Below are 109023 nucleotides of genomic sequence, written 5' to 3'. Positions count from 1 at the left end.
TTAGTACCCTAATTTGTGGCTGCTGCAGGAAATGGAGCAACCCAATTAATTCATACTAAGATGCTAATGGCTGAATATAAGCTCCAGGGGGACAGAAGTCTTGTCTGTTTTATCCAGTACTTATCCCTAGTACCTAAGAGGTGCCTGAACATAGGAAGTACTCTATAAACATCTGGTGCATGACTATTTGGACCTGTGGGAAGATAAACCTTCGTTGAAAGTAATGCATCTTGAATGGTGGGATTTCAGACATCTCGACAACTGAAGAGGAAAATGTTGAAGGCAGGGACTCCGACCTGTGTCCCTGAAACCACAGTGGCTGGAAGACCTTCTACTTCACTTACAAATACAGCTATATCTTTTTTTGTTTTATTTTTTTATTCTGAAATGAGTTTTGACTTACAGAGAAGCTGCAAAAAGAGTACCCATCTCTCAGCTTCCCTGAATGTCAGTGTTAACATCTTACATAGTGCAGTGACCAAAACCATGAAATTAACATCAGTACTATTAATGTTACTATTTGTGCTATTAATCATCATTAATTAAACTATAGGCCTAATTTGAATTTCGCCAGTTCTTCCCTCTCATATGGCTCTCACACTGCATTCGTTGTTATGTCTCCTTAGTCTCCTCCAATCTGTGACAGTTCCTCAGTCTTTCCTTGTCTTTGGAGACCTTGCCACTTTAAAAAAATACCAGTCAGTTATATTGTAGGATATCTGTCAGCTGGGGTTTGTTGGATGTTTTTCACTATTAGATTGAGGTTATGGATTTTCGGCAGGAACACCACAGAGTGATGTGACCTTCTCGGCATATATATCAGGGGGTACACGATGTCAATATGTCTTATTACTGGTGATAATTAACCTTGATCACTTGGTTGAGGTGGTGTCTGCTGAGTTTCTCCACTGTAAAATTGCTATTTCTCCCTTTAAAATTAATAAATGTCTTGAAGAAGATACTCTGAGACTATGCAACTATTCTGTGTGTCCTCAAACTTTCCCATAGTAATTTGAGCACCTATCGGTAGATTATGCCTGTAACAATTATCCCTGTAGTGTTTGCCTACTGGTGATTTTTTTATTTCTCTCTCTCTCTCTCTCTTTCTTTTTTGCACTTATTTATTGGAATCCTTCTGTAAGGAAAAGCTGTCCCTTCTTCCCTGTTTGTTTATTTATTTATGCAATTTAAAATGTATATCAGGGGGCGCCTGGGTGGCTCAGTTGGTTAAGCGTCCGACTTCAGCTCAGGTCATGATCTCGCGGTCCGTGAGTTCGAGCCCTGCCTCGGGCTCTGGGCTGATGGTTCAGAGCCTGGAGCCTGCTTCCGGTTCTGTGTCTCCCTCTCTCTCTGTCCCTCCCCTGTTCATGCTCTGTCTCTCTCTGTCTCAAAAATAAATAAACATTAAAAAAAGAATTAAAAAAAATGTATATCAGTATGGAATCATGGATATTTATTTTATTTTTTGTATAATAATCCAATATTTGTTCATTTATCAGTTTGTTGTCTTAACAATGGCTTCGGCCAGTGTGGCACTCGTTTTGGCCTTGTGTCTTGTCATGTGCCCCATCCTTGTTTGAGCCCTTCTGTGAAGTCACATTTGGTAATGATAGACAGCACCTGGGCATATCCCCCATTATACACTGGGGGATCAGGTCCAAGGAGGCACACTGCTGTTAAGGGTGGTGGGACTTAGAAGCCAGGTCTCCTAGATGTCTGTCCTGCTCTGCCAACACTCTCCATACTTCATAGTCTTTGTTTACCATGAAATCCACATAACCGCTCACATCCCCCACTCCCCGACCCCCAGTAACTGGGGTTCAGCCGGTCACTGAGAGGCTGGAAGAGCAGGAGGCCAGGCTCTCTCTCCACTTCTGTCATGTGTCATGGAGGGCTGGCCCTCTTTGTCACCTCTTTGTCTCCAACACCCTCAGAGACAGTCAGGATTATTTTGGGAAGGTAAATCGTTAGGTTATCATTACTGTTGTTGTTATACTACTGTAAACGTAGAGCATCTCACTTTTCAGCTAGTGTGGTCACCCAGAACTTTAAAAAAAAAAGCGTAGGTACAACTTATTTCTCATTCCTGCAGTAGTGACTGAATGCAAATGAAGCTTGTTAAAGGAGCCAGGACAGTTAAGTAGAAAACTGTTTCCTCTACAGAGAGAGAGGAATAAATGAAAGGATATCACTAGGAAACATCAAAACATATCTAGAATGTGGAGTGCTCTACAAGAAAATTGGCCTGGACTCTTTACAAAGTCAGTGTCATAACACAAAAGTGGTAGGGGTTTTGTAAATTGAAAGAAGTTAACGAGACATAACAATCATATACAATGTGTCAATCTGGGATGGGAGCCTGATTTTTAAAAGGTTGTGAAAGTCATTTGGAGACATTTGAAATTTGAATTTGGACTGGATATTACACACTAGGAAATTATTAACTTTCTCTGATGTGATAATGGTATTATCATTCTGTAGGAGAACATTCTTATTCTTGGGATATATATGTTGAAGTATTAGGGGTGAAGTCTTTTGATGTCTATAACCTACCTTCAGATATTTCTGACAAAAAAAAAAGTCCATAGAGTGAAGCAAATGTGGCGAAAAGTTAACAGTTGTTAAACGTAGGTGTATAATAGAACAGTGTTCCTCTCAGTATTCTGTATGCTTGAAATTTTTCAAAATAAAGTCTGAAGAAAAATTACTCTTACAATCTTGTTTTATATCTTCTACTTATTAAGAAAACACCCCCTTACTTTTATTCTCATTAAAATGACAAAAAAATCAGTTCCATCCTACTGAAGCAATCACATGACCGGGGGCTCGGGAACTCACAGTGACAGCATTAAGAATCAAGCCCAGATCTGTGGAGAAGAGAAATGGTTGGGATGAGGAGAACTCTGGTCTCTGCATATCTAGTGTTAAATCCCAGCGACTCTGCTGTTTGATCAGTGACCTTGGCTATGCAACATGGCACTTCTGTGCCTCAGTTTCCACAACTGTAAAATGAGGATGGTAACATGTTATTTGTTTCGAACATCAAGGGTTCTATCTGGACATGCCGTCTAGTTTGGATATGAGAATCATCACCAATAGTAGACAGTGATAGACCCACCAAAACCAGTAGCTGTTATGTTAGGTATAAAGGCCATCCAGTCCTTCTGGGGTGTGCAGGGAATGTGAAGATGAAATCCCAGGCCCCAGGAGCTAGAAGTTGGCTGACAGAAGCAGGAGTGAGGCGGGATGGGGATGGGGTCTGTCCTCAGGGACCTCGAGATCATTTGCACAAATGAGATTTCACTGTGCCTTCAAAGCTTTTGGGTCAGGATCATTAGCTTATTAAATGTGAACATTTGAAATACCCGGCAGTATTTTAAAGTTCTGGTTTGGCATGGCTGCATCTTCTTCATATTTATGTATTTAATTTTTAATGTTTATTTATTTTTGAAAGAGAGAGTGTGAGCAGGGGAGGGGCACAGAGAGAGGGAGACACAGAATCCCAAGCAGGCTCCAGGTTGCGAGCTGTTAGCATAGAGCCGGATGCGGGGCTCAAACCCACAAATCGAGATCATGACCTGAGCCAAAGTCAGACGCTTAACTGACTAAGCCACCCAGGCGCCCTTACTTCTTTTTTTGTTTGTTTTAAATACAGAAGCCTCAATAATAGGAGGGTCGACAATTGGATATCTTTATGCAAAAAACATGATCCTTGGCTGTTTTGTGACACTTCGTGAAAAAAATTAACATGGAGTACATCAGAGATTTAAATGTAATCACCAACTCAAAAACTTCCAGAAGAAATGCAGAATAAAACCTTAGTGATCTTGGGTTAGGCAAAGATTTCTTAAAAAGGACACAAAAAGCATGAGTCATAAAAGAAAAAGGATTAAATTGGACTTCATCAAAAGACAGTGTCATCAAAAGCCACCAGTAAGGAAGTGAAATAGCAAGCCCTTCACTGGTAGAAAATGTTCACAAAACATGTATCTAACAAAAGACTTGTGTCTGGAATACATGACAGATTTCTTACAACTCAATGAGAAGATAAACAACTCAATTAAAAAGTGGGCAGAAGACTTGAATGGAGACTTCACTAAAGAACGTATGCAGATGGGGGCGCCAGGGTGGCTCAGTCATTTAAGCGTCTGACTTCAGCTCAGGTCGTGATCTCACCATTCACGAGTTCGAGCCCTGCCTCAGTCTCTGTGCTGACAGCTCAGAGCCTGGAGCCTGCTTCGGATTCTGTGTCTACCTCTCTCTACCCCTCCCCCACCTGCGCACGCGCGCACGTGTGTGCGTGTGCTCTCTCTCTCTCTCTCTCTCTGTGACAAAAATAAACATTAAAACAAAGAAAAGAACATATGAAGGCAGTAAGTAAGCACATGAAAAGATGCTCAATGTCATTAGTCAAAAACACAGTGAGATGCCGCTAGATGACCAAAATGAAAAAGATAGGTGCCAAGGGCTGGTTTGTGAGGATAAGGCGCAATGAAAGCATTCATACACTGCTGGTGTAAATGCAAAACAGTAAGGTCACTTTGGAAAACGATTGGGCGGTTTCCTATAAAGTTAAATGCACACTTAATAGAATTCCTGGAAATTCTACTCCTTAGTATTTACCCGAGAGAAATGAAAGCATATGTTTACACAGAGGCTTGTATGTGACTGTACACAGAGCCTTATTCATAATAACCCCAAACTGGTAGCTATCCAGATGCCCATCAGCTGGTAATGGATGAAAAACTGTGGTATGACCACATAATGCAATGCTCTGCAGCAATAGAAAAAGGAATGAATGTGTACAACATGAATGAATCTCAAAAGCATATTAGGTGAAAGAAGGTGGGACACATAATTGTATAATTTTGCTTATATGGCATTCGAGCAACCTTAAACAGAGGTGTTCTGGGAAGAATAACCTAGTGGTGATGTGGAGGTGATTTGACTTGCAGAGGTTCCCAGGGGGCTGTACATTGCTAGAAGGTGGGTGCTATAACCTTGACCTGAACTTGTGGGAGCCTGGGCTGGGGAGATTAGAAAGTATGAACATCAGAGGCATAATATAGAGACTTAGCTTCTCATCTAGGCTCTGCTAGGGATGAACTGTGTGCCCCTGGGCAAGTCATTTAACTGCTCTGGGGCCTCAGTTTTCTCATCAGTAAAACAGGGATTGAAAATCTACCCCCAAGGAAAGTTAGAGGTTAGTTAGAGTTATAGGTAAAGTGTCTCACACCCCGACAGAAGTATATCTCTCTGAAGATTATTTTCCTTCCCTGTTGGTTTCTTCCACTTTGCCCCTCATTGATATGTATCTTGCCCATTCTCTCTGCTTCTTTTATGTAAGAAACATAAGCCACAAATGTGTCTAAGCTAGGTCAAAATGTGTTTCCTGGCCAGTTTCACCCCAGTATCACCCTTAGTTGGGTCTTTCTTCAGCATAACTTGGCCAGTGACATCCTATGTGACCTGGGCCCACAAGTCACCTTCCTTCGCTGGACATATTCTCCAGAATGAAGGGCTTGGGCCAGATGATCGCTCTGGGCTCCAATTCCAGATCTTTTGCTCTAGGATTCCAGTCCAGGAATGAAGAAATGGCCAAGCTCAAGGAGCAGTTGCTTATGAAAGTCTAAGGAGAGCTACAGCCTCTGGGCGCTGGGCCCGGGCCTGTGGTCTAGCCGTGAGTCGAAAGGGGACCTTTGGGAAGAGTCAGTCTAGAGTCTAGAGGAGAAGGATAGTAAGTTCAGAGAGGTTCCTATTTTAACTCCTGCACGGTGCCCGGCCCAGCAAAGTGTTGTGAGGTGGGTGGAGGCACCTGTTCTTTTGTGGAAGGAAACCATTTCTCAGGACGGGGTCCCTGCATGTCCTACATCAGAGATGCTGGCCTGATCGCTTTCCCAGCACAGCAGACTCATCAGGAGCTTCCAGCGAACAGGGGTACTTGGCAGCATCCCATCTTCTCGAATTTCTAGTTTTCCATCAGGCTTAGCTATCAAAACAGTGGGGGAAAAATCTAACTTCTCAGCTGTCTACTTTTGGAGAAGGGGACTGCACATTTTGGTAGGTTTTTGCTGAGCAGGGAATCCAGAGTGGACCTGGTTCCTTCTTCATCTTTTTTCCTCATACAGAAATAAACTGTCATTCACGGTGTGCTCAGATCCTGGGACTCACCGGACACAGACAGGGTCTGCCTTCCGTGGTGTCCTCCGGCCCCCTCTGCTGGGCCCCAGGACATGGTGCCTGGTCACTGCCCTTACTCCCATGGCAATGAGGGGCGAGGCAAGCTTAGAATACTTGGGGGTGCCACTGTTGTGCCCAGCCCCCGCCCCCCGCCCCTACTGATGTTCAGCAGCATCCACTGCATGGAGAGGAAATGGCAGAACACCATCATCGAACTTGTGGCCTTGGCCTCCGAGAGGATCTTCCAAGTAGGATGCTGAGCAGCCTCAGATAAAAGGGCCAGACAAGACCCATTAACCTCCCTGGGGTGAGGGTGATGGATCCCACCCAGACAAGTTCCTTGTCTTCAAGCCATGCTGCACAGTAACTTCCCAACTGGCCTGCTGCACCAGCCCTGAGCTCTAGGTAGGCCAGTATTTTGTCTCTGACAGGCACATACTTTGTTAAAAAAACAAGAACCATGTAGTCACACAGGCCTGGGTTCAGACAAGTGACTTAGCTTCTGTGTGCCTTACTTTCTTATCTACATAATGAGATTGGCAAACCTACCTTGAACAGTCATGGGGAGAAGGAATAAAAATGAATGCAAAACGTCCAGTGCCGTGCTCCGTATGTGGTGGAGACTCCATAAGTGAGGCTTATTTTTACAGTTGGTTTTAGGACCTCCTGCACAGGAAAGGGGCACATACCCCAGACTGTTTTGGATGCAACAAGGTTTATTTCACTAGACCACTAACTCTCAGACCAGCAAGATCCAAGATCCTGGTTAGAAATGCAAATTCCCAGTCTTTACCTCAGCTCGTCTGAATCAGGAACTCTGTTTAAGTTCCTGAATAAGGCTCAGCTGTTGTAATAAGCCCTCTAGGTGATTCTGAGGCATGTTCAAGTTTGAGAACAATTGTACTTTTTTTTTTCTTTTGCAAATTCGAGAGGAGAGAATTTAAAATGGTGTCATGTAATATATTAATTGGTCTCACTTCATGCACTGAATTGGAAATAATACAAATCTCCCCCCAAAATATAACATCACGATTTGCATCATTTCAAAGCTGGAAAGTGAACGAGTTATGAACAGCATTTACACTATATAGACTTGGTGGTGCCTTTTTAGTTGGTATCAGTTGAGTTGCCCTCAGCAGCAGATAACAGAAAATTCAGACTAAAATGGATTTAAGAGATAGGAAAATGTCTTAGCTCACGTGACAAGAATTCCACAGGTGGGTACACCTGGGAACAGTTCATCAGGGGCACTTGGCTCCTCTGTGATTCTGTTCTGCATGCTTTTGTGTGTTGGCTTACCTCCAAGATTGGGATGTAATGGAGGCAGGAATCCTAGATGTCACATCCAGACTTGTCAACACTGCAAGGAAGAAGCCTATTTTTGTGACCTTTCTTAAGGAACCATGAAGCCTTTCCTACAAGATCCTGGAAAGCTTCCCCTCATCCCATTGGCTGTTCATAAACTGTATATCCACCTCTAAACCTATGCCCACAAGATGGGAAGAACAAGTTAGTTTATACCAGTCTTTGAGTGTTGTTATGGGTTGAGTTGTGTCCCTATTCCCCTCCCACTAAGTTTACTTGTTGAAGTCCTAATCTCCAGTACCTCAGAATGTGACTTTACTTGGAAATAGGGTCACCACAGATGTTATCAGTTAAGATGAGGTCATAATGGAGTAGGGTGGGCCCCTAGTCCAACGTGACTGGTGTCCTTACAAAAAGGGGAAGCTTGGACATAGACCTGTGCACAGGGTGAATGCCATGTGAAGCTGAAAGCAGAGATTGGGGTGATGCAGTAGAAGCCAAAGGATGCCAAAAAACCACCAGCAAACAACCAGAATTTAGGGGGATGGCAGGGAACAGATTCTTCCTTAGAAGGGCTAACCCGGCAAACACCTTGATTTGGGACTCTTACCCTCCAGAACTGTGAGAGGATAAATTTCTTTTGTTTAAGCCACCCACTTTGTGGTGCTTTGTCATGGTAGCCCTAGCAAACATATAGGTGGACCAGATGTTGGGGAGTCAATTGCCATGACCACTACACCTGTTATCGTTATACTAATATATCTCCTACACCATACACTTAAAGTGTGAGATGAGCAGTATCATGAGATAGAAAGTGCCCAGGCTTTGGGATACAAAAATCTGGGTTTAAACTGTATCTCTGACTAGCTATGTGACCTTGGCAAACCACCTGAGCTCTCCGAACCACTAAACTCTAAAGCCCACCACTGATCGGTGAGATGGGATAACCACTGTTGGCACGGATATTCTCGAAGACATTCCCCTTTCCCAGTCCACCAAAGAGGAGACCCCACCTCTTAATTTTCTACCTGGTTCCATTCTGTCCTTACCTCAATCCTCCTCCACCCCACCTCCACTCCAGGAGAGTTTGAGGTTGTTTCTGCAGAACTAACTGGGTGGAAAAGGACAAGACAAGACAGTAGAGGGGAGAGAAGGTAGAGAGGGAGAACTTGGCCCTCTGCAGAATAAAGCAGTGAAAGAAAGAAGAGAGAAGATGAGAAAAAGAAAATTTGAGAAGGCTAGAGGCAGAGAGACATAATTTTGAGGGTCGTTTGGCTAGTGAGGGGCTTCAGAGCAAGTACAGTGCAAGGGAATCAGGAAAGAGATTTCCAAGGAGATTTGCTAGGGGTATAGATTGGATCCACCTTTATATTTTTCTTTTCATTTTTTCTTTTTTTAATGTTTGTTTGTTTGTTTATTTTGAGAGAGAGAGAGAGCAGGGGAGGGGCAGAGAGAGAGGAAGAGAGAGAATCCACAGCAGGCTCCATGCTGCCAGTGTAGAGCCTACGCAGGGCTTGAACCCATGAACCATGAGATCGTGACCTGAGCTGAAATCAAGAGTCAGGCACCTAACAGACTAAGCCACCCAAGAGCCTCACCACCTTTGTGTTTTTCGAAAACTTCTAGTGAAGAATGTAATTCCTGGGCTGTAGACAGAAAATAAAGTCGGATCGCAAATTTACCTTCCTGCAATACTTAGTGAAAGAATCATAAGATTAAAACCAGCTTCCCCCTCCAAAACAAAAGCAAAAAACAAGCAATCAGACATCCACAGTGGCAGCCAGTCAAGGAAAGGGGTACAACTTCATCCCACACTGTCCACGACGTACTGTCAAGGAAGGAGAGCAGTCTGGCTTGACTTGCCATGACTTGTAAACTTTCCCTGTAAGCCACTCAGATGGAAAAAGGTGAGCGAAAAAAATTCTGAGAATTCACACAACTATGCCCTATATTGGAGCAAGAGGGACTAAAGCAGGGCTCTCAGATTAACTACAGGATACCTAGTTAAGTGTGAATTTCAGATAACAGTGAATAATTCTTTAGTGTATGCCCCATGCAGTATGGAGGACATACCTATACTAAAAATTATTTGTTGTTTATCTGGAATTCAAATTTAACTGGGAGTCTTTGTATTATTATTATTATTATTGTTGTTATTGTTATTATTTCAATCTGGCAACACTAGACTGAGGTAACGAGCAGATATTCTGTAGAAAACTTCCAAAACCAAAAAATGAAATTAAAAAAACCCCTCAAGTAAATGACCCTAAGTATTCTAGAAAGGTCTCACTGGCAATCGGACTAACCATCTCATGGGCTCCTTTCCGAATGGGGGTACTGTTATAATGCCTCAGGGAGCTGCATTGGCTTCACTAAAATCCCAGCAGAGAGAGAGCCAAAGTCCTCTGGGCTCCCCATGACCTCTGTATGAGTTCTCCTCCCTACTGCACCCTCAGGGTATAAGAAGTGGGGATTTGCGTCTCCCTTTGGAGAAGACAACCAGGCTTTGGGTATAGCAGGATGGAGTCCGTAAAGAAAGTCTTTTTAGAGTTATCTACATTACAATGAGCAAAATGGAAAAGGATGCATCATAAATATGAAAGCAAACAATACGTAGAAGACAAAGGAGAGATGAAGAATCCTGCCTGGAAGAAAACCCAAGAAATAAAAGAAAATTCCCTCTGGCCATTTTGAGGCAGCTGTTTTTGTCCAGCTGGCTGTTCACCACATTTTTATAGCAAAGGAAGAAAAAGAAAAGAAAGAAAAGGCTTAGATATTTGATTAACTCTTTACTTTGGGGAATTAACGCTTAAGGAGAAAAATCAAAGAACTGCCCCAAACAAGCAAAACAACATATATAATAGGGATATCTGTTCTATTGCTGTTTATAACAGTAAACAAAAACGGCTTATGTAGTCAGATATCGGTTAAGTAAATGGTAAGAATTCATATCGTGGAATTTACATGGAGTATTAAGAATTAAGATTGAGATCTGTGTTTTCTATTTCTGAGTAAAAATAATTAGGTTTCAGAGCAACATGTAAAGGAAAATCTCTTTGATGATCTGCAAACCTATGATCATGTGCTGATGTTGGTAAAAGTGCCCACGAGGGTGTTTTCCCAAGATGCTATCACAGGCTTCCATGTCTTACAGTAGGATTTCTGATTTTTTCCCCCTTCCCTGCACTTTTCTGGATTGAGTTCACTTTTCCCTCTCACAGCATATATGTATTGATTTTCTTTTTCTTTTGTTAAATTTTTTAATGTTTATTTATTTTTGAGAGAGAGACAGAGACAGAGACACAGCACGAGGGGAGGGGACAGAGAGAAAGGGAGACACAGAAGCTGAAGCAGGCTCCAGGCTCCGTGCTGTCAACACAGAGCCCGATGCGGGGCTTGAACTCACAAACCGTGAGATCATGACCTGACCCGAAGTCGGACACTTAACCGACTGAGCCACTCAGGCGCCCCTTGATTTTATTTTTCTTTAAAAGCTGGTACCCCTCTTTGCTTTTCTTGAGCTCAGGGGACTTTCAACATACCTGAAGTACTCTGAGATGCAGTAGACCAGGTAGAATGTGACCAGGTCACATTTGCTTTGTAATGCATGGCCTACACCTTGCTGGGCCTCAGGACAGTTCTGAAGCCCCAAGCCCTTGAGGAGTCCTAGCAACTGCTTCTTGGCCTGAAGCCACTGATGACCAGCTGGGTAGGCACCTGTTGGAAATTGGACTTGAGGCAGATGAATCGTTTTGGAAGGCAGAATGGGGCCGTGGAAGAGGGAGAACACAGCAACTTATTGGCCAGGCAATCTTGGGCAATTATTTCTCCTCTCGAGCCTCAGTTTCCCTGCCCATAAAATGGGGTTAATGGATCCTATCTTACAGGGTCATTGTAGGCATCAGATAAAATAATGTATGTGAAAGATACTCCATAAATTTCAATTTTCCTTTTCAAAGTCTTCCCATTGTTCTGTTAAAATTAGATGTTCCATTTTACTGATGATGGACCTTGAGTTGAGGGCAAATTTACTTGGAAATGTTTATGTAAGGATAAATGCCCTCCCTGCCCTCTAGTCTATACCCACAATCTAGCCTTCAATATACTTTAGGATTTCATTACTGATGGGAGTCTTACAACTCAATTATTTGTTTCCAGAATCTGACTTTCCTGTGCATTCTCTTATTTGATACGTGGGAAACAAGAGAATTCTGCAATTTCTATGAATAGAACATGATTAAACAGTTGTCAGGAAATCAGAACAAAAGGGAATGCTTTGCACTCAAAAGGCTTGCAATCAGTAACGAAAGGTCAGAATGGCATGTGAGATGGAAATAGGGTTTCCATTTCCCCCTGCAGGGTGAGAGACCCTTGGTTCTCAGCTTTTCATCTCTGGCTCAATTAAACAGCAGAGTCAGCCTGCTGCCTGGGCTGACACACAAGCTGAGTACATTTGGTTACTTCTAGTTTATTCAGAGCAGCAATTTGGATTTTAAAAATTATTAAGATGAGTTAATCAGCCTTACGTGTTGTCTTTAGAGGGACAGTCTGTCCTAGGGTAGGGTGAAAACATTCTCTCTGAAGTCAGTTTAACACAGGAACCCAGCAAAATGGGATTGCTCACTGGATGGGCGTTTTGGAAACCATGTTTAAAACAGAAAATATTGTATGGCAACTAGCATGTCAAAGAGGTGAGGCTCAGGGCGCCTGGGTGGCTCAGTCGGCTAAGCATCTGACTTGGGCCCAGGTCATGATCTTGCGGTCCGTGGGTTCAAACCCCATGTTGGTCTCTGTGCTGACAGCTCAGAGTCTGGAGCCTGCTTCTGATTCTGTGTCTCCCTCTGTCTCTGTCCCTCCCCAGCTTGTGCTCTCTCTTTCTCTCTCTCTCAAAAAACAAAACAAACAAACAAAAAAAGGCAGTGAAACTCAAAGAGCTGAGTTCCAGTGCAGACATCAAGCATGTGGCCATGGAATTCAGCATTAATCAGAGCAAATAACACATCTGCACACATTCCAGGCAATTTCTCCCTCAGAGGACAACATCTGTATTTTTCACTGAAGTTAAAGTTTAGGAAAGATGGATATACAAGTGAACCTAGATATGTGCTTAGGCCAGGGGCTTCTGAATTCAAAAATGCCTGAGGATCCATCATAACCTTCCCAAGTCGGACACGCCCTTACAAACACACCTTCTCAGGGAGGAGGGGACTGAGGGGGCTTGTAGGGGCTGCATCTTGGGTTGAACATAGGACGTGATGCTAATGAATCAACAGCTACTAAACATTCAAACATTGAGACAACTCTTCATAACTTTGGTCACTGGTAGCCATGGGATTAGTAAGTTGCCCCATACTGTGAATGAGTGTATGCACATGTGCGTGCATGCTCACACATTAAGTGGAGTAAGAGAACAGAAATAAAAGATTCCAAACAATTAATTGCCCAATTAGCTGTCCTCACAATTATGGGAATGTGACATTTAGTGAAAAACGCAATGATCATTTGAAATTAAATTGCCCATTTTGCAAGCGTCCTCCTGGCTCAGTCGCCATGCCAACTGTTTCTCACAGTGGTGCCATTGCTTTTGAGGGGCAGGCACAATAGTCTCCCTCACACCAAGCCCAGCCTGCTTTCTTAATTAACAATATCGAAACCAGGGAGGGGAAAGGCTGTGGCTGGGAACCAGCGGCTCAGAGGGACTCTCTTTCCAGGGATCTCTCAGAGTTGAGGGTGGCCTGCCTGAACATTCCATCTGAGGAAATATTGTTGAGGGGGGTGATGCAGGGCAGGGCTGGGAAGACTGGCTGATCAGGGGCTTTGTGCAATCAGCTAAAGGTCTTTTTTCTTTCTTTCTTTTCTTTCTTTCTTTCTTTCTTTCTTTCTTTCTTTCTTTCTTTTTTTAATGTAATTTATTCTTGAGTTAGCCAACATACAGTGTATACAGTGTACTCTTGGTTTTGGAGGTAGATTCCCATGATTCACCGCTTACATACAACACCCAGTGCTCATCCCAACAGGTGCCCTCCTTGATGCCCATCACCCACTTTCCCCTCTCCCCCATCTCCCCATAAACACTCAGTTTGTTCTCTGTAATTAAGATCTCTTTGGTTTTCCTCCCTCTCTGTTTGAAACTTTTTTCTCCTTCCCTTCCCCCATGGTTTTCTGTTAAGTTTCTCAAATTCCACATATGAGTGAAAACATATGATATCTGTCTTTCTCTGACTGACTTATTTCACTTAGCATAATACCCTCCAGTTCCATCCATATTGTTGCAAATGGCCAGATTTCATCCACTCTCATTGCCAAGTAGTATTCCATTGTATATATAAACCACATCTTCTTTATCCACTCATCAATCAATGGACATTTGGGCTTTTTCCATAATTTGGCTATTGTTGATAATACTGCTGTAAACACTGGGGTACCAGTGCTCCTATGCATCAGCAGTCCTGTATCCTTGGGTAAATTCCTAGCAGTGCTATTGCTGGGTCATAGGGCAGATCTATTTTTAATTTTTTGAGGAACCTCCACACTGTTTTCCAGAGCAGCTGCACCAGTTTGCATTCCCACTAACAGTGCAAGAGGGTCCTTTGAGTGCTGTGGGAAGAAGGTATATAGCTGCTCCAAGGACAGAAGACCCTGCAGGCACCCGCCAACCAGAGGCTCTTTGTCGGCTGGGTGGAGCGGCACTACCCCCAACCGGGGCACGCACAGAGCGGGATCCTTTGACATTGGGGTTTGAATCCCAGCCAAGTGCCTGGGAGGTGCGGGAGACTGTGTAGCGGGACAGACCCGCCTGCTCGCGCTCAAGCAGCGCTGTGAAGACGACTCAACTGAGTGGCTGGGACACTTGGTCCGGGGAGGAGACACTGGGGTATGGTCATTTTTTCCCCCATCACCAACAAGGTGGGGCTTCAGGGAACAGGACCGCGGCCCACAGTGGAGCCCGGACGCCTACACCAAACCACACCCCTCCATGCCTGGTAACAGTGTATCTACCTGAGCGGGATTGACACTGACTGAACCAGATCATGCCTCCAGACCAGTGCAGCCACCAGTTCCAAGGCACCATCATATATCTTTCTAGTGGTTTTGCATTTTCTGATTTGATTCTTGGTCAATTCCATATATATATATATATATATATATATATATATATATATATTTCTTTTCTTCCTCTTATTTCTTCCCTTCTCCTTTCTGGTTGTTGGTTTAAGCAGACATTTTTTAATCTATTCTTTTTACACTTCTTCTGTATCTCTTTCTTCTTTATTTTCCTCTCTCTCTCTGGATTAAGCTGTATAGTTTCTCTGATTCTCTGCCTGGCCAATTTTTTTTTTCTTTTTATCCCACCCCTGTCATTTCTCTCTTTGAATGGGATAAGATTTCTTCTACCACCAACCCCCCTTTTAAAATTTTTTCCAGGGTTACTTCAATGAACAAATCAAAGTATACCTGATGGAGGGTCCAAACCACCACTATGAGTAGGGAGATAAAGCAAAACCAGAGTCACTACAACAGAGAGCATGCAACACAGTCCAAAAACACCTCCTGAAGAACCAGGCCCTGGACAGTGTATGACCCCTCTTTAATATAGTAGTGCTCGCAGGGGCAGGACTCATACAGGTCTTTTTTCTTTTTTTTTATAAAAAAAAAATTTTTTTAATGTTTATTTATTTTTGAGACAGAGGGAGACAGAGCATGAGTGGGGGAGGGGCAGAGAGAGAGGGAGACACAGAATCCGAAACAGGCTCCAGGCTCTGAGCTGTCAGCACAAAGCCTGACGCGGGGCTCGAACCCACGAACCATGAGATCATGACTTGATCTCAAGCATCTGAAGTCGGACGCTTAACTGACTGAGCCACCCAGGCGCCCCCATATAGGTCTTTTTTCAAAGCAGGGTGGTGTATGGGCAAAAATGAAAGACGAGTGAATATGAGCAAAATCTCAGGTTTCAGGGATTCAACATTATTGATCAAGGTGTATCTGGATTCTTTATGACATTTCCTATTGGCATCCAGAAATTCGAGAAGGGGACAGAACCAGGAGACTCTTCTTCCTCCTCTTTGTTTTCATGGTATCTTGTCTCGGACCTGCATGCCGACCCAGGGACCATCCCTAGGGCACACAAAGGCCTTGGTTTTCTTTGGCATCATTCCATCCTGGCATCATGATCCCTCCCCCTGCCCCCCACACACACTGCCCACCCATAAAGAAAGCACAAACCTGAATACAGTGGGGCCCATGGTTCCCACATGTATCATTTTCATACCCCTGAGCCCAGAAGGAAGGGCCCAAGGGAAACCAGGATTTGAAGGGCACTAAGACCTCTTGTGCCTTGGGTGACAGGTCAGATCCCAAAGCCCAGGGAGGACTTTGCAGTCAGTGAACATTGAACAGTTGCAAGCTTGTCCGACATGGAGTTCTCAAGAAAGCCCTATTGGCCAATACTTCAATACTATGAAGACTAAATAAGCCAATGCATGGGAGGGGTCTAGCACAGGTAAATACTCAAAAGTGGTAGTCTTTGTTACTATATATTCATTATTTCTTTCCAAATGGTAGCTCAGTGTCAAAGCTGGGACTCCAGAGAGGATCCATCACCCCTCAGCCTTGTGTAGGCTCTGGGATTTGGAGGCCAAGGCACAGGCTGACTGGACCTACTTTCCACATGGCCTCCAATAGAGTTTTTCTAAAAATGGAGCTCTAAAGCGTATCTCTCATCCTACTTGAAGCCCTTCGGTGGCTGCCACTGACCCTGGAATATAGGCAGACAGAGGGGCCCTCTGAATCACTGGGGCCTGGGCAGGGGCCTGAGCAGAGGCAAAGTGAACAGAGCAACTGAGGACTCTGTCCATCAGGGAAGAGTCTGAGGCCCCACATGGGTCAGGATTCAGGGTTCAATCCAGGTCTAGAGAAGAATGAAAACAGATTTGGGGAGGCATTTCAGAACCAAAAATGAGGTTCTTCTGTGCCCTAGAGATGGTTCCTGGGTGGGCACACAAGTCAGTCCACGAAACCAGATTCTAGGAGGAGTAAGACTGTTCTGGTTCTGTCCTCTTCTTGAATCCAAATGCCAGTAGGAAATGTAAAAAATCCAACATAATGACAGCTGGATCGGAGAGTGACCATTGATCCTGGGATGGTGAGGGGGCATTGACCTCTCTCTGTCCCACCACTGTGTGTCTATCTTGCCTCCTAGTGTATGAGGAGAAATGTGGCAGCTCCCACGATGGCTTCAGTGGCTGTTATGAGAAAGAAATTCACTACGGGCAGTTAAGACACTTTGTGTTGCATGCGACAGTTCTGTTTGTTTCTCGCCATACTAGAAGTCCAGAGGTAAGGCAGGCTCTGGATGAGGATGAGAGACTATTGGTGTTACAATGATGTCATCAAGGCTGTTTTTGTGTCTCAGCTCTGCCACCCTTGCATGGATGTCCTCCTAAGATGGTTTCCTTCAGAGTGTCAAGATGGCTTCCAGGGAAAATGGCAAATACCTGCCTCCTTGTGAGGATGGGGGAAGTGCTGAAGAGACCTCTCCCTGACCATGAAATGTAAACCTTTCCTTTTAACCTGACTGGGCAATTTAGGGTACCCCAGACCGATAACAGTTTCCCTCTGGAGCTGGGGGATCCCAGATCAAATTTAAGATTCATTTCAAAAAGGCAGGAGAGAGCTATGGGTTGGGTAGGCAGGCGACTTCTCACCATGTTATAACTAATATATACCTCACACTGGCACGTGAGAAGCATTCCCAGGTTTTCAAGACTGTGACATCCTCTGGCTTCTTAAACACCCATGGTAAACTTGAGAGCTCAGCCAGGGTTAGTCTATCTACTTGCCAGAAAAGGGCTCAGAGAGGTTCAGAAACTAACTCAAGGTCACACAGGTGGTAGAGCAGCAGCCGGACTTTCTTTACCGTCCCTGCTCACTCAGAACCTGTTTATGGTCTAGAATCCTGTGGAGGCCCTGGGAGCAAGAGGGAGTCCCATGGGTGACTGAGTTGTTTGTTCTGTATACAGTTGGTATCTAAATACTCTCTCAGAGAGGATCCCACAACATGTGCATCCTAGATCTTAGCTGCCAACCAATCAATCTCTGGCACCCAGCTTTTCCCTGCCCCCATCCCTGCTTCCTACCCACAGGCCCTGCTTTTTCATGTTTTGCCTTCTCACCTCTAGTGCCCTTTGTCCCAAGATTACCCACTATTAGTTAATGGCAAAAATCTTCCCAGTGTGGGTATGAGAAGGCAGGGGACAGGGAAAAGAGAGAGAGAAAGGACATTCCTAGGCAGAGAGTCTAGGGCATCTCCACCCAAGGCAAAATGGCAGTGAAGCCCAGCTAAGCAGATCTGGGCAGATAGGCCCAGCTGTTGCCTGCCAGAATGTTGACTCCTAACGCAAAGGCATTGATTTGTCCATTGGGATATGTGGTTCCTTCGGAGTTTCCCTGGTGATATTTGGTTCAAAGAGATTGGAAACAGGACTTCAGATAATCTGGCTTTCAAAGGAGCCAAGGGTCAGAGTCCATCTGTTGGCTAGTGGGGCTTAACTTTTTCTCCTGAACGGTTGCAGAGGGAAGTGGCCTTTTCTCCTTCTTGTTCTGTTTTAATGGGATAACCAGAGACACGGAATATCCATTCCACCCTTCTGCCTTTGACAAAGCTTCCCTTCCTAGGTGCCAGCAAGAGGCCATGAGCTCCTCCGGCCATTGAAATGCCCACCTCCAGGCCACCTGTTGGAGGTGGCATCAGAGTCTGCCTGAGTGTCTCACTAACAGTGGAGTCTCCCAAACTTGGAGGAGCTCCATCGGGGATGTCTGAGGACCCTGGGGTTTCTCCTGATTTGGGGAATTTCTGTGTCTGTAATAAATGTGAGCCCCAGAGGAGTGGGGAATGCTCTGGAACATAGGGTGGGAGCACTGTGGCTAAGTGATAGCTCAGATAACCACTAAGGTCTTGATTCTTGTAGGTCTTCTATAGCCTTATGTTTTAGAGAAAATGCAGCTGCTTCCTAGCTGATGCCTCTGCAATCCCCTGAACCTGACCCTGAGTAGAGAAAGCAATACTATTTTTTCTAATTATCCTGACATTTCTGACAAGGCTGTTGTTCCTTAAGTCTAAAGGGACTTGAAGTAGCTCTAATCTGGTTGGGCTCATGTCACCTGGTGCTGAGCTTCCAGAGTTCCCATTACCTGAATTGCACTAACACTCCCTAAAGTTCATAAGAAGGAGACTCCAGGTCTGTGGTGGAGGGAGAAGGAACTTTGAGAGGATGGTCTTTTAAAAATATTAACTCAATCTTTGCAATCTTGACTTTTTCTGCAAAGAAGCAGGTTTTGTTCAACCCTTCCATGCTTCCTGAGAGAACCAATGTGACTGGGGTAAGGGGAGTGGGTAGAATGAGTCAAACAGGGGCAACACCCCAAAACTGGTCTGCTAAGGAAATCTCACAGACAAATGAAAGTCCTCTGAAGTCTTGGCAAGCAGGGTAAAGCAGATCAGTCCTATACTTGGGTCACAAGACAAATAGAGTCTTCCAATTTATTCTAGATTGTCAGTCATGTGGTCAGTTGCTCTGTATCCTCCGAAAATGTTATAGAAGAATATTAGTGATGCAAGAAAATTTCCCACTAGACGAGCGTCTCATCTTCTGCACCACTGACATTTGGAGCTGGGTAACCTTTGCTGTGGGGCTGTCCTATGTGTTGTAGGACATTTAGCAGCAGCCCTGGTTTCCAGCCATCACTAGTACCTCACCCCTAGTTACCAAACCAAAAATGCCTCTAGACATTGCCAAATGTCCCCTGGGGGTCAAAATGGTCCCATTTTGGTTTGAAAAAGTAATAATAGACTATCATTTTGGCCACTAATTACTGTGTGACTGTTACATGCCAGGCAATGTGTTAAGGGCCTTACAGACAGGATCTTGTTTATCTGTGTCTCCTGGGTTACAAGTGCCTTTTATTTTTTTCTTTCAGTATGAGAAACACATAAAGCAACAGGGTCCTGATTTCTCTAGTTAATTTGTGGGTTCTCCCTCTGCCCCAGCCCCACCCAGAGAAAAGTGACCATGTCAGGCTGGAGACAAAGATTAGGGTCCTGGCTGTGTCGTTTCTTAGGGGTGTGGTTTTGGACATCCTTGTCACTCTTTTGGAACCTTATTTATAAAATGAAGATAATAATGTCGTCCTTGAAAGGCTGTGAGGCTTAGAAACAAATTTGTGAGGAGAGGGAACATGCCTGCTTTGCTTATCCCTATCTCCTCATTCCAGGCCACTGGACCTGGTTCACAGTAGATGATCAATGCATGCTCCCTGAATGAATAGGTCAATGAAGAAGAATGCCTGGCATCTGTCACAGGCCCTGGCACTTATATGTGCCCCATCAATACTTCCTGTCCGATTGTACGTGTCAGAGGCACTAGCAGGCATCGGATGCTATGAGCAGGACAAAAAATAGAACCGCCTCTGCCCTGCGGAGTTTGTGATCCAGGAGGATGGGAAGTTAGTCATTAAATAATTGCAAGTATGAAAATACCACGAAGCAGAGGTTCAGAGTCACCCACATGCTCCCAATCACTTGGACACACACTTACACACAAGCATGCCCGACAGCGGGCAGGTGAGAGCAAATACCTGGTGGCCCAGGCTGTGGGAATCTCCAGAGCCAAGGATCTAGGCTCTCGAGAAGCTTTAGAGAAGTGTTCATTGCTTTTTAAGCTTAAAACAGTAAACTTTAATAAAAGAAAACATTTCCATTGAACTTTTAAATACTAGGAGTTAAAACTAATTAAGACTAATAAAACAGTCTGTTTTGTTCCAATTCAGTAAGCACTTTCTTTTATTAACCTCACTGTCCATTAAGATTGGGATTCAGGTTTGTCTACATCTGGAAAAGGTCATATTTGCCCAAAGACTGATGGAGGGCTGGAGTAAGGCAGCCACTTGCACTGGGAATGACAACAAAAGACAGGACTCTGTGAGGCTGCACCAAACCCATGGCCCTGTCCATGGCTGTCACCGTGGACATGTTTCCCCTCCCTATTCTGCCAAGCCTCAGTTTCCTCATGTGCGAAGAAAGGCTGGTACTACCATGTGAGGTTGTGTTGAGGATTAAGAGAACTAAGGTACATGTGGAAAGGTACACCTGATACATCATGTGGCACAAGGAGGGGTCATTTGATGGTGACCCTCTCCCTCTCGGCTTCTGTGTAAGCACTTCCCTGTACTGCATTCCCTCCATATGAAATGCCTAGCATGGTTGTTTCCTGACAGGAGCACAATGTCACATTCTGTGTCCCCAGCCTCGACAGGATCTCTGATCGGCTGAGTGCATTTTCTGTTGTCGCATTTCAAAGAAGATGGGGTTTTGTCCACCTTTCCAGGCCTTGCACTGGGTTCCCCATCATGATCCATGACCTAAGTGATCCAGAAGCATGAGGGGCAACTAAAGTGAGGACCAACCCCAGAAAAATCTATGACCAAATCTTTAAAGTTCTTGAAAATTCTGTTAGTGGATTTCTATTTCATTTTCTCAAGCCCCAGCTTCTAATTGGGTCCACTTACATAACAAGTGTAATCAGTGAGCCAAAATTAAATACCCCCAACCTTTGCCCTTCTAACCAATCACAAGTCATGAGTGAAAAGAGCTGGTTCAAGTGGAAGAATTGGCTCCGGGAGGGCTGCTCTATCAGTTCTGTCCAGCTCTGCACAGAGGTGGGACCAAACCCCCCAGCCTAGGAGAATGTGAACCAGTCATCTCCAGTGACATCCTGTCTGCAGTGGAATTAATCTTGAAGGAAATTTAGAGTGAATGCTGATTTAAGAAAAATGCAGCCTAGTTTCAGATGATTGGGAAGACATGGCTTTAGAGGTTGCCTGAATATGATAGGTGTCTCCCCTGCCATGAAGCTTCTCCAGAGAGCATGAAACCACTTCTCTTAAGGGGCTCAGGACATGCAGGCCGAGGTCCTGATACAGCCTCCAGAGAGATGTGTAGGTGGTCTGCACTTGCTTTGGTCACCTGTGGAGATGGACTGGGCTTTGTTGAGAGTGTGCAGGTACAGGTACATAGGTGAATATGCATTCGGAATAAATCATGCTTTGGGGAGCCTGGGTGGCTCAGTCAGTTAAGGGTCCGACTTCAGCTCAGCTCATGATCTCGCAGTCTGTGAGTTCAAGCCCCACATTGGGCTCTGTGCTGATAGCTCAGAGCCTGGAGCCTGCTTGGGATTCTGTGTCTCTGTCCCTCTTTGCCTCTCCCCCACTCAGGCTCTATCTCTGTCTCTCTCTCTCAAAAAAAAAAAAAAAGCATTAAAATGAATCATGTTTTAACTGAAAGAAGTAGGGTTTGTCATTGTGCCTGCCAAGCACCTGCAGGTGACTCACCTGGGGGCCTTTTAATAACACAGATTCCTAGGCCCTGCCCATGACCTCAGAGCCACAATCTTGAAGGGGGAGGGAGGCAGGAATCTGTGTTTTTAATCAATTCTCCTGTGATCTTCACATTTGGGGACTGTGTAAGGGATATCAGTGTTTTTGTTTTTAAGTGTTTATTTATTTACCTGGAGAGAGAGAGAGCAAGAAAAGGGGGGGGGGGGACAGAGAGAGAGAGGGAGACACAGAATCCCAAGCAGACTCCATGCTGTCAGTGCAGAGCCCAATACAGGGCTCGAACTCACAAACCATGAGGTCATAACCTTAGCTGGAAACAAGAGTCAGACGCTTAATAGACTGAGCCACCCATGTGCCCCGGGGAAGTCAGTATCAAAATACTTAGAAAGCAAGAGTTTTAATGAAGGGATCACTACCTCAGCACACATGTATGTATAAGTCAATGGGACTGGGGAAGAGAATGAGTACTGACTACAGTTTTAGGTTCTGTGCTAAGCTCTTGCCCAATCTCGCTACTCTTTGTGACGCAGGCTCCATAGTCTTTTTTTTTTATTTATTTATTTTTTTTTATTTTTTTTTTTTTAATTTTTTTTTTTTCAACGTTTTTTATTTATTTTTGGGACAGAGAGAGACAGAGCATGAACGGGGGAGGGGCAGAGAGAGAGGGAGACACAGAATCAGAAACAGGCTCCAGGCTCCGAGCCATCAGCCCAGAGCCTGACGCGGGGCTCGAACTCACAGACCGCGAGATCGTGACCTGGCTGAAGTCGGACGCTTAACCGACTGCGCCACCCAGGCGCCCCAAGCTCCATAGTCTTTATTCCTGACTCCACAGAAGGAGAAACAGAGGCTGCACCCCTGTCCAGCCGAGCAGGGTCTGAACTAAGGACTGAGGCCAAAGCCCACATTTCAGCAACTCAGTGCTCCCCATTTGTGAACTGGGGTTTTCAGTGGGCAGGCTTTTTTAACTTTCAAGCTCAGGCCCCATGGTTCATAGATCAGCACATCCTCCCTCAGGACATCTCTAGAGGCTGGGGTTTGAGGTTCTGAGAGTCTTTCCCAACAGCCCGTATGGGGCTATATGCCTCAGTGCAAGATGGGTTTTCAAAGGTGACTCCTTCCACTCTGTCCCTAAACAGACTTGTCCGTGTGCTGGGGGAAAGCATTGTTGTCATGATTTAGTCTTGAAATCGGCTGAGGGAACAGAAATACGAGAGGCAGGACTTGCCCCATCTCGCCCACAGTGAGTGAGGGACATGGGGACAGGCCCTGGCCCACAACATCTGCCCAGCTTTGAAATGAATACCTCAAATTCGACCACTTCTGCGTGCCACTTTCTTTGTTGAAAAAAGAAGGAGCAGTAGAATGAATGGAGCCACTGTTGGTCTTTTGTGCCACAGGGAAACTAATCAGTTAACTCTTTACTTGTGGAAAAGGTACTCTGAGAAAATCCCACTTGGAAATGGGAGTTTTAAATTATATTGTTTGTTATCTGTCATTGAAAAAGTGGTCTGCACATGTAAGGAACAAGTTGGTGTTTCCAAAACACTGTCCAGGAGTGAAACACTGTAGGTAAAGGGGTCCCAGGGCTTAAGGCCCAGCTTCTTTGCCTCAGGACTTGTCAGAGCTTTAAAAACAGGAATTCTCACGAGTTTCTAAGAAGGAGATATGGTTTTCATCATTTCCAAAGTTCATTTGACCATCAACTTCTTCACAGAATCTCAGGGGGCTAACATCCCCTGGAATACACTTTGCAGAAGCTAGGACTGAAAGTTACTAGTAATTAGAATCCCTGCCATGGACAGAATACCTGATAGCTCGTCTCAATGGGCTTTCAGATGGATCTTGTTCTCTAGGGCTTTCTTGAAGGACAAAGGAGAGCGTGATTTGAGGCTGTTTTGGACAAGGGCGAAACTAGGAGGGGGCATCAAAAGGGGGACCTGGGGCTCCTGGAGAAGCTCCAGGGGGACTGGGGACAAAGAGCTTGCTTCATCAGTCCCTGCACTTGGAGACGGGCCTGCAGCTCCTCAGGAAGCTCCCCTCTTCCCTAGAGCCTGTGGGAAGACCCCACCCCCACCCAGGCAGCATGACGCTCCATCCAGGCACTTCTCTGTCTTTCCTGGGGCAGGAACATGGCATGGCTGTTGGGGAGGACAGACTGCCAGGAGGCCTGTGGCATGGATGCCTGGTCAAGGGCTTAGGCCAAGGCTGGCCCTGGGCCACGTGGCCAGATTACAATTTTTCTCTCCCGCCTTGATTCCATTTAGGCTGCTCAGGATCGATGAATGTTCTGTTCATTCAAGTCACACCCGAGTGTGCCAACACCACGTGCTACTGCTCTGGGGATAAACCTGCTTTTCGAAGATAATGCTTACCTAATGGTGGGATTCTAGGCCCTGCTACAAAATGGGGAGGAAAATGGCTTTGAGCTATGGGGCCTTCTCAGGATCCCATGAATGATCCACCATAAATCTCTTCCTATTGACTACCATGCTGTTCCAGGTGCACTATTCCATTGGTACATCCAGCAGGAAAATACAATTCAGCTCAGAGTAACAAACCTAATGTTCTGGAAGTACCAGGAGGCCTTGGGGGTACCAAGCCATCCCTACTTAGTATCCACTCATCTGGGCCCCTGGGATGTGGAGGGAATAGCTCTAAATAATGATCAGAGATAGCAGGAACTTCATTCTTACCATGTATCAGGTTCCATTCCAAGCACTCTGTATGTAATAGCTTGCTTAATGCTCACATTAACCCCATGGAGGAGATGCTATTTTGTCTTCTCCATTTTATAGAAGAGAAAAACATGGATAGAAAGGCCAATGAGGGGCTCCTTGGTGGCTTAGTCAGTTAAGCATCTGACTCTTGGTTTCAGCTCGGGTCACAATCTCATGGTTCATGAGTTTGGGCCCCATACTGGGCTCCGTGCTGACAATGTGGAACCTACTTGGGATTCTCTCTCTCTCCCTCTCTCTCTACCCCTCCCATCTCTCTCTCTCTCTCTCTCTCTCTCTCTCTCTCTCAAAATAAAGATATAAACTTCAAAAAAAAAAAAAAAGAAAAGTCAATGAAGTTCCCATGGTTACCTAGCTAAGAAGTGGAGAAGCAAAACTTGAACTCAGGCTTCCTGGAAGTGCTTAGCAAGTCCTCTGCAGGGGTGCCATTTTGCCCATAGATGAAGGGCAGAGGGCTGTCCTGGGCCAAGAGCAGCTGGTACTGAAGATCTGCAGAGGCCCTTAGAAGTAGCTGGGCCCATGTTGCTGAAGGCAAAGTACAAACTGGAAGCCATCTGCATTCTTAAAATAGAGAATCTTGGAGAAATGAATGTACTATCCAAAGGAATGAATCACAAAGGGCAATGTTCAAGAATTAGTAGGGGATGCTGATGTTAGCCAGAGAATGTTTCTGAGTAAAGTAATTCCCCCAAACAAATTAACAAAAAACAAATAAAATGAAACCAAAAAATAAACAACAACTACCACAACAAAAGCTACACAGAAAACCACCATGTGGGCAATCACACTTTTGCCTGTGGATAAAACTGAGAGTTCTAGAAATAAAGGGAGATAGATATAAAGGGTTTCAAAGTATGGGAGTGATTTTTGTTTTTTCATTTAATGCCAGGTTTCAACGAAGGAAGTATATGTTTGTCAACTGTTAACACACTCATTCTGTTTTAAAACCCATCCAGATGCCTTACTGGGCTCTGTTAGGAGGGGAGGGTCCCCATGGCTGCTTCCCTAAGCCCACAGAGAACTCATGTAGGAAGTGTGGAGCACGTGTTCAGCAGGCCCCCTCGTGGGCCATTACTTCTTCTTGAACACTTGATGGCACACCTGGTCACCGCAGGTCAGCTCCTGCAAGGTTAGAAAGTGGGTGAAGTGACTAGCAAGCCAGGCCTTCCTATGCCCGCACCTCCCCCTGCCCCCGCCTCTTGGTGTCTGGGAGTTGGGGTGGTGGGGGAAGCTGGAATAAAGAGGACACTTAGTCATTCTGGGCAAAGTGCATCTCATAGACCCAATCAGCTGGCATGCCCTGCAGGTAGCAGTAATTTGATTTTGACACTTGAATTGAGCTTGAACAACTATAAAAATGAAAAATGCAAAGAAATTACCCTCTTGGGCGGGATTTTTCCTACTCCCGTGATTAAAGCAACATCTCCTAATTTATAAAAGGCAGTGAAGCCACAAAGAAGGAAGGGATCTAGTGGGGAAAAGCATTTGGAAGGCAAGGGCCTGGGAATATGCTGGCTGGTGGGGTGTCACTCCATCCTGGGGGCTTTCTGGCCTCTGGGGATTAGAATGTGGGTTGGCGACATCACAGGCAAGGACAGGGCATGGGCTGCAGAAGGGCTCCCCCCAGGCCTGCCTATGCAGACAAGATGCTGCTTTTCATCTAGACAGAGGGAACCCCCAGGCCTTATCCTCACCTCATGACTCCTTGAGGGAGGAGGGAAAAATATGAGTGTGGGGACGGCCACAAAATCATTGCAGTCGACAATGAATCCATTGTCTTAGCCACAGGGACCATTGGGGATTGTACTACAATTAAAAAAATCCATCATCCAAACCAGAGCAGGTAGGGAAAACCATCAACGGAAAACACGGTGAATGCCTCCCATTTATCACCAGTTGACACTGCCTCCAAAATAAAGATCTCAGGTGAGGCAGAGCCCGCCTGTGAAGGGCACCATGGTGACCTGAATACCGACACTGGAGCCAGGCACCCGCTTGACTCCACAGGTGACGAACGATTGAATGAATGAAGAGCCATGTGACAAATGAGTGACTGAATGTGTAAAGCAGTGAAAGATTTTCCCCTACGTGAATGCCGGATGCATAAATTTCCTTGAAGGTTGAAGACTGAAAAATTAAGCTATCTAGACACATAATTCATTTCAGGAGATCAGCAATTGTTCCTACTGCTCTGTTCTAATACCAAGTTTACCTAAAATAGTTCAGGACCAGGTGGGCACACCTGATGATGAGAGGGTAATGCCTGTGGTCTGTGAGATGGTTTCCCAAGCCCACCTGCCCCTGTCCACCCTACTCCCACCACTCTTCTTCCCTGGCTCACATAATGGTGAGGCCTGGACTTCCCCTCCCTTGGGGCGTCTTAATTCTGTGCCTCCCATTTCTCTTTAGCTGGTCTTTAGCAGGTTCCCTGCATTTCTCCCTGGATCTCGGCTTCCTAACTCAGCATTTTGAACTTTCACTTTAATTGCAGCCGCTCACACAAACAGCGATATAGATTTCTTCCTGGAGTCCCCTGAGCCAGATGGGAATGGCTTTCTGACTATATGACCACACACATTTGGCTGGAGCTCAGGGGAGGAGTGCAGGGCCGTTTTTCTTGTCAAAGCACCTGGCGAGGTGAACCTGTCATGTGTGGAAGTGTGTGGAAGGGAGCCGGGCAGACCCCGGGACTTACCAGGTGCAGCTTGTCCCCCTCAACCCACTGCCTCCAGCCGCGGTTCTCCTTCTCCCCCTTCTGCACGCATACCAGGACATCGCCTTCCCAGGTGATCAGCGTCTGCAATGACAGGTTCCCAGGCGAATCAAATGTATGGTCTTGATGGGGACCGAGCAAGCCTAAACCCGCAGCTGCACTTCCCGCGGCCATAGCCAGCCTCCCGCTTGCCCACAGGGCAGAGCCCTCAGCTTCTGCCAAGCCAAGATCTGCCAGACTCACTTTCCACATATACCCACCATTCCCACCAAACTGGCTTATTGGAGCTGGTTCTCTTTTAAAGAATTCTACTCTCTCATTTTACCATACTGTGAAGATAGCATTTCAAATCAGTGGGGGAAAAGATGATGCATTTGACTATGTAAGGATGTAAACTTTGTGGAAGGGGAAAATAGCGTAATGTCAACAGATGAGTAACAAACTGGGAAAAATAATTGTAACACATATCAAAGACCTGACTTCTTTATATATAAAGGGCTCCTGTAAATCAATAAGAAAAAGATCATTCACCTAATAGGAAATTTTAAAAAGGATGCAGCCAACAGCTTACAAGGAGAAAAAAAACAAACCAGCAGATGGCTTGTACCCATAAGAAAACATATTCAAACCTACTCATAATAGGAGAAATGCAAATTAAGGCTGGTGTTTTTTTCAGATACAATTCATCATATGGTCAAAGATCAAAGGGTCTGATAACACACTGAGTTGGAGGAAGTGTAGAGAAGCAGGCACCTCCGTAAACGGCTGGTGGGTATAGAAATTGGTATGAGTCCTTTTGCAGGGCAATTTTATATTACCTTTTGGAATATGGCATTGTGTATACTCCTTGACCTAGAAATTCTGCTTCTGGGAATTTTCCTACAGAAGCTACATTGTGAGGACTGCCTGTTGTAGGGCAATAATACATGCAGAGAAGCTACCTAACTAGCAGGGGCCACAACAGATGGCTTCAGTGCCATTCTCATCATCCAGAAGCAGGAGGGTGGACCTTCCCCTGGTCCTGGGTTTCCTCCAGGAAGCAATGCAGACTGGTTAGTAAAACAGGAGCAGCAGCAGAGATTCAGAGCTCATGTAGGACAGCCAGGCTGAGCAGACCAGTAGGTTGGAGAAGCCATAAACCTGCTGAATTCCAAGAGGCTCAAACTCCTGTGCATGGGGTGCCTGGGTCGCTCAATTGGCTGAGCGTCCAACTCTTGATTTCCACTCAGGCCATGATCTCACAGTTCATGAGTTCGAGCCCTGCGTCAGGCTCTGTGCTGACAGTGTGGAGTCTGCTTGGAATTCTCTTCCCTCTCTCTCTGCCCCTCCCCTGCTCACGTTCTGTCTCCCTCTCAAAAAAAAAAAAAAAAAAAAAAAAAAGAAACAAAAAACTCCTGTGCACACACTTATAAATTTTACACCCCCCAACTCCTCTGCCCTCTGTTTCCCTTTTACTTCTCCTGGTACCTGCCTCAGGACGATTCGTACCAGCCCTAGGTGGTTCTCTAGGGCCACCCACCTCTGAGCTCAGATTAGGACTGCACATGCACCTCCTGAGAGAATGATGTCACTCCCATGCAGGCAGTGGTTTTGTGTCGGTACTGTCCTTTCTCAGGGATGGCCCTGATGCCAGCTGGTTTTCTTCTAAGTATGTACAATCAGTAGTACACCTCTATGAGCAATAATATGCCAAGGACTAGACGTTTACTTTTCTATCTTGCAAGCCTAGTTGGTGACAAACTGACCTGTGTTTATTTAGTCACTGTCCTTTGCACATTTAGGTCTATTTTTTGGTACAGATTTTCTTTCTACAGATTGTTCAGTCTACCTATTTCTAAAATATTTGACCTTGACCATATTATATATTTAATGTACAATTTTATTCCTCCTCATTTTACTCCTCAACACAATGCAGTGTTGTTTGTTACAGCAAATGTCTGGAAGCCTCATCAATTCTGTCAGTGGGTGGCTGGTTAAATATGTGCGGTTCATCCATGCTGTGCAGCCCTTGAAAGGAGGAGGCAGCTCTCTACTTATGGAGGAGGGCAGTCTCCATAGTGCACAGTTAAGTCAAGAAAGCAAAGAGCAGGGCCATGTGCATAAAACAAGGGGGGTGGGTGCATGCCTGCATATGTTTGCACACAATCTCTTCAAGGAAGTAAAAGAACCCTTAGTAGTATTTGTCCCTGGGAAGGAACTGAGAGGCTGGGGGCCAGGATGGGAAGGAAATTTCACTTTTTACTTTTTACTTTTTAAAAAACCATCTGCATGTATTAATATTCCCTAAATCAATGTAATGATAAAATTCCCTATGTTTTCTAAAGAAAATGTCTCCTCCTTTGGGGCCATCCTAAGCCTCACATCTTTGAATGTCTTGGAGAAGCTTAATTCACAGGGTGTTCCCTTTGCCCTTCTGGGAGGGAGATGTTGTCTGGAATATTCCAGAATTCTCTCCCAAGTAGATGAGAAGGGGATACTCATTTGTTGTTGCTCATCATCAGTCTTGCGACTAAGTTCCCTCCCAAAAGGACGAGAAACGACTCAAAATGTCTTCTATTTGGGCAAAGACCTTGTCTTCTAACCCTGCCTCCCCCATCCCACATTGCCTTACACCTAATGGACACCTAATACATGCTCACTGAACAAGTATCTGTTGCCCCCAATTGACAATAAGCTCCATGAAGGAAGAGGCTATGCCAGCTGTTCAGTCCTGCAACCCCAGACTCGGCACAGTCACCAGCCAGAGAAGGTGCCTGGTAAGCAGTGTTAAATGAATCTGTGATTGAGGAATTTTGTCGAAATGGAATCTTGAGGTAAATCCACGTGGGGGAATAAATGAGCGTATGTATTCTTCATTGATGATGGTTCTTGGCAATGACTCAGCCTACCCACCTCCTTGCCTTGGTTTCTCTGGTACCCCAGGAGTGCACCCATGGGACCATCAATATGGACACTGGATGGTAACTGTCCATCTACTTGTCTGCCTCCTCAGGAGGCTGTGAGATCTTTCAGGGCAAAAAGGGGTCAATGCAATGACCCAGGCCTGGCATGTAGTAGGCGCTTGGCAAACACATAGAAGGAACAAAAAAGAAAAATGTTGGTGCATGAGGGCCTGTCCTAATATTTTCTGTTGATAAATCTTAGTAGGCAGCAAGATTAACAGTTACTCTGACCCTAAGTAAATCCATTACCAATGGCAATATCTACAATTAATGGTAGCACCTACATGTTTCCTACATGAAACAGACAACAAGAAGAGAGGAGAGAATGGTTAAATGAACTAAAATTCCACACTTCAACTTGCTTTTAGCTGGTGTCCCTCATCCCCACATCAGAGGAGGTTTTAAAAGATGCCCAACTATCTTAAAAGATCTTGAGGCTGAGGAAATGGATACTAGTGAGGAAAATCATTGCTTGTGAGCTAGAGGGTGAAGAAAATGTGTTTGCAGTGAATTAAGGAAACTGGGCCCCCACTGCAATTTCCCCTATCTCAGTGTTCAAAGTTAACATCATTAAAAACAGCCCTGTATGGGAAATTAGATATGGTCCTGTATCAATGTTAAATTTGCAGAAGTTGACAACTATACTGTGATTACATAAAAGAATATCCCAATTCATAGGAAACACTCAATTATTTAGGGGTAACATATCAAACTGTTCAGAAAAATATATTTATATAATGGCAAGAGAACATGTACAAAAGATAAAGCAAATGGGGCAAAAATGTTAACAGTTAGGTAATTCTCAGCAGAGGGTATACAGATGTTCTTTGCTACTTTCGTGCAACTTTTCTGTAAATTTGAATCAGTCCCCAAGGAAGTTTTTTTTTTTTTTAAAGGAAAATAACAGCTCTTTAAATTAAGAACATTAAAGGGGACTATTAACAGGTTTAAACTCTCCCAGTGCACCTGCCCTCATGGAAGAGTTATTCTGGCAGTGCCCACTGTCCCCTCCGGCGATCCCTGAAGTGGGGACCTCGTGTGTTTCCCCTGGGCTCTGGCGCATAATAATCACAATGGCATTATTTGTTCTAACTGCCATCATCTGTGTCTGCGTTCCCCTGCCCTTACTGTCTGCCTCCAACTACTTATTGTTTTTTTTTTCAACGTTTTTTATTTATTTTTGGGACAGAGAGAGACAGAGCATGAACGGGGGAGGGGCAGAGAGAGAGGGAGACACAGAATCGGAAACAGGCTCCAGGCTCCGAGCCATCAGCCCGGAGCCTGACGCGGGGCTCGAACTCACGGACCGCGAGATCGTGACCTGGCTGAAGTCGGACGCTTAACCGACTGCGCCACCCAGGCGCCCCTAATTGAGATATAATTCCCATACAATTTACCCTCCCTTTTAAAGTATATGATTCAGTCATTTTTAGTATATTCACAGGGTTGTAAAACCATCACCACTATCTAAATCCAGAATATTCTCATTGTCCTCCAAAGAAGTCCTGCACGAATTAGTCACTGCTACCCACTCCCTCTGCCCCTGGCAACCACTTTCTGTGTCTACAGGTTTGCCTATCATGGACATTTTATATAAGTCATATGACAAGTGGCCTTCTGTGTCTGACTTCTCTCACTTGGCAGAATGTTTTCCAAGTTCATCCAAGTTGCAGCAGGTATCAGTACTTTATTCCTTTCTATGCCCATATGCTATTCCATTATAAGATTATTAATTACTTCTTTTTAATGTACTTTTATTCTGGGCAGCTTGTGTATTTTTTTTTTTTTGCTTGTTTGCTTGTTTGCAAGCTTATTTGCTTGTTTGCACCTTTTTGAAAGGTGCTTTAAATTCTCTTAGAAACAAATCAGAATAGGAAGTGACCCACGTGACCCATAGGAAGGAAGAAGATGATCCCTGGGTCCCTCAAAGATTCGACCCCATGATCAAAGTGGTGTCACTGTTCCTGTTCTGGCATAGACCTGGGCACTTTAGGGCTCTATTGTGCCTCTGCTACAACCCCACCCTACACACATCTCTCCCCCAAACTGCCCAATGGGGAGATTCTCAGAGGGGTTCCTGAGGGTGACCAAGTTGTTGAGAAGTAGAGCCCTGGAGCATAAGAGCATGAGTGCTACAGCAACATATATACACACAGATACATGCACACACACAGACACACACACACTCATACACATGCACACATATACATATATGCACCCGTGCATACTGGGGCACATACATGCACATGTGCACACATGCACATAGACACACAGCTTTGTGTGCACTCACACATGCCACCACCTGTGGAAGACAGAAATTCAGCAGAGAGGTAGACTCACTTGCTCCCTGTAGTCCCTTTCCAGCTGAAGGAATCCAGTCAAGTTACAGTGAGTAGGTAGTTCCAAGGGCATCTGCTCTCTGTGCAATTCTCATGTGAACAGTCCTTTGCTGGAGGAGACTGGGCACATTCTGTCCTGGGCACTTCTCAGCCCCCACCAGTCTCCTCTGAGTGTGTGTGTGTGTGTGTGTGTAAGCCCCAACTTTTTGTTTTGGGCAGAACAGAGACAAAAAGTGGGAAGGGGGATTCTTTCTCCATGCAGGGCTAAGACCTGATCCTGGGGAACAGATGGGGCTCCCAGAGGGAGCCCAGAGGGACGAGAATGGAAGAAGAGGCACAAGAAGAACAGGTGTTAAGAGACGGAATCCTTTAAGGGTCAGGAAGGTTGCACGTATGTGACTGATTTCAGGAAGAGTGAGTTCTCGACTATCAAAGGTGATGGAAAAGCCAGTCAGAGACAACAGGGTTGCTTTTCAATAGCCCAAACCCAGAATGGAAAGGTGAGGGAAAATGAATCATTGTGAACAGATCAGGCTGGAACAGCAGAGTGATGCAAAAATCCAGACCACAAATTTCCTTTTGGTTCTGGTGTCTGAGGAATTGGCCTTCTAGCCACATAGTTCAGAGAAGGCTTGTCGATCCATCAACCCTTCGGGGAGGGATTCTACAAGGGGCTGTTCCAGAGACCGGAAGCTCAGGCTCTTATGCCAAGATTGCTCTGATGGAAGCATTTCCAAAGTGCTTTTCATTTCCCACTTTTCTTTAGCAAGGAGCACTAAATATAATTCAACCTTGACTTGATGGCTGAGATTATCAATGCTGCAGGACAACTTGATTGAGAAATAAAATGTGTCCTGCTCTCTTGGCTTCAGACTCATCACCAAAGAATGATGACAGCTTTTTCTCCCCACCCAGGAGAGCAGACAGACCTCATGTCCCTGGCTTTGGGGGAGGGTTGAGACCCGTGACTTTGAAGGCGCTCCTGGATGCACCAGAGAAAAGTGGGACTCTGTAGAGAGTAGGGCTTATGGTGAAAGGGGAAGGGCAGGGTGGAGGATTCTGCTTTCCTGAGACACTCTAAGGGGATGGCCCACTGCTGGGGGTTGAGGGCACAAATACCGGTGGACATGATACTCAGCCCTGCCCGCCCTCACTTTGGGAGCCAGGGCAGAGGTCCTGGTGTCTACATTGGCATGGGGGGAGTGGGTGCTATAAATATTTAAGCTGCCCACCGTGGTATAAACTGCATGGGCCTGGACCGTGAGTGGTCTGTGGCAACCATGCTAAATGATACCCCCGGAAGTTTCCTGGATTGTATCATCCATGAGGTTCTTGCACGATGCTAAGATTGGAATGGGAGAATCCTTAAATATGACTGAGATGCATTTCTCCCCACTCCTACTTGTGGGGACTGACCAGGTGTAATTGGATTTGGATAACCAAAGACAGGTGCACTTACTATGAGTGTGGGCACCGTGGAGATTGCACACTGCGTTATGATTCCACATGGGGTTGCAAGAGGAGAGGGGGGCCTGCTGTTACCTCGCCTTCCCCCCTTCCTCCCCACTTCCCCCTGTTGCTACCCTTCTCTACCTTATTTACAAAAAGCTCTTCTGGGCGAGGACCTATCTCCTCTGCAACGTCCAGTTCTCAGGCTTTGAGATAACTCTCGACTTACGCACTCAGAGTTGTCTGCTCACTACCAAGGTCCTACCTATACCCAAGCAGTTCCAGTGGCTGGAAGTCTGGCCTTCTGATAAATGGAGGCTTTCCTCAGTGATGTCCTGTGAGTTAAGGTGATGCTGAGACAGAAGATTCCTCCAAATACCAGGACTGGGGAAACCCTGACTTCATTTAGTCTACTGACTTTTTTTGATTAGCACTTTCTTTTTCTTTTTCTCTTTTTGAAATTTTTTTTAAAGTTTATTCAGTTTTGAGAGACAGAGAGCAAGAAGGGGTGGGGCAGAGAGAGAGGGAGACACAGAATCTGAAGCAGGCTCCAGGCTCTGAGCTGTCAGCCCAGAGCCCGATGTGGGGCTCGAACTCATGAACTGTGAGATCATGACATGAGCCAAAGTCAGATGCCTAACTGACTGAGCCACCCAGGTGCCCCAGCACTTTATTCTTCTTAAAAAAATTTACATCAGTTGGGATCCTCCAATATTGAGGTATTTCATATAAAAACATGAATTCTCAGCATCTCTTGAAAAGAAAAATGAAATCTAGCAACATAAGGCCCCAGGGCTCCATGGCAATGCTTGGCTGGTGCTGAGTAGGGTTGCCCCTGGGATGAAGCTGTGCTACCCAGCTTGTGAAATCACTGTCACTCCCTACAATATTCCACCTTCTTGGCCAGACCCATGTCGGCATAGGAGCTGGCCTCCTAACCCAGATCCTAGAGAGGTCGGCAGTCTTTTCATCTCTCCTTTCCTTATAAACTTAGTGTAGAAGGCAGCTTGCCTCTTCCTGCTGAACTTCCAATAATTGCTAATTGCCAGCATCATTAAGTCCACTCTGGTCCCCTCTCCTGATCCCTCCCAGGTTGTTTCTGTCATATTTTCATTGTGAAGGCAGATAGCCAGCTCCTGCACACAGAGTATATGAGTAGAAACTGCCAGGCCAGGTCCTCACCTTAACAGTCCGATTGTCCAGGCCCTTTGTGTGTTCCTCAAACTCCACTCCAACGGTGAAATCCAGGTCATAGTTGCGGAACGTGCTGTTGGTTTTTGTCTTGAAGTTATCGCCGTTTTGATCAATGATCTTTGTCTGAGTCAGACGTAGTGCGATCTTGCGGGTGGCAAAATCAATATCTGTTGGCAAAGGGAGTTGTGGAGGTTATGATGTGCTCAGCCAGTCTCATTCATTTCTTTAACAAGGCCAAACATTTAGGACCAGAGGCACAGATCATGGGCAGGCCACATTTCTTTGCTCAAATGGAAAAGAAGAGTTGTCTTACACACGGTCAGTTTGGGCATCTCAGTCAATTGTCTGGAAACCTAGGGTTTCTCAGTGCCTCTTCAGGAGCCCTAATAGGAGGGAGAGGTAGCAGGCAGGGCTTACCTCTGAGCTGCAACTCCCAGTGTGTATGTGCATTCATACACACATGCACACATACACATGCATGTGCATGCACACACACACACACACACACACGCACACACACACACACACACACACACACACCGCTCCACCTAGAAGCTCCATTCTATCTGACATTTTGGGTTTCCTCCTAAGAGCTTGCTGAGCAAAAGACTTCATGGTTTAAAAGAAAAAGGACCACTTAAAAATAACCAGTCTAGATCATGGGTAAAAATGGACCTTTTGTTAATAGCCATGGCAGGTAAGGATACATGCAAACTTTCATTAAAAAATTTTTTTTAATGTTTATTTATTTTTGAGAGAGAGAGAGAGCAAGCAGAGAAGGGGCAGAGAGAAAGGGAGACACAGAATCTGAAGCAGGTTCCAGGCTCCAAGCTGTCAGCACAGAGCCCAACACGGGGCTCGAACTCATGAACTGTGAGATCATGACCTGAGCTTAAGTCAGATGCTCTACTGACTGAGCCACCCAGGCACCCCAGCAAACTTTCATTTTTAAAGCAGATTGAGGATGTACTTAGCTACGCTGTTCTGCCTCAGTCATGAGCCCCTAGGACAACTTTAAGCATATTCCAGACACTTAATAAATAATTGTTCAGAGATTTCTTTGGTTATTTTTAAGGAAAAGATGAATAGTTGTTTATATTTTTTATTGCAAAAAGTTTAAAACAAAACAGAGAGGAGAATACAAAGAACTACACACAACCACTATCGAGATTCAATAATTAAGATTTTGCCTCATTTACTCCATTTACATGTTTTCTCTGCCTTGATTTTTTTCCCATCAAATTCTATAGCAGTTCTTTTTATCCCCAGCTTTACTAAGATACAATGAACAAATAACAATGCATAACTTTAAGTTGTACAATGTGATGATTTGAAACATGTATATGTTGTAAAATGTTTACAAACAATAAGGCAGTTATTTTTAAAGTTCAGTAAGCATCAGAATTTCCACGAAAACTTGTTCAAAGAGATGACTGGGCCCTGGTCCCATATGTTCCGACTCTGTTAGGTCTCAGGGCAAGCCATGAGTTTGCATTTCGGATAAACTCTAAGGTGATGTTCATTATTATTGGTCATTGACCACACTTTGAGTAGTATTCCTATGACAATTGGTTGACAGATTGACAATTGGTACATATGCAGTCTTTGTTTTCACATATATTTTTGATTAAAAACAATGGCAATGGATATTTGAAAATTAAGTTTCGCCAGAGAGCCTTACAGTTATCTTTAACTATATCTTTATTTTAAAACAGAGTGAAGTTATTAAAAAATATTTTGAAGGAAAACATGTTCATTTCTTAGAGATTATTAGTAAGTAAAAGGGAGTGTGCCCCTCAGTGGGGTGTTTCATTTACTAAGCCTTGAATTTTATAGTATGAAGCTAGGTGCAGAACCAACTTTCTCGCCAACCTCTGGTCTTGTATAAAATGTCACTGTCCTGTAGAATAGATTTAGAAACAAAGGATAATTCTGGGACTTGCTATAAACATTATTAAGCTCTTAGTATCTAGCCAAATCATGTTTGACTCTCTTTATGTCTATGAATTCTCCAGATATTTTTGGATATCAACCTAAATTTAAAATTTTTTTTTCAGAAATTCTACCTGGAAATTTTCAGAAACTCTGACATTGATACTGACCTCAAGAGTAAGAACAATTCAAATTCATTGAGTGTTCTTTCTCTGAGAACCCCAGTCCCATCTCTATGGTAGGGGGGTGATTAAACTTGACCCTGTGTGCTATCTGATGGGGGATAAATACTATTGAGCCTGTGAGAAAGACCAGCAGTTACCAACAGTTCAGGAAGCTCCAGTCAATATGGAGAATTAACATCTCTGCTGGCCATGCCCCATCCTTTCTGTTGTGCTTCTATGGTAACCAAGCATCATGTCCTTTATCCTTTCTTCCCATTTCCTTTCTGACCCATTTCCTTCTGGATCTCTTCAGTTATTATCACTCTAAAGGACCTAAACAACCTTGGTTCTAAAGGACCATGAAGGGACTGAAGCTGGCTGGTTGGACTTCACTGTGGGCCAGCAGTTTGACCACAGATGGGAACCCACAACGGTATCACATCTGCATGGGGAAGGGCCCTGGCTGGGATTTTGGAACTGAAATTGTATAGACAGCCTTTATCATAAAGAGAAGAATTTCACCTAGCATTAGGCAGCCCAGAAAGTAGAAGGATTACATACCTGTATCCTAAGTTAAAAAGAAAAAATAGGTTCAGATTGGCATGAACTGGTACATGAACGCTAGTGCCTTGTTCAAATATTGTTCACGAATATTGGTTGAGAACCTGTCATGTCTAAGAATTCACCAATGGGTCCCAAAGCTAGCTGCACATCGGGATCATGTGGGAAGATGTAAAAACTACATATTTCTGGGTCTTACCTTAGACCCAGAATCTCTGGTTTTTTTTAGATTTTGGATTTCCTCATAAGGGTCTGTCTGGAGAGAGTTCCATGGTGTAAGAAATTTGAAAGCCATGGCTTAAGCACCTACTCCTCAAGCCATAGGTGATGACATGGAGGCTGAGAGAGGTTAAGTGACTTGTCTAAGTATACATGGCTGAAAAAGCAATCACAGGATTTGATAATTGGATGGATATGTGTGGAGGTATCAGGTTGGGAGGAGAAAACAGTGGTTTTCAGCTTTGGAGTCAAGGTGAGATCCAAAAAGTCGGACAGGGGATTAATCTTTTGGGGAACACAGGAGCCAAATTTTAGGTAAGATGATCTGGGGGCTACACTGTGTGGACCCATGGTAATACTTGGGGCGGTAACTAAGACATGCCTTGAAACCAACCAGGAATGGTGCCCCAGGGTGGAACCTCCCTTGGGAAACCTCACCCAACAAACTCATGAGATAAGTACCATATTATCTCCATTTTACCAATGAGGAAACTGGCTCAGAGAGGCTGTGTCACTTTCCCTGGGTTATATAGTGAGGAAGCAATACAGGTGGAATTTGAACTCAGAATGGCCTGTCTCCAGGGTCAGCACAGTGCTCTACAAGCCTGAAAGCTGTGGGCTGGCCCATCTTGTCAGGTCAGACCATCCTAGATTGTGCACTTTCTGTGGCTGCCCAAATACCAGTAACTTCTGACTGACCCTTCTTTATACTTCCCCTGGAGGCACAAGGACTTCTGGGTCCAGCTAGATGAGACCTCCCTGTTTGGGGCAGTTTATGTTTTCCAGAGCTCTAATGTATTATCTTCACCACATCGCAATGGTTTTCTGTGCCCAGGGTTCTATAAGAAATTTGAGGTGGGTCATTCACACTCCAGCCCCTGGACATTCTCTGATACCTCATTTAGCTTCAGCTTCATGGCTTATGGAATTGTACCTGGGGACGTCCAAGCCACACAGACTGGAATGAGGCAACAGGATGTGGAATGAGATAAAGGCTCTCTCCTCTGCTCTTTGTGCTGTGAACACCTCTAGGCCTCTTCACCCAGCATTCACAGATCCCGGGGCATCCCACTGTGTTTGCTTCATAGGTCATTTGGTCGTCAAAAAAATGTGGCCCGTGAGCTACTAAGTTCGGGAAATGAGGAAGTAAAAGCAAGAGAAGCTGGTTTCTACCCTGAAGAACTTCACAGAGTCTTCATTCTATGAGAGATACTTTGCAACTCCAACGGTGGGGAGATAGGATGCAGACTTTCCCAGTCTTATGTGGTCATAGCCCTGTGCTGTGGTGGGACATCTCACCCAGCCGGTCTGGTGCTCCGCAGAACATAATACAGAAAGCGCTAACAACCCCCAATCTGAGGCATTATCTCAGTCACCTGGGCCCTGCAATTATGGAGCTATTTCCTGTTTAATTTTCACCCTTCAAGGCAACTGCTGGCCTATTGAGAAAAGACTAAACAGGACCAAGTGTTCAAGTATTTCTGTCTTACAAATTAATCTTTCCCTAATATTGCTAAAAGCCACTGAAGAATCTTCCATATCTGGTCAGTATAAACACATGGTTGTGGTAGGCAGAGGGCTAACATGTCACACTCCAACTCCTGCTTCTCTCCTTCTATCCCAGAAACAGTCTAGTGAGTCAGGTGACACCTGTGTGTCCAGCTTCAGTGCCATTGCTGGACCCTCGGGTCCAGATCTAGAAGCAGCAGAGAGTAGTGGCCAGAAGTGGAGTTATTATTAACTGCATCAGGTTGCTTTGAGGATTAACTTCGATGGTGTTTGTGAAGAGTTCTGCCCAGTGGCTGGTGCCTTGTGGTAATGGCCCGGTAAATGGTAGCTGTTGCCATCATTGTAATCATCATTATGAAGCCCCTTGATCTCAGAGGCTGGTGTGCTCAGAGTCCTTAGCATTTTTCTAGATACGCCCTGTGCGTTCGCCCCCTAAATCTCTGCCCCTCTCCTCCCAGCTCTCCAAATCTCCTAAGACCCAGCCCCAGCCTTGCCTTCTCTACTGCTGTTCTGCTCTTTCCTGCCTCCTTCCTCATCTGCTCTTCAGGCCACAGAGCTTTACCCCCAGGAGGCACTACCTGATAGTTTCCTCTGACTTTTTCATGGGGGTGATGGTTCTTTCCTCTGAAGTCTTACCTCTATGAGGATAAGGACAATGCTGTCTGCTTGCTCTGTGTCCCCAGGATTGGACACAGAGTAGGTGCACCAGAAACACTTCTGGATTGGTTAATAGGCACCCTAGTTTGGGACAGTGGTTCTCACAGTGAGGTCCCTGGGCCAGCAGCTTCACAGCACCTGGGAACCTCTTACAAATGTAAATTCTAGGGCTTGCACTAGACCTGGTGGTTGGGCCCTGCTTGTTTTTACAAGACTTCCAAGTGATTCTGTGCCTGCTAAAGTTCAGAACTACTGGTATAAAAGAGTGAGGGTCAAATCCAGGTATAAATCCTGGTCCAGATTTCCCAGCTATGTGACCTCAATGAAGTCACTTCGCCTTTCTGAGCCTAAGTTTTCTCACAGTAAAATGGGGAAAGAATGCTCATCTCGTAGGGTTATTTATGTAAGGTTTCTGTTAAAATGATGGTAAAATGCTTTACAGAGTAGTAATGAGCAGTAATAGATGCATTGGCCTCTACCCCTCAACCTTTCCTGTTTAGGTGAAACAGTGGCCAGATCAGCATTCAGTCCAGGGAGAAATATTTGGTTCATGTTTCTGCATCTCCGCTCCATGGCCCAAGGGCTCTGGACTCTGAAGGAACAGTCAGAATGGTGGCTTATCTACTCTCTCACTAGCATAGGCCTGGCTTGTCACATGGGAATTCTAGCCAGCTTGGCCAAACATTTGTCTACATGGGCCAGTTTCCTCACTGTGTAGTTTGGCCAGTGGATAGAAACAACTTTAGCTCTTGTTCCTGAGGTCCATGCTGTTCTAAACCCTGGTGCTGGAGCCGTAGTTAGGAGATGAGAAAGAAAACCACAGACCAGGTATTAACCAGGGGAAACAAAGGGGAAGGCTCTGGGCAAAAGGACTAAGGAAGAATTGGGAATACTGAGAAATTTAGAACAGCAGTGTTCCTCAGAGAGGATGTGGAAATCAAGGCACAGAGAATTTACGTGGTGGGTTCAGAGTGACCCAGCTGGGACAGAGCTCCTGACAGCTTGCCTACAAATACAGTCCGTTTATCGTTCACAACTAAGGCTTCCCTAACAAAAATTATTGCTTGTCCCTGGTTGCCTAGAAAGGTAGATCACAGCTAAAAATGCCTATTGCTGACAGAACTGGTTTGTCCTGGAAACACCACCCCCCGTCAATCTTTCTGACCAGTGCTAGGGGAATCTTATCAGGGGCTCTATGCAAATGGAATCAAGCATTGCTTCTTCTCTAGATTGAAAAATGGCTCGGCCTCTTGGCCACCCTTTAGCATTTGCACAGGCCAGTTAATCATGTCACCTCTGCTCCACCCCAGGGAAAGGAACCAAGTGTTCTGTTGGTAGATTCGTGATATTTCTAATCAAAAGGAAAGGTTCAACTGCAGCTGTAGAATATACACGCACACACAGAGATTATAAAAACACTTCCTCTTTGTACTTTGCAGAGAAAATTATTTTCCTGATATGGTATTTTAACATCAGGGTTATCAAGTATGTTTTATCTGCTTTTCTAGATTAAAGGTATCTTCGAGCCTGATTTATAGCCAGGTGAAATGAATTTCTATCTCAGAGGAAAAGGTCCAAAGGCAAGCTATTTCTGAATAATATATGTGGCTTGTAGCTCCTGCAGAAGAAAACAACACTGAAGTGACTTTATTAAAGCATACTTTCCATAACTGCATTTTGAACAATGCAAGCCATAAAGTTGAAATATGAGTATACTACTCACCATTAAAATGCTTTGTAATATGCTTGCGCAAAAAGCTAAAGTTGCAGGCTAAAAGGGCAGGCACTCTTTGTAAATTAAAGAGAGAGATGCACACATATTCATCATATGAAATCTGAGACCCATTTCAAGGGCAGCTTCGATGGGCTTCAAACCTGGACTTCATTCTCAGATCATCAGCCCTCTCAGGCAACTGTGGGGAGAAGGGTGCAAGAGCAGTCTTCTCCGCATCTTCATACCATTTCGTCCTCCAGATAACACATTTAGAGAGAAAGTGAGCTGCCCCCCTGTCTGCCTCTTCCTTTCTCTCATGGGCATCTCCAAATATGTTTAAAACCTTTTGTAGCCAGCAGAGGCAGGCTGGAGACCTTGGGATGCCTCCCTGCTCCCCCTGCACGAGTTTACCTCCCCACCCATAATCTAGTACTCACTACTGGGTTGGGGGCAGGGTGGAGGTGCTGCCATTACAACCTAGAGGAGAAGGGGCTCTCGCTCTCCTGGGGGAAGATGCTAGGAAGAGGCTGAGCTTATCTTCATTGGGGCTTTTCTACCCCCAGCACTCTCTCTGTTTAAAAGTCCAACCAGTCTTTGCTTCAAGTAAAGGCTTTGGCAAGGTGTATAACTTCTTTGACTTAGGACCACCAGCAGAAATCCAAATTTTGTGAAATTAACTCCTTGGGTCATCAGACATTTTTTTCTTTCTCTCTCTCCCTCTCCCTCTCCCTTTGCCTCTCCCTCACTTGTTAATTAATTTCTACCCAGGGACTCTGAGTAACCCAGTGTTTCTGAGCGTTCTGACTACCAGTGAGTTCCTCCTCTGCTACCCACATGCTTAGTACTTGTACCTAGAATAGTGCCATGGAAAGAGCTTGAGAGATGGAAGCAGGCAGACTGGGCTCTTGTCTGAGCAACATCATTTCCCAACCACAGATGATCCTGGGGAGGTCCTTTCACTTCCCTGGGCTTCGGATTCCTCATTCCATGAAATGGAAAACATTCCTTCCATCTTGATCCCTGACTATAGCCTGAGCTCTAGATCTTGCGTCAATATGCCAATTTTAATACTCCAGCTGGATGTGTAACAGGCATGTGAAATCAAAATATGCAAAACAGAACCCTCAGTGCATTCTGCCCTGCCCAGTACCCCTTACCAAACTCACGCCTCCCCCATGTCTTCTCTATTTCAGCCTATGGGATCAGCATCTTCCCAATTGTTCATCCCTAAGCCTGGGGCCATCTTCATTTCCCCCATATCCTCTGGTTTCACATTCCCCTAAAAGCCCTGTTGGCTTTATCTCCAAACTGTATGTTGAACCTGTTCTCTCTTCTCCAGACCCCTGGGCACTACTAGCCCAAGCCACCATTACTTCTTGCCTGAACAACACAGTGGCCTCCTAGGATGGGCCTCCCTACTTCTAGTCTTGCCTTCCAGTGATTCATTCTCTACACTGTAGCCACAGTGATCCTTAAAGAATATAAATAAAGTAGATTGTCCTCCACCACAATGTCTAAACTTCTCTTTGTTTGCCACTTCCCAACACATCAACCTTTGTGTTTCTTGAACACACCCAGAACCTCTGCACCTGCTGTCTCCTGTACCCGGGATGCTGCTTCTCGGCATTCGAGCCTTGGCTCACCTGTCAGCTCCTCAAACAGCCTTCTCTGACCACCCATCACTGTTCACCCAACAAGTCCTTTTTGTTTTCTTGAAAGCACTTACCTACTTTATTTATTTTCTCTCACGGCCACTAGTGTGTACACTCCTCAGGTGAGAGAGATTTGTCACCTCATTTACCACCATGTTACCAGTGCATAGGACATTTCTTGGCATGTCATAGGTGCTCAATGCATTTGTTGCAACTGAATAAATTACATGAAATAATGTATATAAATTTCTAGAATGATGCTCATCATGGCACGTGCTCATCTCTGATGGTAGACTGTGGCTCTTAAACTGTTAGGACAGGATTTGGAACATTGTGGGTATTCAGGAAACCTTTCCTGGCAGAGACAATTCAGGTGAGGGCTGCTCGACTTCAGCCTTTAAGCTTACCCCCTTTCTGATAGAATTTTCCAGAGACACACTAGGACTTTTTGCAGTAGTCTCTGCTCTTTTAAATCTGTGCATATTAATTTAAACGAAAAGATGGTCTTCATAGGAGATTGGCCCCACCTTCTTTCCCAAGTAAAGAGGAGAACTAGATTTTCCCCAATATTTACAATTGGTGAACTAAATATTTCCTAGATGTCTAAATTGAACATTAACTGAGCAGTTTTAGGATACAAACCTTCCATTATATGTCCACATCTTTGCTGATTTACATGATGGTTCACTGAGTTACATTAAGGTGTTTCATTTTCCAGGCTCCTTCCCTGCCCTGTCACCACCCAGTAACCAAATCTAGTCTATTTCCCACTCTGGACATCCCCCTGTCTACCTTCTTGGCACTGCTCTGGCCATCTTCCCAAGGCCATTGCAACAACCTCTTCAGTTCTCTGACAGTTCTGCAGATCTATTCACCCCTGGTTGTCGGGGTGAGCATGGGTGCTTTCTCTCTCTTCTGCAGACAATTCTTCTCCTTGTAGGATGAAGTCCACATGTGGTGGCACACCCCATTCAAGATCTGACCTGTTACCTTTCTGACTCTGTTCAATCCCCTCCTTGCACCTCACCCTCTAGCAATACAACTTTTTCTGTTCCCTCTGCCCACACCACATTCTTACTGGCCTGCCCTTTGCACATACCCGCAGAACAATGCCTGACTACATTTCTGTGTGGAGCCATTCTCTCCTCCCTTCAAAACCCCACCCAGGACTTAGGAAGCCTTCAGTGACATTGTCCAGTAGCTCCACTCACCACCCACACACACATCTTGCTGTGGGCTCAAGGGATGGAATCACCTACTGTCTCATGGATGATAGATTACATTTTTTTTAATGGCTGCAACAGTACCTCTCAACCTACAAGCTATTCTTGCCATGTGGCTTTAACATTCCTCCCACTGAGAGACGGGTCTATGTACTCTTCCCTTGGAGGTAGGTGGGCTCATGACTACTTCAACCAATAGAATACAATGGAAGTGATGCTCTATGATTTCTGAGCCTGGATCATAAGAGGCCATTCAGCTTTCACTTCCTCTCTCTTTGGATACAGCAAGCATGCTGTGAGGAGACCCAGGCCACATGGGAACACCACGTGTAGATATTGACAGCCCAGCTGAAGCCTCAGCTGCCAGCCAGTACCTACTGCCAGGCACAGAAGTGGGGAAGCCTTTGAGATGGCTCCAGCTTCAGTTATTGCCCACATGCAACGGAATGAAAGCCCCCTAGTAAGAACCTAGCAGGTAAACTTGGTCAGCCCCCAGAACCATGAGAGACAATAATAAAATTACTGTAGTTGTTTCAAGCCACTATATTTGGGGGTGATTTGTCACACTGCAGCAGAAAACAGGAACACCGTTTGTGCACGGCTATAACTCGGCTGATTACATAAGTTTGAGCTCCTTGAGAGCAGACACTGGGTTTGGTTCTGCCTTAGATGGCACAGTCTCTGGCTTCCATGGCTAATGTTTGAACTGTGGTAGAAAAGTCAAGTGATTCCCCATGTCTGGACACTACTAGCCTCACTCCTTGGTAGTTAACAGACTCTCCGCCAGCATTCTCTCACAATGCTGGAACTTCATTTTTAGATAAGCCTTCCTCAGGCTCTCCTCTAAATTAAAGACCACTCCCCCCATTCCCTGATCCCCTGATCCAGGCTGCAGGGGGACCTCAGAAAGCTACAAACCCCTTAGGGTGCAAGAGTTTAGCAGCTGCTTTCCTTGCTGTCAAGAAAGTCTAAGACCTCAAGAAACACCAGGCGCCTAAGAAGGCAGGAGAGGAGGTACCATTGACCCTTGGCACTCAGTCTCTGAACACTTAGTAACTTTGATGATTTGGGATAAAACCAAAGGTTATTGTGACATGTGATGCTGCTGAAGCTGGCAGCTGAGTCATGTGGGAAGGCTGATGTGTAGAGTGAGTCGCTGGCTAGTGACAAAGCCAGTTTGTCACCCAGACCCACTTCTCAACAGGAATCTCTCTTTCCCTACTGAGCCAGCCACCAGTCCCCCAGAGAAAGCCACCTCCTTGGTGTGAGGGATTAGAATCTAAGAAAATGATGGTTCTTTAGTAGGAAATAGAGTTATACTTAGTGATATTTCCATATCGGGGGATTTGCAGAGATCTCCACATATGTTCTTCCCAAATGCCAAGGGTTTGAATGCTCAAAAGGGCAAGTTTCCTGACTTGTCAATGTTGGGAAAGCAACCCCTGTTCCGCAGGGTAGGTGTGAGGGAATTGTACAGGTCTGCTGGGTTGCCTGTAGCAGATTAAATTGTGGGAGCAGCCTCACTCAGTTGCTTCCAGGGGATGGTAATAGTGGTGTTTACTTCTCACCTGAGGCCTAGAGAGGGGGCATCAGGGACCAGTCTGCACAACTGAAAACTGAACTGAGACTCAGTTTTATACCTGAAGTAACATAGGACTTTATTATTTAAGAAAACACAGCAAAGGACACAAAATTGCTTTCTGATTATATTCCCTGAGTCTGGCTTGTTCAGCACAGGCTGAGAGCTTGAAACTGCCAAACAGCCCATGGATAGTACTATTATTCCTACCTGGCAGATGAGGAAACTAGTTCTGGAAGGTTAAAAAATTGGTCAAAGTCAGAGAACAAACCTTATGTGGGCTGGCCCCTCTGGTTTGGTTTCCTCACCTGCATGATCTTGTTCAGAATTACACTTCTGAGCTAAGCTCCAGACCATCTGCCCATGTGTAGAATCAGTCTTCCATTTCTTTTTTTTTAATTTAAAACAATTTTTTAGGTTTATTTATTTATTTTGAGAAAGAGTGAGATGGGGAGGAGCAGAGAGAGAGGGAGAGAATCCCAAGCAGGGTCTATACTGTCAGCACAGAGCCTGATGTGCCTCAAACTCACTAACTGTGAGGTCATGACCTGAACTGAAACCAAGAGTTGGACACTTAAACAACTGAGCCACCTAGGCGCCCCTCAGTCTTCCATTTCTATTGTCTATTCAGGACACTAACCTCAGTGCAACAGGTTTGGAGCTCTGGAAGGAAGATTTGTGCCTCCCTCCTCCTTCCCCAAGTATTTGAGGTAAAATTCTGACAGCCAAGAGGGAAAAGAAAGCTATGCTGTATTGGAAACATGTCTAAAGTACATGAAGAAAGTTCCAATCTCTATACATCACACAATATGTCAGCTCTCCTTGTTCACTGACAGAGTAGAAATGTTCCTCAATGGAGTATCAATCGATTAAGTGTCCAACTTCAGCTCAGGTCATGATCTTACAGTCTGTGAGTTCGAGCCCCACATTGGGCTCTGTGCTAACAGCTCAGAGCCTGGAGCTGCTTCAGATTCTGTGTCTCCCTCCCTCTCTGCCCTTCCCTGTGCTTGTGCTCTGTCTCTCTCTCTCAAAAATAAATAAATGTCAAAAAAAAGAAATGTTCATCAAACTAGAAGTTAATTGCACAGAAAATTCCACAATTCCCATTCTTGGTGAGACTTCCCATCTTCATATCCAGATTATTGGACCTCTGACCCCACGTGCAGCCTTAGCAGCGGGGAAATTCCAACCTGGAGCTCCTTATGTGGAAAGTTCTAAAGATGGAAAAGGTGATGAGGAGGCTGTTGCAGGCTGTTGCCTGAAATAAGCACAGGCAGCCAAAGCTCCCTGCCCAGCGCCTGGCCCATGGCAGCTGCCCCACATAGTGAGCTCCTCCTTCAGGTGTTATATGATTTCTGTCAGCCCACGAGAGATCCCACAAGAGAGTCAACTCAGGACACACATTGATCAAGCTTTTGGCCTGGAGTCCAGTTCAAAAGCCAGGCAAGCAGTGAGTTGTTTGACCTGTATGCCAAAAGCCACTCCTAGCCTTCTGTGGGTCTCATATTCTCTAGAATAACAAATTTAGCCACTCCTTGTCTGCTTCCCCACCACAAGCCTGCCACAAGAGCAATGCAGGGTCATTCATGGATAATATCAGGTCTAACTGGCTATCTAATAGATGGTGATCCAAAGCGGGAGAGCTACTGTATTTATCTTGTCAAGTTTGATTTTACTCCATGTGTGCATGTATGTGTGTATGTGTACCCCACATTCATGTATCTTTTCTGTGTGCCAGGTATTATGTTGAGGACATTCCAGACACATAATCTCATTTATTATTATTCCCAATTTACAGATGAGGAATCTGAGTTTCAGAATTTCTATGACATACCTATTATTACACAGCTAGCAAACAAGGAGCAAGGCTTACATACAGATCTGTTGAACTCCATAACGGCACTGTCTGGAGGGCCAGACTAAAGTTCTCCCAAAGTGACCCCCCCTTCCATCCCTGTCCTCTCCCTTACCTAGGGCTTTCATGTAGCCTTCAAAGTTGTCATTACTCTCCATCTCCCAGGTTCCATTCTGGTCCCTTGTCATGGTGATAGTTTCTGGTTCAGTGTGGGTGAATGTTGAATGTCAAGGAGTAGGCTGCAGGGAGAACATGTTGAAATGAGCTACTTTTATAGCCTAGTGACTAGGTTTATGGCTTTGAGATAACAGGTTCAAAGATCGTAAGCACAACCAAAAAAACCTTTCCTTTCCTTTGCAAAGTTCAGCAGGACTATGAGCAACCCACGCTCAAAGTCCAATGTGGCCACATGGGTGCCCCAGTGACCTGTACCATATGCAGGGGTCCAGAGAAGCCCATTTTTGGAAGCCCAAGAGAGCTCTTGGACCCAAACTAAACACTGTCTGGCATTTGAGGAAAACAAATATTCAGTGCCCACCCCACACTGGGCAGTGCCCAATCTACTAAAAGCAAGCCAGACAAGGAGGGAGGCCAGATGGAAGGCAGAGGGGCAGTGGGACTCTGCTTTAAGCCATCAGGAGCAAGCTGAAGATCACCTTGACCAAAATAGGGGGCATAGCTGGCATTTGGACAAGGACTCTTAGTTTGGGCTATTTCCCAGATCGGCTGTCCCCAGGGGTGAGAAAATGGGTCGGTTTACTGTTCTGATGTATAGTTCTGAGAGATGAGGCCTGAACAGGAGCTGCTATACTGTGAAAAACAGAGATGTGGGCTGAGATGGATAAACCATGAGTCCCCAAAAGTGAGGCCAATTTTGATTATGGCACTATGGATCTCTAATATATGTATTTATATGCTATGAAATATAAGCAAATTCTGCTTATATTCTGTTTGCTTGTGGTTTGGGGGATGTAAAACAGCACATTTATTTATTTATTTTTAGTAAATATACTAGAGTCAGGAAGACACACAGTAAAAAAATGGCTCAGCTGCTATCAAAAAACCAATGTAGGGCAAAGGGAAGAGTAAAGGACAACTTCACTACAAACAGAAAATGAGTGAAGGCAGAAGAAGCAGATAGATAAGTAGCACCAGACTTCATTATTTGGTGTCCAGGCAGAAGCTTCTATAAGCTGATCACTTAGACTTCTAGGTTGGAACAGTAGGTATTCCCCTAAAGGTTAAGATTCAAGGACCTCTACGTGACCCCTCCTACCTCCAACTGAGTCTCCTATAGGCCTCCTTTGAAAGAAAATAATTAAAAGCTGACCTGGTATTGGAGAGAGTTGGGGGCAAAAATGAGGTTTCTAATTTCAATAAGCCAGAGATTTTAATTTTAATGGGTGGGTGGAGGCATTCACCCTGTATCAGGTGGGAAGTTGAAACTAAAATGTTTGCATGAAACCAAAACACTGAACAGACTACTCTACCACTGAGAATGTGAAATAGTCAAAATATTCCCAGAGACAGTAAGAAAGTGTGTCTATTTAGCCTGGGATCTATGTGAGTTAAAAAGAAGTTCTACCCTGCTTTGCCTCTGGTTTAGGGTTTGAGCTTATGCTTCCTGCTAGCCAATGTATTAAATAAATGGAGTCCTGGAGCTTGCAAAACTTATAAGCTTCAAGAATTTAATGTAAAAACTGTCTGGAGGGATATATCTTCAAACCAGTCCAACCAGAATTCCCTGTGATAAAGTCAGCCAAATGTGAGCTCATCCAAAATTGTTAAACACATATGAAAATCCACCAAAAAAGCACACATTAGCAGAAATATACAGTCAAATTAGACTTCTAAGACCTCAGGTAATACAAATGGCCAGTTACAAACTATAAAATAAGTATTTTATAATGAGAAAAAAATTAAAAGCACTTAAAAACATGAAAATGGATAAAAAGACATTTAAAAATATATTGAAAAATAACCAGAGAGTAGTTATAGAAATTAAAAAATGAAGTCATTAAAATGTGAAAGGTAATAGGTGGGTTAAATAGCTGATTAAACACAGCTGGAGAGAGAATTAGTAAACTGGATGATAGAGTTGAGGAAATTCCCAGAATGTTTGTAACATAGAATACACTGGTGGAAACTTAGAGCATCAAAATAAAAATTAAATTCTAAAATCTTCCTGAGAAAACAAAACAACCATATAGATTACCTATAAATAAACAATACAATAATCATCTTGATATCAGACTTCTCAACAACTTTGATGGAAGACAACAATAGAACAGTATCTTGCAGTGATAAGGGGAAATATTTTTGACTAAGAATTCTAAATGCAGTCAACTTCATTAAAATATGAGGGTTTTAAAACTAAAATTATTTCAGACATTATAGCCCCAAACTGGAATCAACCCAAACATTCATTGACAAATTAATGGATAAACAAATTGTGGTATATTCACACAATAGAATCCTACTCAACAGTAAAAAGGAAAAATCTCCTGATACACTTAATGATGTGAATGAATCTCATAGGTATTATGCTGAGGGAAAGAAACTTGACACAAATGGTCATATACTGCATAGTTTCACTCATAAGAAACTCCAGAAAAAGGATCTAATCTACAGTGATAGAAAATAGATCAGTGATTTGGTGAGTACAAGAAGAGAAGGTGGGGATAGGAAAGGACACAAGGGAAATTTCTTGGAGAGGTAAGATGGAAATGTCTATAATTCATATGGTGGCTGTATGACAATTGCTAAAACTAAAACTCTGCAATTTGTATCTGTTCCTTTCTATCGTATATAAATTAAACTTTAATTTAAAAATGAATAAAACAGGGGTGCCTGGGTGGCTCAGTTGGTTGAGTGCCTGACTTCGGCTCAGTTCATGATCTCGTGGTCTCTGAGTTCAAGCTCCGCGTCGGGTTCTGTGCTGACAGCTCAGAGCCTGGAGCCTCCTTCAGATTCTGTGTCTCCTTCTCTCTCTGCCCCCACCCCTCCACTCTCTGTCTCTATCTCTCTGTCTCTGTCTCTCACAAAAATAAACAAACATTAAAAAAATTTTTTTTAATGAATAAAACCATTTTTACTCATGGGCGCCTGGGTGGCTGAGTTGGTTAAGCATCTGACTCTTGATTTCGGCTCAGCTCATGATCTCAGGGTTTGTGGGTTTGAGCCATGCCTTGGGCTCTGTGGCTGATAAGGTGGAGCCTGTTTGGGATTCTCTCTCCTTCTTTCTCTGCCCCTCCTCCTGCTTACATGCTCTCTCTCTGTATCATAATAAACAAATAAACTTTAAAAAAACTATAAAAAACATTTTCATTCATGCATTCATTCATGATTATTTTTGCAAAAAAGATTTAGTAGCATCTCAAACTAAAATCCCATATTATACCCACATGGGAAATTAGCTGATTGATGTGTGTGCTAAGGAGACTATAATTATTGATTGGCTAGATGGTTTTAAGAAATATAAGTTTAAATATTATCTGAGGGGTGCCTGGGTGGCTCTGTTGGTTAAGCAACTGACTCTTGGTTTCGGCTCAGGTTATAATCCCACAGTTCTCGCAAACCGTAAGATCAAGGCCTGTGTTGGGCTCTGCACTGATAGCAGGGAGCCTGCTTGGGATTCTCTCTCTCCCTCTCTCTCTGCCCCTCCCCATGCTTGTGCACTCTCTCCTTCAAAATAAATAAATAAACATTAAAAAATATTACCTGGGGACACCTGGGTGGCTCAGTCAGTTAAGCGTCCAACTCTTGGTTTCAGCACAGGTCATGAACTCATAATTTGTGAGCCCTGTGTCAGACTTTGCACTGGCAGTGTGGAGCCTGCTTGAGATTCTCTCTCTGTCTCTCTCACGCTCCTAGCCCACTCATGCTGTCTCTGTCTCTTTCAAAATAAATAAATAAACTTAAAAAAATATTATCTGAAAAACTTAGGAGAAACCTCTAAGGAAGTGGTTCTCAAGCCCTACCAAGGGTCAGATTTATTTGTAATCTCATCCCATGGGCACACAGAGATAACAGCTACATCTATGCAACTAACTGTGAAAATGACCTGAACTCTGGCAGAATAGACTTTCCACTTAATCTTAGGTAGAAAGTCATGTTGAAAGGGGTAGGAAAGGTAGAGAAGTAATTGGGAACCTAGCTCCCCCAGTGAGACTAACTACAAGTGGGAAGGACATCACAGACATAGAGAAGTGAGAGGGTCAGACCCCATACCAGGCACCCCTGGCCCTGGGTACCTGCATTGGGAAGATGAGTCCCTGTAACATCTGGCTTTGAAATCCAGCAGGGCTTAACTTGAGGATCTTTAAAAATCACTGGGGGTTAACTCCAAGAACTTTAAAAATCAGTGTACTTAACTCTGGGAGAATTGGAGGGTGATAGGAAACTAAGTCCCTGCCATTAAAAAGCCAGCATAATAAACAACTCAGCTCAAGACACAGCACAAATAAAGCAGTTTGAAAATTACCTGTGTTAGACATGAAGGAGATTTATTGACTAATCTTAAAATGTGTGCTGGTGAGGCAGGGATTTTTAGGAGACCTCTCCAGGAAGAAAAAAATTTCTCTTCTTCTCCTCCAGTCTAGATGGCCTGATGTTTGTGGGAGCTAGAGCTAATACTCTCCATCTACCCTGCTAGCCTGTGAGCCCTGCCCCTGTGTTTCCCTGCAGAGCCCACCATGCCCAACCTGCTAGCTTCTTCAGGTATGCCTCCAAAACAGCTCCTGTCCTTTGAGACTCTGTAGGCAACCGTGGCCAGGACTGGTGCCACTCCAATCCAAAGTGACTCCTGCCCTGGGGAGGGAGGAAGATAATTCTATGCACCAGCATTGCAGTTGTAGCAGATGGGCCTCTTACCTGACTGTCCAGAGAGCAAGCCCTGCCCTTTGTATGCCTGCAGCTGTGGCAGAGAGGCTAAGTGCAAACAGCTAATCTGACTGCCAGCCCCACCCACCAACAAGACCTCAGTGACCTCAGACAGGACTCTCAACAGGGACCAAACCCTGCCCAGTATGCCCATAGCAGGCAAAGCAGGTCATTGAAGCCAGTTGGGCTGAAGGCAATTACAGTTTAGTCTCAAGAGGAGGATGCATGCAGCCCATGCAGGGGATACTCCTGAAGTGCCTGGTTCTGGTGACCAGAGGGGATTGCACTATATGGCACCACAAGACCCCTACTTCACAAGGCCACAACTTTCAAGACCAGGAGATGTAGCTGACCTACCTAATACATAGAAACAAACACAGAGCGACAAAATGAGTTGACAGAGGAATATCTCCCAAATGAAAAAATCAGACAAAGTCACAGTAAAAGAACTAAATGAAACACCTTAAGCAATATTCCTAATAAAGAATTCAAAGTAATAGTCATAAGGATATGCACTAGATTTAACAGAAAAGTAGATGAGCACAATAAGAACTTCAACAAAGAGAAAATATAAAAAATAACAAATCAGAGCTGAAGAATTCAATAACTGAAATTTTAAAAATACAGTGGAAACAACAGATGATTAGAGGACACAAAGGAATGGGTCAGTGATCTGGAAGACAGGATAATAAAAAGTAACCAAGGTGAACAGGAAAAAATAATAATAAAGAATGAGAATAGATTAAGGGACGCAGCAATATCATCAAATGTAATAACATTCACATTAGAGCCATCCCAGAAGGAAGTGAGAAACAGAAAGGGGCAGAAAACTTATTTGAAGAAATAATCAGTGAAACCTTCCATAATATGGGGGAAGGAAACAGGCATCTTGGGCCCGGAAGCAGAGACAGGCACTAACAAGATGAACCCAAGGAGGTCTGCACCAGACACACAATAATTTTGAAAAGTAAAAATGACAAAAAATAGTAATAAGCAGAGAATTTTAAAAGCAGAAAGAGAAGGTACAAAAACAGACACAGACAAATGGAATAGAATAGAGAACCCAGAATTGGACCCACACATATATGGCCAAGTAATCTTTGACAAAGCAGGAAAGAGTATCCAATGGAAAAAAGACAGTCTTTTTAGCAAACGGTCCTGGGAGAACTGGACAGCGACATGCAGAAGAATGAACCTAGACCACTTTCTTACACTATACACAAAAATGAACTCAAAATGGATGACAGACCTAAATATCAGACAGGAAACCATCAAAACTCTAGAGGAGAAATCAGGCAACAATCTCTTTGACTTCAGCTGCAGCAATTTCTTGCTTGACACATCTCCAAAAGCAAGGGAATTTAAAGCAAAAATGAACTATTGAGACCTCATCAAAATAAAAGGCTTCTGCACTGCAAAGGAAACAATCAATAAAACTAAAAGGCAACTGACGGAATGGGAGAAGATATTTTCAAATGGCATATTGGATAAAGGGCTAGTATCCAAAATCTATAAAGAACTTACCAAACGCAACACTGAAAAAACAAATAATCCAGTGAAGAAATGGGCAGAAGACAGGAATAGACACTTTTTCAAAGAAGACATTCAGATGGCCAACAGACACATGAAAAGATGCTCTACATCACTCATCATCAGAGAAATACAAATCAAAACCACACTGAGATACCACCTCACACTGGTCAGAGTGGCTAAAATGAACAACTCGGGAAACAACAGATGCTGGCAAGGATGTGGAGAGATGAGAATCCTCTTGCACTGTTGGTGGGAATGCAAACTGGTGCAGCCACTCTGGAAAACAGTGTAGAGGTTCCTCAGAAAATTAAAAATAGAACTATCCTACGACTCAGCAATAGCTCTACTAGGAATTTATCCAAAGGATATAGGATAGCTGATTCATAGGAGCACATGTACCCCAATATTTATAGCAGTACTTTCAACAATAGCCAAATTATGGAAAGAGCCTAACTGTCCATCAACTGATGAATGGATAAAGAAATTGTGGTTTATATACACAATGGAATACTACGTGGCAGTGAGAAAGAATGAAATATGGACTTTTGTAGCAACGTGGATGGAACTGGAGAGTGTGATGCTAAGTGAAATAAGCCATACAGAGAAAGACAGATAACATATGGTTTCACTCTTATGTGGATCCTGAGAAACTTAACAGAAACCCATGGGGGAGGGGAAGAAAAAAAAAAAAAAAAGAGGTTAGAGTGGGAGAGAGCCAAAGCATAAGAGACTGTTAAAAACTGAGAACAAACTGAGGGTTGATGGGGGGTGGGAGGGAGGGAAGGGTGGGTGATGGATATTGAGGAGGGCACCTTTTGGGATGAGCACTGGGTGTTGTATGGAAACCAATTTGACAATAAATTTCATATATTAAAAAAAAAAAAAAAAGAGAGAGAACTCTCCAAAAATGCCACACTGTATAATTGGCTGCATTTGACTCAATAACACCTCTGATTAGTTTAAAAGCTCATTCACTTCTTTCATCATATCGCAGAACAAGCCCAAAATAATCATAAACATTTCTAAATTATTTGTTACAAATGATCTAGACCACTATATTGGGGCCATAATTCTGTGGCACTAGATCTATATTTGCCCAATCTTTTTTTTTAATGTTTATTTATTTTAGAGAGAGAGAGACAGAATGTGGGTGGGGGAAGAGCAGAGAGAGAAGGAGACACAGAATCTGAAGCAGCCTCCAGGCTCCAAGCTGTCAGCACAGAGCCCGACGTGGGGCTTGAACTCACAAATCATGAGATCATGACTTGAGCCGAAGTCGGACACTTAACCAACTGAGCCACCCAGGCACCCCTATATCTACCCATTCTGCTCTCTTCATGTACAAGACATAAGTGGGCGAGTCCAGGCTGAGGAACCCATTGTCCATAGGGGACACCACCACTTTTCTGGGTTCAGCCACTATCGTTTCTTCCTGCAGACCAAGTAGACTTTAAAGCAAAGACTGTAGAAGAGGAAAAGAAGGGCATGACATAATGAAAAGGAATCAATCCAACAATAGGATATAACAATTGTAAATAGCTATGCACACAACACTGGAGGATCTAAATATATAAAGCAAATATTAACAGACATAAAGGAAGAGATTGACAGTAATACAATAATAGTAGAGAACTTTGACATTCCATTTACATCAATGGATAGATCATCTGGACAGCAAATCAACAAGGAAATAGTGGCTTCAAATGACACATCAGACCAGCTTGACCTAACAGATATATTCAGAACATTCCATCAAAAAACATCAGAATACAAATTATTTTCAAGTTCTCATGGAACATTCTCCAGGATAGATCATATGTTAGGCAACAAAAGAGGTCCTAATAAGCTTAAGAATATTGAAATCATATCAAGCATCTTTTCTGACCCCAATGGTATAAAACTAGAAAAAACTTATAATAAAAAAACACAAACACATGGAGGCTAAAAAATATGTTCTCAAACAACCAATGAGTGAAAAAGGAAACTAAAAAAATTCATGGAGACATGAAAATGAAAACACAATAGTTCCAAATCTTTGGGAAACAGCAATAACATTTCTAAGAGAAAAGCATATAGCAATACAGGTCTACCTCAAAAACCAGGAAAAATGTCAAACAACCTAAAGGAATTAGAAAAATAAGAAATAAACTCCAAAGCTAATAGAAGGAAGGAAATCATAAAGATGAGAACAAAAATAAATGAAATACTGAAAAAAGCAAGTGAAAAGATCAATGAAATCAAGAGCTGGTTCTTTGAAACGATAAACATAATTGATAAACCTTTTCCAGACTCATCGAGAAAAAAGAAAGGAGTCAAATAAAATCAGAACAGAAGGAGGAGAAATAGCAACTAACACCACAGAAATACAAACAATTATAAAAGAAGAGTATGAAAAATTATATGTCAACAAATTGGACAACCTGGAATGAATGGATACAGTCCTAGAAATGTACAATCTTTGAACAGATTGCTAGCAATGAAATTGAATCAATAATAAAGGAAAAACTCCCAATAAACAAAAGTCTAAGACCAGATGGCTTCACAGTTGAATTCTAACAAAGCATTTAAAAAGAATACCTATTCTTCTCAAGCTATTCTAAAAAATAGAAAAGAAAGGAAAACTTTCAAATTTCTACAAGGCCAGCATTACCTGATGCCAAAACCAAAGATATTACTATAAAGAAAACTATAGGTCAATATCTCTTATGGACATAGATGCACAAAATCTCAACAAAATATTAGCAAACCAAATCCAACAATACATTAGGAAAATCATTCACCATGATCAAATGAGACTTATTCTAGGGATGCAAAGGTGGTTCAGTATCTACAAATCAGTATCTACGTATCATTTTAACAAGAGGAACTATAAAAAAAAATACGACCACTTCAATGGATGCAGAAAAAACATTTGACAAAATACAACATCTATTTATGATAAAAAGTCTCAACAAAGTGGGTTTAGAGAGAACATACTTCAACATAATAAAGTCAACATATAAAAAATCCACAGCTAACATCATACTCAATGGTGAAAAACTGAAAGCCTTTCCTCCAAGATGAGGAGCAAGACAAGGATGTCCACTGTCACTACTTTTATTCAACATAGTACTAGAAGTCCTAGCCACATCAATTAGACAACACAAAGAAATAAAAGGCATATAAATTGGTAGAGAAGAAGTAAAAATGTCACTATTTGTAGATGACATGATACTACATATGGAAAACCCTAAAGACTCCACCAAAAACTATTAGAACTGATAGATGAATTCAGTAAAGTTGCAGAATACAAAGTTAACATACAGGAATCGGTTGCATTTCTATACACTCATAACAAAACCATAGAAATAGAAATTAAGAAAACAATCCTATTTACAGCTGCACCAAAAAAAATAAAATACATTTAACAAAGGAGGTGAAAGACCCATACTCTGAAAACTATAAGACACTGATGAAAGAACCGAAAGACAACACATAAAAAATGGAAAACTATAACATGCTCATGACTGGAAGAATTAATAATGCTATAATGTCCACACTACCTAAAGCAATCTACAGGTTCAATGCAATCCCTATCAAAATACCAAGAACATTTTTTGCAACACTAGAACAAATAATACTAAAATTTTTATGGAACCACAAAAGACTCCAAATAACCAAAGTAATCTTGAGAAAGAAAAACAAAGGTGGAAGTAACACAATCCCAGATTTCAATATATACTACAAACTTCGGTAATTAAAACCGTATGGTATTGGCACAAAAACAGACATATAGCTCAGTGGAAAAGAATAGACAGTCCAGAAATAAGCCTATGCCTATCTGATCAAATAATCTATAACCCAGGGAGCAAGAATACACAATGGGGAAAAGACAGTCTCTTCAATAAAGGGTACTGGGAAAACTGGACAGCTACATGCTAAAGAATGAAACTGGACAACTTCCTTATACCATACAAAAAAATAAACTCAAAATGGATTAAAGACCTAAATGTGAGACCTGAAGCCATAAAACTCCTAGAAGAAAACAGGGGTATTAATATCTCAGACACTGGCCTTAGCTACATTTTCTAGGTATGTTTCCTCAGGCAAAGGAAACAAAAGCAAAAATCAACTATCGGGACTATACCAAAATAAAAAGCTTCTGCACAGTCAAGGAAACCATCAACAAAGTGAAAAGTCAACCCACTAAATGGGAGAAGATATTTACAAATTATATACCTGATTAAGGGATTAATATCCAAAATATATAGAGAACTTATATAAATCAACATCAAAAACCCCCCAAATAATCCAATTGAAAATGGGCAGAGGACTCAAATAGACGCTTTTCCATAGAAGATGTACAATGCAAAAGAATGAAACTGGACAACTTTCTTACACTATACAAAAAAAAAACCAAAAACTCAAAATGGATTAACACCTAAATGTGAGACCTGAAGCCATAAAACTCCTAGAAGAAAACAGGGGTATTAATATCTTGAACAGACACATGTACCCACAGACACCTAAAGAAATGCTCAACATCTCTAATCATCAGGGAAATGCAAATCAAAATCACAGTGAGATATCACCTCACATCAGTCAGAATGGCTAGTATTAAAAGGGCAAGAAATAAAAGTGTAGGTGAGGATGTGGAGAAAAAGGAACCCTCATGCACTATTGGTGGGAATGTCAATTGGTACGAGCACTAGAGAAAACTAGAGGTTCCTCAAAAAACTAAAACTAAAAATACCATATGATCCATTAATTCTACTACTGGTTATTTATCTTCCTCTCAAAATGAAAACACTAACTTGAAAATATATATGCACCCCTGTGTTTACTTCAGTACTGTTTACAACAACCAAGATACAGAAGCAGCCCAAGTATCTACTGATAGATAAGCAAATAAAGAAAAAAAAAAATATATATATATATATCACACACACACACTGAAGTATTACTCAGCAATAAAAAAGAATAAGAACTTGCCATCTGAGACATGAATGGACTTAGAGGGTATTATGTTAAATGAAATAAGTCAGACAAAGACAAACATCATATCATTTATATCTAGAATCTAAAAAAACAAAGCAAAGGAACAAACAAACAAAAAAAACAGACTCTTAAATACAGAGAACAAACTGATGGTTGCCAGAGGGGAGGTGGCTGAAGGGTAGATGGGTGAAATAGATACAGGGTATTAAGAGGTATAAACTTCCAGTTATAAAATAAGTAAGTGAAGGAGCTGAAGACCACAGCATAGGGAAATAGTCAATAATTTTGTAATAACAGTATATGGTCACAGATGGTAACTACACTTATCATGGTGAGCACTTTGTAATGTATTCAATTGTTGAACACAACATGTTAAACACATGAAACTAATGTAACACTGTATGTTCATTATACTTTCATTGAAAAAAGAATAAAAGATATCAGTGTGGAAACACACACATACACACACGCACACAGATTGCTGGGCACTAGCCCTGGAATTTCTGATTTACTGGATCTGGGGTAGGGCCCAGGAAGTTACATTTCTATGAAGTTCCCAGATGGTGCTGATGCTGCTGGTATAGGACTATGATTTAAAGACCATGGGGGAGGGGAAAGGAAAAATAAAAAGTTACAGAGAAGGAGGGAGGAAAAAGATAAGAGACTCTTGGATTCTGAGAACAAACTGAGGGTTGATGGGATGTGGGGGAGAGGGGAAAGTGGGTGATGGGTATTGAGGAGTGCACTCGTTGGGATGAGCACTGGGTGTTGTATGGAAACCAGTTTGTCAATAAATTGTATTTTAAAAAACAACGAACATTGCTAGAGAGTAATAGAAATGGAAGAGGAAAACAGTGGAGAGGAAAAATAAAATCTTTTAAAAAGTTTTGGGGTTGGCCACACCAAGTTTTGAATCCAGGTTTCACCCCTTCCTAGCAGTGGGATACCAAGACACTTACCTTTTTTGAGTGTCAGAATCATGTGTCTCAGGGTCATTGTAGCAATTAAAGGAAGTGATACACATAAAGGTCTTAGCAGCGTCCTGGCACCCAGCATGCATTTATTCTGAGGTGGTAACTATGGTATGGGGGTGGAGATCAAGCTCCTAGGAAGGATTTGGCTTGTGATAAATCCTCAACAAAATATAGCTTCACCATGCTCTTTGTTCTCAGATCTGTGTTTGTAAAGGATGGTGTGGTGGTAGTGGGGATACTGGGGGTAGTGGGGATACTGGGGGAAGAAAGTAAGAGACAGTGGATGAAGGAAAGCAATTGCCACTCAACAATTCAGCCAGTATTATTGCCTACACCTTCCATTCCAGGAGGACCAACTAACTTAAAATTGGCAGAACCCCAATTTCAAAAGTTCTACCCTAGGACCCCTTAACTCTCCATTCATACTAACAAATCACACACACGGATGTTTCATTTTCTCTGTTGCTTGGGCATCTCCACTTTGGAATTTATTAACCTCTCTGTAGAATCCCTTAGGTGAGTCTTAAGCCTGCGAGAACTTATCAGCTGTAACCCAGTCTTTCTAAATTGCAAGAACTTTTCTGGAGAGCACACGAGAAAGTGAAGATGTGGATCTCTCAAGAAGCTCGGGTCTAAGATAAATCAGTCAGCTAAGAGCAAGCACAGCAGATTTCCAGGCATTTACCTGCAGTTCTCAGGAGCATCTGGCTGCCAGCATCTGGGCTCTTCACTGGCTCCAGTTAAGCAAGGCAGCCTTTAGAGCCCAGGCCTGCCCAGCTGCACCCTCTTTCCTCCTGAGGCAAGAAAGCAGGTCCTACCAGGGAAAAGGCATCAGCTGAATGCTTACTCAGCTTCTCCTCAGGGCCCACTCCTTCTCCTCCCTTTGTTGAATGCCCTTGCAACTTGTCTGTCTGGCCTGTGTTTGTTATAGGAACTAGACAAGACCAGATTTGTCTTCACCAGAGACCCCGAGAAGGAGGGGACCTCGAGTTCCTTCAGCCACTACACAGAGCTGTGTCTTGCTTTAGTTTTTATGTAAATTGTTCCCCTTCTCCACTTTTGTGCCCAGAAGGTAGGCCAGGAGAACAGGAGATCACAAACACTCATTCTTCCCAGGGCCACAGGGATCAAATTGCTTTAGCTCAGGGAGGAGCCCACTTGCAACCCCCTCTTCCTTCCCACCTTGCCCTACACTTTTACCAGCAGTTGAGAGGATGTGGGGAACTAGCAAGGGTGAGTCACTCCTGACCACCTCTTCCCAAGGGAGCTGTCCCTGCCTTTCTTCCAAGGATTCTTGGAATGCCCTTGGCAATCCTGACAGATGGAAACTGCTCCCTGCTGAAATTTTCTGCCACCAGAACTAAGGAATTTCTGGCTTTTCTCAGATTAGGGAACATCTGTTTATTTACTATCTCTTTCTCCCTGAGATTAGGGGATTATTTACTGTCTCTCTATTTTGCTTACTGCCATATTCCCGGTGACTTGCACATTGTAGATGTGGAATAAACAAATATTTGTAGAGTGAAAACTGCTGGTCTTGAGTGTAAATGGGGAGGGTATTTCTCAGGCAGAAGCCCCAATTTTCTGCATTCTCTGTGAAGGAAAGACAGAAGGATTTTGACTATGAATGATGCTATAAACTACCAGCAATCTTTCTTTTTAAGAACTTCAAATTAAATGAAAACATTGGTGATTTAATCAATTAGATATTGGTCCATATTCTTTTGCACCGTTTGTCAAATGCCATTTGATGTGTTAAAATCAATGAAGGTGTGCCCATTCAAAACCTCTTATTATACAGTGTTTTGTTTCCAATAAGTGGTTTAACCCATGATTAGAATAGCAATCATAATCTTTTATTGAGTGTGCCAAGCACTTGTCCTGGCTTGTTTCATTTAACTCTCTCAGCTGCCCTTCAAGAGAGAGAATGTCACTGAAGTCCCACTATGAGGTTGATGAAGATGAGGTTCAGAGAGGTTATGTACCTTCCAAGGGTCACACAGCTAGTAAGAAGATTGTGGATTTGAACCCAGACACTCTTTTATCTGACCGGTAAGGCCTTGTTTTCTAGTTGAAGAAAATAATATATACTTATTAAGGCGGTGTTGAGAATTAAATTGTGTAATGTTTGAAAATAGCTTAGTGCAGTGCTTCTCCAACTTTGGCCCTATCAGAATTACCCCGATGTAGTTGGTGAAAATACAGAAGGTAGGCCTTATGCTACTTTAATGATCCTGGGCATGCCTTATTAGCTCCCCAGGTGATTCTGATACCTGCCAAAGTGCAAGAAGCATTAATGTAGCACATTTTATGCACTAAACATGGGAGAGCTACAAAACAAACAAGCAAAAACAGAATTCCCATGAAGCCCAGGTATAAAAAGAGAGCTGAGGGTGGCCAAAGGTGTTGGACCACAGAAAGCATCAGTCTTTTATGGTCCCTTCAGTGCCCTGCATTCCACGAGTGCTGCCCTCTGGACTTGGGAGAGCCAGGCCTCAGGAACAGGTATTAGTAATGGTCATTGCATGGCTGCCCGCATGCCCACAGTGACCTCAAGGCAGCCACTAGGGGCATGTCGTTCTCTTTGGGGCAATGTAGGTGAGGAGTACCTGATCGTGGTGCCCTTCACCGGCCTGATAGGTTGCCAACCTCAGCTGTGTGTTTGAGTCAGATTCAATGTTTTCCAAGTGGACACTCCTATGAGGCTGCTGGGGCCAGGCAAGTCTGTTCCCCATGCTGTGAGATGTGGAACCCCAAGCCCAGAGCCCTCATCGGGGCCCTGAGTAAATGATTGGTGCTAATCAGGTATGAGCCATTAGATTTGTCTTCACCAGAGTCCTCAGGAGGAAGGAGACCTGGTAGTTCCTTCAGCTATCAGGCAGTACTGGGCCTTGCTTTAGTTTTTATGCAAATTGTGCCCCTTCCCCACTTTTGCACCCAGAAGGCAGGCCAGGAGAACAAGAGGTCATAAATCTTCATCCCTTCTAGGACCACAGGGATCAAATGGCTCAGGCCTAAGATGGGGTTGATTCGCAATCCTTGGGTCTCCTCACCCTTTCCCACCCTCTAACCGATAGTTAGGAGGAGGTAGGGCACTGGCAGCAGTTACTCTAGACTACCTCTTCTCAAGGGGGCTATCCCTGCCCCTCCTCCAAGAATCCCTGGACTGCCTTTGGTAATCTCACTAGATGGAAACCGTTTCCCACTGAAATTTCCTTCCATCAGATGTAAGGAATATCTGACATTTCCATTTAATATATCTAAGAAATATTTCCAAATCAGCACATATGATCTACTTTGTTCTTATTTATCTCTAACATGTTCACCTGGCTTGAAATTCAAGCATGAAAAAATATACAGTGAAAAGTTTGGTTCAGTTCCTGCTGCTGCTATTGCTAAGCAAGAAACCATTTTTATTAATTTCTTGTGTACCTTTCCAGAGTTTCTTTCCATATATAAAATCAGATACAAAGACATTTCCCACTTCTTGCCTTTTTATCCAAAAAGGAGAATCCGACAAACTTTGATCCATATTTTTCTTTTTGCTTCCCTTAGTAAATTTTCATATTAATACACAGAGAGCTTTCTTATTCTTTTTGACTGCTGTATAGTATCCAACTCCTTACAAGTACCATAATTAATTTAGCCAGTCCTGACTGGAAGGTCATTTGGGTTGTTTCCTGTCATTTGTAATTACAAACTGCAATTCTGATCCATCTTGTGCATATGTTTTTCTACACATTACAGAAAATGTTTTTAATAGGTGGTCCCAGCGTATGAGGGTTCTGTTTCATCACATTCTTGGCAACCCTGTGTATTAACAAGTAATTTTTTAGAAATCTTTGTCAATCAGATAGGTTTCTAAAAATGTATTCTGTTGTTTTAAAATGAATTTATTCTATTATAATTGAGCATGTTTTCAAATACTTGTGGACATTTTGTTTCTGTGAGCTGCTTTTTCATGTCCCTTGTTCATTTGAAATTGGGTTGTTAGACTTTTGACTGATTTTTTTTTTTTCAACGTTTTTTATTTATTTTTGGGACAGAGAGAGACAGAGCATGAACGGGGGAGGGGCAGAGAGAGAGGGAGACACAGAATCGGAAACAGGCTCCAGGCTCCGAGCCATCAGCCCAGAGCCTGAAGCGGGGCTCGAACTCACGGACCATGAGATCGTGACCTGGCTGAAGTCGGACGCTTAACTGACTGCGCCACCCAGGCGCCCCGACTTTTGACTGATTTAAAGAGCTTTTTATAAATGTGCATGGAACCACAAAAGACCCCAAACAGTCAAAGCAATCTTGAGAAAGAAGAACAAAGTTTCAGGTAACACAATCCCAGATTTCAAGATACACTACAAAGTTGCAGTAAACAAAACAGTAGGGTTTGGCATTAAAAACAGGCACATATATCAATGGAACAGAACAGACAGTCCAGAAATAAATCCACACCTATAAGGTCAATTAATCTATAACAAAGGAGGCAAGAATATACAATGGGGAAAAGACAGTCTCTTCGATAAAGGGTTCTGGAAAAACTGGACAGCTACATACAAAAGAATGAAACTGAACAACTTTCATATACTATACATGAAAATAAACTCAAAATGGATTAAAAACCTAAATGTGAGGCCTGAAATCATAAGACCCCTAGAAGAAAACAGAAGTAGTAATCTCTTGGCTTAGCAACATATTCTAGGTATGTTTTCTCAGGCAAGGGAAACAATAGCAAAAACACTATTGGGCCAATACCAAAATAAAAAGCTTCTGCAGGGCAAAAAGGCAACCTACTGAATGGGAGAAGGTATTTGCAAATTATATATCTGATAAGGGATTAATATCCAAAATATATAAAGAACTTATATAGCTCAACACAAAAAAAAAAACCCAAAGAATCTAATGAAAAAATGAGCCGAGGACTTGAATCAACATTTTTCCAGAGAATATTCCAGAGAATATTTCCCTCAGTTCCTTGTTTGCTCTCTTCCTTTCTTTATTGCATTCCCCCCCCCATATTTTTCTCAATACAGTGTGTGTAAATATTACAAAACTCAAATTACTACATGGCTTATAATAAAAGTAGAAGTCTTTTGTGCTGCTTCTATTTACAAAGTCCTACTTCCCAGAAGCAACTGTTTTTTACCACGTTTGGCTGTTTTGCTGGCACTTGCCTCTACATTTCTCAATAGACTTATATAACTTTTCTTTACTATACCAATTTTAGACATTTTCTATTGACTTCTGTCAATTGATGTTGAAGATTTCACAATATTATACCAGTTTTTCCTTCCCTTCCAACATATACCTTTCAGTCCTTTATTTGCTCTCTCTCTCTCTCTCTCTCTCTCTGTATTATCCAATTTTGGGGTAGGTCAATGTTTAGTGTTTACATTATTTTGACTATTTAAATATTGATAATCAAGCTGAATAATTTATTGTGATTAGATTTCTATTCCTGCACAACTCTTTGTTTCCCTTTGTTCTGTTAATATTTGCCTTAGGTTGTTGCTTGAAATTGTTGTGGTTTTTTTTTTTTTTTGTAAGTCCAAATCAGTTGAACATTGTGAATTTCCTATGTTTCAGCCTAATACATACCTCTTCCTAATTCTTTCCAAACTCTCAAACACAATGTGAAATCTCTCTCAGTAGAATCAAGCGCATCAAGGAAGATATTATTTCTTGAAAATATTGTCCTGGAGTGCTTCTTCCTCCTATTGTAGCTCTCCTGTTGTACAACCCAAGGTGGTTGTGCTGTGCCTATGTCCTCAGATGTAGAAGCCCAAAGGGACAATTTTGTAGAGAGTATACCTGTAGTTCTTGATGGAAGTGGTAGGCATAGTCAATTTTCTAGATGGGAAAGAGGTGAAAGTGCAGAATCCTAGTTGTTTCTTTTATAAACATGTAACTGATCTTTCTACTTTCAGTCTTTACTCCTATCTTCTGGGGCATTTATGCTTCTGACTTCTGTGCCCCCACAGAAAGTTTTTTTGGGCAAATTAGACAGCTTCTCATTGGCATACTCCTTTTGTGACACTTGAGGGTTTTTTTTTTTCTACTCTGCCAAGTCAATCACTACTTACCCAAACCCTTTTTCATTTCTCCCATCACTCAACTGCTTTTTCACTTTCTTCACTTTTGTGGATTTATAACATTTTTATTCTTTTCTGAAAAGTTGTGAACATTTTTAAACAGCAAAAAATATATGTATTAGTGGGTATTCTACATAGCCCACCCATTCAGGTAGTCTTTAGCTAGCCAACTTTGTAGAGATATTAGTTAACTTGTAGAGCTGATTGTGAGGCAACCGCTTCCAGTCTATAGCTGTGCAATTGATTCCTGATCATGGAATAGGTTTTATCCCATAAAGAATATGAATCTCTGTAAGTCAAATTATCATTTGAAGCAGCTGTAACATCTTACTCATCCCCTCATCAACTAATGAGTTAATTTAAAACCTTTGCTAAGTGTTCATTTTATATTTATATGAGAGTTATGATTTCATCTTTAAAAGAGTATCATTTAGGGGTGCCTGGGTGGCTCAGTTAGTTAAATGTCCGACTACAGCTCCCGTCATGATCTTGCGGTTCATGGGTTCAAGCCCTGCATTGGACTCTGTTGACAGCTCAGAGTCTGGAGCCTGCTTCAGAATCTCTGTCTCCCTTTCTCTCTGCCCTCCCCCCAATCACACTGTCTGTGTCTCTTTCTCTCAAAAATAAATAAGCATTTAAAAAATATCATTTAACAGTTTTGAAGTTTCTGCTGAGATGCACGATAGATTCACCTGACAGAGCCAGGTGGACTGTGTGCCCAGAGAAGTATATTTCATGAGCAGCTTAAAGCAAGACACATTTTTTTTCTTGGCTCCTAGGTGAATCCAAGTATAGAATTTTAACTTTGCCAACTCTACATTCTCTGGGAAACACAAATTTTGAACACAAATTAATTTAAAAATTCATGCCCAGTAGGAAGGAGAACAGGTCTCTTTGATATACAGAATGGTGATTTAAAAAAAAAAAACAAACAATTCTGTGTCTGTTTCATGTGATTTGTGGCTAAAATTGTAGAATTAAAGCTATAAGCTCTCTGTATTTGGAAAGGCCTTTACTTATCAATGTGTGTGTGTGTGTGTGTGTGTGTGTGTGTGTGTGTGTGTGTATGTGTGTATGTATTTTCTTATTTCTGGAGGGTATAAACAAATTAGATTACAAAGTCTTTTAAATTAAAGGAGCTTTGTTCTTATTGGTTTATAGAATAAATGTCTATATAAAATCCTCCAAATAAGATAATTAAACTTCTAATACTTTAAATGTGCTAAAAAATCTTCTTCCTGAAGCTAAGTCAGAAACCTTTTAAGAATCCAAATCCACATAATTAAAGTAAATGTTTGGCAAACAAGACCAGTTTACTAATGTGAGTTTAATAAAAACAGCTTTGTCTCCTCTGATTTATCATTGTTAAGTATAATACAAGCAGTTTTTTCTACTTAGGTATGTTTTTCTTAGACATTTATTGGTTTACTGATCAGATAAGCTAACATTATTCCTACATAATGTTTAAGATTATGAAAAATATAAGTTTATGCTTGACTAAATTGAATCATTATTCTGACAAATTTTTAATTTCAACAGCTTTTTTAAAACCCGTAAGCTGATATTAAATTAAATTAATTATTATGTAACCAGTGAATATGTAGGTACTTTCTAAGTAGGATAGAGCACTGACACATTGATTACTAAGCATAATTTTGCTTTTTTAATATGCTAAAAGAGAAGCTATAGCAATGAGTCATGTTAATGAATGTGCTCATTTTTGCCACACAGGAATGCATGTGACTATAAAAAATTATATTCTGAACTCTGCTGTGTGCTAAAATGCTTCAGTATGACAGAAAGTTCTCAATTATCTGCTCTCTAGTTTTCTCTGTGAAATAGAAGTTAATTACTTGAGTGAAAAGTTAAAATTAATATCAGTGGTCGCAACTGCACTAGGAGAAATGACAGAAATCCAACCGAGAATATGCTTTCGCTTTTCCATAAGCAGTGGTTCTTGGGATTTATGTGTATTACAACTATTTATACTTACTCTATTAAAAATCAAAACTGAGAAATATTTAGAATACTCATTTATGTATTCATTTGAAGATAGTGATTAATGTATAGCATATTATTAAAAATAGCATCTTAATATTATTATAGAATTAGTTTTGAACTTATGGACCTCTTGACATCTGTATTAGAATAAAAGTATAACCAGAGTATGAAAAAGTGTAGTAAAGGGAAAGACTTGGAAAGTATATCTTTCTTATCCTGGTTTATAATTCTTAATCTTATAAGCTATGAAATGTGTTAAAATTTTTGCAATGTTCTCGGTCTTGATGGGCTTGCATCCTTGATTTTCTGATTAATGTCTTCACCTACAGTGTAAATGACTATTCTTTAAAAAAATTTTTTTTTAATGTTTATTTATTACTGAGAGACAGAGAGAGACACAGCATAAGCAGGGGAGGGGCAGAGAGAGAGGTAAACACAGAATCTGAAGCAGGCTCCAGGCTCTGAGATATCAGCACAAAGCCTAATGCCAGGTGGGCCTGAACCCACAAAACGCGAGATCATGACCTGAGTCGAAGTTGGATGCTCAACTGACTCAGCCACCCAGGTGCCCCAACGGCTATTCTTTTTAAAGTAACCCACATTCCTGATTGGCCTGGAACCAAGGGATACCAGGGATGTGGAACTTTCAGTATTATAATCAGAACAGTCCTGGGGAAGCTGGGAGAGTTGGCTACCTTATTTACTTTCTGTGTAATCTGCCTAGAAAGCAAAGACTCTGTGACTTGCCTGAAAAATCTTACCTTCTCTGTGTTGACTTTATGCTCTTAATTATGAAAAAGAAGAAGAAGAAAAAGAGGAGGAGGAGAATAAAAGGGAACAAAAAAAGTTTCCTTGCTTATGAAGGTGCTAAGGTTCTTTGCAATTCTGTTTCCTCGCTGTCTTTATTTTTAAATGTTTTATTGTCACTTTGATTCAATAAGCAGCCAAGTACTGTTTCTCAAGCACCCATAATCCTGTCTTAATCAAGTGTCTAAATCTCCTCTGACAACTCTTGATTTTTGCCTTTGAAAAATTAGGTCTGAAATATAGAAGAAAATAAATAAGACTTGCAGGAAATCTTTTACACCTAATGTAGTCTTCGAGATTTCCCAGAGGGATCCTGGAAAAACACAAAGCTTTGTTCTTTTACCTTATAAAAAGGGATGCTAGAAATAATCAGATTTGGTGAGCTGCATGGGAAGAGCTGTTAAATCAGAAGAAATGCTCAGCCTTCCCTAGGTTAAATTTGTATAGGGAAGATGTTATTAATATAAATATTTCAGAAATTTTATGCTTTATGGGAAGCCCCTAGAGATTTTTCAATGACTTGCTTTCTGTATATGTTTAAATTCAGGAAAAACATTGACTGGAAGTCTTATAAGATAGTTTTGTTGAACTTTCCCCTATTTATTTGAGTCTTGATAGTGTTTTGTCTGATGATAATGAGCAACAATATATTTCAATTATTGTTTAAAATGTTGATTGTCAGTCTTTTATCTTTTTTAAAAAATTTGAATCAAGTACTTTTTAGGCCAATGCATCTTAATGCATATCAGACCTAATCATAAAATTTTATAAAAATACCGTTGTCTAGACCCTACTCCAGATGTACTCAATCTTTTTATTTGATATCCTTCATATATTATATACATGTTATATCTAAGGATTATGATATATCTTAAGAATTTTCCCTCTATAAAAGTATATTCACCCAATTTTATGAATCTGATGCAACATTCACTGGCTTCTTAGAAAGTAGACTTAATGGGGCACCTGGGTGGCTCAGTTGGCTGAGTGGCCAACTTTGGCTCAGGTCATGATCTCATGCTTCGTGTGTTTGAGCCCTTCATCTGGCTCACTGCTATTAGCACAGAGCCCACTTCGGATCCCCTGTCTCCTGCCTCCCCCCCACCCCCGCTTCTCCTCTGCTTTCACTCTTGATCTCTCAAAAATAAATAAAAAGTTTTATATATAAAAAAAAGAAATTAGAGTTAATGATTGATCTAAGAGACATTTATTTAAAGTTTCTTTTGGGAGAATGGGTTTATTACATTTGTTTTGCAAATGCACTAACCAAATAATCAGATATCCTTTCATGCTTTATTATTATTATGAACTCTTATCAGTCCATTTGAAAAATTTCAGTAATAAAATAACCATTGCTCTGTCATTTAAAAATAGTTTTTATATGCAGCAAAAGTGGTTCTAAGAGGGAAGTTTATAGCAATACAGGTTTACCTCAAGGGGAAAGAAATATATCAAATAAACAATGTAACTTTACACCTAAAAGATCTGGAAAAAGAACAACAAACAAAACCTAAATCCAGCAAAAAGAAAGAAATAAAGACTAGAGCAGAAATAAATGATATGGAAACTAAAACGAAAACAAAAACAAAAAATAGAACAGATCAATGAAACTGGGAGCTGGTTCTTTAAAAGATCAAAAAAATTGATAAACCTCTAGCAAAACTCATTAAAAAAAAAAAGAGAGAGAGAGGACCCAAATAATCAAAATGACTAGTGAAAGAGGAGAAATAACAACCAACACCACGGAAATGCAAACAATTATATCAGAATATTATGAAAAACTATATGTCAACAAATTGGACAACTTAGAAGAAATGGATAAATTCCTAGAAGCTAACATACCAAAACCAAAGTAGGATGAAATAGAAAATTTGAACAGACCTATCACCAGCAATAAAATTGAATCCATAAAAACAAAACAAAACAAAACAAAAAACTCCCCCAAAACAAAAGTCCAGGACCCGATGGCTTTGGAGGCAAATTCTACCAAACATTTAAAGAAGATTTAAGACTCATTCTTCTTAAACTATTCCAAAAAATACAAGAGGAAGGAAAACTTCCAAATTTATTCTATGAGGCTAGTATCACCCTCATACCCAAACCAGCTAAAGACACCACAAAAATAGACAACTACAGGCCAATATCTCTCATGAATATAGATGCAAAATCCTCAAAAAATATGAACAAACCAAATCAAACAATATATTAAAATAAATCATACACCACAATCTAGTGGGATTTATTTCTGAGATGCAAGAGTGGTTCAATATTTGCAAAGCAACCAACACATTTCATATTAGTAAAAGAAAGGATAAAAACCATATGATCATTGCAATAGATGCAGAAAAAGCATTTGACAAAGTACAATATCCATTCACGATTAAAAAAAAAAAAGCTCTCGGGGCACCTGGGTGGCTCAGTCGGTTAGGCGTCTGACTTCAGCTCAGGTCATGATCTCGCGGTTCATGAGTTCGAGCCCCGCGTTGGGCTCTGTGCGGACAGCTCAGAGCCTGGAGCCTGCTTCAGATTCTGTGTCTCCCTCTCTCTTTCTCTTCCCCTACCCCTGCTCATGCTCTGTCGCTTTCTCTCTCAAAATTAAATGAATGTAAAAAAAATTTAATAAAAAAAATCTCTGCAAAGTAGGTCTAGAGGGAACATATCTCAGCATAATAAAGGTCTTACATGAAAAACCCACAGCCAACATCATACTCGATAGTGAAAAACTGAAAGCTTTTCCCCTAAGGTCAGGAACAAAATAAGGATGTCCACTCTCATTTTTACTCACCATAATACTGGAAGTTCTAGCCACAGCAAGTAGACAACATAAAGAAATAAAAAGAAGGAAGAAGTAAAACTGTCACTATAGCAGATGACATGATACTATATATAGAAAACCCTAAAGACTCTACCAAAAAACTACTAGAACTGATAAATTAATTCAGTAAAGTTGCAGGATACAAAATCAATGTACAGAAATCAGTTGCATTTCTATACACTAATAACAAAGCAACAGAAAGAGAAATTAGAAAACAATCCCATTTACAATTGCACCCCAAATAATAAAATATCTAGGTATAAACTTTACTAAAGAAGTGAAAGATCTGGACTCTGAAGACTATAAAACACTGATGAAAGAGATTCAAGATGAAACAAAGAAATGAAGAGACATTCCTTGCTCATGGGTTGGAAGAACAAATATTGTTAAAATGTATACATGACCCAAAGCAATCTACAGATCAATCCCTATCAAAATACTAACAGCATTTTTCACAGAAGTAGAACAAGCAAACCATGTTCTACACAAAAGACCATGAGTAGCCAAAGTAATTTTGAAAAAGAAAACCAAAACTGAGGTATCAAAATTCCAGACTTCAAGTTGTATTACAAAGCTATAGTAATTAAAACTGTATGGTACTAGCATAAAAATAGACACATAGATCAATAGGATAGAGCAGAAAACACAGAAAGGAGGCAAGAACATACAATGCGAAAGGACAGTCTCTTTCACAAATGGTGCTGGGAAAACTGGACAGGTACTACAACAGACTGAAACTGGACCACTTTCTTACACCATGCACAAAAGTAAATTAAAAATGGATTAAAGATCTAAATGTGGGACCTGAAACCATAAAAATCTTGAAAGAGTGCACAGGCAGTAATTTCTTTGTCACCAGCTGTAGCAACGTTTTTCTAGATATGTCTCCTGAGGCAAGGGAAATAAAAACAAAAATGAACTATTGAGACTACATCAAAATAGAACGCTTCTGCACAGTGAAAAAAACAATCAACAAAACTAAAAGGCAACTGATGGAATGAGAGAAGATATCTGCAAATGACATATCTGATAAAGGGTTAGAATCCAAAATGTATAAAAATCTTATAAAACTCAACACCAGAAAACAAATAATCCAATTAAAAAATGGGCAGGAGACATGAACAGACATTTCTCCAAAGAAGACATCCAGATGGCCAATGGACACATGAAAAGATGTTCAACATCACTCATCATCAGGGAAATGCAAATCAAAACTACAATGAGGTATTACCTTGTACCTGTCAGAATGGCTAAAATCAACAAACAAGAAACCATAGGTGTTGGCGAGAATGTGCAGAAAAAGGAACCTTCATGCACTGTTGTTGGTGAGAATGTAAACTGGTGCAGCCACTCTGGAAAACAGTATCGAGATTCCTAAAAATTTAACACTAGAACTGCCCTATGATCCAGCAATTGCATTACTGGGTATTTACCCCCAAATTAAAAAAACACTAATTCAAAGGAATACACACACCCCTGTGTTTATAGCAGCATTATTTACAAACTATGGAAGGAGCCCAAGTGGTCACTGACTGATGAATGGAAGAATGGAGGAAGAGGTAGTATATATATATACATTGGAATACTACTCAGTCATAAAAAATAAAGATCTTACCATTTGCAACAATATGAATAGAGCTAGGGAGTATAATGCTAAGTGAAATAAGTTAGAGAAAGACATATATCATACGATCTTACTCATATGTGGGATTTAAGAAACAAAACAAATGAGCAAAGGAACATGAGAGAGAGAGAGAGAGAGAGAGGGAGGCAAACCAAGAAAGGGATTCAACTGTATAGAACAAACTGGTGGTTAGCAGAGGGGAGATTGGTGGGAGGATGGGGAAAATAGGTGATAGGGATTAAAGAGTGAACTTGTGGTGATGAAAAAACAAAGTAAGATAAAATGAAAAACAACAACAATCAGAACAAAAAAACAAGAACAAAAAATAGTTTCTGTTTTACTCCAATGTTTGCTGAAGTATTTTCTATAAGCTACAAGCCAGAATTTGTGTTTTTAATAAAGAAAGTCTCAGAGCCTTGTAGAAAAAGTTACTTCAAAATACAGACTTTCAAAGAACTAACTCTTGGGTAGAGGCATCTGAGCTGAAATCACTTAGGCAACTTTGAGACCATATCAGGAGACTAAGTCAGGATTTCCAGAACCTTTTTAGTTGGGAAACAGATGGCTTCATGAGATTATGAATCCAGGATATGGAATGGAATAAGAATTAATTATATAAACTGAATGAACTGATGAGAAAAATTTTATTGTGGTTGTTTGGAATATTGCTGATGTTGGTTTTTTTATTAAAACATTTTTGTTAATGTTTATTTTTGAGAGAGAGAGAGAGAGAGAGAGAGAGACAGAGTGCAAGTGGGGGAGGGGCAGAGAGAGAGAGGGAGACACAGAATCCGAAGCAGGTTCCAGGCTCCCAGCTGTCAGCACAGCGCCCAATGCGGGGCTCGAATCCACAAACTGTGAGATCATGACCTGAGCCGAAGTTGGACACTCAACCAACTGAGCTACCCAGGTGCCCCGCTGATGTTGTTTTAATGCACTATTTTCCAGATATATAAGGAAGCCCTTTCTATTTCTTCCTATGCTCTAAGTAACCCATGGCAATTTGGTAGACTCTGCTCTCATAAACTAAAATGAAACACTTAAAAGTGATATCTAATTCCATGAACTCCTACGATTCAGAAATTCTGAGTCTATTTTTCATGGCAATATAGTTATTTGCATAGGTTTAACAAGAATCTGTCTTCCTTTCTACCATAACCTAATTAAACAAATTTATCAAACAACCAAGGCCTTTCCAGAGTATCATGGTTGAGAACAATGCTCTTTCAATGAGGCATGACAAGCCACTGCTAAGGAACAAAGTTTGGTTGTACTTACGGAACCATCGCTTACTATGACCTCCCAGGAAAACTGGCCTAAGTGCCTGGTTTACAGGGTTCAGCCTCACAATTTGTAAGGAAGGTCACTTTCTGGCAGGCCAGAAAACATAAGTCATTTTGTGGACCTCGAGAAAAGTAAAATTCATCTACATTTGCAATTAAAATTTGTTAGAGTTTCTTGGGCTCATTTTTTTTAGTCAGGGGAGAGCAAATAGACATTTTTAAAAGTCCAATTTGAGAATCCTTATGAAAACTTTCAGATGGAAGTTAATTTTATAAATGTTCAATATTGTGTTACTCTAGATACCACAAAACAAATTTAAAGAAACCTATCTTAACACTCTTACTGCACCTATGCACATAATCAGGCCAAAGATTTGGATAACAGTCTTATTTTGTGATCAGGAATAATCTTTCTTGAGATTATTATGATGACAAATTGGGGAGACTGTCAGGGAAAATTGTAAAAGACTTGAAACAGGCAAAATAATGTTAGTGGGTATCCTGTCTAGCCTACCCATGCAGGTTACCTTTGGTTGTCTTTGACTAGGCTCTTTTCTTTTTTATTTAAGCTTATTTATTTTTTAGAGGGGTGGGGAAGGCAGAGAGAGAGGGGGACAGAGGATACAAAGCAGCCTCTGTGCTAACAGCAGAGGGCCTGATGTGGGGTTCAAACTTAGGAACTGTGAGATCATGACCTGAGCCAAAGTAGGACACTTAACTGACTGAGCCACCCAGGTACCCCTTAAGTTTTTATTTTAATTCCAGTTGGTTAACATACAGTGTAATTTTAGTTTTAGATGTACAATATAGTGAGTCAAAAATTCCATACATCAGTCAGTACTCATCATGATAAGTGTACTCATTAATCCCTGTGACTTCTCCTTTTGTAACCATCAGTTTGTTCTCTATAGTCAAGGGCGTGTTTCTTGGCTTCTCTCTCTCTCTCTCTCTCTTTCTCATTTTCCCTTTGTTCATTTGTTTTGTTTCTTAAATCCCACATATGGTGTTTGTCTTTCTCTAACTTATTTCATTCAGCATCATATTCCCTAGCTCCATCCATATCATTGCAAATGGCAAGGTTTCATTTTTTTCTTAAAGCTGAATAATATTCCATGGTGTATCTATACCACCTTTTCTTTATCCAGTCATCTATCGAAGTGTACTTGGTCTGCTTCCACAGTTTGGCTATTGTAAATAATGCTGCTATAAACATAGGGGTGTGTACATTCCTTTGAATTAGTGTTTTTGTAATTTTGGGGTAAATACCCAGTAGTGCAATTGCTGGATCATAGGGTAGTTCTATTGTTAACTTTTTGAGGAACCTCCATACTGTCTTCCACAGTGGCCACACTAGTTTGCATTCCCACCAATAGTGCATGAGGGTCCCTTTTTCTCTACATCCTCACCAACACCTGTTATTTCTTGTATTGATGATTCCAGGTGTGAAGTGATATTTCACTGTAATTTTGATTTTCATTTCCTGATGATAAGTGATGTTGAGCATCTTTTCATGTGTCGGTTGACCATCTGGATGTCTTCTTTGGAGAAATGTCTGTTTTTGTCTTCTGCCCATTTTTAAATTGGATTATTTGTTTTTTAGGTGTTGAGTTTTATAAGTTCTTTATGCATTTTGGATAAGAACCCTTTATTGGATATGTCACTTGCAAATATCTTCTCCCAATCCATCAGTTGTCTTTTAGTTTTGTTGATTGTTTCTGACTAGGCTGTTTTCCAACTCTGTGAGATAGAAGTTAACTTGTAGAACTAATAATAATACAACTATTTCCAGTCTATAGCTATGCAAATGATGTCTAATCTTGACAATGCAAGTAGATTTTGTTAGGTAGGGGGTATAAGTCTCTAAGTCAAATCCTCCTTGTAAAGATATTAATGTAATATCTTAGTGGCTCTTTCATTAATTAATAAGTTAAATAAAATCTTTGCCAAGTATTTATTTCATATTTGCATGAAGGTCATGATTAATCATCTTTAAAAATTGTCCTTTAACATTTTTATTGTCATTGTAATGAAATTTTGGGAAAGAGCAGTGATAAATTCATGTATTTAATCTTCTTATTTATTTATTTACTTATTTAGTATTATTTTCTTAATGTTTATTTATTTTTGAGAGAGAGACAGACAGAGCATGAGCAGGGGAGGGCAGAGAGAGAGGGAGACACTGAATCCAAAGCAGGCTCCAGGCTCTGGGCTATTAGCACAGAGCCTGACGTGGGGCTTGAACTCAGGAGTCATGAGATCATAACCTGAGCAAAGTGGGATGCTTAATTGACTGAGCCACCCAGGCACCCCTAATCCACATTTTTAAACTGAAAGTTCTGTGCAGAAATTTTAATTTATAGGTACTTCAAGTTATCAAACTTTTCCTTCATTGGCTCTAAGGCTTATGTCATAGAAAGGTCTTCCCCACCCCAAGATTAATTTTAAAAAGAAAAAGAAAACCTCATGTAATTACTTCTAGAACCTTTACGCTTTCATTTTTAAGCCTATAAACTTTTTGATTTAGCTTATTTTCACAAATGTGTCATTGATTGTCCCAACACCATTTCAAATAGTTTCCCCACTAATTTAAAATTCCATTTTGCTATGAAAATGTGAAAGAGGGCTCCTGGGTGGCTCAGTTGGTTAAATGTCAGACTCTTGATTTCAGCTCAGGTCATGATCTCATGGTTCGTGAGTTTGAGCTCCACATCTGGTTCTGCGCTGACAACGTGGAACCTGTTTGGGATTCTCTCTCTCTCCGTCTCTCTCTCTCTCTCTCAGCCCCTCCCCAGCTTGTGTGCTTACACACTCTCTCTCTAAATAAATAAACATAAAAAAAGAAGGAAAGTGGGAAAATGTTCACATGCAATGTACATATTAACTTAGGAAGAATGGACATCTTTATAATGTTGAGTTCTCCTATACAAGAACAGGGTAGAGTTTTCCATTAATCCAAATATTATCTCATGTTAAGACTAAGTTTAAAGTTTTTGTCTATATAACCTTTATATTTTTGTTAGTTATTTCTAAATATTTTGTCTGTCATGGTTATTAGAAATAGAATATTTTCTCACACTATATTTTCTAGTTGTTTCTTGTTTGTATATAAGAAAGCTACTGACTTGGGCATCAATTTTGTGCCTAGTTACCTTTTTGAATTCTCTTATTATCTGTAATAGTTTTTTACTTGATTTACTTATATTCTTGTATTTTCAAGTATACAATCATATCATGTACAAATAATGTTAGTTTTGCTTCCTTGTTTCCAATTTTTATACTTTTATTTATTTTATTATTTTATTATTTGTACTTTTGGATCGTTGGCAACGGCTAATCCTCACAGAAAAATATTAGTGGTTATCTATGTCTTATTCTTGATTTTAGTAGAAATATTTTTAATGTCTTGTCAATAACTGATTAGTTTTTAGTCTAATATGTCTTGTTAAGAAGTCAGCCACCCAAGTCTATTTTGCTGAACCTTTATTTATTTATTTTATTTTTTTACATTTATTTATTTTTGAGAGACAGAGACAGAGAACAAGTCGGGGAGGGGCAGAGAGAGAGGGAGACACAGAATCCGAAGCAGGCTCCAGGCTCTGAGGTGTCAGCACAGAGCCCGAGGCAGGGCTCGAATCCACAAACAGTGAGATCATGACCTAAGTCGAAGTCAGACGCTTAACCAACTGAGCTACCCAGGTGCCCCTACTGAGCCTTTATTTTTAAGTTAGCATCAGAAATGGTAGGACACAATGAAATATATAACATCATTTGCATAAATTAAGAATATAGTGCCAGAAAACAATGCACATGTTGCAAAAATATGTTAACACTAAACTTATTAAAATGGTCACTTATGGAGGAAAGGGAATGAGAATATAAAGATAGAAAGGAAAAATATATTCATCCCAAAAACCTAACCTGATGAAACCTTGAAAGAAAAAAAGTACAAGTTTTGTTCCTTTTAGTATTTAATAAAATTTGCCTGTGAAATCATCTGGGCCTACTGCTTTTATGAGAAAGGGCGGTTCTTTGACAGCTTCCTTAATTTCAATAAAAGTCATTGATCTCTCTAGATTTCAGTCTGTTCTGCGATAAGTTTTGATTTTTTACATTTTACTTAAAAATCTTTCATTTCTTGAAGAAATAATCATACTTTTATTTCCTCTGTGTCACTAGCTATTTCCTCATTCTAATTTTAATTTTATATACTTATGAATTCTTCTTAATTTCATTAGCTGGTGGTTTCTCTATTTTATTTCTAAAGATCCAACACTTTTAATTATTTATTTAATACTTATTAATTTATTATTGAAGTGGGGAGGGGCAGGGGAAGGAGAGAGAGAATCCCAAGCAGGCTCCACACTCTGCTCAGGGCCCAACTGTCATGAGATCATGAACTGAGCTGAAATCAAGAGTCACAGGCTCAGCTAACTCAGCTACCCATGTGCCCTACAACCCTTTATTTATTAAAAAAATTTTTTTAATGTTTATTTATTTTTGAGAGAGAGACAGAGTGTGAGTGGGGGAGGGGCAGAGAGCAAGGGAGACACAGAATCCGAAACAGGCTCCAGGCTCTGAACTGTCAGCACAGAGCCCCACACGGGGCTTGAACCCACGAACCACGAGATAATGACCTGAGCTGAAGTCGGATATTTAAGCAACTGAGCCACCCAGGTGCCCCTCCAAACCTTTATTTTTAAAGATTTGTTCTATTTGCCTATTTTCAATGGCAAAAATTTCTGTTTTTGCTTTGTCAGTTCCTTCTTCCTATTATTTTATACTAATTTTGCTATTCTTTTTCTAACACTTAAATTCGTAATTACTTCCAAACCTTGTTCAATAATAGTAATTATAATTTATATATTAATTATATTAATTTATTAATTACCTAAGGATATGAGCATTTTCTTATATTGTAAATCATATCCCTTAGGATTTTGTATGTAGTGTTATTAAAAATATTTTTTCTAATTGTGATATAATTATAGACTCACGAGTTGCAAAAATAGTACAGAGAGGTCCTGAGTACCCGTCACCTAGCTTCTCCCACTGGTGACATCTCCTACAACTATAGAGCATTATCAAAATGGGAAATTTGTTGTCACAATACATACGATTGACTACAAATTTTATTCGGATTTCACCCTCTCATTTTGTATGTCTGTGTGTATACTTCTGTGATATTTAATCACATGTATAGATTCATACAACCATTATAACAGTCAAGATATGGACTGTTCTATCTCCACAAAAATACTCTCTTATGTTGTCCCTTTATAGCCACAACCTCCTGCCCCTTCCTAACCCCTAGCAACCACTGATGTGTCCCCCATCTTAACAATTTTGTCATTTAGATAATGCCATATAAATGGAACCATATAATATGCAACTTTTGAGACTGGGTTTTTTCGCTTTGCTTAATGCGCTAAGATCCATCCAATTATTTTAAGTATGAACAGTTTTTTGCTTTTGTTGCTGACTAGCATCCCGTCAACCCTTCATCTGTTGAAGGTCATTGGGATTTTTTTTAGTCTTTGGCTATTAGAAATAAGCAGCTATGAACATTCACGTACAGGTTTTTGTGTGACTATAATGTTCCATTTCTCTGGGAAAAACACCCAGCAGGGTGATTACTGGTTGTATGACAAGTGTATGTTTAATTTTTTAAGAAACTGCCAGACTCATTTCCAGAGTGGCTCTACCATTTTATATTTCCACCAAAAATGTACAAGTGATCTAGTATCTCTGGAGGGTTGCCCATACTTGGCATTATCAGATTTTTAATTTTAGCCATTCTAACAAGTATAATAGCATACTTTTTTAACAGATACTACTATGATTAAAATTGCATTTTCCCAGTGGCTAGTGATCCTGAACATCTTTTAATGTGTTTGCCACCCTTATGTCATCATTGGTAAAGTGTCTATTCAAGTTTTTCACTCATTTTCTAGATAAGACTGTTGTCTTACCATTGAATGTAGAAAGTCCTTTCCATATTTTGTATATGAGTCCCTTGCTGGGATATAGGATTTGCAAATGTTTTCTACATTTATATTATCATCATTGTCTAACCATTTTGCCACTTCAGTTTTGATTTACTGTCTGCTCAAGAAATATTTTTTTTTTTTAACATTTTTATTTATTTTTGAGACAGAGAGAGACAGAGCATGAACGGGGGGAGGGCCGAAGAGAGAGGGAGACACAGAATCTGAAACAGGCCCCAGGCTCTGAGCTGTCAGCACAGAGCCCGATGCGGGGCTCGAACTCACGGACCGTGAGATCGTGACCCGAGCGAAGTCGGACGCTCAACCGACTGAGCCACCCAGGCGCCCCTCAAGAAATATTTTTAAGAGAGTTCATGCACCACAAAAAGAATGGAATTTATAATGATACAATGTCAGTCAGGAGAGCAGTCATGCAGTCATCTGGGGCTGATAGGGAAGGTGTCTTGTTTCAATAGGGCCTTTAGCTGAGTCTTCAAGAATAGGTAGGGCTTGGGGGAAAATAATCTGTAGTGATTGCAGCAACCTTGAGGGTTATCAATTAGGGGCTATAAAATGGTGAGAGGCCCAAAGTACACAATAGCAGAAATTTTCTGAAGACATACTCGGGCATTATCTTGATATCCTAGATTAGGTGTTGCAATGGCCACCTCATCTGAGGAGCAGCACCCTCTCAGAGGTGGCCTCTTCTGTAGGCCAAAGGTCTCTTACCCATTGCTGCGTGGCAGGAAGATTTCTTTATGCTGGTTGGAGGTCTCCTTTGAAGGGCCATAAATGAAAGCATGGTCAGGGCTGGGCTGATAACCATGGTGTGTGAAGTTCAGAGTAGTAATTACCTTACTTGCACAGCCCAGTAACTCAGAGAACATAGTGCGAAGTGAGGAGGGAAAGGAGAACGGCATGAGACCAGGTCCTACCCGGCTGGAGAAAGTCTGATAGAGGCCACATGGTCATCAAAGAAGAACGAGCTCCTGGAATGTGCAACCTGACTTGACCCCTCACTTCCAACATCACAACAGCACCAAACCAATTGAAATTGAGCAGAATTAGTTAGGTAATAGTCAAGAAGGCTTCTTGGAGGACGGACTTGGAGAAGTTCGTAAGAATTTGCTAGAAAGGGAAGAACTAGGCACTTTTTTTTTTTTTTCAGTGAGAACAGGGAGAACAATAGCGTAGTGCAGTGTAGTCACTGTTGACTTCAGGAGACAAGCCTGGCTCAACCAGAAAGGATGTGTTCAGGACTTCAGGGGCGTGGGGGACTTCTTAAGGAGGACTTGAACACCAAAATGAGGAGGGCAGATGCCACAGGACAGGAATTAAGGTACTCCTCATGGGCTCAGGAAGTTCCCCACATTCTCCCCCACCACTTGTCATGGTGTCTGAGATGTCAAGGAGGGCCTAGGGTGACTTCTTCAGGTTAAGGCATTGTTGCCTCCAGATTCTTCATTTAGGGGTGAACAGTCTGAAGATATTTCTTCTCTCTGGTATTCCTCCCATACAATGGACCAGCCTAAGTTGCTTCACCTGGTGCTGCATCTCTTTGCCTACTAGAAAATTCCCCCCTCTTATCTCTCCAAATACCCAGCCAGCTTGCTCAGTCCACACTTGCCAGGGGGTCTTTCTCGAGTCCTGCCCTGCACACTGTTCTCAATATGCCAACAAGCTCTTATGGCACTGGACGTCTGAGGCACTCATTTGGCCCCTGGCCCCGGTGTAACACTTACGTGTGAATGGCCCAGCCATGGCCCTGGCCCTGCTCAGGTGATCAGTAGACATTTATGAAGCAATGAAAGATAATAGGGGCACGTCTTAATGCAGTAAGGCCATTTTAAATCTGTTATCTGATATTGTCTCACCTATCAATAGTTAATATCATTATGGGTAGGGTTGTTTTTGTTTTTGCTTAAAACAACAGAAATTTATTCTCCCACTTCAGGCAGCCAGGATTCCAAAATCCAGATATTGACAGGGTGGGTTCCTTCTGGAGGCTTGAGCAAGAATCTGTTCAGTTCCTCTCTCTTAGATTCTAGTAGTTACTGGCAATTCTTGGCATTTTTTTGGCTTATAAACACAACAGTCCAAATTTTGCCTCCATATTCAAACCACCTTCTTTTGTGTGTGCCCTTTTCTATCTCCTATAAGGACAGTCTCGTTGGATTTACTACGATCGTAATCTTGATTCTACCTTAATCACATCTCCATGGGACTTAAGTAATTTAAATTAATAACAGAGCCACCCTCTTTTTCTATCTTCTAATTCACGACCCCTCTAAGGTTCAAAAAGACAATCTGATGCTCATTAGCTATTTCCTCCCTATCTTCTAGCTCGTTGGCATCTAGACTCTGAACAGTTACCTCATGGAAGGGTCACAGTCTTTGGCATCTCAAAGACCCAGGTGCCAATCTCAGTGCTTCCTCTTGGTTCTGCCCTTAAAGGCCTACAGAGAAGAAAGGAGGTCTTGCCATGGGCTGATACATCATACTCATGGGGCACAGCACTTCTTCATGGTTTCCCACTGAGATACTGGCAGTCCGCACAGGGGCCACCTTGATTATGTGTCTGAGAGCTCCCTTATTGGTTATTTACTGCTGGGTAACAAATTACTCCTTAACTTAGTGGCTTTAAGCAACATAAACTTCTATTGTCTCATAGTTTCTATGGGTCAGGAGTTTGAGAGTGGCCTAGTTGGACTGAAGGACCTGCTTTCGAAGGTGGCTCACTGGCTGCTGGTGGGAGGCTTCAGTTGCTTTCCATGTGGGCCTCTCCACAGGGCTACTCAAGTGTCCTTGTGACATAGCGCCTGGTTTCCCTCAGATCAAGTAGTCTGAGAGAGAAACCAAGGAGGCAGTTGTACGTACCCTTGTATGACCTACCTTCAGAAGTCACATACCCTCACTTCTACTACCAGTCCACATTCAAGGGGAGGGAAATTAGGCTTTGAAAGGCAGGCATATCAAAGGATTTGCCAGAGGATTTAAAAACCACCACAGCTCTCTTTTCTACTAGGTCTCCATCCTTCTCTGTCTTTATCTACGTGGTCTTATTACTACTCTTGTTCCCCTAACCCCTCACCCTTACTCCCAGAGTCCAGGATCTCTGCCAGAGTGGGATGTGTGTGTGTGTGTGTGTGTGTGTGTGTGTGTGTGTGTGTATGTGTGTGTGATACTAGTTAGGGAAAACAAAGGGTTTAATTGGCTGATAAGTAAAAAGCCCAGGGTTAGGACTGACATCAGGTAGGGCTGGATCCTGACATGCGAATGATGGAGCATCTCTTCATCTCTTGCCTCTGCTTTCTTCCATGAGTCTTCATTTCAGTAAGACTTCCTCTATGTGATGGCTTTCAGCAGCTCCAGGCTGACATTCTACCCCTTTAGTATTCCCAAAGGATAGAGAGCATCTCTTTCTCAGTATCTTAAATGAAAACCCCAAGATTATGTATTTGTGTCAGGTCTAGCGACTTTGTGATTGGCCAGGCCTGTGTTGTATGGCAACCCTGGAACTGACTGGGGACAAGGGAAGCAAGAACTGTCTGAAGTACATGGACTGAGTGTTATTATCAGAAGAAAGGGGACCAGACTTGGAACAAGTACACTGGCAGCAATCTGCGACACTGATGGTGAGCACTGAAGGAGACAAAGTATATAAACTGGCGCTTGATGGAAATTTTTTCTGGATTCTTCTATTTTTCCCTTTCTCTGTATTTAATCATCTGATAAGTCCCACAGATTTTCCTTTAGCATTGCTGGTTGCCACGGCCCCTCCTCCTCCAAAGCACTGCCTTGCTATGGCCTCTCACTGCTGCTCTCCTGGACTAGGCTGGGGACACCCCTCCAACTCTCTCAGAGCACAGAACCTGAATCTGGCTCTGGAAGATCCATCATCTGCACACACTTTCCAATATACCCTTGGCTACAGAAGAACACGCGGATAGTTTGTAGCAGAGGAAGATGGCTGCCGGTGGGTGGTAGAACTAGGTAGATGGGATGGAGCGGAGATGCACGGTAGCTATGGAACTGGCTCCCACGGTTCCCGGTGCAGCCCTGGAAACCAGAGCATCTAAGAGCTGTGGGAGACCAGATGGCCAGAGTGTACTAGAGCTTCTCAGCCTCCACATTCAAGCAGCCCCATCCTCCATTTTCCCCAGAGGAGAAACGATGGCTTTCCATTCTTTGATCTAAAATGGAAAGTGCCCGGCTAACCTTGCCAGGGGGCTCCTCAAGATGTCAACTCTGTAAGGGTAGTCATAGTTAAGCCAGATGGAGTTTGATTTTGTGCAGGATCGTTTGTTTAAATTTTTATACTAGTTTTTTTTTTTTTTGTTAAAGTTTTAAATCACGGAATATTTCAAGTATCTACAGAAGCAGAAAGGATAGCTGAAGAAATTCCATATGCCCATCACCCAGCTTCAGCATTTATCAGGTTGTGGCTAGTCTTATTTTGTCTCCATTCCTACTATTCCTCACCTTTCCAATTATCTTGAAGCTAAACCCAGATATTATGCCCTTTCTCCATAAATATTTCAGTGTGTATCTTTAAAAGATAAGAACTCTTAAAATACATTACCATAATGCCATAATACTAAAAGTTTAATAGCATTTCTGGCAATATCACATGTCGTCAGTGTGCAAATTTCCCTAGTTATCTCATAGTTTAGTTATCTCTAGTTTCTGTTTGTTCTGTATTTTGTTTTCACAATTTATTTATTTGAATTAGGATTCAAATAAAGGCCATATAGTATAATTAGCTGATACGTCTCCTGAGTTTATTTTAGACTATAGGTTCCCTCTGTATGCCTTTTTTGTTCCTTGCAATTTATTTGCTGAGGAAACCAGGTTGTTTATCCTGCAGTTTCTTATAGTCTGGGTTTTGCTGATCGCACCCCTCAAATGTCTAACATGTCCCTCCGCCCCTACATTTCCTGTAAATATGTAGTTGGATCCAAAGACTTGACCAGATTCTATGTGGATCTTTTGGTGAGGCCACTTGGTAGGTGGATTGTGTAAGAAGCACAGAGACGTTGTTGCCTCTCTGTACTACTTAGTACCTGTGACACTGGACCCTGGGAACCGGAAGTCTGCCACTGGTGTCACCCCAAGCCAATTCCTCCACTGGTCCCATTTCAAAAAACGGAATTTGCATTATCCATCTTTCTCACCTAGTTCCCTTTCCAGATCTCTTTACTTGGTGTGACTGAGGGAATCTTGGTCTCATACCTGGAAACTGCATGCAAAGAAGGCTGGGGAAGCTATTTCTTTCTTTGATGAATACCTGAGAGAGATGGAATCCCCAAAGAAGGGATTCCCTAAATATGGGAGACTTGTTCATAAGATGGCAGACAGCCACAGATATGATGAATGTGCACCAGGGCATCTAAGACCATGGTAAGACTGAGAACTAAGCGGTAGGAGTTCAAACAGGACCTCCACTGGGGTATGTGGTTTTGGGGGAAGGGACCCATTGGGCTTAGACCTCGTATTCATGAAGGGCTTTTCAACTTTTGACATTATTGCCAAGTGGTTACAGAGAGACAGTAATGGGACAGAATAGAGTTCCTTCTCTACCTTTATTATTATTTTTTTTAAATATGAAATTTATTGTCAAATTGCTTTCCATACAACACCCAGTGCTCATCCCAACAGGTGCCCTCCTCAATATCCATCTACCTTTAAACCTGTACACCATGCTTGGACCAGACTATCCCAGGTACACTCTGAATTCAGAGATTTTGTAAATGCTAAAATTATTCTGGAACTAGCACTACGTAAGTATACTGTATTTTTGTGTACTAACCTATTTGTTACCTGCAGCCATTTAAAACAAACCACAACTTTTGTTAATTCAGATCTGGTATTTCTTTGTTAGAGGCATCTTAAGAAATGGCCAGGATCATCTTAAAGAAGATCAGTACTCAAAGAAGGGGGGATTTTGTGGGTTGTGGAGGGGGGAGAGGAGGGCCCCAAAACTTTATCTCTGAACGATTGGTAGGGTTTTGATTATTGTAAGAGAATGGGGCATATCATCATGGGTGTGTCCCTCCTGGAGTGAATCAAGTCCCTTTTCCCAGAGGGACACTTATCCCTTTCCTTGTCCCCACTATCCCTGAGAGGAAAGCCACTTCTGTGACTTGGGTGATTAGCATGTCCCTACCACCTACCCTGACTCAGTCCTGCAGGTCCCCAGCTCAGGGTGGGGTGTGGGGTTGGGGCCGCACTGGTGAAGTCCCTGGGAACTGAGATTAGGAAAGACTCAGCTCTGCAGATGGAGGCAGGCTGGGGGGACTATTCCTGTCAGCGTTGGCGTGGGTAAGGGACATGTGGGGGAATTAAGCAGAGTTTAATTGCAGGGCAGTGTTGAGCTGTTTCATTTGCACCTGAAAAGAACAATAATGCTGTCCTAATTAATTGAGACAGAAGTTATAAATCAGGGCTTCCAGAGAGGTCCTTGGGGTCCACCTTGTCAGGATGTTCTTACAGGAGGGTTTTGGAGGCTGCCCAAAGAACGACATTTCAGGGGCTTTGGGGGTTTAGGGTCTGAAGTCCGTCTACCTGCCAGCCCTAGGATGACAGGTCACTGTGTCTGTGCATTGCAGACTCTGGGTTCTCAATCAGTATCATGTGTGAGAGAGAGAGAGCGACAGAGAGACAGAGAAAGAGAACCTGCACTTGGGTTTGCACCCCCAAAACATCAGAGAGGCTCTGCTCTACCTCCTCCTTCTGCCTCTGAGAGGTTTGGGGCTTCCTGCCCTAGCTGAGCCACGCTTCCTGATTTCTGTTAAATGGTTCCCTGTGTCCCCTGAACTTCAGCTCCTTCTGTTTTTCTGTCACCCACACTGTGTCAGCAATGAAGTCATGTTGATTCCACTCCTTGGATGCCAATCAGATCTCTGTTTTTGTTTTTGTTTGTTTAACCCACATATAAATTGGCTTGTTATATGCCAGGCACGGTTCAAATCTCTTTGTAAAAATAATATATATAGTAATCCTCCTTACCCGTGGAGGATATGTTCCAAGACCCCAAGTGGATGCCTGAAACCACAGATAGTACTGAACCCTATATATATAATGCATTTTCCTAGACGTACAGTACCTAGGACAAAGTTTAATTTATAAATTGGGCACAGAACGACATTAACAATAAATAATAAAATAGAACAATTTATAGCAACATACTGTAATAAAAGTTATGTGAATGTGATCTCTCCAAATATTGTATTAGACTGTACTCACCTTTCGTCATGATGTGAGATGATAAAAAGCCTGCGTGAGACCTGGCGCGAGGAGACTGGCACAGGCACCCTGAAGTCGCGATAGGCTACTATTGACCTTCTGCAGATTCGTCAGGAGGAAGAATCTTCTGCTTCCGGGGAGGGGGTAACTGAAACCTCAGCAAGTGAAACTACGGATAAGGGGGGACTACTGTATCTCTTCTAAGTAAGCTCATTAGATGGATTAGATTCATTCAAGCCTCACAAAAGGTCCATGGCAAAAGGTCAGCTCTGATTTGCAGAGGAGTAAACTGAGGCACAGAGAGGCTGTACAATTTGCCTTAACCTCACAGAGCTGGGGAGTAGCACGGTTGGGAACTGAACCGAGGCCACGTGGTTCCCGAGCTTGGGCGCTCAGTCACTTCACCCCCACCGCCCCTCCTCCGGGAGGGCCTAGGCTCGGCCTCAGCGCTTCCTGCCTGAGTTCCTGCATGTGGCAAGCCTACGTTTTGAAAATGTGAAGTTATGTAATACAAACGCGTTAATAAGTTATGTTAGTGTAGAGTGTGTTTTGAAATATTGTAACCCTCCAGCTTGAAAAATGTGGAAAAAAAATAACCTTTTCAAGTTGGCTGGCCCATGGAATTGCAAGATGTAGTGAAGCTATTTCCATAGCTCAGTGGCACCAGGTGAGCTGGTAAATAGATAACTTCCATCCTTTGTCAGTCCCGTGGGGCTCTCAGTGTTGTTGATGTGCTTTGGAAATTGAGCGAACGAATCCGTTGCTAGTGCCCCGTTCTGTGAACAGGCACCGTTGTTAGAGCAGAGAGTCGTTTTCATATCCTCTAACAATGGCATCTGAGTGTCAGTTCAGTGGCAAATCTTGCAATAGCGTTCCAAAAATGGAACGGACGTCAATAGCTTTGCACTGGAGGTGAGAGGTGCCAAAATGCCACAAAGAAGGCTGAATAAGCACGGTGTTGCTCGCCGCTGCCCACTTAGAAGCGAGCCCTCTGCAAAATAGTGGAGTTGGTGCTTAGGAGAGGAAAAGCTGCACTGAAGCCCAAAGATTGCTTCTCGGGTTACAGATCTATGCACAGTAAGGAACCCTCCCACTTTACATATACTTCTTTGGGAAGATTAGTCTTCTATGATGTGAATTTTGAATTAAAGGTGACGGCCCTGCGCTCAGCTCCAACTCGTATTTTTCATTCTTTACTCTTCTTACTGCTGAGAGAACGGCTCCCGGATTAGTTCTGCTCAAAGGCTGATCCTGCCACTCTAAGACTCAAAAACGTCATGGGGCTGAGTCTCCCCATGAGACCAGAGACTCCCAATGGTGGGGCCATGACCTCTCCGTCACATGCACTCACACTTTGAGTCCCCATCAGAACCTAACTGTTGGGTGAGGTATTTACGTATTGGGGGTGGGCATCTGTAGGGGATCCCCATACCTGGGATGGGATAGGATGGGAACTCCAGAATGTCCAACAGGTATGATGCTAGGTCAGTGCTTCATTAAACATTTGTGTAACGAGTGAGTGAACAGCCGTTATGACCTTCTAGGCCTTTGACTTCTCTATTCTCAGGACCAGAGACCAGGGCAAAGGTGAAAAGGTCTCTAAAATCTTAAGCAATACTGGGTTTCATTGCCTTGTCTAGGCCAGGGAAATGACCTAGATAATGAAAAAAACATTAAACATTTCTTACATTTGTCTAAGGCAGGGTTTCTCAACTTTGTCACTGTCGACATGTTGGATAACTCTTCCATTGGGGGGGGGGGGCTCTCCTGTGCATTGTAGGGTGTTGAGCAGCACCCCTGACCCAAGTTGTTAAATCAAATGTGTCTCCAGACATTGCCAAATGCTCCGGGCAAGGGCGAGATTACCCTCAGGTTAGAAATAATGGTCTAGGGCAGTGATTCCCAGTTCCAGTGGCATATTAGATTCACACGGGGAGCTTTACAAACTACTGACGCCTGGGTCCCACCTGGAGATACTCTGATGTAACTGGTGCTGAGGAGCAGCCCAGGTAGAGGGAATTCTGTAAGCTCTGCAGGTGGTTCTAATGGTTAGCCAGGTCTGAGAGCCACTGGTCTAGTGCTTGGCAGTCTACAAGTGTAATATGCATTACAGGCTTCACAGCACACCTGGATGGAAGGGGAGGTAGCTTGTTCGTGTGGTTTTCTGACTTGAGAAGTGAGATCCAGAGACTTGTGGTGTTGTCCTGAGTGGTGGAGTGGGAATCAGAACTCCGCTCGTCTGGCTCCTAACCCACTCTTCCAAGGGCCAGGGCACAGCCTAAGCAGAATTGATGTTGAAGGGGGTCCTGGATGGAAGTCTTCCATTGTGCAGTGCTTTTCTCTATCCTGGTCTCTCGTTTCCTCCCTTTCAGTTTCCCTGAGTGTCTCTATGCCAAGGCACACTAGCAGTCATTTACACTTTAGCGTGAACATGAGCTAGTCTCCCTCTTCTAGAGGGATTTGCCAGTTATGCCTCATCGATAACAGTGAGAAGGAAGGCTTTACATTAGCTCATAAGTGAGGTGGAACAGTTTTGGGGTGGTAACCTGTGTGCTCATGACACCTCTGAAATCAAGTCCGACTGGTAATTGCCTTTGATTAAGGTTCACCTCATTCTAGCTTTGGCTTACAATTCTATCCAGTTCCATCTCATTCACGAATCATTTTTAGAGCATCTCCTACGTGTATAGTATGGAGTTGGAGATCGGTGGTGGCTGCATCTCCTTACCTAGGCTTTAAGTTCCCAGGTGGAGGGCATTTTTTCCTGCTTCTGTGGCATTCACTACATTTTGGTCCCGACTAGACATGTACCATGCAAGGTATTTAACACGTGGATAACTGAATGTCAGCTCACACATCCTGAACCCAAGCCTGTGCTCCTGGGGAAAGACCTTACAGGTGCAAGGTCAGGACTAAATCTGCAGGTGTGTGGGTGATATTTCTCCTTCAGCCCAGGGATGGCATCAGGAGAAGCTGGCTTCAGAAGCCCCAGAGAAAAAGTGAGCACAGTGGGGTTCTGAAGCTTCTTCAAAACAGATGTATTGAGCAGAAATCACTTTTATTGGGATGGCTTCGTTTTAAGGAAAAGAAAAGAGACAAAGCCAAGAGAGAGACTCTGCTAACAGATGCCTAGGAGTGGCTGGACATTTCTGCCCCATGCTGTGCAAAGGAGGGGATCCTGGCCCACACGTCCATGCCACTCATTCTTGGAGATCAAGGTCTGCTCAGGCTTCAGTGCACTTTCTTGAATACTTGCTTGCAGACCACACCCTGCACTCTCATCTCCTGAAACAAAAGCAGATGCTTGTCATTGGCCAGAGCAAAGTCACACTTGGGGCTCAGTGCATACAGGGGCAGGAACTTCAAAAATACTTAGCGCCTGCTGTTTCTCCTCAAGAGTTGGTTCGAACTAACCAATACCTTAGAAAGTCCGTTAAACTGGATCAATGGATGTTGGGCCCTGCTATGACCTAGGCAGGGCTGGCTGGGAAAAAAATGTGGCTCAAAACGGGCCAGCAGGACCCTCTGATACCTCCCCTCCCCCGACTACACTCAAGGAGCCAAAAGGCTTTCAGAACCTCAGTCCTGAGCCCAAGACAGAGTCTGTGCCCAAGCTTGGAAGAAATTGGGCCCAGACACATGGCTTAACCCCCAGAGGATTCAGTAGGTCGCCAAGGCCAAAGCTGCAAACGGTGTGGAAATTCTAAGCTTCAGCTACACATTAGAGTACCTGGGGAGTCTGAAAAAATGCCTGGGTCCCAGGCTAGACCAGTTATATCAGTGTCTTAGTGGGTGGAGCCCTGGAATTGCTATTAGTAAAAGCTCCCAGGTAGTACTCAAATGCAGACCAGAAAGCTCATGCCTTGCTTACAGGACAGCCCCTGCTGAGTGGCCGGGGGGAATGACACACAGAGTGTCACCACACATTCCAAGTTTTGTTTTGTTCTGTCTTGTGTTTTGAAGGAGGCTGGAAATCTGAATATTTATGTGACATCTCCTAATTTTTAAATTGTTCCCTGAAGAAGTGTGAAGCTCCCTGATGGCCAAAGAAAAGAGGTCCAAGCCCTCCCCGCCCCCACCCCACCATTTGCAACCTCTGGCATAGGGCCACAGAACTACTGAGCTGAAAGAGCCAGTGGAGACCACATACCCATCTACCCTCATTGCTCTGCAGTCGAAATAGAGGCCTGGGGAGAAGACAGGCTCAAGGTCAGGCACTGCGTTAGCCTAATGCCTCTGAAAATAATGTCCTTGTGCCTCTTCCCAGCATTCACACGGACTCGGATCTTTGCAGAACTCCTATGTGGTAGGATGGCATTTTGCAGGGGAGGCTTGAGGGAGGAAGGTACTTACTCAAAGGTACCCAGTGAGTCAAGAGTTGAAGAACCCAAGTCACCTGGACCAGGCTCTTTTCTCAGAAGGAAGGTAGCCGGAGAGTTCCAAGGGAAAAGGAGTGATGGGAGGTTTCCTTTTGGAGGACATGTGTTATTTTAGCTCTCCAGATGCTAAGCCCCTTCTTCTGGATTTGTGTGTACTATTCCCAGACAAAGGATGGAGTAGAAATGGCTTTGACCTGAGTTCCCAAGCCAGAGGCCCACACCTAGGCTTCTGAACTGACAAAGGCTTCTCGTCCCCTGACCTAGAGTGTTGAGAAGCTTAAAGAATTCTCCTTGATTCTAGCCTGCAACAGCTTGGCCTGGTGAACACAGACATCATTTGGGAGCAAATTTCAGTTCTTCCGTCTCCTAGCTGTGTAATTTGGATGTGCGCCCCCATGTTCTCATCTCCAGAATAGGACCCCTAATAGCAGCTGGCCCATAGGGCTGCTGAGAGGACAGAGAGAGATTATGGAATGCAAAAGAGCTTAGCTCCATGTCTGATGCTTAGCAAACGCACCTCTGTTCCTCATGTCTCTGACTGGACAGCTGAGTCAGCCTAGACCTTGAAAACTCGGGGCTCAGTGTTTAAAATCACTCAAAGGTCTTCTTCAGGCCCTTGGAAGAGAAGTTTCAGAGCAGAACCAAGGCCCAGCCACAGAGTATTTTTCCAAGGTCCACTGGACCTCAACAGTGATTATAGTCTCTGGACCCTGTTCTGCGCACCCCCCCCCCCGCCCCCACCCCACACACCAGCAACCTACCAGGTGCAGCTCGTCACCCTCAATCCATTGGGTCCAGCCGCGTCCCTCCTTTTCCCCCTTCTGCACACACTCGAGCTTGTCCCCGTCCCAGCTCACCGTGGTCTGCCAAGCAAAGGAACAGGGTTGTCAGTCCTGAGCAAGCAGCCCCAACCTTGTTTACCCAGGGTGTGCTCAAGTCAATTTCATTACAGAACATTTGCAGCCTAACTCCGTCCACCATGTGTCTTATTACAACATGTAAATCAGTTTTATTTTATTTAATTATATTATTTTTTAACATTTATTTATTTTTTAGAGAGAGAGAGAGAGGGGCAGAATGCGAGCAGGGGAGGCGTAGACAGAGAGGGAGACACAGAATCCGAAGCAGGCTCCAGGCTCTGAGCTGTCAGCACAGACCCCATGCAGGGCTTGAACTCATAAACTCTGAGATCATGACCCAAGCCAAAGTCAGAAGCTTAAGCGCCTGAGACATCCAGGCATCCCTATTTTATTATTTGTTTAAGTATTTCTTTATTTCTGAGAGAGAAGAGTATGTGTGTGCGAGCAGGTTAGGGGTAGAGAGAGGAGAGAGAGAATCCCAAGCAGACTCTATATTGTCAGTACAGGGCCCGACGTGAGGCTTGACCTCACAACAGTGAGCTGACCTGAGCTGAAATCAAGAGTAGGGAGCTTGACCTACTGAACCACCCAGATGTCCCCTGGAAATCAGTTTTAACATTTACAAAAACTTCCCTAAATTTCACTTAAAGGGGTACTTAGGAGAGAAAAGGTCATCAGGGTGGGGCTCTCAGAGCTGGGGTTGAGTAGGGGGCTGGGAAAGGAGGAGGGGCTTCAGAGGGCTGAGTGCACCCCAGGTGGGCAGGGAGAGGCTACTGTGCAGGTGCAGTGGGCATTTCCCGTATTTGCAGCTACCCACCTCCCCTTGAACAGCCTTTCCATATGTGGCAATTGCACATTATGAGCCCTGCCTCCTCACTGCTGCAGTTAAGACTCCATTTGCCCCTTGTTCACTGTGTGGCTCTAGGCAGGTCCACCCTGTCACTGGGTGCCTGTGCTCCTATCTGTCATAGGAAGGGGCCAGAGGCCATTCACTCGCCGGCCTTGGTTTTACAGAGGCAAGTTTCTAGGATTCATGTGTTCCCGGCCACGTTCAGCTGTTCAGCTGATAGATAGTCAGCAACAGCCTGATAAGGATTTAGGAGAGAAGAAGTCTGGGAAATGAGTATGGAGTGAGTGGGGCCACTCACTGGGCAGTGGGGACTACCTCCTCCTCCAAACCCCTCAGCTCCCTCCAGGGCTCACTGATGACTGCTGCCCTCTGCTGTTAGGGTGAAGCCTGCAAGGCAACACAGGCACAGGGTGACAGGTGGAGCCAGTTGTGTGCAGGAGTAAATCAGACCTCTGGTCCTGGAACCTGTTTCCAGAGGGAGACGGAGGTCAGGAGGACTTGGGGTGGGGACGTTCCTTTCTGGGGTCTAGAGATCACTCGGGGCACATGTCCAGCCAAAGAGAAGCTCCCACCTTCAAATGAGAACATAATGAAGTGGATGTCTGATGAGGTGTGTCATGGGCTTAATGACTCAAGCCACAAGACAAGATGCCCATTCACTGGGCACCCTGTCCATGCCGGGCTTACGAAGGGAAGTGGGGACTGAGAAATCAGACATTCCTCGACTTCAAGGAGCTCGTAAGAGTACTTGGCTTCCCCATCAACTTAACTTCTCTTTGTGTGTTTATCCTGAAGTCTACTCTGTATATTAAAGGCTCCAGACTCAACCTGAGGCTAAGAAAAGATCGCTGGTCCCCAGTTACGCTATACACACTTCTGCCTTTGCCAGATACGTTAGAGTCAATAAGCATATTCAGGCCCTCCGTGCTGGAAAATACAAGAAATGCTCAAAGAAGAACATGGTAATAAAAAGAATACCTGTAATCTTGCCTCCTCAGAGGTAATTACTCTAACATTTTGGTGTGTTTATGTCCAGTATTTTGCTCTATGAATGCATATATATATATTTCTGTTTTTAAAAAAATTAGGATTGCATCATTTATGGTTTTGGGCCCTAGTCTCTTCATTTAATGGAAGCAATTTTCCACTTCAATAAATAGTCCGCATAAGCATTATTTTAATTGTTACATAATATTAAGGAAATAGCTACATAATTTGTGGCACCCTGCAGAAAATGAAAATGAGGGGCTCTTTTAAAAAAATGTTAGGAATTTTAAGATGGTGGCAGACGAGCATTAAACCAAGCGAGGGGCCCTTCTGTGCCTTGTGACCTGTGTGACTGCACTTGGTCACAGGACCACGGAGCTAAGCCTGCTAGTATTACATCATATCCACACACTATCATTTAGTCCATTCTGTGTTCTTGGACATTTAAGTTATTTATTATTCTGTGCTATTATAAGTAAGACTGCCTGGAATAACCCAGTTTTGAACACATCAATTTCTTGGAGTACGTTTACAGAAGAATTGTAGCATTAAAGAGTATGCATATTTTTAAGACTTTTGATAACTACTGCCAGCTTGAGCCCCAGAAAGCTCACACCTGTTTACCGTCCAACATCAACGTCAGGGCACGAGCTTGAAAGAGATGTTCATTAATGGTAAGGCAGGCTTTGCTCCTGAACTAACATGTTACCCTTTCCAGATCATTTGACATCTTTTAATGGGGACCAGTTGGATACAAATAATAAAATACCTTAGCAAAAGAATGATGGATAGCAGAATTTCAGGCATCATGAGAGATGGAGGGATAGAGGGAGAGGGCAGAAGGATCTTTGGGCATAGAGAACCCTTTCTCAGAGCCCTACAATCAAGCCCATTAAAGGGAAGGATCCCTAACACACAAATGCTATGGCAGTTTCCAAAGGAGACACTTCCTCAACCCCAAATTCCTGTTGTCTCTGACCCCGGGTAAGTTGGACAGAACAGAGACTATTCTTGTCTGTACTGGATGTATACAGGGGAGGCTGAGCTCAGAGATGTTAAGGCAGTTTCTCAGGGTCACTCAGCTAAGAAGGAAAGAATCTGGGCTGGAACATGAGGCTTGCAGGACTCTGTGACCCCCGTGTTTCCCAGCCTAGGGCAGGGCATCCAGCAGGTGTCTGCTAGAGTCTCTGGGGGCTGCACATACACACAGGCATTGTGCTCAGACTCTGAGAAGCTCCAGGAGAACACCCTTCAGTTCAGTCCAAACATTGTTGGGTGTGGGTGCTGAGAGCCAGAGACGGGTCCTAAAGAGATCACCGCTGAGAAGGTCAGATGGAAAAGTACCAGGCGGTTCCAGCCTGGTGTGGCTGGCGCTGGCGTTAGGGGAAACCCAGAGGCTGCAGTGCCTGGGAGGGCTCCTCATTCTCACAGGAAACATAAACTAGTTTTTGTTTTTAAGCGGCAAGGCATGCCAAACACAGTGCGTTAAGGACAAGCAGGCCAGTGCCGTAAAAGCTATCCTGGAGTTAAGGAGAGGGTGGGAACAGGGCTGGGGGACTAGACGGGGCCACAGCGCCAGGCTAAAAACTGGGACTGTGACCTGGAGCATGTTTCCAATGCCTGCCAGGGCCGCCTGCACCCGCAACGCAGCCCGCTGGCTCTGATCTCCTGGGTGGAACCCGTCGGCTGGGGAAGAAGCCGAGCTGTCCTCCAGGCTAAAAAGGGCAGGAAGCTCAGCCATCATGTACACAGGGCTCCTGGTACCTGCCCCCTCCCACCGCCCACCCTCCACCTGCATCAGGTGGACCCAGTACTGTCAGCGATGAACACGTGCCTAGGAGTCAACAGACCTGGGATCTCAGTCTCTAGCCGTGAGGAATGACTGGGCAATGAGAGTAACCTCCTGAGCTTCAGTGCCCTCATCTGCAAAAGAGGGATTAATGGATCACATATTCACACCCTTGTGAAGTCCCCTCCTGCACAGACTCTGGGCTTGGCTTTGTGACTCGCTTTGGCCCACGGGACATTAGCAAGCACGAAGCATGCAGAGCTTTTATAAGCGCTTGTACGCCGGGGGCTTGGTCTTTCAGAACCCTCCCTCGTGGGAACCAAGTTGCCACGCTCTGAGGATGGCCAGGCTATCCTGGGGAGAGAGACCACGTGGAAAACCCTGGAGGACAAGAGAGAGGTTACCGCAGGAGAACTGAGGCACCCCAACTGAGCCTTCAGCTAAACATGCAGTCACATGGAACTCAAGAATTGTCCAATTGACCCACAGAATCAGGAGAATAAATGGTTGTCATCTTAAGTTATTAGGTTCAGGGCAGCTTGTTATGTGGCATTAGCTAACCAGAAGACCTACTTCACCAGGTTGTGCTGAGGATGAGAGAAAATGTACGTAAAATGCACAGGGCTGGCATAGGAGGCCCAAATAATAGTCATCAAGACCTCCAGAGTTTAGACAGGGATGGGATTTGCTTGTCCAAGCTGGACAATAACTAAAAGTCTTTTCTTTTAAGTTGGAAGTTTGTGAAGCCATGATGGATAGGCTGTTCATCATGGCTAAACGTTTCAGAAGCTCCTTCCCTTCCTGGAGACTTGGACCCAGGAGGAGACCTTGCAGGGGCTGCTTGCTGAGCTGGGCACCCAGGAGCACTGGGATGTCCACTGCCCTAAAACTTAATTGGTTTTTGTTCAAGCTGAAGATTTGGAGACTCCCCACTCACGGCAGTGATGGCTCCAAAACGGTGATTTAGTTCTCCTGCTTGGCTAGCTCATGTTCACTTTTGGTGGGAATGGATTTTTCTATTTAAGCTTTGTATCCTATGGGAATAAACCAGCCTTTCCCTAGAGGGCCAGATTTGTCCTAAGAACAGAAAAGAGGGGTGAGGAGTCAGGGAGGAGGATGGTCACCGAAGAACAGGAGAGGAGAAATAAAGAAGTAATGTTGGAAGGGGACTGGGTAACAAACAATGGTCACTTGTTTTCTTGTGATAACTCCTGATGACAATCTTCCCCAGGACCTAAGAACTCATCCTGTGACATCCTCTGTGGTAAGAGCCAACCACCTTTGCTAGACCAGGAGCAGTGAAATCTGGGACAAGGATTTGGCTTGCCCTGTGAATGCCGTGTCTGAAAGGGTCTTTAAGAGGTCATCCAACGCAGGTTCCCAGCTCAGGCACTCTCTACTGCTTAATCCCTTTAGCCAGGGTCTAATGGGGGAATTTCAGGCAAGAGAATATTCCTGATGCTTTCCAAGTGGCATGGGAAGGCAGGTGCCTGTGGGGGCTGAGGTGGACACGATACAAACCACAGAGATAGGCAGTGTTGTCTGTACCCCCACTGTGGGCTCTGGGACTCCACCTTGGAAACGAAGGGGAAATCCGGCCACCTTCAATTTCTCTCCTCACTGCACGGACCACCTGCAAGTCTGCAAAAGGGCTGGAGTCCAGGGCAGCTGGTTGTAAAGTGAAGCCAGTCCAGTAACTTTTCTATTAAAAACAAATAACCTCTAACACTTTGGCTCTGTCAGCAGCTTTCCCAGAAAGACATGCACCAACAGATGAATGAAGACAGCTTTGCATCACTATGACAAGGGACTGTCACTTCAAAAGCCATTATCCAGCTCCCCTGACCACTTAGAAACCCCAGCTGGCACAGCTGCATGGGGACCAGTGACACAGAAAACCCGGCTTCAGCAGGCAGCCTGAGGAAGCATGTCCCAGGGGTGCCGAGGCCCCCCTTGCCCTGTGCAGGTGACCTATACTGGGAGTGACAGACTATTCACACTAAATGGACCCATCTCTTGTCAGTGACCTGGCCTGGTCCACAAACAGTGGGATTCATCTTGCCTCCCAAGAATTGTGACATTTGTTAAAGCTCCCACATGCCCCAAACACCCATTCCAACAAGCAGGGGGAGGATGGGTCACTGACCCCTCCACACTTGCCCACACAGCTCGAGGAAGCCCTGTACTTACGGACCCACCTCCCAGAGGCACCTGGGACTGCATCTTACTGTCTCTGTGGTTCCAGAGCCAGGTCAGAAGGGAGGTCTTGTTCATAGTGCTTCTTTCTGCAAAGGTCAGAGCCAGGATTGACCCAGATCTGACTCCAAAGCCTGTGCTCTTTAAATTCTGGAGGGGGTGGGGGATTGAAAAACCAGACAGTGACTAGACACTTCCTGTACATGATGTGAATTGCTAAAAGCTGCAAATTGGCCATTGCTCCTGGAGTCTGAAGTATGCTTCACCCTTTGAGGGTTCCTGGGACAATAAGACAGTTCACAGCCTCTGGTGCCTGTGTTAAATAAGTAAGTGGATGAGAAAAGTCAGGAAAGGTAAGAGGGAGCCTGTCAAATGCCAGGTACTTCCATATTTCACTTGACTTTCAAGCTCTAGAGCTGATAAAAATTAGACTTAGTCAGGTAACCAGACTATGTCTCGTGGGGGTTATGGGCTGGGCCATCACCTGGACCCAGTTCTTTCTAGTGGAAAAGTCCAGTAGCTGCCCACGAGGCTCGGCCCGGTGAGCAGTGTGCTCACTCTCTTCTGATCCACTCCTAGGAGGCTGGTAATTATCTAAAATCAGCACATTCAGGGGAAAAGCCAATTCTCTCTAAAAGCAGATTAAAACTAAATTAATAAGGCCTTAACATGTGAACGAGTAATCAGAGACACAAAAGCTGTTATGAGCAACTACTATAAACCAGTAAAGCCACAACAAGGCCTCTGTGGGCATGAAAGAATGCGATTCTAATGCCATGAAGGAGCTAACCGCAAATGATAACACAACTCTTAGGACAAACAAAATGATAAAATATTATGGTTAATCTTGACGTGTCATTTTTAAAATTCCTTAAACATTCTGGAAAGCACCCAGGATCAATTTTAAAATAAGAAGCCCTCAGAGAGCACAAGGCCCCATGAGGCCAAGGTTCTGGATGGGGAGGAGGGAAATGGGGCTGGAGAAAGTCACAGGGCTCATGAGAAACTGTGCTCAGCCAATACAGGGACCCAGCACTGAGTGCCCCAATCTAGGGGCCCTAAGGCTGGGCTGGACCCAAGCTATGCCACAGAGCAGCTCAGCCTAAGGGGAAGGCAGATATGTAAACTGGCATTGACACCACTGGTGTTCTGAGTTGGGGTGGGTGGTGGGTACCCAGCCCAGTGAAGGGACAGGGAAGGCTTTCTGGTGGAAGTAATAGCACCACTGTCATTGTCACCGTCACCATCATTACTCTAAGAATATGTGCTGAATATTCACTATGCACTGGGCAGGGCAGGGTATTAAATACAGCCTGGGTCGTATCTTCCTGGAGCACTTCTCCCATTTTACAGATGTGGAGACTGAGCCTTTCAGGTCACCCAGCCACGAAGTGGGGAGATGAGATGTGAGTCTCACTGGACTAGAGTCCATGTTTTTGCCTACTGTGCCCTGCAGTTACCTGATCTAAGCTGATCTTCGAATGAGCAGTAGGATTCTCCAGCGTGGTTCTGTGCAAGGAAACATCCGGCAATCGTGCGCTCGACACCTGCACACTAGCCTTGGGTACTGGAAACAGAGGCAGGTGAGGCGAGCATCCTACTCTCAAGAGCAGACAGACTATTAGAGAAGAAGACAAGCAGAGAATTCCAACAGGATGGCAAGTGCTGAGTTGAGGCAGGTGATGGTAGTTGCAGAAGTGGGAAGGCATCTCATCAGTCTCTGGAATGGGGACAGAGATCTATCAGGGAAGGCTTCCTGGAGGGGATAATCACTGCTGGAATTAATGCTGGAATTGACACCAGAAAACACCACGGGAGTTAGTTAAGAAGCAGAAGTTGGAAAAGAAGAACGAGGGAATCCCAAACAGAGGAACAGCCTGGACAGATGCAGGGAGGCCGGAGGCTGCATGAGTGAGGCTTCTAAATGAGCTTTGCCCAGCTGGACTCTCTTGGCATGACCCTCCCCAAGGATCCTGACCCTGCTCCTCCAAGCCCAGAATTTACTGGGGAGAGGACTCAGCCTCTCTTTTCCCTCACTTTACATCTTGGCGGCTCCAACCAGCCAGACCTGAGCAACGGACAGTCCGGATGTTTGCTTATCTGGCAGGCAGAGCCAGCCTGCTACTTGAGCCAGGGCAGGGAATCAGCTTGTTATCAAGTCCACAGGGCGGGTGTGGAGGGGGGGGGGGGCTGTTGGGAGGTGGCAGGGGAGGATGTACAGTAAAGGAGGGGCCATCCTGCCAGAGTGCTCGGAGGGACTCTGAAGGGCAGAGTCCACCAGACCCTCGTCACTGCCACAAGAGCCTCTGGTTTCTACTTCTTATCTCTCAAGGCGAACAGAAGCACACAGCTCCCAGAAGATAAGAGATGCTAGCTCAGTAGCTGAAGAGGAGTCAGCAGGTCGGGATCTCTCGACTGAGAGCTCTTTGGGGTCTGGGATCCTTTTAGTCACTGCATGATACCAAGCCCCACCACAGAATCTAAGGCAGGGAAAATGCATATCACCATTTGCTGAATGAACGAACAAATGGCAGAAAAACATTGTAGGGGTACTCTTGCAATGAGCACATTTTTATTTTCAGATAATGCAGCCGTTTTCCAAAGATGAGCCGTACAGAACTGCGTTAGCCGTTGTGTGACACTGGCCTGAAATGCTGAGTCCTAGAGCACTTAGCCATCATGCCCAGGGCCACACAAGCCAGGAAGAGTGCCAGTCATGGTTTCAACCCCCTTCTGCCCAACTCGGAACCCGCAGCCTGCTCTCTGTTACCCCATGAGCGTCTTGCCGCCATGGATGCTCTTGCTGCCAAACAGTACCCGGTAGGCTATAGGCCGGCTTGCCTGCCTGATCTGGGCATTTGCGGGGGTGGGGGGTTGGGGGGGGCCTGGTGACAGTCTTGGAGAGATGCAGGCCCGAGCCCCAATCCATCCCTACCTAGCAGGGAGACCCTGAGCAACGTGCCCCACCTTTTGAGCCTCCATTTCTTCATCTGCAAAGTGGGGCTGAATGTCCTGCCGCAGAACAAGAGCATCAGGATGAAATGAACCAAGGGGTTGCACGGACCCATTCAGTGCTGGACACAGCAAACCCTCCATAAGCAGTAGCTCCCTCTGCCATTGGCTTTGCCCAGCCTGTTCTCTCCGGCTGTGGACAGGCACGCACCCTTGCAGGCCAGCCTGCGTGAGGTAGCTCTGCCAGCTCTTCTCTGGGTGGCCGGGTCACCCACACACATGTCACCACCTCTAGAATTTGTCTTCTGGAGAACACAGGTTACACGATGAAAGAATTAACAGTAACAGCTCATACTGATGGAGGTGACGATTACAGGCTTTCCCTCATCTAATCCTCACTGCGGAGTAGTAGGGATCCCTTACTTTATAATTATCCCCATTTCACAGACAAGCAGAGGCATGGGGAGGTTAAATAACTTGTTTCATGCCCAGTTGGCAAGTGGCATAGATGAGACTCCAAAGACGATGGTCTGGCTCCAGAGGTGAACCGGTTATGACTCAGCCAGGTTCTGCCGCAGAGAGAGCTGGGTACGTGGACAGCCTCCACCGTTGAGAATGAGATGCAAACCAGACCCCCACTCCTCTGCACCTGACAATTCCATCCATGACCCCGCTACCTCACTGGGGACACTGCATTTGACATTTCAAAAGCCTCACAGAGAAATTATTCCAGAGTTGTGACCCTTAACATAACAAGGATGCCACCTCTCTCTGGTAGCAATCTGGACTCAAGACTGCCAGGATCCCAATTTGGGCTCCACCAGCTCTCTCCGCTCAGACAAGCAATATTGGTGCCGGCTTTCATTTTCTTCACATAGAATAGAGGAAGAATTTTGGCATCTTCATTACAGAATCGTGAGGCTTAAAAGAATTAATGCATGGAGGGACACCTAGGTGGCTAAGTCGGTTAAGCGTCGACTCTTGATTTTGGCTCAGGCCGTAATCTCATGGTTGGCTGAGTTCGAGCCCTGCGTTGGGCTCTGTGCTGACAGCACGGAGCCTGCTTGGGATTCTCTCTCTCCCTCTCCCTCTTCACCTCCCCTGCTTTCTCTCTTTCTCTCTCTCAAAATAAATAAAAAACATTAAAAAAAAAAAAAAAGAACTAATACATGGAAAGTGTCTAGAATCCCTGGCACATGGGAAATACTCAACAAACACTAGCTATTATCAAGTGCCAAATGGATCTTGCAGTGATATGATCTACCAGTTATATTGCTTGAAGTTCTATTATTTTTACGTAACACTCATATGACAAACACACTGGAGCCTTCTGTGCTAGGCACTGGACATGCAAAGTGTGGGTTCCACTGTCTAGAATCTCAAATCGATTAATAAGTGTCACAGGTGCCCTGGGAGCAATGGCTGCAGAGAGTGACAGTGAAGCAAAAGGAAAGGATGAATGGGGTGGGATGAGGAGTCAGGACAAGGTTGGTGGAAAAGTCAAGCTCGGGCTGGTCTTCACCAATGGGTAATTATTCTTCCAAGGGAGAAATAAGGGGACTTATCCCAAGGAAGTGAACAGAGAGATGCCAAGGAGGAGGGCAAGTGAAGGTGCCTGCAAATGGTGGGATGGGGCCAAGGATATGAGGTGGGTAGGGACTGGAGCTGGAGCCATGTCCTGAAAAACCCAAGGCACCTCTGGCCTTTGCCTGCCAACCCTGGGGAGCTCCTGGGCAGTTGAGCCAGGGAGTGATACAATAAGATTCCCATTTTAGAATGTGAACGATAGGGTGAAGAGTTGAGGATGGCGGAAGGGAGATCAGTGTGAAGAAGTAACTCATGGTAAGAATATCCAATGGAATAAAGGCAGTCTCTTCAGCAAGTGGTGCTAGGGAAACTGGACAGCAACATGCAGAAGAATGGACCCGGACCACTTTCTTACACCATACACAAAAATAAACTCAAAATGGATGAAGGACCTGAACGTAAGACAGGAAGTCATCAAAATCGCAGAGGAGAAAGCAGACAAAACCTCTTTGACCTCGGCGACAGCAACCTCTTACTCAACATGTCTCTGGAGGCAGGGGAAACAAAGGCAAAAATGAACTATTGAGACCTCATCAAAATAAAAAGCTTCTGCACAGAGAAACAATCACCAAAACTAAAAGGCAGCCAATAGAATGGGAGAAGATATTTGCAAATGACATATCAGATAAAGAGTTAGTATCTAAAATCTATAAACAACTTACCAAACTCAACACCTCCCCCCCCCCAAAAAAAACCCCAAATAATTCAGTGAAGAAATGGGCAAAAGACATGAATAGACACTTTTCCAAAGAAGACATTCAGATGGCCAACAGACACATGAAAAAATGCTCAACATCACTTATCAGGGAAATATAAATCAAAACCACAGTAAGATACCACCTCATACCAGTCAGAATGGCTAAAATTAACAACTCGGGCAACAACAGATGTTCGCGAGGATGTGAAGAAAGGTGAACTCTTTTGCACTGCTGATGGGAATGCAAACTGGTGCAGCCACTGGGGAAAACAGTACGGAGGTCCCTCAAAAGTTAAAAATAGAACTACCCTACAGCCCAGCAATTGCACTAGTAGGTATTTATCCAAGGGATACAGGTGTGCTGTTTCAAAGGGACACATGCACTCCAATGTTTATAGCAGCACTATCAACAATAGCCAAAGTATGGAAAGAGCCCAAGTGTCCATCAACGATGAATGGATAAAGATGTGGTATACACACACACACACACACACACACACACACACACACACACTGAAGTATTACTCAGCAATCAAAAATAATGAAATCTTGCCATCTGCACCAACATGGGTGGAACTAGAGGGTATTATGCTAAGCGCAATTAGAGAAAGACAAATATCATAAGACTTCATATGTGGAATGAAGTGGAATTTAAGATATAAAACAGATGAAAATAAGGAAAGGGAAGCAAAAATAATATAAAAACAGGGAGGGGGACAAAACATAAGAGACTCTTAAATACACAGAACAAACTGAGGGTTGCTGGAGGGGTTGGGGATGGGGGCATGGGCTAAATGGGTAAGGGACATTAAGGAGGGCACTTGTTGGGATGAGCACTGGGTGTTATACATAAGGAACGAACCACTGGAATCTATTCCTAAAATCATTATTGCACTATATGCTAACTAACCTGGATATAAATTAAAAAATAAAAATAAATTTATAAAATGAAAAAAAAAAGAATTCTTGGAAAGTGCGGAGCCTATTGCACAGGAGTAAGCATAAGAGATGTTAATAATTATTGTTATTATTACAGGCAAGAGATATTCAGAGAAGTGGGGATGGGGGAAGGGGAAAGAGATGCTAAGAAGCAGAATCTACCGAACTTGTTGACTTGTTGCCCATAAACACTTTCCATTTATCTTCACGGTGATCATTTACATGGCAATGCAGTGATCTGTGGAATCAAAAAGCCACAGTTACTCAAACCACCTGTGGTTATGTGGCACTTAGGAACACCAGCAGGAGGTGGCCAGTTCTGCAAACCAACAGAGTCTGGAGTCAGAGAGGTGTGAAGTTGAATCCCAAGGCTATGGTTAACCAGCGATGTGACACAGGACCTGAGGGTCCCTGTCTGTAAAACGGGAGTAGCACCTCCTCTCCGGGACTGTTGGAGGATTAAATAATATATGTAAAGTGCAAGGACAGAGCCGGCCACACAGAAGCCCCCAGATGGTGGCTGTGCTTATATGTAGGTTGGGGAGGGTTATTAACCACACAGCTACAAACAAATACCTTTGGACAAATTGATGTGGCTTTCCTTTGAATGATTTTCTTGGAGTGTAATCACATAAGTGGGATCTCAGAGCCAAAGAGTGAGATGATGTTTCTGACTCACTGCACACTGTCAGACAGGATTTCCCCAGCCCCTCATTTCCTGCATGCAGAGCCAGGTATGTTGTGAGGACGGGTAAGGGTGGGTTTTGCAGCCTGGGTTCTCCTCCATCTCTACCCTCACACCTTTCATGCCCATCTTGTTCATACAGTTCTTCCCCAGAGTCTCCTCTGCTGTCCTTGGCCCCTCAGGTCAGGAAAGAAAGAAGCGGCGGGGGGGGGGGGGGGGGGGGGGGGTGGAGGAAGGACAGACTCACCAATCACCCTGTATTAAAGACAACCAGCCCTCTAAGGTATTTGCTGGTTAAAGGAAACACCTAGAAAAGGCTTGGGATATTTAACCAAAATAAATGTGCTCTAACGTTGGAATTTCAGGCATCATAACGGAGACCTGGAGTTTTCGTTTGGAGGACAAGGGGTGGTGTGTATGTGTACGTGTATGTGTGTGTGTATGCACGCATGCTCTAGCACAGATCAATTTGTGCAACACAGATGAGCCACACCAATGCTTCCCAGGGACGAAGCCATCGTGACTCAGGCACAGAGCTGGTTGGCAGAGTTTTCAGCCAACTCCAAGTCAAATACGAGTAAGTCCTCAAGCCCACGTGAGAGGTTACAATAGGACCTGAGCTGCAGGGCTGGTTACACGAGAAGCTTCCCACGGGGCCAAGGGGACCGGAAGGCAGTCATCAGCTTACAGCCTCCGGATGCCAGGAGGGGAGGGCAGAGGGGGTTTCCTGCTCACTCAGGTCTTCTGGATCCAGGCCTGGCGACCGCTTCAACCAAGAGAATATGGCAAAGTATCGCTATGTGACTTTGGAGGCGAGGCAGATCACAACACTGTCATATCCTTTTGCCTCGTGCTCTCAGCCCTCTCACTCTCGGGGCCCAGCTGCCGTGTCCTGAGGAAGCTCAAGCAGCCAGGAGACAGTGCGTGTGAGGGGCCACACGGAACGTGGGTCTTCCAGCTCCCTGCAGACAGGACATGCCGTGGGGACCACCCACCCCCCCTTTGCCCAAATTGCAGACTCGTGAACAAAATAAACAGCTGCTATTGCTTAGAGTTTTGGAGCACTGGGTTTTGGAGTGGTTTGTTACACAGCAATAGAAAAATGAAATAACTCATCACCATACATAACTGTCACAATAATCTCATCAGTGCTATGACCCCCGGCTCATTTTTATAGATGACAGATAAAGTACCTTCGCCAAGGAAACACAGCTGGAAGGTGGGTCCCAGATTCAAATCCGGATCCACCTCGAGGCCAAAGCTCCTAAGTGCTCTGTCGTAGCCCGTCCTTGTTCACACACACACTACTGGGGTCTTTTACCCGGGGGCTCAGTTGCAGACCATCATGGGTCGCTGCCAGTTTGGTGTCCCCAGGCAGACTCCATCCGCAGGGACTGGACTGCACGTCTCCACTTTCATCCAGCCCCCAGAACTAGGCAGCCGGGGCCCCGGCGCAGGCTTGTTACACTGAATCATGACCAGCACATCACAGGATCCTGGGCGCGGGCCAGGCTGCTTCCTCATTTTTCTTTCTCAGGAGTTACCAAAAGCCCAGTCTTTGAACCAGCAGCATCAGCAGCATCTGGGAGCTCATTAGAAAAACATGTTCTTGGGCTCCACGGCAGACCTTCTGATTTTGGAAACTTAGGGGGGTGGGCCACTCAAGTTTGAGAACTCCTGCTCTAACTATTGATGTGGTTCTTTAACCCATGATCTGTGGGCTCTGTCTGAGGATGTCTTTAGTGACAGGAAACTGGTTCACACAGCCTCAGGGGGAAGAAAGGGAATGCCCCGGCTGGCTCAAGTACACCGAAAGTCTTGGAGATGTGCTGGTGTCAGGGGCGCCAGCAAATCCCCAGTGTTGCAGCTTCTCTCTCTAATTTCTGCTTCTCTGCTGGCCTCATCTTTGCCTTCTGTTGGATTGCTCCACACGGCCATGGGAGATGGCATCCCACCAGCTTATGAACTTTAGAAGGACTAGAACACAGCTCTCCGCCAGCGTCCCTAAATTAAACCCCGGGAAAAGTGAGATGAGGCAATCCCGTGACAGGTCACGGGACACGGTCATCACCCTGGTTTAAGGTGCCCAACCCATGAGAGACAGTGTACCATGACGTGCAGCTCCATTAGACCCTATGAGGTGAGTAAGGGAATACCTCCCACCAGAAGAGGAGGTGTTTCTTTGGGTGGGTGGGGAGAGCAATGTCGGTCAGAAAAACAAACAGCAGTAACTCCCCCAACCAACACCAGGCCACCGTCAACGATTATGCTTTGCCTCTAGTCTAAGGCATCACAAGGGCTTTTGGTCCCTTATTGCACACAGTGTTGTGGCTTCACAAGGCACTGTCCCCTGTGCTATCTCCATGGTCCTCTGAATTTGCCTTGTGAGACAGCAATCATGATGCCCATTTTGCAGATGTGAAGACAGAGGCAGTGTGTCCAGTCATTTAAGGTCACTGTCAGTTGGGTAACGGAGGATTCAAGCCCAGATGTCGGCCTCTAGGACTAGCACTGCTGTCCACACCCCCATGCCTTGTCAGTACTGTGCGCTCACCTCCAGCCTGCGATGGGCT

General features: G+C 43.4%; 2 protein-coding genes across 5 annotated transcripts in view; both read right to left on the bottom strand.

Annotated features, from left to right (window-relative positions):
- Positions 1-25472: 25472 nt before the first annotated feature.
- On the bottom strand, positions 25473-88914 carry RBP2 (retinol binding protein 2). 2 transcript variants are annotated; one of them, XM_042955145.1, is made up of 6 exons: positions 88530-88914; positions 61370-61498; positions 48435-48558; positions 35243-35421; positions 27313-27414; positions 25473-25739 (listed from the first exon to the last, which is right to left on the bottom strand). In XM_042955145.1, the coding sequence occupies exons 3-6, from the start codon at positions 48505-48507 to the stop codon at positions 25689-25691; spliced, it is 405 nt and encodes a 134-aa protein (XP_042811079.1). In that variant the 5' UTR covers positions 48508-48558; positions 61370-61498; positions 88530-88914; the 3' UTR covers positions 25473-25688. The 2 variants fall into 2 exon arrangements, with proteins under 2 accessions (XP_042811079.1, XP_042811078.1); XM_042955144.1 differs by lacking the exon at positions 61370-61498.
- Positions 88915-91570: 2656 nt separating this feature from the next.
- RBP1 (retinol binding protein 1) overlaps positions 91571-109023 on the bottom strand; it is a 24460-nt gene continuing 7007 nt past the window's right edge. For 2 of the 3 annotated variants that reach the window (XM_042955140.1, XM_042955143.1), the window contains 2 exons: positions 93670-93771; positions 91571-91814 (listed from right to left, as the gene is read on the bottom strand). In XM_042955140.1, the coding sequence (XP_042811074.1) occupies positions 91761-91814; positions 93670-93771 (156 nt within the window). In that variant the 3' untranslated portion in view covers positions 91571-91760. Of the gene's footprint in view, positions 91815-93669; positions 93772-97455; positions 97529-109023 lie in introns of all 3 variants that reach the window. The other variant, XM_042955141.1, reaches the window with a different exon arrangement.

The sequence above is a fragment of the Panthera leo genome, chromosome C2, assembly GCF_018350215.1.
Source record: "Panthera leo isolate Ple1 chromosome C2, P.leo_Ple1_pat1.1, whole genome shotgun sequence".
NCBI lineage: Eukaryota > Metazoa > Chordata > Mammalia > Carnivora > Felidae > Panthera > Panthera leo.
Note: the sequence above shows the minus strand (reverse complement) of the source record. Positions and strands in the feature narration are given on the sequence as shown.

What these genes read in the sequence shown, in the direction of transcription:
- RBP2 (XM_042955145.1), bottom strand. Translation starts at nt 48,507, where the DNA reads ATGACAAGGGACCAGAATGGAACCTGGGAGATGGAGAGTAATGACAAC. An exon ending in AGGCTACATGAAAGCCCTAG is followed by an intron (nt 35,422 to 48,434) that starts GTAAGGGAGAGG and finishes CTTTGCCAACAG; the next exon opens with ATATTGATTTTGCCACCCGC. An exon ending in AGGGGGACAAGCTGCACCTG is followed by an intron (nt 25,740 to 27,312) that starts GTAAGTCCCGGG and finishes CTAACCTTGCAG; the next exon opens with GAGCTGACCTGCGGTGACCA.